General features: G+C 39.0%; 1 protein-coding gene across 12 annotated transcripts; it reads left to right on the top strand.

Annotated features, from left to right (window-relative positions):
- Positions 1-39,659: 39,659 nt before the first annotated feature.
- On the top strand, positions 39,660-140,630 carry PUM2 (pumilio RNA binding family member 2). Of its 12 annotated transcripts, none has more exons than XM_086700084.1 (22): positions 39,834-39,986; positions 62,630-62,698; positions 64,651-64,724; positions 70,633-70,754; positions 76,300-76,487; positions 77,047-77,216; positions 80,366-80,636; positions 80,876-80,969; positions 87,619-87,744; positions 90,521-90,663; positions 91,851-91,980; positions 102,810-102,953; positions 103,073-103,360; positions 107,529-107,765; positions 123,808-124,075; positions 125,141-125,270; positions 127,652-127,786; positions 133,361-133,498; positions 134,301-134,426; positions 134,666-134,787; positions 135,553-135,745; positions 137,366-140,630. In XM_086700084.1, exons 2-22 carry the CDS (start codon positions 62,648-62,650, stop codon positions 137,495-137,497), a joined length of 3,282 nt encoding a protein of 1,093 aa, XP_086556210.1. In that variant the 5' UTR covers positions 39,834-39,986; positions 62,630-62,647; the 3' UTR covers positions 137,498-140,630. The 12 variants fall into 12 exon arrangements, with proteins under 12 accessions (XP_086556212.1, XP_086556210.1, XP_086556211.1 ...); XM_086700085.1 differs by having other exon boundaries at positions 103,070-103,360; positions 127,652-127,780; XM_086700083.1 differs by having other exon boundaries at positions 103,070-103,360.
- Positions 140,631-144,179: the final 3,549 nt, after the last annotated feature.

Below are 144,179 nucleotides of genomic sequence, written 5' to 3'. Positions count from 1 at the left end.
CCGACGCGGGGCTCGAACTCACAGACCGCAAGGTCATGACCTGAGCCGGTCGGCCGCCCAACCGACTGAGCCACCCAGGCGCCCCGCAACATTGTTCTTAATAGCCAAAAGGTGAAAGCAACCCAAATGTCCATCAATTGATGAATGGATAAATCAAATGTGGTACATTCATACAATGGAATATTAGTCATCCATAAAAAGAATGGAGTACTAATACATGCTATTACATGGATGAACCTTGAAAGCATTATGCTAAGTGAAAGTAGCCAGACACAGAAGGCCACATATTATCATGTGACTGCATTTCTTTAATGTTTATTCATTTATTTTGAGAGACAGCGCACATGCACACCTGCCAGCTGAGAGAGAGAGAGAGAGAGAGAGGGAAAGAATCCCAGCAGGCCCCATGCTATCACCTGTCAGCACAGAGCCCAGTGCAGGGGCTCGATCTCATGAATCATGAGATCACGAGCTGATATCAAGAGTCAGATGCTTAACCTACTGAGCCACTCAGGCACTGCATTTCTATGAAATGTCCAGAATAGGTCAATCCAAGGGACAGAAAGTGAATTAGTGGTTGCCAGGGGTTGATGGGAAGAGTTAATGGGGAATCACTGATTAATGGGAATGAAGTTTCTTTCCGGGGCAATGAAAACATTCTAGAATAATATAATACTGATGATTGCCCAATATTATAGATATACTAAAAACCACTGAATTGTACCTTTAAAATGGTTAAAATGGCAAATTTTATATTATGTTAATTTTACCTTGATTTTTTTATTTAAAAAAACAATTCACTGCACAGCTTTGGAAAGACTTTCCAAGTGAGGGTCAATCCCAAAGCCTGAGTTCAGTTGCCTTTAAGGGAAATCTGTCTCCGTCCTCCCAACACCAAGAAGCTCAATCTTCCCCTGTGTTTCTTTTTCCCCCAAATCCCCAAGGCTCCCACGGGTGCTTACACCGCTCTGTGAGCCAGCCTTCCTGTCAATCCTCTGCTCTGCTGGGAGAGCCGAAGAGCAAATGTGCCACTTGAAACCAGACCCAATGATTCCTCGCTTCCAGAGAGCCCCATCTGCTGGCCTTGGCTTTCTTCGCTGCATAATGTGCACTGAGTGCCCAGAAAATACCATGCTGTGGATATGTAAAAGACTGTTCATAAATGCAAAGTTTTTATCCAAAACTAGCTAAATATTAACCTATCCCCCATGAGACACAACTGTACCCCACACTGAGCCACTGAAGTCACGGGCCCTAGAGATGAGCTGATCCAATACCACCCTGCTCCCTGGTGAGGACACTGAAGTGCAAAGTGGGGCAGCATGGGGCCCAGGCCCCAGAGTCAGCTGGTTTCTCCAGCCATGCTGAGTGATGACCCCAGTCTCCATGCACATCAGGGAACCTCGCTCCCAGTAGAGCAGGTCAAGACCGAAGCAGCCGTATCGGTGGCCCTTCCAGAGATTCCTCTCTTCTGAGCTTCAGTTACCTCTGTATCCTCTACGGCACTTACCACCTTCTCTCTCATTTTCCAATTGTTTACTTGGCTTTTCCATCTCCCCCTCTCATCGGGTGAGCCCCGAGAAGGTCAGAAAAAGTCTCATTTGTTTCTATACGTTTTACCGTTGAGCCTAGCAAGAATGGTCAGGAAATGTTTTCCGGAGGGATGAGAGAATGAGGGAGCGAGTAAGTGAGTGAATAAATGAATGAGCAAATAAATAAATAGATTAGAGATAAGCTAATAAATGAGTAAAAGTCTGAACAAGAGAGTGTGTGAATGAACAAACTCCTGCTCTAAGCTCTGAATCCAGAGGTCAGTCTAAGGGCCGAGGGATCGGTACCCATGATCAGTCTGGGATTTCACAAGAGGGTCCCCTGGGCTGGTGGCGTGTGACTTGGAAAGAGCTTGTAGCACTACACAGAACTGGAGAAGAGTCCAGGAGAAGCTGGGAGTCGAATGAGTCCCTGGGCAGAGCCCCCAAGGATGCTGCCGGAAACAGTTTAGAAGAGGCTCGGCTAGCCATTCTGATCACTGATTAAACCCTGGGATCTCACCAGAGGCTCACTGCGTTGTCCCTGGTCTAGGCAGGATGGTTGCCCTTCCCACTCTGCCCCTCCGTGAGCTCAGAAGGGCCCATGCCCAATGGGAAGTGTAAACAAGGCTCTCACTAGGTCCTTGCACACAGCACAGACCTTTCTTGCCTCCTATCAGCGGTCCTGATCACTGCTTCTCACAGCCTCCAGATGGCCCCACCCCTCTTCTCTTTCATACCTGACCCCAGCTACACAGAACCCCTAACCTGACCTGATTGAGAGAACAAGTCCTCAACCTTCTGACTGCCCAGCCCCCTGTCTATCCATTCCAGCCCCAGCCTAACCCTTCTGCACAGCTCTGGCTTGTGCTTTCGACCTTCCCAGAAGGAGCATAAGAAAGAACAGGTAAGAGGGGCGCCTGGGTGGCGCAGTCGGTTAAGCGTCCGACTTCAGCCAGGTCACGATCTCGCAGTCCGTGAGTTCGAGCCCCGCGTCGGACTCTGGGCTGATGGCTCAGAGCCTGGAGCCTGTTTCCGATTCTGTGTCTCCCTCTCTCTCTGCCCCTCCCCCGTTCATGCTCTGTCTCTCTCTGTCCCAAAAAAAAATAAAATAAAACGTTGAAAAAAAAGAAAGAACAGGTAAGAAAGATGCTAAAGCTATCCTATCTCTTCCACTCGATCAGAGCGTGGTTGCAGCTATGAAGCTGGCCTATGTGCTGTATGTGAGGGGCAACAGGAGGAGGCAGGGGTTTCAGATGGGGTCTGACTCTGGGCAAGCTCTCTAGTCCTCAACCTACTATTGTAGGGGCCGCTTCCCAGGTCATTCCATTTTTGTTCTCCTCACTTGGAAAAACCAGTTTTTCTTGACCTAAACGTGTCTTTAGAAATGCAGGTCCGGGCACACTGCTCAGATACAGTCTCTCTGAGCTGTGGTCACAAGAAACCTTTCAGGAATCCATGGGCCTCACAGACTCGGGCAACCAGGCCCCAGGCGAGGCTTCCAGGTGAGGCGGAATACAGCAGCCCAGGGACCAGCACTGCGCTTTGGACACCCTGCACAGTATTAGAGCCTGTTATTTCCAGGAAAAATCCTTTCAAAAACACCCTAGGACACAACCAGTAGGAACAAGATCCAGCCCCAATTTCTTAAGGCTCTGTGGACCTATAGCTCCATGATAGGGGAAGGGGATGTGATTGGCAATTCCGAGATCTAGAGGAGGTCCTGGCCTTTCTCTGGGCCTGGATGTCCCCATCTGTCCAAAGCAGGTACAGATGGCACCAGGACTTTATGCTTCAGCAAAGCAGGGCAAAGAAGCAGTTCCTGCCCTACCTACTATTGAACATGGTGTTTCCCACATGACCTGTGAGTGCAAGCCTGACCCAGGAGAGGGACCCCAGGGCCTGAGAGTAATTGAGGTGCTTACTCTGCCCACCACCACCAGAAGGCAGAATTCAGGCAAAGGCTTGGAGGGTGGACATCAGGGTCTGGATTGCCAGCTGCCGCCCTCTAGTGGTCCAGGGGGAGAGAAGGAGAGACCAGGACAGAGGGAGGAGGAGAGAAGGGGAGAGGAAAGCCTCAAAAGATGGGTAGAGGGAGATAGAGAAGGGAAGGCATGGGAGATGGGGTGAGCTGAAGGGGAGAATGACCCCAGGGGAGCATCCTGCCTTCTGGGCTCCCCAAGCAGTCCATATTGCCCCCCTGATTTGTACATCAGCATGGAGAGCTCTATCCCAGTGAGTGTGACCAGGGCTTTCACTCAACCCCAAACAGGATGAGTTTGGGGTTCAGGATTCCTGAACTCACTGGTTTTTGCTGATCTTATCCAGATGACTCCTCCTGTGAGGCCCCCCTAAGCACCAGCTGCCAGATGGTGATCTCAGGTTTCATCTCTCCCTGACTTGGAGTGCCCCACTGATTCCTCTGTTTTCCACTCCACGTTTCTGGTTTTGCTTAGTCTGTATTTCTCCCTTGACCTTCCTCCAGAGCTGTGGACCCTATACACCTATACACCCCTCCTGCCTATCCCTTAAACACTGAACACCCAACATGTCCAAAATGGGACTCATCACCTCCCCCAGACCTGTTGTTCTTCAGAGCCCTACCACATTTCCTTGACGTGGTAGACCTGGTTGATGGCCCGCCCAGATCCCCCTCGGGAGTGATGGGATTAGTTCCCCAACTGCCAGGAGTGCTGGTGCCAGAAAGCCCTCAGCTATCAGTCTCCAGAGATTTCTTCTGCAGGCTGCAGGGAGCCACCCCACATAAGGCCACTCTTTTCCCAGGGAGGTCCTCATCCAAAGACGGAACAGCGTGAGGACATAAAGCCCAGCCCCGTTGCCTAAATCGGCACAGCTCTGCAGGATCATCCATGTAGGGTCAGATGGACTCTCTGCTGAGGCTGCATCCAGGCTCAGCCTTCCCCTTTTCCAGATCCTTCTCATCTTCCCTCCCTCAGGCGTTGATCCCATAAGAACCTCCTAGTCAGCCTCTGGAATGAATCTGTGCCTCAGAGACTTCCGCCTGGGGAACCCAGGCTGCAACACCTGCTCACGAGGACTCCAGCTCTGAGCTGTGGCTGACATCCATCTCCTTCCCCTGACCCACAACCCAGAATACCCGGCCAGTCCTCCCCTGCTGTGCCTCTCAGACCCATCCATGTCCCTCACACCTACTGCTGCCACCCCAGGTCCTCTGCAGAGCCACTCTTCTTCTCAAATCCTTTCAGCACTAGGAGCCAGATGCATCTCTGAAACACCAGTCTCCTCTCCAAAGCTGCATTTGAACTCAAGCCCGAACACCTCACTCAGGCCCCCTCACCTGAGCCAGAGGCCCCGCTGCCTTTCCCTCTCCGGGCTCCACACTTGCTCCCTGGGTGGCCCAGTCAGGCCCCTCCAGATTCCCGGAGCAACGTGGGCCAAGTTTCCATGTTATTGTCTCCCCTCTGAGGCTGGATTGTCTCCCCTCTGAGGCTGCACTCATGAGGCCACTCCCTGGGCTGTGACAATTAACAGTCATGAGTAGCGCCAGGATGAATGAATCCCAGGCAGAGATGGGGCTCCTGCAGCAGAGTCGCCAAACAAAAGCAGTAACTCAGGGTCGCCCAGCCTCTTCTGTCCCTCTCACAGCCCGCAGGGCCCCAGGGAGTGCCCATGATGTGCCTGAGAGGCCCGGTGACAAGTGAGGATAAGACTGGCCCTCTCTGCCAAGTGGCTATCTTTCTACCCGGTCCCTGCCTCACCATCTAGACTTTTCTCTGTCTTTTATCAATGATTCAGTGACATTGACTAGGTGACATATTAATCCAATTAGCCCTTATGTGAAAGCAGGCCCATGGGTGCCATTTACTCTCAGATTCAGAGGTTTTTCTTTCTTTTCATGTATTTTAGGTTTTCTTAGTTTCTAGCTTTTGGAAGTTTTAAAAACTTTGCTTTGGGGCGCCTGGGTGGCTCAGTCGGTTAGGCGGCCGACCAGCTCAGGTCATGATCTCGCGGTCCGTGAGTTCAAGCCCCGCGTCGGGCTCTGTGCTGACAGCTCAGAACCTGGAGCCTGTTTCAGATTCTGTGTCTCCCTCTCTCTGACCCTCCCCCATTCATGCTCTGTCTCTCTCTCTCTCAAAAATAAATAAACGTTAAAAAAAAATTTTTTTTTTTAAATAAAAAATAAAAACTTTGCTTTTAGTTTTGCTCCTTACGCTGCATTTTTAAAAGAACATGTATTTGCTCTTTGCTCTGTACATTTTAAAATAGCATTTAGGCAAAAGTGTAAAACTCTGCCCTCTAAAAAAAATATGAATGGGGCACCTGGGGGGCTCAGTCATTAAGCGTCCAATTCTTGGTTTTGGCTCAGATCACAATCTCGCAGGTTCAGGAGTTCGAGCCTTGTGTCAGTCAGGCTCTGAGCTGACAGTGTGAAACCTGCTTGGAATTCTCTCTCCCTGCCTCTTACTCTGCTCCTACTCTGCTCATGCGCTCACTCTCTTGCTGTCTCTCTCTCAAAATAAAGAAATAAACTTTAAAAAAATAAAATGAAATAAAATAAGAAATTAATGACTATATGTTTTCACCTTCATAAATTATAGAAAATCTTGTTTTTAAATGAAAAAGATGTCTATATACAGATCCAAACTTTACTTTCAAAAGAATGCTTCATTTTGAAGTGGTTTTCAAAGAGTTGTATGCTTCCCCCATTATTCATTTAATTCTTAGTGTTGCTCCTAAATATTTTACATTTATTCCCAAGGATCCTGGTGCCATGTTAAAATTAGGGATTAGAGTGATTTGCTTAAGAAACCTGGCTGCATTCTTTCATCCTTCACTTAGGAAAGGCATCCAAATAGAGGTCCTTTATATCAGTGAGCAACCAGACCAACATTTGGTGTGATCCTATTTGTTTTACACACATGTACCTAACGCACACACAAGCATATATACTTGTTTATGCTTGGAAATTTTCTGGAAGGATACAGAAGAAAATGGTAACTACTATTGCATCTGAAGCATGCGACTGGGAAGTGCATAGATGCTTCTGTGGCTACTGACCATCTACTAGCAAGCATAGTCAAGGAGATATTTGGTTTCTATGTGGATACAGAATCAAATCTCAGTGACTGGTGCCAGCTTTGTGGTTGCAAAGATGCAGAGCATGGGGCATCCAGGTTTTTGTTTTTTTTTACGTGAATCACAGTTGAGTGGTCTATCCTCAAGCCAGCAGCTAGAATATTGATTTCCTTGGCAGGCCAGCTGTGTAGTGTTGTTATAGGGGAAACATTCCTGGGAGTTCAGCCTCCAGGCTGCCCCTCCTGCCCTTCCAACAATTTTGTAAATCACTCAACTCCCTGTATTAAGTCTGTTTCCACACCAGTTGTCTGGAGTCATTTCCGCTATCTGCAACCATACATTGAAGTGACACAGAGAGAAAAATTACAAATTGCAGAGGAGCTCTTCATATAATATTTCCAGCGCCACCACCCCCTTGTTTATTTCACCACCTGGGGAGGAACACAATGTCCCGACACAGATCTTGTCTCTGCACAGCAATACGGACCCCTTCCTTGTCCTGGTTTCTCTGCCTCTTCAACAAACTATTTTTATTCCTGTCTTAGGACTATTTGATTGCAAGTGACAAAAACTGTTCATTCAACCTCTTCAGGAAAAAAAATATATATATATTTATATATGTAAATTATATATAATATGTAAGTTTACATATATAATGTATAAATTAAATATATAAATTATGTAAATTATATATATTATTATATTATTATTATATAATATAATTATATAATATAATTATATATAATATATAATATAATTATATGTTATTAATATATATTAATATATTATATTATTGTTATTATATATTATTATATATATATATAATATTAGACACAACCAAAAAATAAGAAGGGCTGGGATGAATTTGTCTTTTCTCTTCTCTCTCTCCCTGTGTCTCTTTCATGCAAATCTCTGTATGTTAGCTTTTCCCTGTTAGACTGGGTGCCCCCACAATTGTGTGATTATGGCTGCCGGCAGCTCTTGGCTCATCCCATCACAATTTGTAAGAGAAAAGAGAGGGACTTTCCTCTCCTCACTTCAGTTTGAAAAAACCCTGGGGAATAATTCTGACTAAATTGGTTTGGTTCCTGAGTTTGTCCTTTAGATAAATCACTATGTCAAGAGAACGGCCTAGCTGGATTCGAGCAGGGACTATTACTAGAAAAGACTAAAGGATGCTTTTTTTAAAGAAGTTTTTTTTTTTTTTTTTTTTTTTTAAATTTTTTTTTCAACGTTTATTTATTTTTGGGAGACAGAGAGACAGAGCATGAACGGGCGAGGGGCAGAGAGAGAGGGAGACACAGAATCGGAAACAGGCTTCAGGCTCTGAGCCATCGGCCCAGAGCCCAACGCGGGGCTCGAACTCACGGACCGCGAGATCGTGACCTGGCTGAAGTCGGACGCTTAACCGACTGCGCCACCCAGGCGCCCCTAAAGAAGTTTTTAAGAACCACTGCAAAGTGAACCACTGACTTCTAAACACATATACAACCCTGTGTGTGTGTGTGCGCGCGTGTGTGTATAAATAATGGTTATGCTTAAAAACCATGACTCTCAAATTAAAAAAAAGTTCACTCTGATGGATTCTTTCAAAAACAGCTGCAGTAATTTCTCCCTGTGTAGCCATGTCCTCAAATGGTCCTAGTGACACACTGGTAAACCGCCTTTCTGAAAAGCGGGGGGTGGGGGGAGCGCTGGCTTGTAGCACTTGTCAATTTCTATGGTATAAATACTCCCGTGATGGGGCCAATTTCAAGCTAGGAGCAGTTTTTAACAGCTGGCTTGCAAAATTCCTGGAAATTTAACAGCTGACTCTCAAGCTCTTATACCGCTGTGCCCTCCCATAGTAGTCCAGAGTGTGGCCTCATGTCCCTTCATGAGACAATAGCAAACTTGGAGTAAGCAGAGCCTTTAAAAGTGCTTGCATATCAGAGCTTACCCTCTCTCACTCCACCTGGGACTGACATCAACCAGGTGAATGCGCTGCATGGGGAGAGACACATAACCAAATGCCTTGTTTGCCCTGCCAGCAGCTAGAAATGAGAGAGGGACCACTGACTAAAGGGTTCCCAAACTGGAGGAAGGCCACAGAAATTTGAGTGAGCCCAGCCAAGAGCAGAGGAGCTGTCCTGGGGATCCAGCACAAATTGCTGACCTGCGGAATCATTGACTAATAAATGATTACTAGGATCAGCCACTGCATGGTAAGGTGATTTGTTACCAGGCCAAAGCCACCTGATACACTTATCCTATTCCCCAAAGGGAAGCAACCAGGGACTATATACAGTCACTACATTCCACTGAGTTCAGGATCTCTTAGTGATCTCTGTTCTTTTCTGAAAGTTTAACCTGTGGTTCATCATCACACAGCAACCTGTACAGTGAGAAATTTGATCACCTCCAAAACAATGCTGGAGAAAAAACAAGATGTAAAGTCCCTTTCAGATAGGAGAAAAAGAAAAAGAAGATATCTGTATAACAACATTGCCATTCATTTTGGCTGCCCAGCATTTGAATTCCTTTTTATGTACAAGGAGTCCCTCCCTTTATGAAGCAGAGTTTGTATCCCACCATAGAAGCTACAGAATGTTCCTCATGGAACATTCCAGCATGGGTATGGGCACACAGACATGGTTCCGCCAATCAGAAGCATTTACATTTTGAGTCAGAAACTTTGAAGCAGAAAACCCATATGGTTAGTAAGTGGTGACAGTGGTGGCAGTTCTAGGGACAGTGACCAAAGACAGCATCAGTGGTGTAAGCAGCACAAGCCTCAGGATTTCTCCCTGAGGAGAATATCTGGAATATTGTTCCTGATTTAATATCCTTCAGGCTTTGTTTTTTAGTCCTTCCCCGTCCCCGACACACATAGCACTTTTACCCCCAGTTCCACAGAGTGAGCAAGCCACAGAGAAGCTCTGGGATCCAAATGCTGGGGTTTAAACCCGGGCTTTATCATCCGTGAGTTATGGGACTTGGGTAAGTCCCTTACCTTCTCTGTGCCATTTCCCTATCCAAAATGTGTAGATAATCATAGTACCAATCTCAGAGGTACTATTATGTTGTTATAAAGGTTGTGAAAACAATTACGTGAATGTCATACTCAAAGAATTGCAAAGAATGCTTGGCAAAGTGTAAAGGTTTAATAAATGTTAGCTATTGTTATTGTTATTTAATATCATATTAATAAATTCTTTTTTCTGCGTAAATCAGTTCCTGTTGCTTGCAACTAAGATCCCTGCCAGATACATTTAGTCACCAATCCAGAGTTTATGCCATATCTCGCTGAATAGGGACTATAACATACATGGAATTATTACATTTCAAATGAGCCACTGGTTACTTAAGAGTCCGTTGACCATGGGGATCCACTTTGTACAGGTCATCCATGGCCATTGTTGGGGTCTATACCACCTTAACAACAAGTTTGCTTTTGGTATAGGTGAGGGAACATGGGGAATGCTCTGATAGTCTGGGCAACATTCTGGAGCCACAAGAAGCCAGAGAGGATGTCTTGAGACACTTTGTCTAAAGATGCTATACCAACATGTCCACATTTCTTTAAAGGTTTTATTTATTTATTTATTTATTTATTTATTTTTAATTTTTTGTATTTTTTAAGTAATCTCTACACCCAACATAGGGCTTGAACCTACAAGCTTGAGATCGAGTTGCACACTCTACTGACTGAGCCAGCCAGGCACCCCTCCACACTTCCATGCTGGATCATGCTACCTTGCATGATAGCAAGGTTCTGCCTTGCACAATGGGGGAATTCTAGTACCTGACATGTTTCCCTGGGTCTTTCCCTTGGAAGATCCCCAAACCTATCTGGAGGCTCTCTTGACTCTACATGACTCTTGTTCTCACACATGTACACCTCTCACCACATGAACGTTACTATGGGCTTTCCAAGGAGCAGACACCAAGACAATATTAACTGTGCAAAGAATGTATTAGGAGAAACCCTAGGGAAGGAAAATGGGGAAGGAGTCAAGAAAACCTGGAAGATACATCAGCCCATGCTGCAGGTCTGGCCTTGAGTGGAGGAGAAAGGCAAGGATAGAAGGAAAGTTGTGTGGAAGCAGCTTTGCGGTGCAGCTAGAAGGCAAGTGGACCAAGGATGTTGAGGAGTCCCTGAGCCAAGGTCACCTTCAAAGGAGTTGCACATCTCCTAGGAATGGACCTGCCTTGGTATCCCTGCCACACTCAGTAACTGGCTGGGAACAGCTGGGAGCGTCACGGGCTTGGCAGAAATGCAGAGATGGGTTTCTGTGAGGAAAAAACAAATGTCCTTACCTTATGTCATTAGAAACCTAAATGATTTTTTTACATGAGAGATCATGTGAAAAACAAAATGATCGAAAATGTGAAGAAAATAGGAACGAACCAAGAGACAAAAAAGTACTCATGTAGAAATAAAAAGTCTAAATGCCAGAAGGAAAAAGAGAAAGGGGTACCTTCTGGGAGAGAAGAAAGAGTGGGAAAGAGTGGAACTGGAATCCATAATATTTTGGCTTTTTAAACAATTAAATACAAATAAAGAAAAAATATGCCAATGAAGATAATTCAAAAAAAAAAAAGAGTAAGAGAACACTATATACTACTTTTTGTACAAATCTGAAACTTAGGAAAAAATGGAGGACTTCTTTGCTACTATAACATTAAATCAGAAGCTAAAAATCTTACAAGAAAAGGAGGGAAAAAAAAAAAACCAACAGATCCAAGTGGCTTTATAGGAACATTCTGCCAAATGTCAAAGAAGAGATCATTTTTTTATTTTTATTTTTTTTTTAATGTTTATTTGTTTTTGAGACCGAGAGAGTCAGAGACAGACTGGGAGCGGGGGAAGGGCAGAGAGCAAGGGAGACACAGAATCCCTTTGAAGCAGGCTCCAGGCTCTGAGAGGTCAGCACAGAGCCCGACGCGTGACTCAAACCCACGAACCATGAGATCATGACCTGAGCTAAAGTCGGATGCTTAACAGACAGAGGTACCCAGGCTCCCCAAGAGATAATTCCAATATAGTGCAAATTTCTCAAAAAAAAAGGGGGGGGGGACATTGCCCCAATTGTTTTATGAGCTTAGGATAGTCTTACTACCAGCAGACAATAGAACAACAAAGAAAAAGTTTACAAACATGGATGCAGAATTTCTGAACATAGTACTAGAAAATTGAGTCCAACATTGTATTTCTTTATTCTATCATGGCAAAATTAGCTTATCTCACCCATGCTTATTTCTAAATTTCAGAAAATCTCTTAATATAAATTATTTTCCATATTAACAAATTAAGGGAGAAAAACATATTCTCTCAACAGCTACAGAAAAAAAATATTTGCTACACTGTAATACTAACGCGAGAAAAATTGAAAGTAACTGAAGAGATCTGCTTTAGTCTCGTAATGTAAGCCTACAAAAACACCGCAGTAGACAATGTACTTAATAACTAAATTAATGTACTTAATAACTAAATTCTTTCGAAGTCAGGAAGGAGACAAGAATGACTATGATCCCTGCGTCTATCAAGCATTGCACTGGAAATCTAACCATTGGAGCAAGGCAAAAATAAAAATAAAATTATAATAACTGAAAATGGAAAAACAAAATTGCCATTATTCACAGGCAAGATGATTGTCTATATAGTGATGTGGGAAACAAAGGCAGAAGGAAATGGCAGATCAAATTAAATTTCCTTATAACCTGCAGCCCATTGACAAATACTTGAGGCAGGCAGCATACCACATTCCTCCAGGAACCCCCTCCCATCTTAATGTTAATGCTTTGCTAGAGGGAAAAACACCCTTAGCTTGACAATAGCTAGGCCTCCAAGATCCTCCAAGATCTTTAGCATATGAAAGTCCTTTCCGAAACTTCCTCTTGCCTCTACCTCCCCCAACTCCCAAGTATATAATCAGTCACGCCTCATGATGCCGGGCAGCTCTTCCTGACGACGGGTTCATCCCCATGATTTCATAAAACCACCTTTTTGTACCGAAGATGTCTCAAGAATTCTTTCTTTGGCCGTTGGCTCCGGACCCACACCGCTCCAAAACTTCATCATGTAGAATCAACAATTATTAGAACGAAGAGGGTTCAACTTAGAAAAAAAATCACTTTCTAACACACTAACACCAAGAAGTTAGAAAGTGTCATTTTGTTGCAGGATTTTTAACCTCAGTACCCAGGATTCGTTGTCCCACCGCTCTGAAAAATGAGGAGGTGGACACAAAATGAGCAGCAGGCAAAAGTTTATTAGAGTGTAAGAAAGTAAGGGTAGCATGAAAGCTCTCTTTACAGAGAGGGGACATTCGACCTGTAGGCAAGGGGCCTTGTTTTATAAGGTTCTGGTCATCTCCCCTTCCCTTCCCCCTCATTCCTTCTCAGATTCTGCCCTTACTGGCTGGATAATTCTAGATGCTGGGTGTCCTTTCCTGATTGGCTCTTTTCCATTGTGTGAGGAGTCCGACTATGGTCACATTGTCCCTCATATAACATAAGTTTTATGGTTTACTTTTTTTAGTTAGGTATTTTGATTGATGGTCAAATTCTTAAGGAGAACCTGAGGGGGAGTGGGTGGTGTCTGTTACATTCTTAAGAGGGACCTTCCACCTGAAGGGGTTTGCTGTAGTCAGCCGCTCCCAGCATTGTTCCAAAATATGTGTTCTTCCCCACCCAGGGGCCTCAGGTCCTAACCCTTCCCTCTCTGCCCATTTTGCCCTATCTTTTCCCAATCATTATTTGATAAAACACACCAGTTGTGTCAGTAACTATTGCTGCAGTAATGCTATGTGACGAATCGTCTCAAACTCAGGCACTTGAAACAATGACCGTGCATTCTTGCTTGCACACCTAAGGCAGGTGGAGTTCAGCAGATGCCCCCAGCCTGGCTGTGGGCTGGGGTTTGGCTGGGGCAGCTCTGCTCCTCTCTCTCTCACTCTTCAGAGACCAGTGGGCCACACCTGCGTTATAAGAGCATCCCTAAGACACAAGCACAAGAAGGCAAGCAGGAACTCACAATTCACCCCAAGACCCGGTCTCTATATTCACAATATTTCCTGTATTGTCGATGCTCTGACATTTGAGGGCCTTCCAGACTTGAGACACTGCTTCTGCTGGAGCTAGCTAATTCCTAAAGACAGTAAACACATTGCCTGGGGGCACGCGTCTCAAATGCAGGGTGACAACTTCCCTTATCTAAATCACCCTGGGGCCAGATACCAGGCAACTAGACGCACAGCCATAGCCCGAAGGCTGCCAGAATTATTCCAACTAGCTAATCCTAAACTGTTTATTTACCCTGCCCTGCCTCGCCTTCATGGGGAAACCCCAATAAAGGCGTGGTCTGTGCCTTCCCCTCACTCTTTTCTGCCTCCTGACCAACACTGGTGCTTTTCCCTGCGGCCCTAAGTGGCATGACAGGCCCCCCTCTCCTGGCAAATATAACTAATGCATTCTTCTTTCAATGGCATTGGTCTCTCCATGTCACTCAGTCACCTCCATAATTTAAAGTCCCATGGGTACAAATGAGAGTGTCAACACTGCACATTGTGACCTCTACCCAAGTCCAACATCAGTACCAAGGGTAGATTTTACTCCTCTTTTGAGAAAAACTCCAAAAACACAAGGCAAAAGTTTTGCTGAAGGGGAAGGATAAAGAGCGGGTCCGACTTTCGCTCAGGTCATGATCTCGCGGTTCATGGGTTTGGACTCCCCATTGGGCTCAGTACTGACAGTGTGGAGACAGCTTGGGATCCTCTCTTTCCCTCTTTCTCTCTGTCCTCCCCTGCTCACTCTCTCAAAAATTAAAACTTTTTCATGATGTTTACAGAGAAATGCATGCAAATTTATTCAAGGTATTTTAGAACTAGATAAATGGAGAAATATACCATGTTATTATAAACATTCAAAGGTATAAAAATGTCCATTTTCCCCAAATTAATCTATAATCCAATGCAATTTCAATCCACTCCAATTTGGGGAGAAAAAGAACAGGGTAAGGAGTCTGAAAAGCAAGACTTACAGTAATTAAAACAGTGTGGAATTGGCATAGGGAAAGAAAGAACACAAAGAGCCACCCTGAGAGCCCAGAGAGGTACATATGCACCTGTACAGACTTTGGACATCTGGGTGGCTCAGTCCATTAAGCATCTGACTTTGGCTCTGGTCACGATCTCACGGCTCATAGGTCCCAGCTACGCATCGGGCTCTGTGCTGTCAGCGCAGAGCCCGCTTCAGATCCTCTGTCCCCTCTCTCTCTGCCCCTCCCCTGCTCACAATCTGTCTCTCTCTCTCAAAAATAAATAAATAAACATAAAAATAATCTTTAAAACAACAACAAACTTAATCTATGTCAGAAGTACATTTTAAGTTATTGGTGCTGGCAAATGGCTTAGCCATATTCAAAAATAAAATTTAAACATACCTCATACCATGCATAAACATCACTTCTACATGGAAAGCACTAACTGTGAAAAACTAACTTTTAAAATAAGGAAAAAAAGCATAGAAAAAAATCTTTCTGACCCTAAGTTAGGAAAATATTTTTCTTCCTTTCTTTTTTTTTAAAGAGTCCCAAGCAGTCACCCACACTGTCAGCGCAGAACCCTGATGAGGGAGCGTAAGGCAAGGAGGCACGCCACAACCCTCGCCCGGCCCGGTGGGATGCCTGTGATATCCCTCAGGCACTCCTGGCTGCCCAAGGGTTACAGCAAGTACTCGGCACCCAGTAAGAGACGAGCAAGGTGCACTCGGGGAATCAGAAAAGACAGTATTGCGCACCAGGGCCAGCCAGCGCCGGGCCAGTGGAGTCACGTCCAAAGGCTGAGCCCTGAGCCCTGGTGCGGGCCTTCATCTATGCCTGGCTAGCTTCCGGGTACTTGGAAACATTCTATTGGCTGCACCGGGAGGCACTATCCGTTGTGCTTTGCAGGCAGCTGGCTGATGTGAGAGGCAAGCAGGATTACAGAAGCCAAAAACATGCAAAGGAAGTATCCTGCCTCCGATATCTGGCTGGCACTTTTTTTTATCTGCTTTTGCTGGCTTTCCTTCTCACAAGGACAAAGGAAAGGGAAAGAAAACCAAAGGTTAACAGATACACTTCACAGTCATGCAGGACATGAGTCTCCATAGGTTTACAAATATCTTAGTAAATTAAAAGAAAAAGGCAATCTTATCAATAGCCTAACCTCCAGAAACCTATAGCCCTATCACCCTCCCCTCCATAGTGATGTGGGGAACAAAGACCAGAAGGAAATGCAGGTAAGATTAAATTTCCTTAAAACCTGCAGTCTATTGACAAATGCTTGAGGCAAATAAAGAGTATAACATTTCTCCAGGAACTCCCCACTGTCGCAATGTGAATGCTTTACTAGAGGGAAAAACAACCTTAGCTTGACAAAAGCTAGGCCTCCAGTGATCTGTGAGTCTTCTTTACCATATGAAAATCCTTTTAAGAAACCTCCCCTAGGGGCGCCTGGGTGGCTCTGTTGGTTAGGCGACAGACTTCACCTCAGGTCATGATCTCGCAGTTTGTGAGTTTGAGCCCCGTGTCAGGCTCTGTGCTGACAGCTTGGAGTCTGGAGCCTGCTCCGGATTCTGTGTCTCCTTCTCTTTGTCCCTCCCCAACTTGTGCTCTCTATGTCTCTCAAAAAATAAATAAATGTAAAAAAAAAAAATTTTTAAGAAACTCTCTTGACTTTATCTCCGCCAACTCCATAGTATATAACCAGTCACTCTTTACAACTCCAGTGCGGCTCTTTCTGCCCATAGGTCCTGTCCCTGTGCTTTAATAAAATCACCTTTTTACACCAAAGATGTCTGAAGAATTCTTTCTTGGTCCTTGGGTCCGGACCCCACCATCACCCCAAAACTCCATAAAGCCCGACACGGGGCTCAACCCCACAAACTGTGAAATCATGACTTGAGCCGAAATGAAGAGTCGGATGCTTAACCAACTGAGCCACCCAGGTACCCTGGAAAATATTTCTTTATAAAATAAGATCCCAAATGTATTAGCCATAAAAGAAAAGATTGATAAATGTTATTATATTTAAAAACTAAATTTTAAAAAATCAAATGGCACTACTGAAGAACAAGCCACAGACTGGGAGAAAATATTTCCAGTTCATCTGCCTGGCAACAAATTAGTTTCCAGATTACGTAACATCTCTAAGTCAACATTTATAAATGAACAAAAGGAAAATAACCCCTGTAAACTTTGGCAGTAAATTCTAATTAAACAGAACAGGCAATTTGCAAAATAAGGGGGAGAAAATAAATGGCCAATTAAAATGCTCTCCTTTAACAATGATAATGGGAATGCAAATTAAACTTTAATAAGAAAGATTCATTTAGGGGCGCCTGGGTGGCGCAGTCGGTTAAGCGCCCGACTTCAGCCAGGTCACGATCTCGTGGTCCGTGAGTTCGAGCCCCGCGTCAGGCTCTGGGCTGATGACTCGGAGCCTGGAGCCTGTTTCCGATTCTGTGTCTCCCTCTCTCTCTGCTCCTCCCCCGTTCATGCTCTGTCTCTCTCTGTCCCAAAAATAAATAAACGTTGAAAAAAAAAAAAAAGAAAGATTCATTTAAAAAGTTTTTAAACTCCCTTGATGGAGACAGTAGAAAAAACAACCGTAGAACCAATGGAAAGTCAAACCGAGATCTAGGTTTGGAGATTAATTTTTCATTAATCAGTTAAACATGCTGATTCTAAAGTTCTTATAGAAAACAGTGAAAGAAAAGAAGAATGGCCAGGTAAATTCAGAAATAAAAGAGTATGAGAGAAGATTAGCCCTACAGGATATGAAAATATAAAGTTAAAGTAACTAAAAGTATAGGAGCGTCTGGGTGGCTCAGTCGGTTGAGCTTCTGACTCCGGCTTAGGTCATGATCTCACAGTCTGTGAGTTCGAGCCCCACGTGGGGCTCTGTGCTGACAGTTCAGAGCCTGGAGCCTGCTTCGGATTCTGTGTCTCCCTCTCTCTCTGCTCCTCCCCTGTTCACACGCTGTCTCTCTCTCTCAAAAATAAATAAAGATTAAAAAAAATTTTTTTTTAAATAACTAAAAGTATATTACTGGTAGAGGGACAGACACGTAGAACAATGGAACAAAATTAAAAATCCAGAAATAGACCCACATGTGGATAGAAATTTGATGATAAAGGTCTTCAGATCAAAGAAGGGAAAAATGGACTATTTAATAAATGCAGTTGAAACATCTAGGTAGTCATCTGAAAAAAAACATTAACAAATATCTGTATTCTGTCCCTTATACCAAGATAAATAACAAATTAATCAAGTATTTAAATGTAGATAGAAAAATCCTAAAAGGAACACAAGAAGAATGGAAAAACTTGTTTTCATACCAGAAAACCCAAAAGCCATATACATACATCTGTCTGAATCTAATCAGGTGACAAAAACCACACAGCAATTTTATTAATAGGAGGAAGTTAATAAAAAGAATTGTCAGCTACACAAAAGCATTGAAATGGCAAAAGAATAATGATTTGTGTGGAATAATAAGAAATATCTATATTGGTGTCTGCCCTCAGTTCCTGATAATATTTAGTCTTTGACCCTGGTTCCTGAAAATCACAAAATTCTTGTGATTTCCTAAGTGACAGGGTGATAGGAGTCTTACCAAGAGCTCCTAAATCCTTATCTTTTGTTTCACTGGGATGACCCTGGGGCCTCTGGCTGGGGACAGGTCACCAGAAAGACTAAGAGGATTAGAAGCTTGGAACTTCCAACCCCACCCTCATCTTCCCAGGAGAGGGTAGGGGCTAGAGATTGAGTTGATAATTAAACACACCTCTGTGATGAAGTCTCCATAGAAATCCCTGAAGTATGAGATTCAGAGAGCTTCTGGAATGGTGGACACATCAACAAGCCAGGAGATTGGAACACTCCAACTCCAAGCATATAGAAGTTCCTGCACTCAGAACCCTTCTGGATCTTGCCTTATGTACCTCTCCATCTAGCTGTTCACTTGTACACTTTATTCAACCTTTTATTATAAGCCAGTAAACATAAAGTGTTTTCCTCTCTCCTGTGAGCTGTTCTAGCAAATTATTAAATACCAGGAGAGGATCATGGAAACCTCCAATTTATAGCCAGTCTGAAGTATAGGTGACTTCCAACTGGCATTTGAAATGAGGACAGCTTTGCAGGACTGAGCCTGTGACCTGTGTGGCTTGTGTTAACTCCAGGCAGTTAGTGTTGGAAGTAAGTTAAATTGTAGGAACCTACTTGGTATCCTCCAAAAATCGGAGAATTATTTGGTGTAGACGTATGGTCTGTCACCCATACGTATGGTGTCAGAAGTTGTGTGTGTGTTAGTAGAGGAAACAGGAGTTTTATAAATAACGGGAAATATACAAACTTCTAGGAGACATAAGATCCATAGACTCCAAATATGCATAAAGGCTACCAAAAGCTGATGAGTTCCCTTCATAATCTTTGCAAAGGGAATAAATTGTGGAAGTCCCTCCAGGTGGAGGGTAGAATAAGGAAGTAAAATGCAAAACAGCCCAGGGGCAACAGATTTAAGAAAACGCCAGCATGAAGATTTCCTTTAGGTAAGAGGCCCAGCCTGAGATGATAAATCAATATCCCTTGCATACAGTAAGGGCTGTGGCAGGAAGGAGGACAGCAAAGACATCTCACTGGGGAAATAAAACAACCAGTAACAATCAATGGAAGAAAAACAACGAGCAAAACTCTGGCCTGTGGAGCAACCTCTAACAATAAGGTAAACCAGGGAAATTCAAAGGCAGCCAGCATTAATACAAAGGGAAAAGGAAGGAAGGGAGGGAGGGAGGGAGGAAGGGAGGGAGGGAGGAAGGAAGGGAGGGCAGGAGAAAGGAAGGGAGGGAGGGAGGAAGGAAGGGAAGAAAGAAAGAAAGAAAGAAAGAAAGAAAGAAAGAAAGAAGAAAGAAAATTGCAGCAAAATTTACCAGGTACGAGGAATCACCCGACAAAGCTGCCATGAAATAGATGAAAATTCTGACCAAATATTTGGTCATGTGACTTAAAGAAGCTTCATGAAAAAAGACTTAATGAAGAAAAAAAAATACAAAAGAGAAATATATAGTCCCAGAGAAGACATCGTGAGAAAACAAGACAAGATAAAACTTGATCTTACACATTTGTAGAACTCAGAGCAACACAGGTACAAGGAAAAAAAGAAACATCACAGAATTCAAAGCAAAAGTGGAGGAGCACTGGGGGGGGTATTAACATGGCTGAAAACGCAGTAAAAAACAAAACAAAACAAAAAACTAGAGCACTGAAATGGAACTGTGTTGATAGTGAAATGAAAATACCGTTTTAAAATAAATCATAAAGGCACGGGCACCTGGGTGGCTCCGTTGGTTAAGTGTCTGACTTCGGCTCAGGTCATGATCTTTTGTGGTTTGTGGGTTCGAGCCCTGCATCGGGCTCTGTGCTGACAGTTCAGTCTGGAGCCTGCTTCGGATTCTGTGTCTCCCTCTCTCTCTGCCCCTCACACACTTGTGCTCTGTCCCTTTCTCCTCTCAAAAACAGATGAACATTAAACAAAATTTTTTTAATCAGATAAAATAAATCATAAAGACATTGATAGATGAGAAGACAGGCAATGGCGATGCAAGAAGTACGTAAGTGGAATCCCCTCAAAAAGGAAAACAAACCCAAGGAACTAGACAAGTACAAGAAGAAGCAACGTGACATACTGTGTACCAAGGGGAATGGACACAACGTGGTCCCTGCAAAGACATACCGGATGTTAAAAATAAAGGAACAGTCCCTCTTCCTCTTTCACTTCCTCTTTGTCCTCTCCCTTCTAATCAATTCAGACAAAGCCATTTGGTGGCACCAGGCAAAATTGGCCTGCATCAGGGACGGAGAGAAAAGGCGGTGGCAACCCCAGAAGTAACAGTGCTGGAGCCTGCACAGAGAAAGGAGGACATGTGGGCACAAGAATACAATGGACTGGGGCACTTGGGTGGCTCAGTCGGCTGGGCGTCCGACTTCGGCTCAGGTCATGATCTCACGGGTCCGTGAGTTCGAGCCCCGCGTTGGGCTCTGCTGACAGCTCAGAGCCTGCAGCCTGGAGCCTGTTTCAGATTCTGTGCCTCCCTCTCTCTCTCTGCTCCTCCCCCGCTCATGCTCTGTCTCTGTCTCTCTCAAAAGTAAATAAACATTAAAAATTAAAAAAAAAAATACAATGGACTGAAGGTTTGTGTCCCCCCCCCCCCCCACCAGATTCTTATGTTGAAATCCTAACCTCCAGTGTGATGGTATTAGGAAGGTGGGGCTTTTAGAGATGATTGGGTCACCAGGGGGAAGCTTTCATGAATGGGATGAGTGCCCTGGTAAACAGGGAACTTCAGAGCTCCCTCACTCTCTTTCCACCATGTGAGAACACAAGGAGAGAGAACCCTGGGAGAGGGTCTCACCACACTGGACCATGTTTGCACCGTGATCTCAGACGTCTGGTCTCCAGAACAGTGGGAAATAAATTTTTATCGTTTATACACCACCTCAATCTGTGGTACTTGGTTATAGCAGCCTGAAGTGACTAAGACAAAGGGTGACCTGTCCTGGGATGCCACAGCTTCAGTGGGGTAAGGAGGGTACTGCATGGGGAAGAGCTGGCTGGCACAGGGCGTCACAACCCAAGTGGGGTAAGGAGAGTGTCCATGCTGGAGGGCAGCTGGGCCTGGGGTGCTGGAGCCTAAGTGGGTGGGGAGCGCTTCTATATGGAGGGGCAGCTCGGCACAGGGCATTAGAGCCCAGGCAGTGTGCAGATGACATCAGTGCAAGAAGGGAGGCTGTCCAGCATGAAGTGTAGCATCCTGACCGACCATGACCTGCAGCCACAAGGAGCAGCCAGAGCAAAGGGGTCAGTGCATACTCGCACGGCTCAGGAGAGTGCAGGCTATCAGGACAAACATGTAGGTGACAAGAAAGGCAGGCACCGCCCTTGGACTCAGGAACCAGTGCTAGGTCCGCATAGCACACTGTGCCCAGAGTGACCAGCCTGCCCACACCATGAGGCTGGCCTCAGAGCTGGCCATGGGGAGCACCGTGACAGCAAACACATGAAGGTATCAGAGCAGATCGGGGACACGCCGCTCTGCAGGCCATCTCCATCCCTCCCCACTGCCCCACCACCAGATTCTTGGCCTGACCTTCTCTCACTTCCATTTCTTTCTTTACTTCTCCCATCTCGGGACTTCAATAGAAGCGGTTGATCAGAGGCAGATCAGAGGCAGATCAGAGGGAGCCTCCGGCAAGAGTTAATGATTACAGCAGCCCAAGAGCATTCGAACCAAAGGACAAGCAGAGTGCTCTAAAGACCTTGGTTCTGTCCTTGGCCCTGTGTCTGGTATCTTACTGACTCAGGAGTGCTTAAATGCAGAGACACCCACTCCCAGGACAACTCAGCCCCACACCAATAACGAGAGGTTTCAATGCAATCTCCTGGCACTCACTCTTTAGGCTGGTGTAGAACTAGCAGAGGAAGATTCTGTACTTAAAATGTAAACTCCAAGCAATCGCAGATGAGAAGGCAGAATTCTTTTAATAGGCAGATCAGCAAAGATATCAAAGATATCCTTCCAGGTCAGACAGGATGCAGTGAGGGACACTGATAAGAAAACTTCAGAATCAAGGATGAGGGAGATACAGACAGGAACAGAGAGGGATGTGTCCATCAGGCCAGGCACACCTGCATAAGGGTCTCACCCATTCCACAGTGTGAAGAGGTTGGATTTAATGCCAGAAGGACACTCTAGAAGACAGCTGCGGTAAAACTTTTGACCATGGTGGAAACATTCTTTACCCGTGCTGATGAATACAGCGGCACTAGCTACCTGTGGCCAGAAGGCACTGGAGATGTGGCTAGTGCAACAGAAGAACTGCGTTTTTAATTTTACCTGATTGTCATTAATTAAAATATTTTGAAAGGCACTAGTGGCTAGTGGCTCCCATGCTGAGCAGTGCATTTGTATGGAACTTGTGATCAGTGTATAACTGACTGCTGGTGTACTATGTGCTATTTTGAGAGAGAGCATGAGCAGGGGAGGGGCAGAGACAGGGGAAGAAAATCCTAATCAGGCTCTGTGCTGTCAGTGAGGAGCCCGATGCAGGGCTCGAACTCATGAACCCTAAGATCAGGACCTGAGCCAAAATCAAGGGTCGGAAGCTTAACCGACTGAGACACTCGGGCGCCCCAAGTCTGGCAGTTTTCAATTGTCTCAAATGATCAAAAAGAATTATTTTTTGTATCCATAAAATGCCGAGTTAAAGAACCCTTCTTAATTCATGTAAGTCAAATTTGCAGGGCTCTGGACTCATGTTTAGGCAAGTTAAGTGAACTCAGCTGCTAATTGTGGTCCAGATAGTGTGTCCAGAGTGGGCCAGGCACTCCCAGATAGGCATTACCAGAGCATGATAATGACCAGTTGCTATCTCGGTGTTTGCTCCTGGTGTGATGAAGGGGCTTGCAAATGGGTAAAGTGCCATGTAGACTTCGCAGTGGGGGGAGGATTCCTCAGTGGTCCCCTTCCTACCTAAATCTTCTCCACGAAACCCTATGAGACACATGCCAGAAAAAGCAGCGTGGTTTCCTACGCATGGGAGGTAACACAGGGAGGGTAACAAAGATGGGGAAAGAAGGAAATAGATGGGAAATAAGAGGGTAGAATGGGGTCACCAAGAAGGGTAAACTATCTTCTGTCTGAGGTAAGAAGCCAGCTATTTTTAAGACCCCTTGGTGTTGGGGCACCTGGGTGGCTCTGTCGGTTAAGCATCAGACTTCGGCTCAGGTCACGGTCTCACAGTTTGTGGGTTCGAGCCCCACGTCGGGCTCTGTGCTGACAGCTCAGAATCTGGAGCCTGCTTCAGATTCTCTCTCTCTGCCTCCCTCTCTGCCTCTGCCTTGCTCACACTCTGTCTCTCTGTGTCTCAAAAATAAATAAACATTTTTTAAAAAGACCCCTTGGTGAGGATTTATTAATGTGTAAACAACATGGTCCCCTTTGAACCCCAAAGGCTCAGAAGTCTTCTGGGACCTGTAAGCCCACAGAAAGATGGGGCTTTGAGGTGGGCTGAGCCCATAGGCCAGTAGAGCTGTTCCCCGAAGAGGCAGAGAGAAAGTAAGGTTAGAATGGCCAAGAAAATAATGGGGAAGGGGAAGGAGCCAGCTCAGGGTTTTCTTGGTGGAAAGGGACTGGGAAGGCTGAGGCTTAATCCCCCACTGTCTCCCACTTGTCATACCTAAGTTATCCTGCAGCTGCCATGGGGGTCCTGTGAGGCATTGCAGGGTCCCCATCACTTGTGTGTCTTTGTGGGGGGGGGGGGGAGGGGCGGGGGCAGACCCTGCCTGTGGCCCTGTCTGCTCTCAGCAGTGGGAAGAGCAGCACTCACTCTGATGTGGGAGCACCTGAGGGTGCCTTATGGCTGTTTCCCCTCTGTAACAGAAACCCTGAGTGCCTCCCAGGAATCTTGTAAGTGCAACCCCAACATCCACATATCTGTCAGCCTATGGATGCAAACACAGTTACATTTGCATCAGTGAGTCGCATTTCCTGCTCTTGTTCCCACTTGCCCACTCTAGGCTCCAGGGCCCAACAAATTTCCCTCAAGTACTCTGGGCAGGTCTCAGGAGGTGTGTCCTGTGTGCTCAGAAACCCATCTGTCAGCTACAGTCAGCATCAGGTGCTTTCGCGCTGTCCTCCCTCCTGCCCTGCGCCTCTCTGCCAGTGTCCCCGCTCACAGTCCTGCTGTGAGGGCACCTCATCTCTGCCTCGTCATGAGTGCCATTTGTGCAAATGCAGTGTCTGTCCCGGGAATGCCCTCTCCTGTTTCCAGAGCTGTGATGAAAGGTGCTCAGCTCTAGGCAGCAATTTCTCGGATTTTGTGAAATACTTTACTGCCTCCGTCCTGAAACAGCCCTGTTTGTTTCACCCAAATGACCAGACCTCAGCAAACTGTGGCTGCCAGATAAGGTCATTAAAGGAAGAAGGAGGAGGAGGAGGAGGAGGAGGAGGAGGACAGGGGGGAGGATGAGGATGGGGGGGAGGAGGGGAGGGGGAGGGGAAGAAGAGGAGGAAGAGGAGGAGGAGGAGGAAGAGGAGGAGGGGGAGAAGAAGAAGGAGAAGAAGGAGAAAAAACACTTTAATGTTTATTTTTTTAATTAAAAACAATTTTTTTTGAGGGAGAGAGAGACAGACAGAGTGTGAGCCAGAGAAGGGCAGAGAGAGAGAGGGAGACACAGAATTTGAAGCAGGCTCCAAACTCCCAGCTGTCAGCACAGAGCTCAATGCAGGGCTCAAACTCACAAACCATGAGACATGACCTGAGCCCAAGTCGGACGTTTAACCGACTGAGCCACCCAGACACCCACAACCTTAATTTTTAATACTAATAATAAATGAGGTCCCCTTCGGTCTGCCACCTCCCTCTTTCTGAGGTGGAAGGCCAGTTCAGCAGCACCTCACCCCAGGTGTTTTGAGGCCTTCGGGAATGCTCATGCTGTATGCGATTTACTCTTCCTGTCACTCGCTGGCTTCCCCTGCCTGGGGAACTGATGTTCAGTCACATCCCTAGTGTCCAGACTGCAAATGCTCTGGCCAGCCCTGCGGCAGGTCTGGGTTCTCTTGGAAGTGTCTTGTAATGAATACGCCCTGAAAAATACAAAGTGCTGTACAGACTCAGAGTTCGGAGTATTCTTACATAAAACCCGAAAAATCTATGAGCCCATAAGCTACATCTCTTCTCTGAATCAGACAACAGCAGTGCTGGAAGCATCCCTAGAGATAACCCAGAGTCGTTATACTTGTGAGGACAGCCCCAGTGCCACTGCCTGGTCATGACCAGAACTCCCTGCATGGGCCAGACAGGGAGTGCCAAATTCTGGAAACTGGGTCACGTCAGCCTTTGCGTGTTCTTAGCCTCACCCAGCTGTTTCAGATGTACACCCGAGTGTTTACAGGTGACTTCACCCCCCTCCAGCTGGCAGGGAGAAGACATCAGCAGGCTGGACACTCCCAGAGTCCCGGAGGAAGTCTGAACTGGCCCTGCAGCCGGTGCCTAGAGGTGAATGGGTTAGGCCAGCCGGTAAGACTTTGGGGTTAGCGTGTCCCACAGAGTATTGGGTGGATCTCCCGATGCCCCCAGGTCTTGGCAGGGTCAGAACTGGCCCTGGGTATTAGAGCCTAGGGGCCAGCATCCAGGACTGGGGTCCATTCTAAACTTGCAACACGACCGACTGGCTTAGAGTTTGGCCCTCTCTCGGCCGTCTCTTATCTCCACCTGATACCTCCTCACCCACAGCCCTGACCAACATCCCTGAAGAAACACCCCTGAAGATATGCCCTGAAGAAACGTATCTTGCTCCATTTCCTGCTTCTTCACCAGGCACAGCTGGCTTCCTCGCCCCCAGCAAGTCACAAAGCCAGTGCCAGGGGCAGGCTCCAGGGCAGCTGGGGGAGGGAGTCCATTAGCAGATGGAGCTCCAGGTCTCCAGCACCAAACAGCAGGTGGTGGACAGGACCTTCTGACCCTTGGGGAGTTGGCAGCAGTTAGGAGAAGGGGCCGGTAACCCTCATGGTGAGGAGCCTCCAGAGGTGGTGGGAACCTCCAGAGGCTGCCCAGTGCTTCCCCGGGTCACCAGCAGCCTCGGTGACACAGGTGGCACTGATCCTTAATGGAGTTGAAGAGGCGGCCCAGCGTCAGCATCCAGGAGGGAAAAAGGAAAGCTCTGCACTGAAGGGGAGACCGTGGTACTCTCCTGGGCCAACGTGGGCCCCTCCCTGTGGCCTGTGGCCCAGCTCCCAGGCACCTTTAGCTCCTAGAACTGTCCTCTAAGACGTAAAATTGTGCATGGCACACAGCGCATGCTCAGCACACATGTGCCAAATGAATGGATGAATCAGGAAGTGAGGCCTGCTTCCCTGCAGTAGCTGGTTTCATGACAACACAAGTTGCCTGTGTGCGGTGGGACGATGCCCTGTCCCCCTCACTGTCTCAGCCCCTGTTCCTCTGCGAGAGCTCCACAGGACTGCCACAGTGCCCTCTTTGCCAGTCTCACTCAGCATGGGCAGAATCAGGGCTTGGGAGGCCCCCACGAGTCTCTCTTTTACTAGTCTGGGCAGAATCCTGCCCTCACTCCTGTCGGACTGGTTTGGAAGGCTCCATTTCACAGAGCCTGCCCTCCTAAAAAACAGCATCACAAACACCTCACAAAGTCAACTCTTTCACAGTCCAACCTCACTGTCCTGGGGCACAACCAGAGCACATGGGAGGGGCAGTGCCCTCCTTGACCACGTCTCCTCAGGAGTTCTGGAGGAAACCCTCATAAAAGCTTTTGGGGGTTGGTGCCCGGGTGGCTCAGTTGGTTAAGCGTCTGACTTCAGCTCAGGTCACGGTCTCACGGTTTGTGAGTTCGAGCCCCGCATCAGGCTCTGAGCTGACAGTGCAGAGCCTGGAGCCTGCTTTGGATTCTGTGCCTCCCTTTCTCTCTGCCCCTCCCCTGCTCACGTTCTGTCTTTCTCTCTTTCAGAAATAAATAAACATTTAAAAAATGTAAAAATACATACATACATACATACATACATAATGCTTCCCCCCCCCTCCAAAAAATAACTTAGGCAAGTATAAGTAGATCCCTCCTGTGAAGAGTAGATCCCACTCTACCCGTATTTCTCACCTTGCCTTCCCCCTGTCAGGCACTGCCTAGGAGCTGGGGTAGAGCAGAGAGCACAATAAAGTCCCTACCCTCCTGGAGCTTACATTCTAATGAGGTAAGAGGGACAATAGACAAATGAATAATACCTCAGTGTGGTGCTAAGTGGCAAGAAGAAAACTCCATCAGAGTAAGGGGATAGATACAGAATGGCTGGGAAGACATGAGTGTTTATCTGAGGAAGAGTCTCCAGAGAAGCTCTTCCCAATAAAGTGAATTTGAGCAGAGACCTGGAGGAAGTGAGGACGTGAGTGTGCGGGTGTATCTGGGAGGAAATGGTCTAGGCAGAGGAATTAAAAACACAAAGACCCTGAAGCAAGAGTGTCTGTTTTGTGTGAGGAACAGCATCCAGTGTGGCTTAAGAGAGGGCAAGAGGGGTAGATTTGAGAGGTAGCAGAGAGCCAAGACATAAATGTCATGGTAAAGGTTTTAGATTTATTCCATGTGACAAGGGAAGGCCTTACAGGGTTCTGAGCAGAGCAGAGACATGATCCAACTTGAATTGTAAAAGGAACACACTCACTGGCTGCTGGCTACAGAGTAAATCAGAGCTGGGTGAGGATGGGGGGCAGGGAGACAAGGCTATGCAGTGGTCCAGTTAAGGGATGATCATAGCCCAGACTACAGTGGGCATGGTGGAAAGGGTAGAAAATGGGCAGAATCTGGATATTTTCAAACGAACAGCCAACAGGATTTTCTGATGGATTGTATGTGCAGTATTAGAGAAAGATGAAAGTCAAAGATGACTTCAGGGGTGACTCAGAATGTTGATTTGAACAAACAGGAAGAATGAAGCTACCACTAGGAAGTGCTTTTAACTCTGGGATTTTGTATTTCTCTGAAAAGAAAATGAAAATCAGGAATCGAGAAAGGGACATGCCGAGGACCCGGATGCAATACTCATAGTCCACTAAAGAGGGTGACCCTGCAAATGTGCATGCTGATGGATATATAAAGATATGACACTGATGGTGGGCATGTGGGTGCAAATGCAGGTGAGCCCAGGGCACATGTGGAGGGCATTAGTTGTGCATTGAGATATTTGTGTATCATAAGGTAAACCCAGACCGAATCTTGCTAAAGTAGCAGCTGGAAGCACAGTTATTCACCTTGTTTTGACTTCGTACTAGACCTTGGACTTGAATAATCCAAGAAGATTTATCCAGCTCTAATATCATCTATAGAAAAGCCTTGAGGCTTTATTTGGGACTTTGTGTCGACGTCAAATGACTAGTTGAGAATAAGGAGCACATACTCTAATGAGAACTATCATCAGTTTACTCTAAATTCTTGTAGACAACACAATATAAATGCTGTGCAGAAAGTTCTGATCTAGGTTTCTCCTCATTTAAAAGCTGGTGAAGATCCATAACTACTATAGCCAGGAGAATAGTCTCTTCCCCTCAGGTTTCCCCTGTCCAAGGATTCTTCCATATCTTCCTTTGTGGTAACCACACTGAGATTGTCCCACTTGGTGTAGTTTGCTCTGGGATGTTTACTTCTTGTTTCATACATTTGTTACCATTCATGGTCTAGGATTCATAGTTTTTGCTTATGTCTGTATTTCAAGGGAGGATTTGCTTCTCTCTAATATGCTCTATAAAATGCTAAATGTTGGCTTTACTTGTCAACCCAAGAAGGCTACGTGATGGGGCAGCTCTCTTTTCTCTGTCATGCTGTATTTTCTGTCTAGAATCAACTTTCTCTGTGAACTTCTGCAATGGGAGGGGTATTTTAAAGCCCTTTGACACACGCAGCATACCAGAGACCATGAACACCAGGATGAGTGAGTAGGAAATATTCATTTCCTCTTCTACATCAGCTAGAGGAAAAAACTCTGTTTCTTCATCTACTGCTCTCAATATTTCATTCTGGTCACCAAATGTGAGGGGAGAGGGGTTCCCACACCAAGCAATTCTCCAATTCTCTGTAGACAACAACTGGGTGTCTTACAATTCAATTTTGACACGATCTACCTGGGATTAGAGCAGACCCCACTGGTTAAGGACTAGTCCTACAAGACTTCACCCCCTCTCCCACTTCAGACACCAATTACAAGTCCAAGCTGTCACATGTGCTTGTGATCTACTGGATATAACTCAGAGGTTCCCAGGTTCCCACGACACCCACCTTGCATGAGATAATTTGCTAGAGCAGCTCACAGAATTCATGACAATAGTTTACATACTAGATTACTGGTTTATTATAAAAGGACACAACTTAGGGGCATGTGGCTGGCTCAGTCGGTAGAGTATCTGACTCTTGATCCCAGAGTCATGAGTTCAAGCCCCACGTTGAACATGGAACCTACTTAACAACAACAACAAAACAAAAGTTTACAATTCAGAATAGCCAGATGGAAGCGATGCACAAGACAAGGTATGGGAGATGAGATGTGGAGTTTCTCTCCTCCCTCAAACACCTCCATGTGTTCACCAGCTGAGAAGCTCTCTGAATCCCATTGTCCAGGGTGCTTATGAAGGCTTCATTATGTAGGCATGATTGATTAAATCATTGGCCACTGGTGATTAGATCGGCCTCCAACCCCTCTCCCTGTCCCCTCCCCCAGAAGTCGGGGGATGGGCTGAAAGTTCCAACCCTCTAATTACCTGGATGGTTCTCCTGGCAACCAGCTCCCAGGTTAGAGGCTTTCCCAAAGTCACCTCATTAACATAAACTTAGATAGGGTCGAATGGGACTTGTTATGAATAACAAAAGATACTTCTATCTCTCATCTCTTCTGAAATTCCAAGGATTTTAGGAGCTCTGTGCCAGGAATGCGGATGAAGACCAAAAATAAATGTCTTATCATAAATCACTGTATTGCACTAAGCCTGCTGTACCACCAGGTTTTCAATAATATTTTGCAGATATTTCTCCTGTGGGAATGCATCTGTAGTTTAAGAACGAATGAGAAACTATAATCTACTTTCAAAATCTCTATTCCTGGCAATCTATAAAGCAGAAGATACCAGTAGATTTTCCTTGACATCATGGACTGGTGGTAATTTATTTTTGAATTTATGAGCATCATTTGGCTCCCTGACTCACCGAGCAGCCTCAGAATCACCCCAATGGCATGCAAATCATTCTCTGGGAATTATGGAGGTGTGGCATGTTTGTGATAATACCAAGTCTCCTGGTCCAGTTCTGCTCTCGCCTAACAGACATAGGACAAAGTCCTAGATTTCCCTGTGTCCAGGACCTACCCTTCTTATTTTAAGTCAAGGAAAGTCCTACTTACTGCCTCCTATGCCCAAATGGAAGAACTACTCAGGTTTCCCCCCCTGAGAAACTGTAACAAGCTGGGAAAACCCCATTCCCGTTCGGGGAAATGCCTTTGGCTCTTCTGCTACTATTCAGTAGGCTTCTCCTTCAGGGGGAATAGGACATACAAGGCTGTGACAGCACTGGCCTCATGCACAAACATTCAGAGAATATAAGCAAACAAACCCACAGCTACCACAGCTTCCTAGAACAAAACCCAAAATATACCGTGATTCAGATCCCCACTGTTTTATTGCCTATCATGGGACAACAATAAGTAGTTAAGGTTTAACTAACAGCGGGGGCCTTATTTTGTATAGGCTTTAGGAAAAAGGTGGGGATTCAAGCCTGCACTAGCAGTGTTGTTTATGACAATACCACCAGAATGACAGAAAGTACATTTGGAAACTATTTTGAGATGAGCAATAGAAGCTTTGGAGAAATGCTCTACTTGAGACTGGATGCCTCATTTGGAGAACAAGAGATTCTTTCATGTTTTGCAAGGTATCAGCTAAGAATATCTAAGAAAACCTTCCTCATGATTTTGAAAATGCACAATTGATATAAACCAATCTTCTACAAATTTATAATTTAAGAAATTGGGCTATGTCTAGGGGTGCCTGGGTGGCTCAGTCAGTTAAGCGTCCGACTTCGGCTCAGGTCATGATCTCGTGGTTTGTGGGTTTGAGTCCCACAATGGGCTCTGTGCTGACAGTCAGAGCCTAGAACCTACTTGGATTCTGTGTCTCCCTCTCTCTGCCCCTACCCTGCTCACGCTGTGTGTGTGTGTGTGTGTGTATCTTTCTCAAAATAAACACTAAAAAAAAAAAAAAAAAAAAAGAAAGAAATTGGGCTCTGTCCTGGAAAGGGAAAAGGAAGGAAAGGAAGCTTACCGTAGCTATGCACAAGCTGGTCAGGGCTCCTGCCTGGCTTTAGTACTGAGATAGGGCTCTCACAGACCAGACTGCTAGGATGGAACAGGACAGGAAGCAAAGTGGATGTCACCATGGTTAGCCACCTTCCAGGACACTCTTAGTTGAAAGAACAAGCTGAACCCCATGAGAGTGGAATAAATCCTTGAGTGGGTAGCATGAGCCCTGGCAAAGAATGTTCAGGAGGATCTCTACTGAGCGAACAGAACCTAGGTCCTCCAGCAAGCATCTAATTTAGTGCCGGATATGCTTGTTGCCTCCTCCACCCGGGTTTTCTCGGGCTACAGAAAAGTGGCTTAAAACTATACCTCGTACTCACACAATAGCTCTGAAGGGAAGACACATTGGTCCCAGATAAGAGAGAAAGGTCACACTTGCTCAGAGCAAAAGAAAGTGTGCCAGCTCTGCCTGTGGTAACCTTGAGGAACAAGGAAAAAAAAAAAAAGGCCTTTCCACCAGGCAATTAGTCAAAAAGATATTCTACCCAAAAACTTGACCACCAATGTTCACAGCAGCATTATTCATAATAGGTAAAAGGTGGAAACATCCCAAATGCCCATTATTTGATGAATGGGTAAACAAAATGCAGTATATACATGCAATGGAATATATTTGGCCATAAAAAGCAATGAGGGACCAATGCATGCTATAGCATAGATGGAACTTGAAAGCATTATGCTAGGTGCAAGAAGCCATCACAAAAGACACATGTTATATGATTCCATTTATATGAAATGTCCAGAATAGGCAAACCATCTATACAGACAAAACGTCTATTAGTGGGGCTCCCGGGTGGCTCAGCGGGTTAAGGGTCCAACTCTTTTTTTTTTTCAATGTTTATTTATTTTTGGGACAGAGAGAGACAGAGCATGAACGGGGGAAGGTCAGAGAGAGAGGGAGACACAGAATCAGAAACAGGCTCCAGGCTCTGAGCCATCAGCCCAGAGCCTGACTCGGGGCTCGAACTCACAGACCGCGAGATCGTGACCTGGCTGAAGTCGGATGCTTAACCGGCTGCGCCACCCAGGCGCCCCAAGGGTCCAACTCTTGATTTCAGCTAAGGTCATAATCTCATGGCCATGAGACTGAGCTCCAAGTTGGGCTCTGCACTGTCAGTGCAGAGCCTGCTTGGGATTTTCTCTCCCTCTCTCTTTTTCTCTCTCTCCCTCTCTCTCTGCCCCTTCCCTCTCTCAAAACAAATAAATAAACAAACATTTTTTTAAGTGGACTAGTGGCTGTTTAGGGGTAGGATGACAGCAGAGTACTACCCTAAGGGAATGTGATCTTTTTTTGAAATGATGAAAATATTCTAAAATTGACTGTGCTGATGGTTGTACACATCTCTGGATATCCTAAAACCCACTGAACTGTACACGTTAAATGGGTAAGTTGTGGGGTACCGGGTGGCTCAGTTGGTTAAGCGTCCGACTTTGGCTCAGGTCATGATCTCACAGTTTGTGAGTTGGAGCCCCGTGTCAGGCTCTGTGCTGACAGCTCAGAGTCTGGAGCCTGCTTCGGATTCTGTGTCTCCTTCTGTCTCTGCCCCTCCCTGACTTGTGCTCTGTCTCTGTCTCTCAAAAATAAATAAATATAAAAACAAAAAAATTTAAATGGGTAAGTTGTATGGCATGTGAATTATAGCTTAATAAATCTGTTTAAAAAATAAAAGCCAGCAATGTTGTCTAAGAGACTCATTTAAACAAAACAAAACAATAGACATAGAAAAAATGACAATAAAGGTATGGGAAAATATTTTAAGTCACATTTTCTGCAAATACTTATGCTATAATATTTAATAACATAACTTCAATAAGTTCTAGAAGATGATGCATCGGTTCAGGACCAGTCAGGAAAATATTGGTTATTTAAATGGAGAGAATGTGGGGGAATTGGTTAAGCTGACTGAAGGAGAAACATGATGAGGCAGTATAGAGTTAGTAACTGCAGGTACCACCCCTGGGGAAATAAAGAAAAAAGGAGGACATCAGCCAAACTTAGAAGCAAAGGAAGAGCCCCACAGAATTGGAACTTGGCCGTCTGGGGGAGGGGCACCCTGGTTGCTCTTATGACCTCAGGGGTTTGGAGAAGAGTCTCCAGAGGAACAAGGTCTTACTTCTCTGAGGCGGGGTGCTGTCCAGCCACTGTTTATTCCTTCAAGCAGGCTGATTCTTGGAGTGTGCAAGAAGTTAGAAACTGGAACCACTGCTACCGTCGAGCTGAAGTGCTGCCTCGGGATCATTCTGACAGGAGTAACAAGTGGAAAGACCAAGGGGCTTCTCCTCTCTCCCACCTTCCCGTCTCTTTCCAGGTGCCCACTACTGACAATGTCTAGCAGGTAGTCCGCTGGTGAGGAAGTATCATTTGCAGGGTCCCAATCTCAGCACCACAAAGTTTGGAGTTGGGACACAATAGATTAATAGCACAGCTGGTGAGAAAACATCAAAATGAGATGAAAAGGATGATTGAAGAGCTAAGGAATCATCGAAACTAACGGTGACACTGCACCATTGGCAATTTGGCTGAAAATTTAATTAATAACATGTAGAAAAGGCTTGATTTCATCGTCATGAATTCAGAAGAAAAAGACAAAGATATTAAAGCAATTAACAAGGAGAGGGTACATGTGAAGGACAAAGATGTCTCTTTCTTTTTTTCAAAAATTTATTTATTTTTGAATGTTTACTTTTGAGACAGAGAGAGAGAGAGAGAACAGCAGACAAAGGATCTGAAGCCAGCTCTGTGCTGATGTCAGAGAGCACAGGATTCAAACTCATGAACCGTGAGATCATGACCTGAGCTGAAGTCAGATGCTTAATCAACTGAGCCACCCAGACGTTCCCCAAAAACTTCTTTTTAATAGTGATCTTCTCATTAGCTTTAAGTTGTGCAAGATGTTTCAAATAAGAATAATTCTTGCCCCTGAAGTAGAAAATCTATTCAAGGTCACAGAAAAAGGGGCACCTGGGTGGCCCTCTCTCTCTCTCTCAAAAATAAATAAACATTTTTAAAAAATGGTCACAGAAAAAATATTCAGGGCTGTTATACAGAAAAATTTCCCAAAATGATTAAAGAACTTAATTTCAAATATTATATTGTAATACCAGGAAAATCTGTTAGAAACTGATGGACAGTGAGATATATTGTGGTTAAGATCTCAAACTTCGAAAGGCGAGAAAAAATTCTTAAGTAGGTTAAAATCAAATCAGTCTCAGACTTTTCCAGACTCTTTCCTATGAGCAGTATCCATAAAGTCCTGGGACATGGCAGGGGTGCAGGATGGCAAGACTCAAGAACACTTGTTTAAGTTTAAATAAAATAGGAAGACATTTTCAAAACTTAAGGAATATGAGGCTGTTGAAAGACTGAGAATACACACAGATTCTTCGTACCTTCTGCCATCAAAAGATAAAGTCTGTTTCTTCATCTTTTAAATAAGCGCTGGCCTTCTGACTCGCTTTGGCCAATGACTTGCAGCAGAAAGGACATTACTTGAATTCCAAGCCTGCAGCTTCCATTCTCACGCTGCCACCTGTGAACAAGACAAAGCAAACCTGCTGGAGGGGCTACGAGTGCCTAGGCTGACCACCAGAACTGACAGATGCAGCCCTAGGCTCAATACAGATTGGCCAATTTGCACAGGTGAGTCCAGGAGAGATCAGCTGAACCTCCCAGTTAAACCCAGCCCAACTGACCAACCCACAGAACTGGGAGCTAGGAAATGATCCCGGCGGGTGGTTTGTAATCCACATAAACAAAGGCTAACTGAGACATGATGAAATCTACACAACCAAACCAAAATGAAGCTGGAAATGAAGCAGTGCACGATAAATACATTTAAATACTGGTTAAAAAAAATCGATAGGAAATGATGGATAAAAATGGAATATAAATATTATAAACCCTGACAAAGTGAAAAATACTGTGCACCAAAATTTAGGAAGTATGGGGAAGAGATGGGAGGAAGTGAAAGAGTGTTAATCTATCTCTCATAGCAGGGAACTCAGTATGGCCAATAATGAAGCACATCGTTTTAAAAAGTTGCTCTGTCCTATTATGATTTTTTATCATTTTGTTTACCCTTTGAGAAACCTTGTATGAATCAATCTTTCTTACAATGAGGAAACATGCATCTGAGCAGTTCCTTCAGTTCTTTTGTTAAATTCAAGTAAGACCAGGTTCAACACTGTATTTTAAGAAAAATGGCATGTCCAGATTGAGTCTATTCCTGTCCATTACTCTATGTAGCTCTCTATCCATCCTTCTATATGTATTCATGCTTGTAATAACAATATTCACATATGGATGTTAGTATTCTGTGATATTAAAATTGGGATGGTTTGAACTTTTCTTTATTTCTTGGACTTTTTATAAAGGGTTTATATTTTTATAAAAACAACAAAGTTGTAAACAGACTTTATAAGAAGTTTCATTAGCAGTCCCAGTGGAAAGGGGCATTTTCATAGGGAATATTAAAATGGTATTATGCTCTAGATGTGGTGTATCTAAACTGGTGGTTCTCAATGGCTACACACTATAACCGCCGAGGAACATTTTAAAAAATTTCAATATCTAGGCTTCAGCCAGACCAGAGCCATTCAATTAAAATCTCTGGGATGGGGACTGAGAATGATATGGTTCAAATGTTCCCCCAGGTGATTCTGATGTGCAACTCTGGCTGAGAACCACTGGTTTCAACAGGCCAGACAGCACATTCCTAAGATGTAATGCATGTTGCTGAAAAGTCCGGCCACTCATTCCACCCTATGCCTCTTCCAGAACCATAGGTACATTCAGAGGATCTGCTACTGAAGAAGACAGGAAGAATGAATACTCTGGGTAGGCTACTAGTGGCATAGGAAGCCTGTTGGTAGGAACAGGGGGCAAGATGCTTTCTTGTTTACCTCCAGGAGAGAGAGCCTGGATTCCCGCCCCCCCCCCCCCCCCCCCCCCGCCCCAGATGCTGAGTTGGCACCTCTTGGTGTCTCACAGGTTTTAAATGAATGACACACCCCCTATAGAACCAGTTCCTAACAAGTGAGATGGAATTATTGTGATTGGTTTACCAATGCTTTTTAAACTTTATTATATAGAGGAATTGCCCCGGAACCATGTTAAAATGCAGATTCTGATTCAGTAGGTCTGGAGTGGGGCCAAGATTCTGCATCTCTAACAAGATTCCAGGTGATTAGAATGGCTGTCAGGCATCAATTACATCGTCCACCTTAACTATCAAACACACCTGATATTTACAGTAGCCGAGGAGTGCATTCTTTCCTTGTAGGTGAATATACAGGAGAAGCCAATTATAATCAGAAGGTGCTTAATGAGCAAAGCCAGATTGCAAAGCATATGTGAAGGCACAGAAGCAAGAAACTGCTCACGTGCATGGTGAATCAGAAGCTGGAGGTGGGCGGAGTCAGATCACTAAAGGGCTGGGCTTTGATCTGTGTTCTGCTGAGCACAAAGCCTCTACAAGATTTTCCATGGGGGAAAAAAAAAGTCTTCTAGAGTCAATCACTTTGGGGAAGCATTGCACTCTATGCCCCTCACTTTGTTATTTACAACGCATAATTTGATTTTTTTTTTTTTAATTTTTTTTTTCAACGTTTATTTATTTTTGGGACAGAGAGAGACAGAGCATGAACGGGCGAGGGGCAGAGAGAGAGGGAGACACAGAATCGGAAACAGGCTCCAGGCTCTGAGCCATCAGCCCAGAGCCCGACGCGGGGCTCGAACTCACGGACCGCGAGATCGTGACCTGGCTGAAGTCGGACGCTTAACCGACTGCGCCACCCAGGCGCCCCATAATTTGATTTTAAAGATGCTAAGAAGACTTTGTCAAATAGAGATAATACCTCATAGGCAGTACTGGTTATATAATTTGTGGAGCCCAGTGCGAAATGAAAATTTGTCTTTTCCAAGAACTGTTAAGATTTTCTAGATGGCAGTGACAGAACATTAAACCAATTGTGGAAATCTTCAGACCTTTTGGGACTATGCAGTTCACATGCCCATGAAGTTGCCCTACTCATAGAGATATTGGGAGCATTAAATGAAACAAGGAATGAAAAGTGGTTTAATGCTTGCATCCTGTATGCACTAAATAAATAATAACTATGGTGAACACACAGCTTTTAGCTAAAACCCTTGGTTGTAACAGAAACTCACTTTATCTAACTTAAGCAAAAAAAAAAAAAAAAAAAAAAAAGCAGAATTTATTGTGAGGATCCAGGCAGGTGTTTCAGAATCCAAGGGGAGAAGCAGCCAGCAAGGTACAGGAACAAAGGGGAAGAGAAGCATTATCAGGACTCTCTTTTTCTCTCTCAACTCGTCTTCTCTGTGGGTTCCCTGTCCACACCGTGGGACAAATCAGCCCAGATTTACAGGTTCAAGAGACTTCCCAGAGGGAGATTGGGGTCTCTTAGCCGGAATTCCGCATTCCGAGGAAGGGCTTCTGATGAGTCCATCTAGTTTTGCCTGGATTAAGCAACTATATATAACAACTCTTCAACTAGTATTGGCTCAATGGAGGGGGGGAAGAAGGCAACATATGTCCATCCCAGTGTCTCCCATACTTAATTGATCATGAGACATTTCTTGAAGGAACGCCTGTTAGTAGTGACAACATACTTGAGGATTGCAGTTGTGGGTAACATGAAGCAATGAAATGGCTAAAGGAGAGGCATGAGAGCCAGGAATCAGATTTTCATTGCAGATGGCAGGGAGCAGAACTGACTGCAGGGAACAAGACTGAACACAAGAAGGCTAATTAAGACCCTGCTACAGAAATTCAGACCTGGGAAGCAAGGCTAGTATTAATGGGGAAACGGGGAAAAACTGTCTCCAGAAATATTTGGGCAGTGAAAATCTGAAAGGATTGGCAAGTTACCTATATAGGGGGAGGTGTATGAGAGACAAGAATGGTTCAAAGGATGAACTTAGGGATACTGAATAGGTCGTGGCACCGCCATCTATGGAGATAATATACGAATTGGAGGTGGCGGGTGGGTGTGAATTGTTTTTGATACGTTTGGTGCCAGGAAGAATATTCAGGTGGAAATATCTAGAAGCCTGAAATTTGGGCCACAGGCGAAGGCTTGAGACGGATTTAAATGTCACACCTTGTTGGTAATTAAAAAACTGAAAAGCTCATGCATTCAGTACATGACTGTTAAACAGTCTCCCATGGCCCAGGCACTGGGGGACACAACACACATGCATGGACAAGATACCCATGGTCCTTGCAGCCTCTCGGGTAGCTTACAGTCGTCCAGGAAGATAAAGTTCTTACAAGGCGCTCCGTTTCCGAAGTACAGAACGTCAGAGGGTTGTGCAAACAATGGAGAACAAATTGGACACAGTGCCCGTGCCTCTACCACATTACAGCTGTGTGCCAGGGGCAGACTCCGGGTGGGTTTCAAGCCTGGGATCACCACTACCAAAGCCAGGAGCCAGGACGATGGCACGGGTTTGGTCTCTAACTGTGAGAGGGAGGGAGGTGCGCTTGGAGAGCGCGGTTGATGAAAACTGGCGATAAGTGAGAATCACTGCCCCAGCAGAACGACCTGAGTCTCTTTTGTGTTTTCTCCGGCCAAGCGTTGCAGGCCGGCAATGTGCTGAGCTGGTTCCACTTGCCCAAGAGGAAACGACTAGAATGACAGTCCACGTAAGGGGTTCACTTTTCCATCCAAACTGCGTCTCCGTCGTCTTGCTGCGGGGAGAGGGTGAGGATGGAACCCAAGGGCCTGGGTTACTGTCCAGCTCCTGTGGGTGTCAGCACCCCAGAAGCTAAGTGCGGGGAGTACCGCGCGGTCGGAAGCTCTAACACCCGCACAGGCGGTTGGCGGAGAACAATGAGCTACCGGGGAGGAAGCGGAGGGTAAGCGAATTCGAAAGTCGAGGCCCCACGCGGGAAGACAGACGCGAACGCGGCGCTGGGCAACACGCCTGCGCCGCCGGGGGTTGGGAGCGCGTCCCCGCCTGGTGCCACCTCTGAGTCCAGAACCAGCTGCGAGCTCGCAAGGTGAGGGCGGGGGAGTGCACGCCTGAGGGACGACCGAAACGCGCGAGCGCTGAGAGCGTGCGCACGCGCAGAGCTCCCGCCGGCCGGCGCCCAGAGCGCGGGAGAAGCGACGGAAGCCACAGAAAGGAGGCGCACCTCGGTGAGTGCTCCCCCTCCCCTTTCTCCCGGAGTGCCTTGCGCTCGCCCGGTGGGCGGGGGGGGAGGGGAGGGGAGGCGGCGGTGGCAGCCATGTTGTTGTGAGTCTCTGTGTCTCACCCTCGGTACTTCGGTGGTTCGGAGGAGGAGGGGGAGGAGAAGGAGGAGGTGGGGTGGGGGGGAGGGAGGTAGGTGGAGAAAGAAGATATTGCCGCCACCGAAGGCGGAGGAGGGAAGGACGGCCAAGAGCGACACCGCCGTGTGCCCAACGGTCGGTGTCCCCGGCTGAGGCAGCGCGGCCGCAGCAGCCCCGTAAGTCAGCCCGCGCTTGCTCCTTCTCCCCGTGCTCTGGCACCGCAGGGGCTGGCTCCCCGGGCTTTGTGTGGCGGCCTCGGCTGGGGCAGCCCGCAGGCGGGAGGGCGGACGGGGCCTGCGGGCAGCCCGGGATGGCAGCGGCCTGAGGCCCGCTCGCACAATGCGGGGGGAGGGGTGCCGGAAGGGGGTGTGCGCCCGGCGGCGGCGGCGGCAGCGGGGGGGTGGGGGGGGGCTCGGCTCTCCCGCTTCCTTTCCTTCCCCACGCCGCAGCCTCGCGGCGCTGGGGTCCTGGTGTCCTCGGTTTCTCGGCGTTTGGGGTTAAGGACCGAGCTGTCCTCTCAGCCCTTGGATTCGGAAAGAGGGCAGAGGCCGGTGGATCCAGAGAAGTGTGCGAGTTGGAAGTGGGCGAAGAGGAAGGAGTGGGTTTATAAAAACAAGTGTGGGAATTCTCGTGGGCCCGAGTGTATCCAGGAAAACCTTGCAGCAGACAGGTGTGGGTATGAAAGAGCGACTTGGGTTAGGCTGGTTAGGTGCCATTATTAAGGAATGTTATGTTTTTGTTACTGAAACAGATTTCGACACTCAAAAAGATACATACATTAAAACGAAAGGAAAGATTAGATGCTTCAGACATTTTAGCAATAGTTTTGTGTCTGAATTGGGCCAGATTTTGGGAAAATGAATTGTTCCCAAACGCGTGTAAAAGTTATGCTACTTCCGAAAACATACCTAGGGAAAACCCAATTTCCTTAACTTAGTCTTTTATTAAGACACATATTTAAACATTTTGTGGGTTAGTATTACGGACACATTACGTGTAATAGGACAAGCATGTTAAAGTCAGGTCTTAGGACTTTGTGAGATTTTTAACTTAAAACTGGTGACAGGGTTTTTTTGGTACAGTTTTTTAGGGAAAGCTTTATTAGATGAATGTTTTAAACGCTTAAGAGAAATGTATTATCTGTAAAGGTATATCGAAACAATTATAATAAAGGAAGTTACCTAAGGATTTTAAAGGCTTGTTTACTGCTTAGATTTCATGTTTAATAGGTGACTCTTCACCATGTGACTGGGAGTATCAGAGGATGATTTAAGGAATTCTGGCTAGGAATCCTGTTTAAAACACAAGGACAGATATTTTTAATTGGCTTAAGTTTCTGTCCTTAGTCTTTTAATATCCTGCTTTTTAAAGATAATTTGCTTCATCTGCATAGGCATCATAGTGATTTCCTTTTTGCATGAATGTCGTTTCAAGTCACATTTTTGGTGAAATAAGTTATTTAGGATTGTCTTTTGGTGTCCCAAGGACAGTTTTTGTACCCACTAAAGGCTTACACGGATTTTAAAAAGTATTTCAGAATCTTGGGTCTTCAGCTTTTAAGTTCTTTTTTCCTGTTTGTACAAGTCTGGCTATTTATTTTTTTTATTTTTTTTAAAAAAAAATTTTTTTTTTAACGTTTATTTATTTTTTTGGGACAGAGAGAGACAGAGCATGAACGGGGGAGGGGCAGAGAGAGAGGGAGACACAGAATCGGAAACAGGCTCCAGGCTCTGAGCCATCAGCCCAGAGCCCGACGCGGGGCTCGAACTCAGGGACCGCGAGATCGTGACCTGGCTGAAGTCGGACGCTTAACCGACTACGCCACCCAGGCGCCCCCAAGTCTGGCTATTTAATCTTCAGGTTAGATTTGCTATTAAACATCTTCAAGAGAATTTAAACCTTAATTTTTATACGTTTGAAAAAATTTGAGTGCAAGGTTCTTTTAGATGTTTCCATATTTAGTAAAATTTCAACTTAAAAGTCTAAATTACTACCATATTTAATTTGGTCATGCAAGGCTGTCTGCTTTAATAGGCCAATAATCTTAAGTGTTACAAGTATACAAACCAAACTATGCAGTCTTAAAGGTAATATTATGATTTTGTTTCTCCTAAACCTTCCATACTTTATAAATCTTTCTGGTATTGAAATATAACTTGTCTTCCTGTGTAGGTACTTATCCTAGTTAACAAAAGTAACTATGATCAGAGCTTTGGGCCAGGTGTGACCTCCAAAGCCAGTCCTGGTCAGTGACCAGACTGTGTCTGCTTTTTATAGACATTGACAAGATCTTCATAATTTTTTTAAGTTTATTTTTGAGAGAGCAAGCTCGCATGCACAAGTGAGGGAGGGGCAGAGAGAGAGAAAATCCCCAAGCAGGCTCCTCGCTCTCAGCAGAACCCAGTTGAGGCCTCCAGCTCAGGAACCTTTTGAGATCATGATTGGAGTCGAAATCAAGAGTCAGACACTTAACCAATTGAGCCACCCATGCGCCCCCAAGATCTTCATAATTTTAAGTGGAAGTTGGTTCCTGTCTCCTGAATTATTTCATAATTCAATGACCTTTAAACTTGTCGGTTTCTAACATAGGGAAATACTCTATTTTTTTCATGTTCTTAAGTTTATGACTATTTTAAATATTTGAATGTATCTCATACGCCTTTGACTTGCATTCAGGTTGTGGCTGTTTTACTGATAGGTGTGTGATTAGTATAAAAATTGTACTTGTAACTGGGTAAATTGGTTGGTGATGTATTAGATTTCTTCCTGTTTTTACGAAGGCATAAAAACAGTCTGACTTGCTTCTGTTGTCCTAATTCTTCACTGTTGCTTTTGATGAACTTATAAGAAGGAACTGATCAAGTATGGCTTGTAGTCTCCTTCCTCTCTTTCTCTTTGGAAGTCTGCCCCCTGCAGAAAGCTCTTTATTCTGCTGCTTCTTGAGGTGACCATGATAGACTCTGCATCTTTTTGGAGGACCATCAGTTGTCCAGTGCTGCCTGTAACTGGGTCAGGATAATTAAGGGGTGTGGTGGTAGAAGCCCCACTGGCTTAGGTCTAAATTATGCTTTCCATTGTAGCTTGATCAGATATTGGATTGCTATCAGTCTAGTTCCTGTGTCTCACTTCTGAATTCTGATGTGGTGGAAAAAGGTTTCCTTCAAAAACCTTTCCTTCAAAAACCTAAACCTTCATTTAGAAGTTAATATTTTAATAATAATTTTTATATTTAGCAATATAGATAGAAGACATTTATCACTTAAAATGTATTACTTTTGTAGTGGGAAAAGTGAATTTTCAGAGCTGTTATTTTCGAGCCTTTCCAATGAAACTATTATATAGGTAGGTTCTTCTTTCTTTTTAGTTTCAGGTAGCAGTATGTTTATATACGTAAGGTTAATGTATTTTTGTCTTGGTGACTTTTTCGTCCAACAACTCAAAAGATCCAACTTTATAAATGAAAAAATTAAGACTTGCCTAATTAAACACAGTATCACCTTCCAGAGAGTCATTTTAATTCTTAATAAAATTGTGGAAATTTTTGTCTTTTGTTAACCTTTTTCTTAAAAGAAAAATTTTATTTGATCTTTGCCTGGCTTCTTTCTGTACTTTAGAATTCTAAAGTGCTTTAAAGAATTGAAAAAGTATTGGTTATTCAAGCATGTTGGCAAAATCATAGTTTAATGTATTTCACCTCTGCAAATTTAGCTGCTGTAATCCCATCCATTTTTAGTTCACAGATTTTCACTTATTCACTTACTCACTTTGTAGAGAAAAGACGTTGGAGTAGAGTACTGGAAAACATACAAGTGTGTACACCTTATGTACATATCCCAGCATTTCACTAAAGGGAAAGTGTAAAGGGAGGATGGGTAGTTGGAATGTAAGAATACTTTTGACTATAAATGGGACAGAAAAAAAAAAAAAAGCAGCCATTATCAGCTACCTGAGGCAAGTATTTGAACCACAAAGCCTCCAAAAATCTGCTTCCTGGAAGGGATTTGGTGAAATTGACTATAAAATGACACTGCAAAACCACCTATTCAATACCTGCTTAGGAGAATAAAACCTGCAACTGACTGCCAGAGTACATAAAAAATGGTGTGTGGCAGGGGAAAGGGGGAGAGAAGGCATTTTTTTTTCACACTTTTTTGTAGTCATTAAAATAGCTATAAATATAGAGAACGTAATTTGAGGATAGATCTTTATAATTTCTATTAGAGTGGACATCTCATACCAAGAGTGCCAGTTTTAGATCTAAAAGTGGTGATCTGTGGTTTTAAGCACTATTGCTGAAAGACTTATGGATCAGTGGAATATTGTTTTGATTGTGTAAGATGCAACTGGTTGTATGCATTCAGACATTAGGGTAAATGAGTGGTAGAGTCAAGCTGACCCTAAGTATAGGTCTTTGCTAGGTAGTCAAATAAGGCAAATTGTAGGTAGAGAAAAATATGGATAGTATTGTCTGGTTTTGTCAAATACCAAGAATTATATACACATAGGAGCTATTTATGTCTTCCATTTTGGTGTCCAGGTCATTTATTAACATCTATGCAGTATTTTATCAACACTTTTAGCTTGACTAAATGTAATAAGTTTTCTGTAGTAATATCTAAGTCTTTAAGACTGATTTAACATAAGCAACATTAAGATTTGAAGTTTTGAGAAGATGATAGCTGTCAGTTTTGTCTGTAGATGTTGACTCTTGATTTTGGCTCACATCATCTCAAGGTTCATGGGTTTTGAACACTGCCTCAGGCTCCCTGCTGACAGAATGAGGCCTGCTTGGGATTCTCTCTCCCTCACTCTACTCCTACCCGCATGTGTGCTTTTGCTTGCGCCCCTCCTCCTCCCCTCCTCTCTCTCTCTCTCTCTCTCTCTCTCTCACTCTAAGTAAATAAATTTTAAAAATAAAGTGAAGAGGAAGTTGATTAAACTTGTGATTACAGTGCAGTATACTAAGTGTACTGAGTAACACACGCGAGTGATGTCACAAAAGTGTAATGGGCTTACATAGGTCAGGAATAGCTGACACGGGGGTCAGGAATAGCTTTCTATGCAAGGTTAAGTTGAGTTTAAAAAAAAATTGGAGAGGGGCACCTGGCTGAGTCAGTCAGTCAGTAGGGCATGCAATTCTGGATCTCAGGGTCATGAGTTCAAGCCCCATGTTGGGCTTGGAGCCTACTTAAAATTTAAAAATGAAAAAAAGACCTGGAGAAATTAGTCAAGAGATGGGTAAATGGCATTCAGCCAGAGGGATTAGTATGGGTAGTGACCCTGATAGGGGAGAGTAGCAGAACTTAAAGTGGAGGTAGGGAACATTGAAAAGATAGGACCTGGAGAGATAAATAGGGGCTCATCAGATTTAAAGGCTTTTTTAAATTTGGTCATTCCTGAAAGACTTTGGAAATCCAAGATTGTAAACTGGGAAGATTTAGACCATATTGTTTGGAACCTTTAAAGTATTGCTGTGGAATTGCATTCCCTGGATTGTGTTACAAGTTAGGTACATGGTTTTCCTGGAGGAAAGCTGACTATAAAAAATGAGATTATGAAACCTGCATCTGTTAAGAGAATGTTGTTGAGATTTTCTGTTACAGTTCTGTGTCCTTGATATAATGTTGCATATAAGAAATTTCTTTGAAAACTTAGTGCTAGAAATAAGGTTGTCAATGAGGAATTGGTATGATTTTTTTTTCATGGATAATGAGAATTGTATGTAATTTATTGTGTTTTCTCCCCTTTAATCTTTGTATCTTCAGAAGTTAACATTTTACTTACTAATTCGCTACTAATATTTGCTTTGTTATTTTCCTAAGATTAATTTTTGCTTTATTGTCTATATTTCTTCCTATGAGATACTTCATGCAGCTTTCAACACATTTTTATTTACCTAGCTACAGAGCAAATTTCATTTAAATTATGCTCAAGAATATTTCTATACAGACCCTTTTCTGGTATGTAACTTAATAGTCCTGGAAACTAACAGATTTGGTTTCTCTTCAGCCACTGCAGTGTAGGCATTTGTGGTGGTGGTGGGGTGGGTGGGTGGGTGGGTGTGTGTGTGTGTGTGTGTGTGTGTGTGTGTGTGTGTGTGTGTGTGTGTGTTTGTGTTTTAAGTTTTTAATTATTTTTTTTTAGTAATCTCTACACCTAATGTGGGGCTCGAACTCCCAACCCAGAGATGAAGAGTCCCATGCTGTTCGGAGCCGCCCAGGGGCACCATAGGCAGTTGTTTTTTTGTTGTTTTTTTTTCTAAGCAACTTACAGAAGGTTTTTTACAACATCTTTAAGAAATTGGTTGGGTCATTTCACTTAAAGTTATTGAGATACAAGTGATCATCCATTCAAAGCTTGTTCTTGAATATTTGAGGAATTTAAAAAATCACAATTCATACTTAATCACCTAAGAGATTCCTATTTATTTGAAAGGTTTGTACAGCTCATATATTTTTTCTTATACTATTCAGAGTAGTCATAGTAAACCAAACGTGTTTTAAAACTTAACTGTCATAAGTTGTGGCTTTTCTTAGACAAAAGTTTAAAAAGTTGAAATATGTTGTATAATTGGCTAAGCTTTCTTTTCTTGGAAATTACTAAAAATACTGCTTAAAATAACTTATTTTGTGTTAACATATTTCCAGAAAAAAGTTATAATACTGGCATAAAGCTAAGCAGTTTTAACTGTAGGACTTACTATGTCACAATGAATTCTGGATTGACTGTATGCTCAGCTTGCAAAAGCATAAATGAGTACCAGGGAGCAGCATATCCTAAATGTAATGGAGAGGGAACCTCTTATTTGAAATAACACTGTGAGTTGGTGGTTAAGGAAAACACTTTGGAAAATTCTAAAGAAAAAAAATCCTTTTAAAATTGCATTAGAGTTTGCTGCTTAAAATGGTTTTTATTTTTCCTCAGTTGTCTCAGACCATGCATTGAAATGACTTCCTTTAGTTCTGTTACAACCTAACATTTAAGATATTTCTCCTTGGTGCTATATTGATTCCAATTGATTATGTGTAACAATTGAAAATTACTAGATAATCATTTGAGACAAGTCTTCAGTTGTTGGGCATTCAACCTAGTACTAAAATGAACTGAAAATAGCACAGGATCACTTGTACTATATTCTGTGATAAAGTCTCTAAACTAATGCATTTAAACTATGTTAACATAGGACCTTTTAGGGTGCCTGGGTGGCTCATTTGATTAAGCATCCAACTCTTGATGTCATCTCAGGTCTTGATCTTAGAGTCATAAGTTCAAGCCCCGTATAGGGCTCTGCACAGTGTGTGAAGCATATATATGTATATAGTGCATGTATAAATATGTGTGTGTATACATGCACGTATACATATATATATCTATACGTGCATGTATATGAGCACGCACACACACCTTTAAAGAAAAAACAATTTTGGTAGCTTCAGTGAGCCTTAGAACACAAACCAAAAAAGCAAAGATAAAGCCAGTAGTAGTACCTCCTCTCCTACCAGAGTTAAGTGTTTATTTGGTCATACTGCACACAAATATATGGTCATGTATATATTACTCCTCTTTTAAACAAAAATGGGATTGTGTGATACACCTTAGCCACCTTGGTATTTTTACTTAATATGGACATTTGACTATATTATCAACTTGTAACATTCAGTGCATAGATTTTAATTTGCTATACCATTTTTCTGTTGTTGAGTTTATGTTGTTTAATTCTTATTTTTGAACCACTAGAAGTGGTGCTGCAGTAAATGTTATGCAGTTTATTTTTTTCTTGTTGGTTCTGTTTATGTAAGGTAAATTCCCAGAAAAATTCTTGTATTAGAGGATTTTATATTGATTTTTTTAAGTAAGAAAATCATCCACTCATTATACTAGGTCATTAATACTCTAGAAAACATTTATATTTTAATTTTATATATTATCATTTATTCTTCACAATAATCCTGTGAGGGGGGCATATTCTCATTTGCAAATGGGAAAACAGGACCAGAGTATTCAAGTGTTCTGAGTTCATTCACCTAGTTCGGGACAAACGTGGAGCTATATTCTAGATCTTTTAATTCATATTTATCTGTTACATCATGATGAATGATCCAAATTTTTTATTTTTTTATTTTTTTATTTTTTATTTGGAAAACCATTAGGGTGTTTGTAGGTGTATTCCTTAGCTATAGGTGATATGGTGACATGTAAGGGTCTCAGTTGTATCTGCACAGGGAAACATCATCTGGAGAACTTGCAAAAATACTAATAACAATCTATCCCTGTTTCTCTGCCCAGACTAATTTAAGTTTTAGATAAGTGGGAACTGAGAAAGAGAGAAACAGACAGATGGAGCATGAGCAGGGGAGGGGCAGAGAGAGAGACAGACAGACAGAAAGACAGACAGAATCTGAAGCAGGCTCCAGGCTCCAAGCTGTCAGTACAGAGCCTGATGTGGGGCTCCAACCCACGAACCGTGAGATCATGACCTGAGCCAAAGTCAGATGCTTAACTGACAGAGCCACCCAAGTAAGTACCCCTTGGATTTTTTTCTATATATGCATAAATGCATTTATCTCATGCTTTTGAATGGATTCATACTTGATAATGTTACGAGTTTACCTCTCTCCTTATTACATTATCCTGATCCTCTCCCTCATAACTGTTAACATTTCATGGAACACTGGTGTAACCAGAATAGCTTGCATGATTGTGTTATGTGTTTTTTCTGTCCTAGTTATGATTTAGAGAAGTTTTCAAGTCTAACAGTTAATGTGATATTAATACACTGAAAATACCAATTAAATGCGATGGAAATTAAGAAAAAGATTGATTGGGGATAGGTTTTGATGAAGAAAGTGGCATTTGAGCCAAATTTTGAGTTTATAGAATTTGCATGTGAAGAGTTAGATGGCAAAGAGCTGTCCAGGGGACTGGAATAGTATAAGCAAAAGGATGATTGGGGAAAGCTTTTAGTTGTATAATTTACATACAAGCTGACTGACGGTTTATGCTTGGTTGGTATGGAAAAGAGCAGCATGGAGCCTTTGGAGTCTTGACAGTATCAAATCCTCTGCCATTTTAGTAGTTTTTTGTCTATTAGGATATGGAAATTGGTACAGTTTCCTTATTTGTAAAGAATCCTGCTTTTCTGGATTGTAGTAAGAATTAGATACAGTGTGCCTAGTATGATCTGTGGCATGACATTGAGTGTTAAGTAAATTTTGTTCTCTTTAGGGGGTGGTGTCTGATAAAAATAAGGCCAAAGACATTTATGCTTATTTGGAAATCCATTTTTTTGGGAAAAAATTTTTATGTGTCCTTTGTCAAAAATATGGTTGAGGAAGTAATAAGTTATACTAAGTTTATACAGTAGCTTGGACCCTGAGTCAGTTAGCCTTGTGTAGGGTAACTCCCTTTACAAGCTGCAGTTTATAAATTTTTTTTTTTTTTTTTAAAGGGGGATGGATTCAAATTGTAACAATCCTTCAGGCCCAGCTTGAATACTACCTGCTTCCCATGGCCTTCTGTCATGTTGTTATGTATATTAAACTTTATTATGGAGATTTTCAAACACAGAAGTAGAATAATGCATTGTATCCTCAGGTATCTGTCATCCATATTCAACCTTGGGTGAAATTTAACTTTTATTAATTTTTAAAAATATTTTTATTTAGTTTTGAGACAGAGACAGATCATGAGCAGGGGAGGGGCAGAGAGAGAGGGGGAGACACAGAATCTGAAGCAGGCTCCAGGCTCTGAGCTGTCAGCACAGAGCCCGACGCGGGGCTCGAACCCACGGACCATGAGATCATGACCTGAGCTGAAGTGGATGCTTAACCAACTGAGTCCCCCAGGTGCCCCTGAAATTTAACTTTTAAACAAATATTTCAAGGCAAATCCCAGACAGCAGACCAGTTCAAGCATAAATTCTCTTACTGATGAGGACTTATTAAAATATACAATCCTCTCGGGGTGCCTGGGTGGCTCAGTCAGTGAAGCATCTGACTTTGGCTCAGGTCATGATCTCACAGTGTGTGGTTCAAGCCCCATGTCGGGCTCTGTGCTGACAGCTCAGAGCCTGGAGCCTGCTTCAGATTCTGTGTCTCCCTCTCTCTGCCTTTCCCCTGCTCACCCTTTGTCTGTCTGTCTCTCTCTCTTGCGCTCTCTCTCTCTCCCTCTCTCTCTCTGTCTCCAAAAATAAGTTAACATTTAAAAATATAAAAAAAGTAAACATTTAAGTACACACACGCACACACAGTCCTCTTGTATTATCACTAACAAAATTCCTGTGTATCATATAATACTCATTACATATTTAGATTTCCCTGATTTTCTCAAAAAAGCCTTTTTTATAGTTGGTTTGTTAAAATCATGATTCAGGGGCGCCTGGGTGGCGCAGTCGGTTAAGCGTCCGACTTCAGCCAGGTCACGATCTCGCGGTCCGTGAGTTCGAGCCCCGCGTCAGGCTCTGGGCTGATGGCTCGGAGCCTGGAGCCTGTTTCCGATTCTGTGTCTCCCTCTCTCTCTGCCCCTCCCCCGTTCATGCTCTGTCTCTCTCTGTCCCAAAAATAAATGTTGAAAACAAATTAAAAAAAAAAAATAAATAAAATAAAATCATGATTCAGACAGGGTTTACACAATATATTTGACCTTTAAGCTTCTTCTGAATAATATTCTTCCTTTTGTCCTCCCCTTTAAAATTTCACATCATAGATAATGTTAGTGAAACCAGGTGGTTTTCCTTTTTTCCATATTCTGGATTAGACAATTACTTTCTTGTGTTATCTATTGACTGTTCTTTTATGTTGTGCATATTTCTGATAAACTAGTATTTGGATCTATCACCTTTATTAAATTGAAGTTTAATGGTTTTTGTTTTTGAGGCAATAAAATTTCATAGGGTTGTGCTTTTTCATATTTCATTTTATTATGGGGCATATAATGTTTGCTTGTTCTACTTTTAAGGTGATAGCATATTAAATCACAAATTAATGTTAATTTATAAATACTCCTTTTGGAGGGGGCTCATTCCATAATGTATCTTTGATATTTCACATGTCTCAGATTCATTAGTCACTTTGCATTGTCTGTTTTTATTCAAGTATGTCATTTTCATTTCCATCTAAGTTATTTGATCTCTCAAGTGTTATGTAAAAGTAACAGAAACTAGGATTGATTGAGGTTGATTGTGAAGATCTTCTGTAGGCAATATTTTGTTTTTCAAAATAAAAGAATTTCCTTAAGCAGTATTTTATTTCCCAAATGAATTGAGAAGACTTCATAAGGACTCAAATATATGGTGATTCTCCTGTGAGAGAATTTTAAGGAAAAAATACCTTGCCTCATATTTGCATATTTGTAAGTTAAATATTTATCCTATTTTGCCCCTTTGTGAGATTTATCCTCAAAGAGTGAAAGCAGTCTTGCACAGAAATATTTGGTAAATTTGTATTTAATGTCTAACTGCTGTAATTTAATTTCTAAACTTATTAGAAGATTCGAGGTAGGGTCTTTGAAGATTTCTGGTTTCTGGGAATCTATATTGATTTTTTTTTTTTTTTTTTTTTTTTTGCCAAGTTTCATGCAAAACTAAAACTTGACTTTTCCTTAGTATAGTTGAGTGAGAAATACTGTTCTTGATGCTGGTAAAACAAGCACATATAGTTATCCCATGAAGTATGTGGACAAATAAGTATTAAATATCCAAAAAGGTTCTTGTGGTTCTTGGCTCAACTGCTAGCTAAGTGACTTGTCCAACATCACTAGAAAAGTATATGATTAAATTTATGCCCCCAGGAAAAATAAATTACTCGGTGTTGACAGTGAATAGTAGAAATTTGTAATGTTCAGTCTTTGAAGGCTAATGGTCTACTACAAATACTTAAGCCTGGATTTAGGTTTACCTTTGTCATGGATAAGAAAAGGCATTACTGGAGTGCTTGGGTGGCTCAGTTGGTTAAACATCCAACTCTTGATTTTGGCTCAGGTCATGATCTAGCATTGGACTCTGCCTGCCTAAGCATGGGAAGGGTATAGAGAGGGGGAAGAGAGGATTGGAAAGTGGGCTCTGAGCTGACAGCAGCAAGCCCAATGTGGAGCTGGAACTTAGGAACTGCAAGATCATGCATGACCTGAACTGAAGTCAGACACTCAACCACACAGGTGCCCCAAAATGAAGATATTCTTAAGGACTTTAGCTCCTGTGTGTTTGCAGTAGATACCACTAATGTTCAGTGATTATGTTCATTAAAAACTATCCAAGGAGGAAAAGGAAAAAAAAAAACGAACTATCCAAGGAGGATGACTACCAAGAATATTTCATCAACAGCCTAAGTTACTTTTTATATTGGCTTATATTTAATTTGGTTTTCAGGTTTTTTTTTTGTTTTTTTTTTTTTTTTTGTAATTGGTGCACAAGATCACAATAGCCATCAGGTGTTATAGGACTAATATGGAAAAGTAGTGCCAGTGGGAAGTTGCTATCAGTTATTTTATGTTGAATGTCTTCAGTGGTATAGAAAATCAGAGGAAGTTCTTGTTCTTTGTCTCTCCATTAAAATTAGCATTATATATTAATATGTATGAAGGCATTTATATACAGTTACTATCCAGATATTAGTTGATTTCGTGATTTGAATTTATATTTCATACAATACAAAATCTTTTTCATTCAATATATATTGAGCATTCAGACAGCTAAGACACAGTTCCTGGTCCCTTAGACCCAGAGCTTAATTTCTACTATGGCCTTTAAATAGAACTAATTATGATACTATGAATTAGTGTCATATCATAGTAGAAAGTGCTTTAGTACCATTTATTGTGGCTCTAAATGGTTTTCCCTCCAACTTATTTTTTATAGTAGGCATATGGTGAGGAATTGGATCAGATGTCTGAGAAAAATTAGTATATATTTTTTTAATGTTTATTTTTGAGAGAGAGCACAAGTGGGGAAGGGGCAGAGAGAGACACACACACAGAATCCAAAGCAGGCTCCAGGCTCTGAGCTGTCAGCACAGAGCCCAATGTAGGGCTCGATCCTATGAACCGTGAGATCATGACCTGAGCTGAAGTCAGACACTTAACTGACTGAGCCACCCAGGCACCCTGAAAAATTAATATTCTTAATGACATAAATGTACTTATCAATGCATATTCTTGGTTCTTTACACAAACTTGTTAAACTTTTGAGTTATGTGTTAGTAAATATAAAAACTTAGAACTTAACCAGTATATTGAGGTTCTTTATCTGTTTTTCTCATGTAATTAGCAGTAATGTTGCCTACGAAAAGTTGGTTAATGCTGTTAATTTTTTTTTTGTTTAAGTTTATTTTGAGAGCTCGCATGCGTGTGCACGCATTGGGGGAGGGACAGAGAGAGAGGGAGAATGTGAGAATCCCAGGTTCCTCACTGACAGTGCCAGCCCAGTGCTGGGCTCATGAGCCATGAGATCATGACCTGAGCCAAAATCAAGAGTCACACCCTTAACCGACTGAGCTACTCAGGTCCTCCTAATGCTGTTAAATTTTAGAATTTGATGACACTGTTGTTTCCTTTTGTTAGGAAACAAAAGAACCTCAAAAACTTTAGTTCACACTTACCTCGGTATTTCGCAAGGTCTTGGCCATAGAGAAGTTTCTATTATGTATCTTCTATATGAGCCGATTCCAGTTGTTTATTAAAGGAAACAGTTTTGGGAGAGTTTCATGGCTTAATAATGCAAACAAAATTTGAAGAACCCCAAGCAGTACTGTGTACCATAACTCTTGGATGCACTTTCTTCAAGTTAACATAGTCAATTCAATATTCTGTAAATGCATGCTAGATACTCTGTTGCTTGTTAGAAGAAAATACTGTTTTTTTCTCCTATGATCTAACCGTTCTGGATAAAATTGTTAAATTTATGTCCATATTCTTTTCCCTTGCCACCAGATGGTATCAGTATTTGTAACTATGTAGGACATAGTAGATTGGCATTTTGCAAAAATTTTGGAGTCCCACTTACTGGTATACATGTGACCCCTGCCCCCTCAACTTTATTATTATTAAAATGGAGATTATTGGTTTGAGAATTTAACAGTGTTTCTGTTCTGTTGTTTTGCCCACTTTGTCCTCTCTTCGTGATTGAGATAAATGGTAACACCCTAAACTGAAAAGCTGAGTTTGATTTTTTTTTGTTTTTTTTTAAAGGCTTTTCCTCTTCCCCTATCTAATCCCTTTCATTTAAATGTAACCTGAAATACCATTCATTTTAAGAACAAAATATGCCTGGGGAATAGTATGAATGAAAAGGTTGAAGGCAAAGCTCTGATGCTTAACTTTTGGCTTGCTCATATTTTAGAGTGAATTATCTGCATTTGATTTTTTTGTGGAGCAGTCAAGAAAGTAAATCCACTAGAGCAGAGGTCGGCAGACTGGCCTACACTCCAGATCTAGTCCACTGCCTATGTTTGTTTGGCTCACTCTCCAGGATTGGTATTTAGATTTGTAAATGGTTGGAGAAAAATTAAAAGAATAATATAACACAAATACTTGAAATTCAGGTTTCACTGTTCATAAATAAAGTTTTATTAGGACACATTCATGCTTATTTACTTTGATATCATCTATGGCTGCTTCTTGTGCTACAAAGGCATATTTGAGAACAGAGACCATATGACCTGCAAAGCGTAAAATGTTTACCATCTGGCTTTTTACTAAAAAAATTTATTGACCTCTGCACTGGGGCATAATTCACCACAAAAGTAAGAATGGATCCAAGAGACTTCTCACATTTATCTGGAGGTTCTTTAACTTATGACCTCATCTGTTTGGACGACAAATAAAGCCTGGAAGTAAGCAAAGAAGGGCTTCAGTAAAGCTTCAGTGCTTTAGTCTTGAGAACATTGCTTCTATGTTCCTTTTATTTTTCTTAATAAAAATCTCCCTTTTTATTCATAGATTATACAGATATATTGTAGAAAGGTAATTAAATAAATAGATGGGGAAAATGGTGTATTCTGATCACTTAAGGATGGTATGAATTTTAGGTGATTTCCTTTCAGTCTTTTTTCATTAAAAAAGTTTTTTTTAATGTTTATTTTTGAGAGAGAGGGGGAAACACAGAATCCGAAGCAGGCTCCAGGCTCAGAGCTGTCAGCATACAGCCTGACGTGGGCCTAGAGCTCACTGACTGCAAGATCATGACCTGAGCCAAAGTCGGACGCTTAACCAACTGAGCCACCCAGGTACCCCCCCCCCCCCCCGCCAAATTTTTAATGTTTATTTTTGAGAGAGAGAGGGACAGACAGATGAACAGAGGAGGGGCAGAGAGAGAGAAGGAGACACAGAATCTGAAGTACTCTCCAGGCTCTGAGCTGTCAGCACAGAGCCCGTCGTGGGGCCCGAACTCACAGACCGTGAGATCATGACTTGAGCCAAAGTCAGACAGACGCTCGACTGAGCCACCCAGGCGCCCCTCTCTAAGCATTTTCTTAATTGCAAACTCAAATATTTTTAATAGTTATGTGTTATTTCATTTTATAGATGTGTTACTTAACTATTGTAGGGCAATTATGCAGTTTATAATTTTGGAAGTCAGTAATCTGCAAGCAACAATACTGCAAGAATGTTTATACATAGCTTTTATATATTTATATTTATTCTTAGGATTGATTCCCAAAGTTGGGGAAACTGGTTCAAGAGATATGAATCTTGGACACCTGGGTGGCTCGGTTGAGCGGATCAACTTCAGCTCAGGTCATGATCTCATGACTCGTGGGTTGGAGCCCAACATGGGTCTCTTTGCTGACAGCTCAGAACCTGGAGCCTGCTTTGGATTCTGTGTCTTCCTCTCTCTCTGCCCCTCCCCTGCTTGTGCTCTGTCTCTCAACAATAAGTTTTAAAAAAATTTTTAAAAAGCTATGAATCTGTGTGTATGATGTTAAATTGCTTTCCTAAAAAAGGATTGTAACTATTTTTTTAATTAAAACTTTTTTTATGTTTGTTCATTTTTGACACAGAGACAGTGCGAGTAGGGAAGGGCAAAGGGAGAGGGTGACACAGAATCTGAAGCAGGCTCCAGGTTCCGAGCTGTCAGTACAGAGCCCCATATGTGACTTCAACTCACAAACTGTGACATCATGACCTGAATCGAAGTCGGATGCTTAACAGACTGAGCCACCCAGGAGCTCATTGAAACTTTTTAGAATACGTTTTTTTGTGCGTGTGTGTTAACAGGTAGTTTCCTTCTTAAAGCATGTTTTTACTGTTGTTAGTCTAACATACCTGGATATCTGAGGCTACGGATCACTGCAAATTAAAAGCAACCTAATTAAAAAGGTCGGAAATAGCACCACTATGTTCAAGTCAAGTGATATTTATTTAGTTATTTTAATTTTTTTAAAGGTTATTTATTTTTGAAAGACAGAGCGACAGGGCATGAGCAGGGGAGAGTCAGAGAGAGAGGGAGATACAGAATCTGAAGCAGGCTCCAGGCTCCACGTTGTTGAGCTGTCGTCACAGAGCCTGATGCGGATCATGACCTGAACCTAACTCAGATGCTTAACCAACTGAGGCCACCCAGGTGCCCCTCAAGTCAAGTAATACTTAAACTGACAGCAAGGCAGGAAATGCTAACAAAAGCAGCCACAAGAGACCTAAACATTGAGTTCCACAAGAGCCTCAGAAAGTATTGTTTCTTTCTAGAGTAGTCTGTTGTGGTGCTGGTAATGGATATTTGTTGAGTACTTTTTATTAATAGTTTACAAAACATTTTTGGATACATTATCTCATTTGATCTTCACAATAGATTAAGTAAGCTAAGGCTTAGAGGTTAGACAACTTGCAAAAGTCAAAATGTGAACTCACATTCTGTACCTAATCACATACTATTTCTATTGTACCATATTGTCTGATATAAAATGTGTCCATTGTGCTTTCTTTTTTTTTTTTTTTTAATTTTTTTTTTTTCAACGTTTATTTACTTTTGGGACAGAGAGAGACAGAGCATGAACGGGGGAGGGGCAGAGAGAGAGGAAGACACAGAATCGGAAACAGGCTCCAGGCTCCGAGCCATCAGCCCAGAGCCTGACGCGGGGCTCGAACCCACGGACCGCGAGATCGTGACCTGGCTGAAGTCGGACGCTTAACCGACTGCGCCACCCAGGCGCCCCCATTGTGCTTTCTTTAGGAAAGCAGAATAAGAAAGAATCAACTTTAAGGCCATTTCCATATCCTAAATAATAAGAATTTTAAGGTTTTGGCCCTATGGAATAATTACTTTAATAAGGACAGTGTGTTCTCAGAGGATACAGATAAATAAGATGTTCCATGGAAGAGTGTTTAAAAAAATTTTTTTTTTTACATTTTATTTTTTTTTGGGGAGAGAGCGTGCGCGCGCAGTGGGGGAGGGGCAGAGAGAGAGGGAGACACGGAATCCAAAGCAGGCTCCAGGTTCTGAGCTGCCAGCACAGAGCCCAACGCAGGGCTCGAACTCAAACTGTGAGATCATGACCTGAGCCGGAGTCGGATGCTTAACCAACTGAGCCATCCGGGCACCCCTGGAAGTGTTTTAATGACTGCAGTTGGTATGATCTTTGTACGTTGAGCCCTTCAGCGCTTAATATCGTTTAATGCATTTAATGTATAAGTTGATTTAAAAGGCACATATTGTTAAGCTTGTAAAGCATATATTGATTTAAATTTGAAGCATACTTAAAAACTTAGCTGCATAATATTAGGAAGCCACTTTAGATGATTGAAAATATGATTCCTAATAACATGTTGGCAATATTCTGTAGCTTCCAGATGATTGGCCATTAGACTTGGGAAACAGTTAATGCTTGGAAGAAGTTGAAGCTGTAATGGAATGAGAGATCTAGAAGATACAATATAAAATACAAGGTTTAAGAGAAGGATCACATGTGAATCTAAGAAAAAGAATATAAAGGACATATTTAGAGCAATATGTGAAATCCTATGAAATATTTATAGAATAATGAAATTGACTATATCTAAATTTAGGGAATTTTAAAGAAACATTTAGAAATCAAAGATGATTTAAGCAGATTATACTAGACATTAGAACAAATTGTTTTGTGTTAAGATGGAGAACTTTGTGTGAATGAGAAGTGTGGAACACATTTGGACCAAGATTCCTTTATTTGTCTTGATAATTATATACATGTGCAAAATGTATACAAGTATATGTAACATCCGTATTATATATATGGCTACAGAATTTTATATGTCTATGTATATATGTTATGTGTAAAACAATATTTTGATCTCAGTGAGTTTGCTTTAAAACCAAGAGCCATGGGGGCAACTGGGTGGCTCAGTCGGTTTTGGCTCAGGTCATCATCTTGCAGTTTGTGGGTTCGAGCCCTGCATCACTGCACCAGTGCACAGCCTGCTTGGGATTCTCTCTCCTCCTCTCTATGTCCTTCCCCCACTCATTCACTCTCTCAAAATAAATAAACTTAAAAAAAAAAAAAAACAATGTCTTGATGATAGGGCTAGAGTTCTTATAGATACAGGTAAATTGGTTCATCTACATATGTAATAAAACCTATAATGACATTTTTACTTTAAATGGGCATATGAATTTGAGAGAAATTAAGAGGAGAAAACAGTCCTTTATACTTAAGCACATACTTACCATTTCTGGTGCCCTTCATTCCTTGAAGATCTGAGTTTCCATCTGTTATTTCCTTTTAGCTTGAAAAAAATTTTTTTAAGTATTTCTTGAGGTGGAAGTCTGTTCTAACAAATGTTTTTATCTAAAAATATCTTTTTTTTTTTTTTTTTAAGCCAAAGCATATTTCTACCAGGTAAAAACTTCTAAGTTGGCATTTTTATTTCTTGTTTCAGCACTTTACAGTCTCTTCCTTTGTATTCTGGTCCCCATTGTTTGAAGTGCAAAATCAGTGGGCACTCATATTATCTTTTCCCCTTTAGGTAACCTTTTTCTTCTAGCTGTTTTCAGGATTTTCTCTTTGATTTTTATTATGGGTATGGGTTTTATTTTCTTTTTTCTCGTTTTGCCTTGGGTTCACTGAATATCTTAAATCTATGAATTTTGCTTTCATCAAACTTGAAAGAATTTCTTCCTGGCCGTTGTTTCTGCAAGTAATTTTCCCACGTCATTTTCTCCTTTATTATTTTTTTCCCCCTCTCTCTAGATTGGAAATCTCGGTTGATCTATCTTTAAATTCACTGACCTTTTATCTCCAATCTGTTACTAGATGCATCCAGTGAAAAAATTTTAAATATATATATTTTTAAATGTTCATTTTTTGAGAGAGAGAAACAGAGACAGAGCATGAGTGGGGGAGGGGCAGAGAGTGAGACACAGAATCTGAAGCAGGGTCCAGGCTCTGATCTGTCACCACAGAGCCTGACGGCGGGGCTCAAACTCCTGAACCATGAGGTCACGACCTGAGCTGAAGTCAGATGCTTAGCCAACTGAGCCACCCAGGCATCCCTAAAGATATTTTTTAGTTCTAGAATTTCCATTTGGTTATTTTTATAGTTTGCTTTCTTTGTTGTAATTTTGTATTTTTTAATTTGTTAGCATATTTTTTCTTTCCTGTTTGTGTACAGTTACAATAGTTGCTTTTAAGATCCTTGCTAATTCTAACCCTTGGGTTAGCTTGGGCTTGGTCTTTATTAATTGATTTTTCCCTTTAGTCTAGGTCTCATTTTCCTGTTTGTACATGTCTAGTACTTTTAGATTGTGTTCCAGACTTTATGATTGATACATTGAAAGTACTCTCGGTTCTGTTATGTTCCTGTTGAGAAAGTTTTTTGTTTTTGTTTAATGGGGCTCAAACTCCAAATTCCTGTGACTTCTGTGGTAGTCTGTAGCAGACATTACAGACATAAGTCTGTAGCCTTAATCAGGCTGCTCAAAGTCTGCTCCACAGATGTATAGTTCAGGGATTGTCTAAAAATCTGAGTAGAATTTATATACGGAATTTGGGTCTCTCTTTTCTGAGACTTCCATCTTCAGTTTCCAGCATCTCTGGTTGCTCCAAACTGTCCTTTGGTTCTTCAAGCTTTTAAGACTAGATTCTCTGTAGGAATTTTGGTGCCCACCTCCAACCCCAGGCCTGTTCTCAGGAGAAAAAGCCATTTAAAAAACTCACTCTTTGCCAGTCTTTTCTTTTAAGTGTAGATGATGTTCCAGTTTGGGTTTTTGGTTTCCATTGCCTTCAAATTGTTTTGTATTTGCCCAGAGTTTGTAGTTATCTGCCAGAGTGTTTAGGTTAATAAGAACTATACCTCTAATTACCAGGAAGTGCCTGTGACTCATTTAAACTCTTTGAGAACAGTGACTGTATTTTAACTCGTTTTTTCCTCGACAAAATCCAACACATTGAAGATATCTAGTAAAAGGTTCCTAAGTTAATGAAAGGATGAAACGACCTGTTCGCTTTGTGAGAACTGTTAATGAATCCAGCTTTTCTAACAGGTTAAGAGAAATAGCTTATTTGCTATCCGTATAGTTTTTTGATAATAGTATCTGTTCAGATTTGTTGCTCATTTTTAGATTGGGTTGTTTGTTCTTTTGTTATTTTGTTAGAGTTTTTTAATATATTTGGATACAAGTCCTGTATTGGATCTGTGATTTCCAAATATTTTTCTCCTAGTCTGTGGTCTTTTCATTATTATCAGTGTCTTTTGTTCAGCCTGTTTTATTGACGAAGTCAGATTTTTTACACATTGGTTTTTCTTTTATGGACTCTGCTTTTGATGTTGATCTTACCTCATAAACACTAGGTCACATAGCTGTTCTGTTTTCCTAGAAGTCTTATAATAATAGATACTGCATTTAGCTGTATGATCCATTAGTTTTTTTATTAAAGTGTAAGGTATGTGTTGAGGTTCACTTTTTTGCATATGGATATCTTATTTTTCAAGTATCATTTGATGAAAAGATTGAAGAGCTTTTTTAATAGCTGACTTTTTTAAAGATTTTATTTTTAAGTAAGGTCTACACTCAGTGTGGGGCTCAAACTTACAACCCTGAGATCAAGAGTTGCATGCTTAGGGCACCTGGGTAACTCAGTCGGTTGAGCATCTGACTTCACCTCAGATCATGATCTTGTGATTCATGAGTTCAAGCCCCACATTGGGTTAGCTGCTGTCAGAGTAGAGGCCACTTCAGATTATCCCCCTCTCTCTATCCCTCCCCCACTTGTGCTCTCTCAAAATAAAGAAAAATATTTAACAAAAAATTGCATACTTTACCAACTGAACCAGCCAGGTGCCCTTTTATTAGCTAAGTTTTGAATACTTATGTACCCTGTTCTCTAATTCACAGTAAGCCATGTATGTGGCAGATGCTCCAGTTACCATCCCATGAAGAAATTGAGAGAAAACAGTTTAGGGTACTTGTTCAGAGTTATAGAGCTACTTACTAAGCTGCCAGACTATAATTTGAATCTAATTCTATTTCCTTGTAAACCACCTTAAGGAGTTTGAGCTTTATCTTTAAGTCAAGGATTAAGATGTAGGAATCACATGGACAAAGTGCAGTTCAGAAAGATGACTGATTACATTTGGAGATTAGAGTGTGTGATGGGAAGACAGAATTACAGTCATTTTAGGTAAGAGATGGTGGTAGTGTAAACAACCAAACAGCTGGAAAATGGTTAGATTTAAGTGAGGTAGGAGGTTGACATTAGTGATTGGATATTGGTGTAAGAAAGGAAAGAATAAGCTGTAAATGGGGAAGAAGAATAAAGTTGGAATTTTGCCCAGGGAATGGGAAGGAGATATTTGGACATTTTTAAGAGAGAAATTTGGCTTATAAATACAAATGTTTGAGTGAGAGTCCTAAGCATATATATAGTTTTCAGAGCGATGAGAGTGGATGAGATTGCTCAGGATAAGGGGTAGAGAGGACACTACCTTGGATAGAGGACTAAAGGAACACTAGAGTTGAAGAGACAAGGGGATCTGTGAAGGCTGAGAAAAAGCAACTGGACACGTTGGAAAGTAGAAGGAAAAATGGTGAGAAAGAAAGCGGCAACGGAGAACATTATTACAGCAAGGGAGGGGTGCTTTGTAATGTCCAATACTATGGAGTCTTAAAGAGAGAGAACCTATTGGGGAAATTCATCATAGGATTGTATTGCAAGGCCTAAGAGCTGAAGGCTGTGAATTTGTAGTGGCTTCAGTGTTGAATGGTGTTCTCCAGCAGTACTTAACATTCGAAGGCAAAGGACCTTCTGACTCAACACATGAATGGTAATTTAAAATGTTAGAAATGAAAAGATAAGAAACATACACTTTAGTTTTAGTAGAAGGCGAAGTGAAAGGAGTTACTCTTAAGGAAATTTCAATATTTAATCGCTCTCACAGCTGATTAATTTATGTGTTTCTTTGAGATTGAACTGGATCATCACTTACATATTTTGAGGGAAAGTTTTAAATCAGTGGTAGAAGATCTACAAATAAGGAAGTGTTGAGAAATTTTGAAAAATATTAACTAAAGAAATGTAAAATAGTAATGTTATAATTGGAACAACATAAAAAACAGGCTAACTATACTTTAGTATTTGAGCTTGCTTCCTTTGTTTGTTACCTTCTATTTTGCTCAGCCATTAGTGGTTTTTCTTGGCACACAGAATAACCCACGAACCTTTGACCCCAGGGTTTTAATTTTAATGTAGATTGCTGTTATGTGCTCTATTTAGGGGAAATCTATCTTCATAGAGAAATCGGTTTTTGTCTATCTCTGCTCATGCTAATTGCAGTAATAGCAGAAATATAATATAAAAATACTTGATACAGTCTATTTAAATTTTTCTTTCTACTGATTTTTGTTTTTGTTCAACAGGTTTGATCTGTGGATGAAATGAATCATGATTTTCAAGCTCTTGCATTAGAATCTCGGGGAATGGGAGAGGTAAATACTTACGAATACTAAGAATGTATATACCTCACTTTATTTGAGCCCTTAAGACTTTTTTTTTAAACCATAAATATTCTTGAAAATAGTGTTTATGTCTTCCACATGATGTGGATTTTTTAAATCTCAGATGATACAATTCTGTAGTTGTGGTGATTTTCACCCTTTTTTTTTTTTAAACCTCTAGTAGTAATTTTTAGTGAGATTGTATCTAATTGATTTGATTGACTTGGTTTAGATAATGTTTTATATTTTGATAATGAACCATAATTACTTTGCTTAGAAAAGAACCTTTCTTGATCTTGTCCTGCTGTTTTATATATGTATGACGTTTGCTTTAGCCACACTTGATTGTTCACTATTCTCTCTTCCAAAAATCTCTCCTTGTTCACTGCTTAATAAACTTCTAATCCTCTACAAGACTGTACTGAGAAAGATTCTTATCTGTTGTCCCATTGCTATCTGCAGTAAAATTAATTACTTCCTCTTCTGACTTCTCCTAGATCTTTATACATACTTTATTACTTGTTACAATTTGTTTTATATTAATCTTTTCTGTAGATTGTTAGCTTTGAATAAGTGGCACACAGTTAGCACTCTGAATTTAATAGAATTTATCAGTCCTGTTAATATATGATTTTTGTTGGGGCATCCCATTTAACTACACCATCACATAAATTAAGGAATAAAAAATGCTTGAGTTTTCCATATACCTAAAGACTATTTAGAAAACTAATTGATTATGAAAACCCTTGTGGTCACATCTTTATTTTGTCATGTTCTGTAGTACTAACATAGTGTGGACTTTGGTAATAGAACATAACAGTGAACAGACATGAGATGTGTAATTAACTGCTTGCTCCCGGAGATTATTTTACTTTGGTAGATTAGCGACCTTCATGAGACTCACTCCATCCAATGCTGTGCTCTTCAGATGCAGAAAAAGAGTCCAGTCACTCCTCTGGGCCACAAGAGGGCACCCTGCAGCTAGCTAACCCTTCCCTTCTCCAGAACAGCGTTTTCCAAAGAGTTTGTCATTTTCAGAGGACTGATTTAAGGGTGAGTTAAGGTGCTTAAGCATAAGTATTGCCAAAGTACACTTGTTAGTCTAGTGTATAAGGTAAAATTCTGGTCCCTAAGAAAGGTTTGAAAGAAGGAATAATTTTTTAGTTAAACAACAACAACAAAAAAACCCCTATACCTTCACTGCAGTGGCTACTTAGGCATTATTTACACTGTGGGTGAATAAAAAGAAATAGTTGAAAAAGGCTTCTGTTTTGTTCCCTGCTACTTGTTTTCTTTGGTCTTTAGAAAGCAAAATAATCCAGGTTTGAACATTGTTTCAGCCTGATCTGTGACAAACTTGAACTCAGTGATTTCTTTAAGGGCAAGTAAAGCCACACCATTAACTTAATTCTCTTTAGACCCCCAGCACTTTACTTCCTAGATCTACATTGTATATATGTTTACAGATTGGCTCATTTCCCCACTCCCCTTCTAAATAACACTTGATAAATGCAAAGACATCTTTGCAGTTAAACAAAAATGTCATGATCAGAAACAGTAGTTGGAAGAGTTTGGTTAGTTATTTGGGGGTGGAGGAGGTATATTCGAGGTTTTTGGAAAAGAGACAAGCTGGGTTGAACAGTATGTTAATCTAAACTTAAATCTAGGCCTTCTTAATGGAAATTTTAGATAACGCAGAATGAAAGTGGCTAGGGTTTAGACTGCCTGCTCTTTTGGGCAGATAACAGTAGGTCAGTGCTTCTATGACCTTCATTCAGTAGAAATGTATTTTTAAATAAGCTGTTATTCACTAATTAAGTTTTTTTTCTTAACAGTTTACCAACTAATTCTGTTACCTCTAAGAGATAGCTAAGAAACCTACTCAGGTTTCTGCCTCTGGGTTCTCTCTCCCACAAGCCTTTCTATCTTTCCTCATCTCACAGGCAGCAGGGAACCTTCTGGGATTTCCTTCTTTGCCTGTCTCTCTCTCACCAGTCTTCTCCTCCTTTCCTGACAGGTGAGGTTTTTTGTTTTTGTTTTATCCCAGAATTCATTCATTTTAATAAATTAAAAGTAGCCCTGAGTTTTTGGCTCTTGAGTTTTCTAAAATTGCTTGTTTATTTTTTAATGTGACATCCTTTTTTAATGGATTGCCCTATTCTTGACTTTTTCTTCAAAAATCAAATTTTCTTTATTATGTCTTAAGTTGTTGTAAATTTCTCATGTACAAATATTGCATTACATATAGGACTATTTTCAAATGTACTGCGTTTTGTAGGTCATGATGTCTTTACTGACCCACCATCAGAAGGGCAGTCTTTTCTACTTGGTCATCCAGAAATGGGAACAGATCTGTATTCATCCATTCATAAACTCATTCTTTCCATATTTTTCCATAGCATGTTTTTGTCAAAAGACTTACTGATTTGTATTGTGTCATATGGCTTAAAAAGAACAAAGCTAATTCATAGGCGGTTGGACTCAGCTTCATTAATATAGTGTTTTAAAACTACAGTGCAAAGGCACAAATCTATTATATACACACACAGTATGTTCCTGTTTATTTTTTAAATAGGGGGAAAGATACCCCTGCCTGAAATTCTTTAGGGAACCCTAGAATTTAATTTTAAATCCCTGCGTTAATGTATATTATTTAGGGAATAGTCAAAGCTTAGTATGATAAATAATGCCCCCTCCTTTCTTTTCTGACACAGTAATATTTAAAGAATGTTATGCACTAAGATCCCAGGTGGTATGGTGAAGTGGAATGCTGGATACGGGAGGAGACTTCTGTTTTCTCTCCAATCTATCACTATCACTATGACTCTGAGTAAGATTGACTTCTTTTAATTTTTTTTTTTTCAACGTTTATTTATTTTTTGGGACAGAGAGAGACAGAGCATGAACAGGGGAGGGGCAGAGAGAGAGGGAGACACAGAATCGGAAACAGGCTCCAGGCTCTGAGCCATCAGCCCAGAGCCCGACGCGGGGCTCGAACTCCCGGACCGCGAGATCGTGACCTGGCTAAAGTCGGACGCTTAACCGACTGCGCCACCCAGGCGCCCCAAGATTGACTTCTTTGAAGACAGTATTAGGAATAACCTTTGTATGAGTTACATATATCTCTCAAATGTTCTAGCTCTGATCTGAGCTATTAGGGATAACTGGAATAGAAGCCAGCTATTTGAAATAGTGTTTAACGATCATAGTTTTATCTACAGAAATCTTTACCTTAATTCTTAAACTTTATCCACCATAATGAATGCCCACGTTATATGGGGTGAATATCATGATAATATAAACTTTTTAAAATGTTTACTTATTTTTGAGAGAGAGCATGCCATGCATGTGCCTGTGGGGGAGGGGCAGAGAGAGGGGGAGAGAGAATCCCAAGTAGGCTCTGCAGTGTTAGTGCAGAGCCCAATGCGGGCTCGATCCCATGAACTGTGAGATCATGACCTGAGCTGATATCAGGATTCGGGCAGTTAACCAATGAGCCACCCAGGCACCCCTAAGCTTTTTTATTATATCTAGTGGTGGTCTAATGCTGGTAATTTTCAGAAATATTGATGAATTAGACTATGATTGAAAAGAACCATCTTCCATGGTAGGTGTAAAGAGAATGGGCTTTAGAATTATACAGACGATGTGTTCAAATCCTATTGCTGCCATTTATTAGCCACGTGTGTAACTTTGGTTCTGATTCCTTGTGCAGAATGGGACGGTATTAGGCATCTATTCTTTGTTTCATGTCCCTCCTATGATTCTCAAATGAATTGGAAAAAGAAGGCAAATAACTATAGATAAGACTTTTGTATTGAATAGTAATATCATAGTCCTTTAAAATAATCAGCCAGTTAAATGTTGCTGGCCAGTTTGTTATGTTTTATAATAAATATTAAAAGGTTCCTATTTTTGTAGCAAAGAGATCTAATTTATGTCTGCTATATGCTTGGTACTATTCTAAGCAGTTTACTTACGCTATTTCATTTTAGCCTCATAGAAACTATAAGAGTATCGTTATTATTATGCTTACAGATGAGAAGATTGAAGCTCAGAATGGTTAACTGGCCCAAGATGGTATATAGTAGTGATTGAATAGCATGAACTGATGAGCGCCTTGACTATTTACAGTACTGCTTCCTATTGGAAGTGATGACATCTAATGGTTCTGGTGATTAAAGTGTTAGAAATGGAGAAGATCTGGGGGAACTGGTATGAGTTGAAAAAATGAAGAAGTATTGATATCTTTTATTAATAGAAAAAAATTAAAGTCTGGAAAAGCGCCATTGTGGGGTTCAAGGGAATTACCCTGTCTTTTGTTTTCTACATACACATTTAGTTATTAGCATCTATGCCTGTCTTTTGTGAACTTCCATTATGAAGAGAGTCACCTTAACATCGTAATTTGACCAGATAGTCCAGATACATATCTGGTGTCATGGCATAATTATTAATAGCACCCCCTTCCTCAGAAGTGTCCCAGTTTGGATATTACATGAACATCTTTTTTTTTTTTCTTTTAATTTTTGTTTTTTAACGTTTATTTATTTTTGAGACAGAGAGAGACAGAGCATGAATGGGGGAGGGTCAGAGAGAGAGGGAGACACAGAATCTGAAACAGGCTCCAGGCTCTGAGCTGTCAGCACAGAGCCCGACGCGGGGCTCAAACTCACGGACAGCGAGATCATGACCTGAGCTGAAGTCGGCCGCTTAACCGACTGAGCCACCCAGGCGCCCCTTACATGAATATCTTAATTTAAAACACCATATTGTAGACATAAAGCCTTTACATCCTGTTAATTCTTGGGATTATGTTAATTTGGTTGGTTTTGTGATTTTTATGAAGAAGGCTCCAGGCTCCAGGCTCCAAGCACAGAGCCTGACGCGGGGCTCGAACTGACAAACCGCAAGATTGTGATCTGGGCCGAAGTCGGACGCTCAACCACTGAGCCACCCAGGCTCCCCGTACTGCTATTTTTGAAGATGGAGAGGGCAAGCCATAGATGCTTCTTGAAGGAAAGAACTAGTAAAATGGTGGACAGTTGGGGGGATGAATTTGTATGTTCACCCAATCATTTCTGAGTTGGAAAGACAGAGGTGTAGGTTAACAAGATATACTGAGTTGCTTGACCTTGGTTTAAAGTTTTTGTGAAATTGGGAACGAATATGAAGTAGTACTGGATAATATATTTTGCAGATCTTTAATATCTCTTAACCCTTGTTCTCTGTAATATGCTTCCCCCTTTCTACTAGCGTAAAAGAGTCTCCAGGGGCAAATCTCTAATTTTATTGCTATTCCAGCCAGTGTACTGCCTACATTTTTTTTTTTTCCCCTAAATGGTCTATCTTGAATTGTTGCCTTTCCCTGTATTCAGTTCATTTTAACTTTTCTTGGTCACAAGCTAGTAGTTTCTCTGAAAGTATTTCAAATCAGTGTCTAAACTGTCACAGAACATTGTTTGTAGAATGTTGGTATAGGCCTTTGTTAGGAGAGGTATTAATTTTACTAACTCCTGTGCATGATAACTTAATAAATGTTTGCAAAATGAAGATATTCATAGCACAGTGTTTGGCAAAAAGTAGGCACATTGGATAAGTGCTTAATACAGTTTTTGTTTTTAATTTTTTAAAAATGTTTATATTTGAGAGAGACAAAGCATGAGCAGGGGAGGGGCAGAGAGAGAGGGGGAAGACATAAAATCTGAAGCAGGCTCCAGCCTCCCAAGTGTTGGCACAGAATCTGACGTGGGGCTCGAACTCAGGAGCTGTGATATCATGACCTGAGCTGAAGTTGGATGCCCAACCGACTGAGCCACCCGGGCACCCCCTCTAGTTGTGTTTTAAAGCAGTAATTTATGAGCTTCTCTACTAAAGCACTACACGGAACTTTATCACAAAGACTTCCTCAAAGGGATTGTTATTTCTGTTACTTTAGGTTAGTTTCAGCCATTTCTGTGACTGTTTCTATTAAGTTTCTAAAACTTTACCCTCAGTTTCTTTGTTACTATTATTTTGATATTGAAACTTTTTTTCATGATGTATGGATAAAACATTCTCTCAGAAACCAATTTTTAATGATATTTTAAAGTATTAACTTGGGTTTTACTATGCATACATGTTCAATTACTTAAATATATCAAGTGCAGTGTTTTAGTATTATCAGCTTTACATTTTGTTTGAATATTTACATGAACCTTTTATAGTGATTTTTAAAAAAAGCTTATGAAGGAACAGAGGTTGCATTTTGCTGGGATCTTCGTTAGAGCAGATTATTGTTTAAAATGTGCTTCAAATAAAAATCATTTGCAGCCCAGGGTGATCCTAACATGGAAAAACTTTTCTTTCTAAAATTAGTAGAAGCTGGTTTCCTTTAAAATTAAATATGTTTAATTTAGCAAAAAAATCTGTAGATTGGGAACATGCCCAAATTGGGCTTTTCCCCCTGCCTTCAAAGCTGCTTCTGGCTTTTTGTTTTAGTTAATAGTGCTACCATTTAGCTTATTATCCAAATTTAAAAATTGTATCCTTTTTATTAATCCCTTCCCCACTTGTAATCATACTCATTTTGACTGTCCTAAATGTCTCTCAAACCATTTTGTTTTTTCAGTTCTTTGGGTTAGTACCACCTGTTTTAGTTCTACCATCTTGGCCCTGTTGGAATTTGTTAAACCGATTTCCTTGCCTGTAGTCTAGACTATCCATTATTCTTAAAGCTTATAACTTGAGTTGTTTTCTAAAACATAATGTCTTAACCTCTCTGAATTCCCTTTACGTTGGTGAAATGTGCAATTTCTTAGCTTATCTTTAAGGCTTCTGAGAATCTGACCTAGAAAGTTTTACCAGCATTAGCTTTGACATTCCCACATCTGTTCATCCATCTCATACCTTGTTGTACACACAGTGCAGTTTATCAGGTTGTGCCTTTGTTCATGATTTACTGTATCTTCCTCCCCTTCTACTCACACTTTCAACCTTCTCCTCCCCCACTCACACTTTCAACTCTCTCCCCCCCCCCCCCACCGTTTTATTTCTCAGACTCAATTCAGGTTTTACTACGTTCATTTTATTACATTTAGTGTGTATGTTTGTGAACTCTCTAAAAATAAGGTTGCTATGCCTTAAGGAGACAAACACAGGTAAAAGCTTAGTGATAGAAGTATATACAGGTTTAATTATGAGCCCTGGAAGACTGGGTACCTAATTTTGGGCTGAGAGGGAGGAGATCTTAGGAGTACTTAACTTAAAATGCCACGTACATGTCTCAGAAAAACAAAACAGTCTGTACTTTTCAAACATCTCCCCAGTCCATCTTCTCTGAGTGTCAGGGAAAGTAGAGAGGAGAGGCTTGGATGAGTAATAAAGTATCATTAGGAATTAGCCAAAATGTACATATTGAATAATTTGTGAATCATGGTGTCAACACAATTTTTATGTGCTATATATGTCACATACTTCCATTGCATAAGTGAAGTAAAAGTGAAAATATATTTTCTGCCATGGAAGCTGTGGGATAAGAGGTGATCCAAGGGCAGTATTTGGAAGTAAAGGAAAAGTTTTCCTTTTTTGTATAGATGTTTTTATTGTATTATCTATATTGAATAAGAAATTTAGTAAGTTTTTTGAAAAAATTTATAAAGAAAATCACATGATGGTAAAACCTTTTAAAAAAGTATAGAGAAGTCCAAAGTGGATTTTGATTAGTGTTCAGGTCTACAATTATTAGAGCCAGTACCCAAACATAAGTGAGGAGTTATTTTATCATTAACAATACAAATTAGAAAATAGTTCACCCTGAATTGTCCTTAGCGTTGAAAACTAACTTGTACATACCAGTGGTAAGTTTGCTTTCACCCATGTAGAATTAGAATAAGTTTGTAATCAGAATGATACTTAAATTAATCATTTTTTCCCCTCCCAAATAGCTTTTGCCTACCAAAAAGTTTTGGGAACCTGATGATTCAACAAAAGATGGACAAAAAGGCATATTTCTTGGGGATGATGAATGGAGAGAGACTGCATGGGGAACTTCTCGTAAGTTATTGGTGTATGTGTAAGAATTATGAGTTTACTTGAAATTTTCAAAACCCTGTTAACCCCCAGACAATATTTGGAGCAAATTTGTGAAGTCTTTGTTGAAGATTTTGTAAGTCATTGTAATGCACATTTTTTGTTAATGCGCATTTTTTTATTAGCCTTTATCTAATGATCTACTTAACAATTAGAAGTGTTTGTCACGGTGAAGTAGGTTACAAAGTTTTATTTGAAGTTAACTCTGGGGTGCCTGTTTGGCTTAGTCTGTGGAATGTGCAACTCATGATCTCAGGGCTGTGAGTTTGTTGGGTATAGAGATTGCTTAAAGATGAAATCTTTAAAAAAAATGAAGTTAACTCTGATTATAAAATTCTGAGTTTCCATTAAAAGAGGGCACATTAACAATAGGGATTTTCAATCTTAAATTGTATTAGAGGACAGCGACTGATTTATCTAATTGCAGCTCAGTCTAGCTTTACTAGACATTTGCCATACCCAGAAAGGAAGTAAACTCCCTGAGTGAGGTAAATCCACAGAAAGGAAGCAGACTTTGAATGTTTTTGATATCCACAAGTAATGGAGAGAGACTTAGAAACCAAGAAACTGTTAAGGGAGAAGGAACTGGTATGAAGGAGTACAGTTCACGGAAGTAACTGTATTGATAGGTAAATTAAAGAGCATGGCCTTATTCTTAAAGTAGTACTGATTATATTTTGAAATGTTTCTCATTAGTAAAATTTGAGATATATACACATGCAACTGTCAACATGTATTTTACAAATAAGTTTTCTCTTTTTATAACAATTCATTGCAGCTTGTGAAAGCTACACAAAATTACCAAATTAAGATCAAAACAAATTTCTGAACAAATTTCTGGATAATTATCAAATTAACCTTAAATTTTGAGTGTAAATTACCAGGTGTTTCTTTATTCTACAAATCATTAAAATACATTAAATACATTAAAATACATTAAAAGGTTTAAAGTCTTTTATATTGGGAATGCAAGCTGGTGCAGCCGCTCTGGGAAACAGTATGGAGGTTCCTCAAAAAATTAAAAATAGAACTACCCTAGCAATTGCACTACTAGGTATTTATCCAAGGGATACAGGCTACCTGTTTCGAAGGGACACATGCACCCCAGTGTTTATAGCAGCACTATCAACAATAGCCAAAGTATGGAAGGGCCCAAATGTCCATTGATGGATGAATGGATAAAGACAATGTGGTGTGTGTGTGTGTATGTATGTATGTATGTATGTGTGTGTGTGTGTGTGTGTGTGTATATAAAATATACACACATATATAGTATGTATATTATATATAATATACATACTATATATGTATGTATATATAATACTATATATAGTATGTATATTATATATACACACTATATATATAGTATATATATATATACTATATATAGTATATATAATACTATATATAGTATATATAATACTATATATAGTATGTATATTATATATACACACACAGTGGAGTATTACTCGGCAATCAAAAAGAATGAAATCTTGCCATTTGCAGCTACATGGATGGAACTGGAGGGTATTATGCTAAGTGAAATTAGTCAGAGAAAGACAAAAATCATATGACTTCACTCATATGAGGACTTTAAGAGCAAAACAGATGAACCCAAGGGAAAGGAAACAAAAATAATATAGAAACAGGGAGGGAGACAAAACAGAAGAGACTCATAAATATGGAGAACAAACAGGGTTACTGGAGGGGGTGTAGGATGGAGGATGGGTAAATGGGTAAGGGGCATTAAGGAATCTACCCTTGAAATCATTGTTGCACTGTATGCTAACTAATTTGGATGTAAATTAAAAAAAAAATTAAGTATTATGTTGAAAAAAAAGTCTTTTATATTTAAATTTGTTTATTCAACTAAAATAATTGCTGAAAAGTTAGGTAGTACTAGATAATTTTAGTGATTAATAAATACTCTTATAGTAAAAATTGAGAAAGTTTGAAAACTTTAGCTATTAATTTATAGTGAAATTTTCTTAAAATACTGGGAATTTTCTTTGAAGTCCGTCGGTATGTAATATAATATGCCAGGTTTGGAGAATATGAAGGTAAATAAGATACTGCCCTCAAAGGATTTTTTTTTTTTTCTGGATTTGAATTAACCCATATTACATGGGTCTCATAATTTAAAGTATTCCATTATTTACACTGGGGCACATTTTTCCCACAAAAGACACTTTCCTTGCTAAAATTACATGTGCTTGAAAAGTTGAATGGTAGACATGTTTTGATTTTTGTTTTAAAGGTTGAGTGGTTAATTACTTTAGTTACCAGAACCAAATATTTTTTTAAAGCATTCCAAAGGAAAACATCTTGAGCACAACGTGGTAATGAAAGATTATTTTCAAGATGGATGGTTGGGAAATATTTTTGGTATGTTATATTTGGAGGATAGCTTGTACCAGAAGTAAAACATTTAAGCCACAAATTTATATATTTCTTTTAGTGTCAGATTTATATTTTGAATTTCTTATATCATTTCCTCTTGAAATTTTTTTTTACGCTGTATGGATAAAATTCTGAAGATGAATATTAGTCTTTACCTGTAGACATGTGAAAATTAGAAATGAATGAAAAATGTAGAAATTATTTTGTTTATAGAACATTTATTGGGGGGCGCTCAGGTGTCTCAGCCGGTTAAGCATCCAACTTCAGCTCAGGTCATGATCTCATGGTTCCTGAGTTTGAGTCTGCTTCTGGCTCTGTGCTGGCAGCTCAGAGCCTGGAGCCTGCTTCAGATTCTGTGTCTCCCTCTCTCTCTGCCCCTCCCCTCGCTCACGTTCTGTTTCTTTCTCTCAAAAATAAACAAACATTGAAAAAAAAATAAAAAAAACATTTATTGAATGCCAAGTATGTACAAATATGAATAAAGGAATTGTAGGAATAATGTGCTAAAGGAATTGTCAATCTAAAGATTCTTTCCATGACTGTAGGAGACTTTACCATATGCTTAGTTTCTCTAACTGAAACTGTCTTTTCCACCTTCATGTTTCCCTATTTTTTTGCTCACTTTAACTCTTTACTCTTCATATCACTTCTTCTGGGATTCACTCTAAGATTGAGAAGGATTGATGCCCTTTCTTTATTTTTGCATAGTATCCTTGATTATTTTTACTGCTGCTCTTTTACTCTATTATGATTACCTTCTATTAAACCTATAATCTCTTTGAGGGCAGGTACTGCCATGTTTGTTCTAAGCACAATGCCTAATATGCAAGAGGCCGTAAATCAACATTAGAACTAGTGAATGAATGGGTGAATGATTGAATGAAAAAAAATATAATGACTAATCTCTTGTGGATAAAGATACTGTAATGGAAGTGTTTTTATATGCTTTAACAAAAGTAGCAATCAAACCTACAGTTAATGAAGTGATGACTGAGTTCCTCCATTACAGTTCAGCCCTTTAAGGACTAGACCTAATACTGAATATTGTATATGATCACAAATGAACCAGAGGCAGCTCACTGGTTCCTTCTACAATTTTTTTTGGCAGATCTAAAAAGTTGCCTCAAATGTTTAATTATAGTTGTATCCTATTTGTTCTCTAATCTTAAATACTGCTTTTCCTTTTTGTCCTAAAAACAATGTAGAAAGGGCACTCCTATCAGGTGAATATTTTTTTGTTAAAAATAAATGGGAAAGTTTTAAACTAGAAGGGATTTTTAAAAATAATCTTCAGGTGACAGGTTTTACACCAAGAGAAAATTCTGTGATATTAACTGATTTTTTTCTTTTTTTTAAGTTTTATTTATTTGAGAGAGACAGAGACAGCGTGAGCAGGAGAGGGTTAGAGAGGAAGAGAGAGAATCCCAAGGAGACTCTGTACTGTCAGGGCAGAGTTGGATACAGGGCTCAAACCCACGAAACCATGAGATCATGACGTGAGCTGAAACCGAGAGACCGACTGAGCCACCCAGGGGCCCCAGAACTGATTTTTTCAAACTTATTTGTTTGTGTTTATAGTGGTACAGCCTTGTGTTCTGAAATCTGTCCAGTATATAACTGAGCTTGAGGAGTGCCTCTGCCAATTTAGGAGTTATTTTTATTCTTCTAGGTTTTACTTTTAAAGGTTTTTGTTTTGAATTAGTGTGAATCACAAAGAGAGCTTTAACATTTTAGTGAGATGCTTACAGGTAGCTGAGCCTTCAGGTCAATGTTTGTCTCCCTTGACCTTTCTGGTTTGACTGGCTTCACATCAGCTTTTACTTATTTTATTTTTATTTTTATTTTTTACCAAATGGCTCTTTCTATCTGTATTCCCAAGAAATGTGCCTAGGCCAGTGAATATGAAGAGCCTTAAAAAAAAATTTTTTTTTTAATGTTTGTTTAATTTTAGGGGAGCGAGACAGAGTGTGAGTGGGAGTGAGGAGGGGCAGAGAGAGACCATGAGAGGGAGACACAGAATCTGAAGCAGGCCCCAGGCTCTGAGCTGTCAGCACAGAGCCCAACAAGGGGCTCGAACTCAAAAACTAGAGATCATGACCTGAGGCACCTAGGCACCCCTGAAGAGCTTTTTGTAAAGATTATAAAAATAATATGCTGAGGGGTTTTGTTTTGTTTTTTAATTTTTTTTTTTAACGTTTATTTTTGAGACAGAGAGAGGCAGAGCATGTACAGGGGAGGGGCAGAGAGAGAGGGAGACACAGGATCTGAAACAGGCTCCAGGCTCCGACCTGTCAGCACAGAGCCCGACGCGGGGCTCGAACTCACGGACTGTGAGATCGTGACCTGAGCCGAAGTCGGACGCTTAACCGACCGAGCCACCCAGGCACCCCTTGTTTTGTTTTTTAAGGTAGAGCCAATAACCTTTTATTTATTTATTTTTCCTGGGTTATTTTTTAATTTAATTTTATTTTTTAAATTTACATCCAGGGGCGCCTGGGTGGCGCAGTCGGTTAAGCGTCCGACTTCAGCCAGGTCACGATCTCGCGGTCCGGGAGTTCGAGCCCCGCGTCAGGCTCTGGGCTGATGGCTCAGAGCCTGGAGCCTGTTTCTGATTCTGTGTCTCCCTCTCTCTCTGCCCCTCCCCCGTTCATGCTCTGTCTCTCTCTGTCCCAAAAAAATAAATAAACATTAAAAAAAAAAAAATTAAAAAAAAATTTACATCCAAATTAGTTAACATACAGTGCAACAATGATTTCAGGAATAGATTCCTTAATGCCCCTTACACATTTAGCCCATCCCGCCTCCCGCACCCCTTCCAGTAACCCTCTGTTTGTTCTCCATATTTATGAGTCCCTCATGCTTTGTCCCCCTCCCTGTTTTTAAATTATTTTTGTTTCCCTTCCCTTATGTTCATCTGTTTTGTCTGTTAAAGTCCTCATATGAGTGAAGTCCTATGATTTTTGTCTTTGACTAACTTCACTTAGCATGGAACTTAACCCTCCAGTTCCATCCACATAGTTGCAAATGGTATGCTGAGTTTTTGTACTTCAATATATTAATGTAAATACATTTTGGTTAGCTTAAAAGTACAAACGTGTAATTGTGTTCTTTCTTCCAAACAGACCATTCAATGTCCCAGCCTATTATGGTACAGAGAAGATCTGGACAGGGTTTTCATGGAAACAGTGAAGTAAATGCAATACTGTCTCCGCGATCAGAAAGTGGAGGCCTTGGTGTGAGCATGGTAGAATATGTATTAAGTTCTTCTCCTGCTGATAAATTGGATTCTCGATTTAGGAAGGGAACTTTTGTAAGTATTTTGAATAAAGAAATATTTAATAATTACTCAGTGGTTTTTTGGTTATCTTTAAGTCAGTTTATTTTTCTGTTTTTTCCCAAGAGCTAAAGGAAATTTTATAACTTATTGGAGCTCTTGTTTTCTTTTTTTGGCCACTTCTTGAAATACATGAAATAGTAGAACCACTGGGAATATAATCTTAGCCATGTTACAAAAATCAAATTATATGAATTAAAAAACATAATTTGCAAGATTAAAATTGCTTACTTATGGTAGTGCTTGATGTGAATGTAACCGAACAAAATTATGCATTAAGTAAAATATTATCTCTTCTGTGGTGTTACTGCTCTTCCAGCCCCGCTATAGTTAAGGTTGCCTTAGCTCTTCTGTTATAAATCACTGCTTTGTGCTCAGTTTTTTGGCCTTTGATAAATTAGTTGATTATGAAAGTAAAATAAGGTTCAATGCTTTTATTGTTTATGTGCACTATAGTGTAGTTTTAGGTCACCTTATGGTGCCTTTTTTTGTGTTTTATTACATATTCAGAATCAAACAGATTCTTTTTCTTCAGGGCACTAGAGATGCTGAAACAGATGGACCTGAGAAAGGAGATCAAAAAGGCAAGGCTTCTCCATTTGAGGAGGACCAAAACAGAGATCTTAAACAAGGAGATGATGATGATTCTAAAATAAATGGCAGAGGTTTGCCAAATGGAATGGATGCCGATTGCAAAGATTTTAAGTAAGACTTTAACTTTCTCAAGAAGAAAAGCATATCTCTTTAGGGATGATTACTGTTAGCTGATGTGGTTGATTTAGACACTTTTCCAGTTTTGGTTTACTTTATTTCCCTTTGTACCTTGCGTTAATCCAGAAAAAGATTTAATTTTTTTATAAGGAATATTGATTATGAACCATTTTTTAAAAAAAAATAATTCAATAGAATAGTCTCTAAAACCATGCCTTCCATTAAAGGAGTAATGTTAGACATTGCTGTTACCTTTCTGCTAATATGGTAGTCTAAATTTTAACTTTTTCCTGCCTGCTAAAATTTTGTGAATTTTAGGTTTAATCTGTGATTTTTCTTGGCAAACTCCTCTTGGGGTTGCTCTTGAGCACCTTTTTTGTGGAGTTTTCTCTTCTGTCCCTGTATTGTATCCCCCACCCCCCACTTAACTCTTAATCTTGGAAATGAGAAAACATAATTAGCTTAGGAGCTGTGACCTTTCTTGTTCATAAATACGAATTTGTGCTAATACTTAATATTTCTGAAATTAGGAAGTAGGGAACATATTAGAGATCTCAAAAAGTTTTAAGCTTAGAAGTCTTTAAGTTGTAACTTAGTTGTTTCTTGATGGCAATTAAATATTTTCTTCTAGCCTGTTTCAAATTAGCTAGTGTACCTTTACCTAGATATTAGAGAGTTGTTTCTTCATACTGAATTCCTATAACTTTATATTTCACTAATGAGATGCTGAAAATGAGCTGTTTTCTTTGAGGTCTTGTGAGCCACAGAATCTCCCTTAACTGAGTGTAATCATATATGTGGGTGGTATGCATTTACATTTATTATTGCTTTTAATTGTCAAATGCAGAGTAACAGTGTTTCCTAAAAACAGTGCCATTTGTATCTGTTCTAAGTGCAAAAAAGCATCCAAAACCAGTAAACCTCTTTGATGAGAAATACATTTCATGCTTTTCAGTTTGTTTTAGAGCCTTATCCTGATTGTGCTTTTCTGCAATTACCTAATCTGCGATTTAGCAAGGGTGTATATTTAAAACTGAGTTGATTATGAGCCCTTCAGAGTATGCATTTATAATTGAAGTGTTAATACACCATTAACTATAGCAAGAAAATAGCACCACTTGGTAGCGTAATTCCCTTTTCTATTATATCCTCTATCTGTCACTATATTAGAGTTGTGTGTATGAAAGGCTATGCTTCTCCATATTAATACGGACTTGTACATTCATTAAAATTATAATTTTATTCCATTAAGGTTGGGGTATGTATTTAAAATTGCTTACAAAATATTTTAGATACAGTATTGTATTTGATAGTATAAAAATGTGTCAGACATATGGCTGTGGCCATACAGTCACTATGCTCACACATCATTAATATGTACATTAATTGATACATCATCAGTATATAACCACTAGAGTGTAGAACTGAAAGGAGGGAGAGAACTATACCAGGCTTTATTATTTTTTTTCCAGCTGATTTTTAAAAAAATATTCTTTAAAGAAAAAAAATTTTTTTTTAAAGTTTATTCATTTTTGAGAGAGACAGAGCGAGAGGGGCGGGGCAGAGAGAGAGGGAGGTGCAGAATCCGAAGCAGGCTCCAGGCTCTGAGCTATCAGCAGAGAGACCGATGCAGGGCTTGAACCCACAAACCATGGGATTGTGACCCAGCTGAAGTCGGACGCTCAACTGACTGAGCCACCCAAAGCACCCCTTTCTAGCTGATTTTAAAGAAGACCCTTTCAGTTTTATTTTTTTCTTCCCATATATTCTGAAAGAAAAGCAAACCTTTGTGGAATATTCACATGAAAAATTATGTATGGTTGAAGAGTTAGAAATTTCTTCTAAATGTTGCAAGGATAGTGATTGAATTTTAAATAAAATGCAAGTTCACCTAAGTATCTGGAAACAAATTCTTATAAGTAATTACTTGTAAAATGCTCTGTATATGTTAGCAAATTTATCTCAATGTGAAGCTCCTGAAGTTGGGGGCAGAGTTACATAGATGTTAACAACTGGCAATGAAAGCCAGGTAAAATAGTTACTACCATTTATTTAATGTACTTATGGTTGAGTATACTATGAACTCAAGCTTCCTAAGAACAAACTTACTTCTTGTGTGGGAAAGGATCTTGAATAAAATAATTCTGTAGAAGAAAAGACATTGGTAAATGAGAATAGATTATATATAGAAATAAAGTTTAGACCATGAAAGATGTTGATAAAAGAGTCGATCCTTAATATTTAATCTTAATACATTTTTTGGGAAAATTAAAGACGCTAGTTAGTAGAGGAAGTTGCTTTTTTGTATGTGGAAGTTTACTTTTCATTGAAGGGCACATTTAGTTTTTGGTAAATACGTTACACGTTTCCATTTCTTTCTGATGACTTAAACTGAAGCAATTTAGTGTGATAAAGATGGGTTTTTGAGAGCGGTCATAGAGGCTTTTCATAATTCCTTTTTTGTCCTCATTTGGAAAAATAAGTACAAGAAGATTATGTCTTTGGTCTCCTCACTTAAGGAATTGAGGCCTGGAAGATGAAGTGATTTGCTCAAAATCATATTTAAAGTCGGAGTCCGGAGTCAGCCTTTGTCTTGGTTCATGTCCTTTTTTGTTATATCCCACATTTTACACTCTGAAGTCATGAAGGCCATCCTTTCTGTCTAGTCCCCTCTCCCCGCCCTCCCCCAAATAGCAAGCAAGATTTTACGGGAAAATTCTGTACTCTTGGGCAAGACGGGAATATGGTAGGTGGATTTTGGTTTTGAGACTTCCCATGTTTGTCACTTGATAGGCTGCTATTCGTACTTACTCATTTTGTCTGTGATTTGAGACAAAAGTTTCAGGTAGTCTGAGCCTAAATTGTGATATTGGGCAATTTCTTATCTGTAAAATTGAGTTATATCTTTATGCTATTCACCGTGGAGAAAATGATCATTAGTAATATGAAAAAATGAAACTGTGTGAGTTCTTAAGACATTAAACTGGGGGGGGGGTTGTAATAAAGTGGAATAATTAGTGACCTGGGGTGCCTGATTTGCCTTCTGTATTTTGCCACCATTTGTTTTTCATGATTTTCCTACTTTCCATTCAGATTTGACTTACTACTTTTACTCATAATGCCTTTCTGTTTTCTTTATGTAGTCGTACTCCTGGAAGTCGTCAAGCCTCTCCAACTGAAGTAGTTGAGCGCCTGGGCCCCAATACTAATCCCTCAGAAGGATTGGGGCCTCTTCCTAATCCTACAGCTAATAAACCACTTGTTGAAGAGTTTTCAAATCCTGAAACCCAGAATCTGGATGCCATGGAACAAGTTGGTCTGGATTCCTTGCAGTTTGACTATCCTGGTAATCAGGTACCCATGGACTCTTCAGGAGCTACTGTAGGCCTTTTTGACTACAATCCCCAGCAGCAGGTAAAGCATGCCCCTTCAGTGAAGCTTCTCTGAACTATGTACCGGTGTAGCCTCTGGTGCTGTGAGGCATGGACATGAATAATAGGAGTGTTCTTAAATACTTAATGTTTTATAAATAAAATGTTTTTGTAGTTGAGAAAGTGATTGAAATATGTGTTTAAAATAATCTATTCTCAGCTTTCTAAATAGAAGTTAAATGCTTTGAGACTAATCTTTGTTTTAAATATTTTCCCTAATAGCTCTTTCAGAGGACTAATGCACTAACAGTTCAGCAGTTAACTGCAGCTCAACAGCAGCAATATGCATTAGCTGCAGCTCAGCAGCCACATATAGGTGAGTCTTTATAAGTTACCATTTTGATTAGACTGTTAGCAACTCTTGTGTTAGTGTTTATTAGAATGTTTTATTTTTCTATAATTATATGGGGTTCTTGTTTTAAAACGTCTTCTTAAAAGAGTAATAGATTTGGGGCGCCTGGGTGGCTCAGTCGGTTAAGCGGCCGACTTCGGCTCAGGTCAAGATCTCACGGTCCGTGAGTTCGAGCCCCGCATTGGGCTCTGTGCTGACAGCTCAGAGCCTGGAGCCTGTTTCCGATTCTGTGTCTCCCTCTCTCTCTGACCCTCCCCCGTTCATGCTCTGTCTCTCTCTGTCTCAAAAATAAATAAACGTTAAAAAAAATTAACAAAAAAATAAAAGAGTAATAGATTACATGGCAGGAGTAAAGATTAACTAGGGAAGAACTGTTTCTGATTTTTGTATCGTTAAATAAAAATGTATAATATGATGAAAGCTGCCAGCACATAAGGTCAGTGTAAAGTTAAGAGAGTCAAACACTTGGAAATTCAAATGTAGTTATTTGTGTCTTTTGTCAAGTAAAAATGCTTATTTAAAAAAATGGTTTGGCAATCAATTCCAAGAAAATTCCTTAAAATATTTTCTTCTTCACTTCATTAAGTTATTTGGACTTTGACCTTTAGCCTTTAACATGAATTATTATACCTTTGTTATTGCTAGAGTCAAAGCATTTGTACATGTTGTCCATGTTGGGGTTTTTTATTTTTAACTTTTCAATTTGAAGTAATTCTAAATTTACATGGAGTTGCAGAGAGTACAGAGAGGTTCCCCACACAGCTTTCCCTAAATGGTTACATCTTACATAATCATAGTACACTACCACAATCTGGAATATGATATTGGTAAATGTATATGTATAGTATTACATCATTGTATCACATGTGTAGATTTATATAACCACGTTTATGCCTGGTTTTAGCTAACCTTGATTTATTTCTTGGTTGGAAAAGTTGTGAATATTCTCAACATCATAATCAGTGGAAGGGGGAGATATTTATTAAGTTGTTTCTGTTCCCTTACATTTGTATTGTTCTTTGTCAATCCAAGAAGGACACCTAGGTCCCAAATTTTATTTTTGGTTTTTATCCAAGATGACCACACATTTCTAGGTGACTTCTAATAGCAGCATGCATTCTTTGCCTCCAACTTTCTTTATTCCTATACTTTGTCCTTCCTTCTCATTGTTAGAAACATAGTGATTCCTGTCTACTAACGGACTGGTGTAACGCTTTTATTTATTTCTTTATGGTATGGTTTAATATATGACAGGCTAATAGTATACCCATTATTGCTCTTCCTTTTTGAAGTTTTCTCTTCTTATAAGCTTTTTTATATAAACTTTAGACTTCATTTATTTACTACCAGAATATTGGGTTAAAATTTTAAATTAACTTTGGGAAAATTGACATCTTTATGATATTAAGTATTCTAATCAGGACATGGTGTGTTTTTATTTTTGTTGACATCTGCTTATGTGTTTATGAGTGCTTTAAAGTTTTTATCATATAAGTTTGCATATTTCTTAATAAGTATATTCTTAGATATTTTATCTTTTACTATCATTGTAAATGGCTTTTATATATCTTTTAATTGGTATCTGTGAAAGCTCTTGATTTGTAAATGCTAACTTCTATGAATATTTTCTAATAATTGAATCATTCTTGTGTTCATGGAATAAAAATGTATCTATAATTCTCTTAATGAGCTCTTTCAATTGGCTAGTGTTTTATTTAGGGTGTTTGCATCAATAATGTGTATATGAAATTAGTGTTTACGTTTGTATGTATGTTTGTTTTTTCATTTTTTTGGTCAGATTTGTCATAAAAAGAATGTAGAAATATCTCTCTTTTTTAGTACCCTGGAGTATTTCAAATAACATTGCACTTATGTGGTCTTTTAAGAGACCATAAGGCAGAATTTCTTTGTGAAGCCATCTGGAAGACTATGCAATTAAATTTGAAAACCTGAATAAAATGGAAATATTTCTAAGCATAATTTACCAAAATTGATCCCATCTTTTAAAAATATTTATTTTGAGAAAGAGAAGCACATGAGCAAGGGAGGGGCAGAGAGAGAGTGGGGGTGGGGGAGAGAATCCCAAGCAGGCTCAACACAGCACAGAGCCTGACACAGGGCTCAAACTCGCAAACCAGATCATGACGTGAGCTGACAACAAGAGCCAGATGCTTAATGCACTGAGCCACCCAGATATAAGAATCCTACCTTTTAACCTTTGTTCCACAGTTAAATGTATTTATTGTTGACCATCACTCTTTTTATCCAAGTTTGACTAGTAATTTCTTGGGTGTCTGATAGCCTACTTTAGAACAGCACTTTACAACAGAAATATAATATGTGCCACATAGAGTTTTAAATTCTTTTGTAGCCACATTAAAAAAAAAAATTTTTTTTTAATGTTTATTATTTGAGAGACAGAGAGCAAACAGGGGAGGGGAAGAGAGAGACAGGGAGACACAGAATTGGAAGCAGGCTCCAGGCTCCGAGCTGCCAGCACAGAGCCCATCGAGGGGCTCAAACCCACAGACTGTGAGATCATGACCTGAGCCGAAGTCAGCCACCCAACTGACTGAGCCACCCAGGTGGTGCAGCAGTGGAGTGGGTTCTAACCTTAATTGGGATTTCAAATTAACGATAAAAGCATGTATTTGGAAAATAGCTCCGAGATAATTGGGTCCTATTCCTAATGTATCAAAATTTTAAATGAGAAAAAGTTTTGCAAGACATTTTGCCTCTTTGATAGACAAAGAACCATAGATTAAAACAAAATATTTTTAATGCTTTATTTTACCTGTCAGATTGACAACTCTTTAACAGTTCAGCAGGGGCACCTGGGCAGTTCAGTCTGTTAAGTATCCAACTCCTGATTTCACCTGAGGTTATGATCTCATGGTTCATGAGTTTAAGCCCCATGTTGGGCTCCGGGGTGACAGTGGGAAGTCTGCTTGGGATTCTCTCATGCCCCTGCCCCTCTCCCACTTGTGCTTGCCCACCACCCCCTCAAAATAAACTTAAAAAAAAAAATTTAAATGGTTGGGTAATGTCCAAATTTGACAGGAGTGTGAATGGCATATTCATATATTCCTGATGGGAATGTAAATTGGCACAACTTTCCTGGGGAGTAATATGGACATAGTGGCCAAGAATTGATGTATATTTTCCCATTTAAGTGAATTAAAAAAATTTTTTTTAATCTTTATTTATTTTTGAGAGAGAGAGAGAGGGAGAGAGAACGTGCTTGAGCAGGGAAGGGGTAGAGAGAGAGGGAGACCCAGAATCTGAAGCAGGCTCCAGCCCATGAGCTGTCAGCACAGAGGCTGATGCAGGGCTCGAACTCACGAACTGTGAGATCAAGACCTGAAGGAAGTCAGACAGTCAACCGACTGAGCCACCCAGGCGCCCCTCATTTAAGTGAATTTTTAAATGTTTATTTACTTTTGAGAGAGAGAGAGAGAGAGACACACACACACACACACACACACACACACACACACACACAGTGGGGGTGGGGCAGTGAGAGAGGGAGACAGAATTCAAAGCAGGCTCCAGGCTCTAATCTGCCAGCCTAGAGCCTGACATGGTGCTTGAACCTTAACTGAATTTTTATAAAGATAGGATGATAATGCAGAGACCTTGCGTACTAATAGAATAATAAGATTATTATAACAAAAGATTGTGGACCATCTGACTATATATCCTTAATAGACTGGTTAAATCATGTATGTTCCTTCTGTATATTAGAAAGAATGACTTGATAGGTTACCTGTTGACATAGAAAAGGACCTATGGTTAATTGGAAAGTGAAAAATACATATTAAAGTGCCATTGTGGCCTACAGTATATAAAATGTGTGACTGTGTGTGTGTTCATTTCAAAATTGAAAATGATGTATATACCTACGTGTATGTATAAACATAAATATATACACACATTTGTATACACGTGCAAACATAAATATACATATATATGTAAACACAGTGTATTGTTTGCTGTCTAGTAAGTTGTAAATATTTCTAAATTATGAACTTAATAAAAACACATGAAAAACATTTTTTCAATAAGTTTCAGTATGTATCCATTAGGCTAAACTAATTCCTTTTTCCCCCACATACCTGAAACTTTACTTCATATCTGCTTTATATTTCATATTTGTTTTATAACAAATATGGAGAAAACTATATTAAAATCCTCTCTAAAATTGAATAATTCAATAGAATATAAGCCAACAGTCAGTAAAGATTACATGAGGACTTTGACTTTCCGTTTTGTAAACTCCACTAGTATTGGAGATCTTAAAAGCAAGCTATTTAAATCATAAAATATGGAATATAAAAAAATTATATCCTGGCTTTGAGATTTTGTAGGGGTATGAGTAGGACATGAATACCACAACATCCATCATTTTCTTTGTGACAAAGACAATTTATGATAGAGGAAACAGGGAAATCTTGAAACCTTTCCCCTAGGGCTTAGTTAAGAATGCAACTCTGAGCAAATGATTTTTTAAATAGTGCAAGGATATTATTCAACTCTCTTTTTTTTTTTTTTTTTCAGTGTATTTATTTTGAGAGAGAGCCTAAGCAGGGGAGGGGCACAGAGGTAGGGAGGAGAGAGAGAATCCCAAGCCGACTCCCCGCTTTCAGCACAGAGCCCAAGACAGAGCTCCATCCTACGAACCGTGAGATCATAGCCTGAACTGAAATCAAGAGTCAGATGCTTAATCTAATGGGCCACTCAGGTGCCCCTGAACCCTCTTTTAGTCTTCCTTTATTAAAAGCAGAGTTTTGGGAGCTCCTGGGGAGCTTAGTTTGTAGAGTGTCTGACTATTGATTTTGGATCGGTTCATGATCCTAGTATCAAGCCTCATGTTGGGGTCCATGCTGAGTGTGGAGCCTGCTTAAGATCCTCTCTCTGCCCCTCTCCCACTTGTGCGTGTGCATGTGTGTATTCTCTTTTCTTTCTCAAATAAAAGTTTTAAAAACTCATTTTTCAAATGGTTGTGCCTGTACATGAAATCAGTGTTATGGGGTATGGCCACTAGTTTTAGAAATTAAATAGATTATAGAAATTAATAAATTTAGTAGAAAATACTAAGTTACATGGAACTTTATAAAGATAAAATTTTTTTGATATTTTTGTGGCATGTATATGTATATATGGTCACTAGGTTGATATGAAATATATTTCATATTATGGGTCACATTCAAAACATTTAAAAACTGCTATAATATAGTTAGAATGGAGATTCTGAACCTTGATTTTAAGGTTTAGAGTAAGTGTTCCTTTTGAATCCTTTCTTTTAAGTCATTTATACCCACATGCTTTTATTCTCCTATTCTCCCCCTTAATCATGTTTTCATTTATTTTTAAATATTTTTAAGTAACCTCTACACCCATGTGGGGCTTGAACTTTCAACCCCGAAATCAAGAAATCATGTGCTCTACTGACATAACCAGCCAGGCGCCCTATTAATCATCTTGTAAATTGAATTTTTCTGAGCTCTTGTAACTTTTAAAACACCTCCTTTCCCATTATTTCCTCACCTTCCACTTGTTTTCCAGAAGAGACAACTCAAGCAAGTCCATACCTTACAGTGACTTGTATACACAGTACTTTCTTGATACCAGCAGTTTTCTTTAATAAGTACTGCAAACGAATATTTAAAAAATCTTCTTCCCTGCCTTTTACCGAATTCACGTTAGCAGTCATTAGATGCAGAAGTGGCCTTAAAGTCACAGTTCTGCCTAAAGCTCTTCATTGTTATTCTGTTGCTTTCTGGGTAAAATCCAAACTTCTTAACATGACCCAGGAAGGTCTTCACAGGTCTTCACTCTGATTGTAACTCCAATTTTGTCTTGTCTTGCCCTGCCCTACAACCCCACATCATCCTACCCACACTTTCTGAAGCTCACTAGGTACCCCTTCTCTCTGTGCCTATAGCTCCTACTATACTGTATTCTAATTGTCAATTTGTTTTTCTCATTAGATGGATTGATTTGTGAGGGCATATCATGCCTTCCTCACTATTGAATTCTTAGCTCACAGTATAGCTTAATAAAGATTAAATTAAAAAATACTGGGGCTCCTGGGTGGGTCAGTTGGGCATCCGACTTTGTCTCAGGCCATGATCTCGCAGTTGATCAGTTTGAGCCTGGCTTCAGGCTCTGTGCTGACAGCTTGAGCCTGGAGCCTACTTCTGATTCTGTGTCTCCTCCTCTCTCTTCCCCTCCCCTGCCTGTGCTCTGTTTCTCAAAAATAAGTAATAAGCATTAGAAAAACAAAAGAAACTACCGTTGAACAATAGTAGTTCTAACTAAACATTTATTGTGTGCCTGTTTTGCTAGTTCTACACAGTCCTTTCATATTTGGTATCATGTTTTAACTCTCACACAAATCCTCTAAGATAAGTGGTGATACACCTATTTCCTAAATGAAGAATCTTAGAGTCAGGTGATGTCACATGCCCAAAGTCACTCAGTTAATCAGAGTTTGAACCACTATACGCACTCTGCTTCCCCACTCCAAATTCAGTGTAGAAATTATTTTACCTAATGAAGAAAATTATACTTTACATCTTCATTCATTATTTCTCCCCTTTTTAAAATACAGCTGGTGTATTCTCAGCAGGCCTTGCTCCAGCTGCATTTGTGCCAAATCCGTATATTATTAGTGCTGCTCCTCCAGGGACTGATCCATATACTGCAGCAGGGTTGGCTGCAGCAGCAACATTAGCAGGTAACTTATTGTTCATCCTCGTTGCTTATTATGGATTTAGTTTTAATTTTCTTACAAGTTGTATTTTTGTCTATTTGGTGGGCAATTTGAAGTTCCTAAGAAAATCTGAAACACTTATCTAGAATCAAGTGATGTTTCCAGAGAGTTAGTTTGCTATTTGTCCAGTTTTAATGCTGTAGGAAAAAGCCGAAGCTTGAGAACTTTTTCCTTTTGTACATAGTTGGTTTCCAATTCAATTTTGTAGTTTCAGAAATCTTACATTGCCAACCACAGATCTTTTTTCTGACCAATTCCATCACCCACAGAGACAGTGCAAAAGTAAAGTTACTTCTAATGCAGTAAACTGGGGTAGGTACCATAGATACCCAGGTCAGGGAGAGTATGAGGTAAGGAGCTTCAGCAGTCTTGAGAGAATGAGTATCTAAAAAGTAAAGTTTATTTAGCAGTGTTAAAATATGCAAGCCGACTGAGGGGCAAAAAGGTGGCATGGAGTTGGAAAGCACTTAACTGTCAAAACCAGAAACTGCCACTCAAAGTCTAAAATGAAAACCAAAACTATACAAATGTTATGTATCAGTAATACTGCAATAATACTGGGGAAAAATGTTTTTAAACCCAAAGCTGTATTTCTTGCTTATTTAAGTAGTAAGGAGAGTTGTGTGCTGGTCAGGCACCATCCTATTGAGCCAAGCAAACAAGAAAGAAGAGGTTGTTTTAGGTAGAGTTGGTTATAGAGACAAATGAATTAGTCTTAGGCATGGGTTAATGTTGGTTACAGAGGCAGGAACAGGGTCATGTCAGCCATAAATGTGTGTTCACTGGAGTGAGTCTGCCAACTGACTGACTTTCATAACTCTAGACTATCATGATTTTTAAACTTTGTTCAATGATATGAATTGTCACTGATGAATTTGACAATTTTAAACTCCACTTCTGGCAGTTATTATCCTGACTGTAGAACAGTCAGTCTTTTCCTGGGAGTTAGGGGACTTGTTTTTTATACTCAAGACTGTTTTAAGAAGTGAAAAAATAAATGTTAATTTCAAATTCTAGTTTGATAGCTTATTTAGGAGACTGAAACCAACCTATCACATTCAGTAGATTTTAGTATTAGTATAGATCTGCACGTAATTCCATAAGGAGGGGATGAGCTTTCTTGGTGCCATTTAACTGGATGTTAGTATGTAAAATTCTGGTATATCATACAATCTGTGGACTTTAAGGAAACCTTAAGAAATGGTTAGTTTTCAGATTAAGCATTCTAGGCATTTTGGATTCAGGCTTTCTAAGACCAGTGGTGTCCAATAGAAATATAATGTGAGCCAGATAATGCAATTAAAATTTTCTAGTATCTACATTATAAAAGCAAAAAACAGATGATATTAATTTAAATGTTTGATTTATCCCAACACAACCAAATATTATTTTAATATAATTAATATTTTTTTAATTACTAATAGATATTTTACTTTTTTTTTCATGCAAAGTCTTCAAAATCCTGTGTATATCATACTTAAGACCACATCTCAGTTCGGGCTGTCTAACTTTTTAATTCTTCAGTAGTCACAGGTGGCTTCTGGCTATTGTTTTGGGCAAAGAGGTTCTAGGTAGATATTTGACTCTTGTTTTGATAATGTATTCTTCATAAATCCTGTGAACAGTTTTCATTGTAGATGGTGCTTAAACTATTTTCAGAAATAATACTTTACCTTTAAGTTTTTTAATGCTTTTCACTTTAGTGATTCAGTCAATTGTACTGGGCTTTATTTTCCTCCAAAACAAAGTGAATCCAAGAGTTTAACTTTTTAAAATACTAGATATATTAAAATTGTATCTGTGGAATTTTAGGCCATCTTTATTTTATCAATTAATAATCATGACATCTTGCTCATCAACTTAACGTGGAAATTATTGTGCATAATGCTATTTACTCCCATAGAAGCTGATGTTACCTTGAATAACATAGACTAGAGCAAGAACAGTTCATCCTGTTTTTCCTAGTTTGCTTTCACATGTCTATGTCCCTCTGTGCCTTTATATTACCTGGTTCTTTCTTGTCTTTACTCACTAGTTCCATTTTCCTAACCACATAAGCAGTGATGTTTCATTTGTTTTCATGCAATTTTCAGTTGCTTTGTGAGAATTGTGACTAATTGTTTCAAATATGAAGAATATTTTTAATAAAAACTTTAACTAAAAAATATTTTTAAATTCAAGGTTTACAATTCAAATACAGTTGTCGCAAGCTTGGTACAAGAATGTTCCAAAGTTTTATGTTGTAGATTGCAAATAAAAAGATAAAAGTGTTTTGTAATATTTTGGTAATTTTTTTCAATATTCAGAAAATAGCCTTTTAAGAGAATTTGAATTGAACATAGTAAATCTTACAGTTTTATGAAGTCTAATGTTCCCTGAGTATATTATCTGTGTTTGCCAGTATCAAACCCATAATCTGGCATTCAGTAACTGTTGCAAAGATGGTTAAAGTATCCTGTTAGTTCATTGGTCCTTTTGACTTTAGCTTTACCATCTCCATTGAGGCCACTGCTGTCACTCCTGTTTCTCTTGAAGTAATCATAACCTGAACGAGACTTTTTCCTACTAGAATCAGGAAAAAAAAGAAAGGATATAGCAGGTGTAAGTGGGTTGGGGATTATAAGGACATTTGCTTTAACTCATATACAGTGTTCCTTTTTATGATCTAATGGTAACTGATTTATCTATAAAATGTAAGTAACTTTTTTTTTGGGGGGGCGGGGTGGGGTGTGGGGTTTAGGTCCAGCAGTGGTTCCACCTCAGTATTATGGTGTTCCATGGGGGGTGTATCCAGCCAATTTATTTCAGCAACAAGCTGCAGCTGCGGCAAACAACACAGCAAATCAGCAAGCAGCATCACAAGCTCAGCCTGGACAGCAACAGGTATAGGCCTGACTTCATTAAATCATACCTGAAGAGTCCTTGCAATTCAATGAGTTCCTTGTTTTCAAGATGTGTGTCTTTTCATCTCCTCAGCATGTAATGTAGTACCTATATACAAGTATTGATACATGGTGGTTTTTTTTTTCTAATTGGTATTACATGAATTTAGATTTAGGTGTATTCCATTTCTACATTTTTGTTATAGAAACTGTTGAAATCTCTAGCAGATTTTAATTTTCTTTTCATCACCTTTTCAGGTGTGCTCATGTTCCTATCAAAGTAATTGTCACTTCATTTTCTTCTGGGTATTTAAGTTACTATTTTAAATATTAACTTAATACATTTCTGACTAGAAAATGATTACAGAGTACTTTATATTTTTAAGCAAGCTGGAGAAAATTGAAAAGAGGAAATATTTTCACTACTGGTTAAATTTAACTTCTTCAAAAAGAAAATGTTTATTACAATGGTTTTGGTTGGTTTTGGGTTTTTGAAATTTCTGCTGCTTTCATGTTTTGATAAAGTGTTTTGATAAATGTAGAAACACTATTGGTGATTTCTGACTTCTGATTGTCAAATTCTTCATATTTATACCAAAGAAGCAACTTAATGACAAGTGTAGTGTTACTTGGCAGTTAAATTTTATTCTAAATTTCCTTTATGTGGTTTATTACTGTATTGGTGTTCTGTTGAAGCTGTCCTGTGGCTCAGTCCTTGTAGATTAGACCATGGCACCATTTAATAAATTATTTTTCAATCTATATCTTCTTTGGGCAAACATGAAAATATACTACTTGACCAATACACCTATATGTGAGGCTTATTTACAGTGAATACTGCTTGTCCTGAATTGTTCATCTATCTTTGTGAAATTAATATGATCTAAAATTTTGCCATCCCCCCCCCAAATAAATTTCTTTGGTAAGAAAAAGAGCACAAATACTAAAAATAACTTTTCGTTAAGGCCTTCAAGAATCTCTAGATGTTACTTAATAGATTGTTCTAGTTGTCATGAGCCAGTGATTGTGTTTTTGATTTTAAGTATTTTGTATTTTTTCATGCCAAATCATCGTTTTGTTGCATATAAATATGTTCGAAGAATATCCAAAGGCAATTTACTCTGGGATAAATTTATTTATCTGTTATTTTATAATTTCATTTTTAAGGAAATCATTTGTCCTTTGTAGGTTCTCCGAGCTGGAGCAGGTCAGCGCCCTCTTACTCCCAATCAGGGCCAGCAAGGGCAGCAGGCAGAATCACTTGCAGCAGCAAATCCAACTTTGGCTTTTGGTCAGGGTCTTGCTACCGGCATGCCAGGTATACAGTTAGTTAATTGTAGAAATTTGCATAGGTTTGAAATGTTAAATGTAATCGCTCACATTGAAGAGTGAAAAAATCAGAACTATCTTTAAAGTCTTGCCTACCTTGCAATAAGTTATTTAGAACTCAGGGGCCAATAGTTGAAATCTGTATTTTTTGTGAGACCGCGATCGCGAACATGTACTGGAATTCTCCGTACATCCTTTTTTCTTACTCTGTATATGGAATAAACTATAGCATTTTCTCAACATAGTCCAGAATTCTTGAAGCATGCTTCAAGAAGTAAAATCAGTTGGTTAGAGTTGTCATGTTAAGACAAAACCTCTATGTGCTGTTGCTGCTGAATAAGGTCATTTAGTTAATATGAGAAGTTTGCAGCTAAAATTTTCCACTGTTTCATTGTGTTTAGCCAATTTATAGTATTATGAACTATTGGTATCTATAACCTGATAGCAAGTGTATACTAAAATACACCTATGAAAGCCTAATGCAAAGAAAATGATAAAACTTTATTCCCATTACCACAGTACAACTTTTAGAAGGAGCCAAAAAAATAGATTTTTGTTGTAAAGTAGATTTTCATGAAACTAGATACAAAATTACAACTTTAAGAATAATGCAAGGACAATAATTTTCTTAAACCAAGAAAAGCACTTATGTTTTTAAAGTGAAATTTAAAGCTGCATTTGAATATCAGTAGATAGTGCGCCATTTCCTATTCTGTTCTCTCCTGAAGACTCACTTTCTCTCTTAAGTATGTGTTTTTTTCACTCTTAGTATATGAGTAATTATTCCTGTAACTATATAGATTACTTATTAATGAAATGTGAGTTTCAGTTTCCACTTAATTGTAATTTAGTTAAATTTTCAGATCATTTAGGAATCGTATTTAATGTATCAGAAAATATATGTGATTGAGGGTTTCTTGTATGTGTTACATGTGGCTGAATGCTTCTGTATGTTACTTTGAGAATTTCTGTATTGATTGCATTCATTCTGTTATCTCTGAGATTCTAAGGTCTGATTTCATCATCTTGTCTAGCCCAGTGGCTAAAGAGAACATGTTAATATTATAGTCTCTGAAGTACAAATGATAATAGAATGGGAGTGTTCTCATTATTTTCTTTTTTTACCCCAGCTATGTACTTGCTTCGGGGAAGCTGCTTACCTGGAGCCGTGAAGCTGAAGTTGTAGACGCATGGAAGGACATGGAGGCAGGGCTAAAAGGGAACTGAACTGAAAGTTTATGAAAGATAGTACTAAGACGGCTCTGGGTTCTTCTATTTGTCTCACACTTCTTTTAAGCCTGCCTCCGTGATTCCTTTCAGTAACTCTAATATTAACTCAGTAACAATTGCAAAGTAAGACCTCCTCTTCTCCATCCTTATTTTTCTCAATTCTTTGGTGTATTTCACCATATTGACTAAGTCCAACTCTCTACAACGTTTCTCTGTCGTGACACTAGCCTCTGTGATAATTTGTTTTCCTGGATTTCCTATCTTTTTCATTGCTTTGATCAGTTTCCCTTTCCTCTGTCTAAATCCTTAAACGTGGAAGACAGTTACTTTGGACTAGATACTTTGGAATCAGATGTGCCATATTTCCGTACAACCTAGTTGAGTCATGTTGGCCAACTTTTCTCTTTGAACTTCAGTTTCAGTATTGGAACAATAAATGCTCTTTTGTGTGTGGGTGGGTGGGTGGAGACCGTCTGCTTGCATCATTTCAGCTATCATTCCTATTCCAGTAAACTAATGAGTTTACATCTACATCTTGGACTCTTTTTTGAACATCTAACATATTTCTGCCTTTGTATTGGACATTACCATGTGTATGTTCCAGCAGTCCTCAAAACTCATAGTGTCAAAAAAAAGAAATGAACTCTCTCCCAGATTTGCTTATCTTACTGTTTATTTTAGTATTAATTTCACTGTACTCTTGAACTAGAAACTTTTGGCTTCAGTCTCAGAATCCTCTTCAACTCTTGATTTTCTTCTGTGCTTCGCATTCAATAATTTGTCAGTTCTTGTTGATTCTATCTCATGTTCCCTTTCTTTTTCATCTGTGCTATTCTTGTTCAGCCTCTTTCTTAACCTCCCACTAACTCTGCCTCCAATCTCTTCTGTTCATTTATCTTTTTTTATTTATTTTGAGATTATCTTGAGAGAGGGAATCCTAAACAGGCCCTGCACTGTCAGTACAAAGCCTGACATGGGGGGAGGGGGGCTGAATCTTACAAACCATGAGATCATGACCTGAGCGGAAATCCAGAGTCAAACACTTAACCGACTGAGCCACCCAGGTGCCCCCATTTCATCTTGTTATTCTTCTTTCAGTTAACCTTTCAAAAATATAAGTTAGTTTTATACCATTCTGGTTCTTAATATTTTGCTTAAAAATTTTTTTTAATGTTTCTTTTTGAGAGAGTGCGAGTGGGGGAGGGGCAGAGAGAGGGAGACACAGGATCCAAAACAGTCTCAAGGAAAGGCTCCAATGTGGGGCTCAAACTTAGAAACAGCGAGATCATGACTTGAGCCAAGTCGGTCACCCAACCGACTGAGCCACTGAGGTGCCCCTTAGTATTTTCAGTGATCTAGTCCCAAACTACTTGATAGTATCCTTCCATAGTCGTGTGCTTTAACACACTAGACCATATACTACCAGTCAGAGATACTTGTACTTTTTATGCCTCTAGCCCTAGCTAATGGTTTTTAGCTTAAAATACCCTTTTACACATTTTAAGGGAAATTGGGATAGATAGAGTTTAACATTATTATTTTTTTTTTAACTCTGGTTTATAAACATTTTGTAATTAGCTTTCCTTCTCATCCTTCGGTATTCTTTGCATAAAGCCTTCCTGATCTTTCTTTCCCAGTGTGTCTTCATCAGTAATTACTCTTCTTGCACCTTTCTTTAGTTCTTCTGTCTGCCTTGCATTTCATTTAGTTATTTGTGATTTCTCAATTCTGCCCTTGCTTTACCATGTTAAAGTTAGAAAATGTCTTCAAGTAGAACATTTTCTATTTCTCTTTGAACGGAAGTTAGTAGATCAGTGTCTTGTCTCAAAACAAAGTGGCATCTTAGAATTAAGGAGGGGTGCCTGGGTGGCTCTGTCAGTTAGGTGTTTGACTTTGGCTCAGGTGGTGATCTCATGGTTTAGAAGTTCAAACCCTGTATCAGGCTCTCTGCTCTCAGCAGAGCCCGCTTTGGATACTATGTCCCATCCCCCCACTTTGTCCCTCTCCTGCTTGCATGCTTGCTCTCTCTCACAAAAATAAACATTTAAATTTAAGGACGTAGTACATTACCTCCTCTACTAGATTGTATAGTCCTTGCGTGTAGGGACCATGTCTTTTTTTGTTTTTTTTTTTTAAAGCCCCTGTGTCTTACCAGACTCTCAGTAAAGAAAGATAACACAGTAGAAATTAGAAGCTTTTGAACTAAATGATTATGAAAATGCTACAAATTTAAGCTTGTCACCTACACCTAAAACAACATAGGAGGATAATATAATAGGCTCAAATGCATACATTGGAAAGTAAGTTTCTATCTAGGAACTATAAAAGGAAGAGAATAAACCCAAAGAATTTGTAAAAGGAAACCAAATAATAAAGATGGGAGCTGATGTGAATGAAATAGGTGGCAAACATACAATTCAAAGATTTAAATTATCCCAAAAGTTATTTCTTTGAAAATACTAATAAAATTGATAAACCTCTGAGAGACTCATCCAAAAGAGATTTAAAACAAGAAGGCAGGGGCGCCTGGGTGGCGCAGTCGGTTAAGCGTCCGACTTCAGCCAGGTCACGATCTCGCAGTCCGTGAGTTCGAGCCCCGCGTCAGGCTCTGGGCTGATGGCTCGGAGCCTGGAGCCTGTTTCCGATTCTGTGTCTCCCTCTCTCTCTGCCCCTCCCCCGTTCATGCTCTGTCTCTCTCTGTCCCAAAAAAAAAAAAAAAAAAAAAACGTTGAATAAAACAAGAAGGCAGAAATACCAATACAGAAAAATTAAATAATCATTGGTGGCTATTAGGAACAATCTCACATTAGCAAATTAGTGTAGATAAAATGGACAAATAACTAGAAAAATGTAACCAAACAGACTTGAGGATATATAAAACATCTGAGGTCTGCTAACGTTAAAGAAGTGAATTAAGTAATCAAAATTTCTCCCTTAAGATTTTAGGCCAACATAAAACTTCAGTGGTGAATACCAGGTATTCAAGGAGGAAATAATTCCAATTTTTAAGATCCTAGAAAATAGGAAAAGAAGGTATGCTTCCCAGGTCATTTTATGATACTAGTATAATCTAAATACTAACACCTGTCACATTTAATACTATCCCTATCAAAATACCACTAATATTTTTCACAGAGCTAGGACAAAGAATCCTAAAATATATATGGAATCAGAAAAGACCCCAAGTAGCCAAAGCAGTCTTGAAAAAGAAAAGGAAAATTGGAGGCATCAGAATTCCAGACTTTAAGCTATCTTACAAAGCTGCAGTCATGAAAACAGTATAGTACTGGCAAAAACAGACACATAGATCAGTGGAACACAATAGAAAACCCCGAAATTATATGGCCAGTTAATCCTCAACAAAGCAGGAAAGACTATTTAGTGGAAAAAAGACAGTCTCTTCAACAAATGGTGTTGGGAAACCTGCCGAAGAATGAAAATGGACCACTTTGTTATACCATCACAAAAAGAAATTCAAAATCAATGAGAGACTAAATGTGAGATAGGACCCCATCAAAATCCTAGAGAACACAGGTAGCAACCTCTTTGACATCAGCTGTAGCAACTTGTTACTAGACATGTCTCTAAAGGCACGGGAAACATAAGTAAAAATGAACTACTGGGACCTCATCAGGATAAAAGCTTCTGCACAGCATAGGAAGCTGTCAACAAAACTAAAAACCTTTGGAATGGAAGAAGACATTTGCAAGTGATATATCTGATAAAGGGTTAGTATCCAAAATCTATGAAGAACTTATCAAACCTTACACCCAAAAAGCAAATAAGCCACTGAAGAAATGGGCAGAAGACATGAATAGACATTTTCCCAAAGAAGACATCCAGATGTCTATCAGATAACACGAAAAGATGCTTAACATCACTCATCATCAAGAAAATAGCGGAACCACAATGAGGTATCACCTCACACCTGTCAGAATGGCTAAAGCTAACAACACAGGAAACAACAGATGTCAGGATGCAGAGAAAGGGGAACCCTCTTGAACTGTTGGTGGGTATGCAAACTGGTGCAGCTACTCGAGAACAGTATGGAGGTTCCTCAGAAAATTAAAAATAGAACTACCCCGGGGTGCCAGTCAGTCCAGCATCCAACTCTTGATTTTGGCTCAGATCATGGTCCCAGGGTCATGGGATTGATCTTTGCATGGCACTTGTGCTGAGTATGGAGCCTGCTTAAGATTTTACCTCTCCTCCTTTCCCCCTCTCCCCAGCTCATGCGTGTTCCCTCCTTCCCTCCTCCCTCCCCTCCCTCAAATAATAATAATAATATAGTAATAATAATAATAAAATAGAACTACCCTACAATCCAGCAGTTGCACTACTAGGTTATTTACCCAAAGGATACAAAAAATACAGATTCAAAGTGGCACATGCACCCCAATGTTTATAGCAGCATTATTAACAATAGCCAAATGTTGAAAAGAGCCCAAATGTCCACCGACTGACAAATGGGTAAAGAAGATGTGTGTGTGTATATGTGTATGTATGTATGTATATATGTTTGTATATATATGTATACACACACACACACACACACACACTGGAATGTTACTCAACCATCAAAAAGGATGGAGTCTTCCCATTTACAATGACGTAGATGGAGCTAGAGTGTGTTAATGCTAAGCGAAATAAGTCAGAGAAAGACAAATACCATATGATTTTACGCATATGTAGATGTAAGAAACAAAACAGATGAACATAGACGAAAGAAAAATAAAAGAAGGGAGCAAACCATAAAAGAGATTTTTAACTACAGAAAACAAATTTGCTGGAGGGGGGTGGTGGGTGGGAGGATGGGTTAAATGGGTGATGGGGATTAAGGAGGACACGTGTGATGAGCACTGGGTGTTGTATGTAAGTGATGAATCACTAAATTTTACTCCTAAAACCAGTATTACACTATACGTTAACTAGAATTAAAAAAAAAAAACTTGAAACATTAAAAAAAGAAACTTAAATATTAAAAATCACATCTGGGGTGCCTGAGTGGGTCAGTTGGTTAAGTGTCCAACTTTGGCTCAGGTCATGATCTCACGGTTTATGAGTTCGAGCCCCATGTCTGGGCTGTCTGCTGTCAGCACAGAGGCTGCTTCGGATCCTCTGGCTCAGCCTCTCTCTGACCCTCCCTCGAGGGTTCTCTCTCTCTCAAGAATAAGCATTTAAGAAAAAATAATGAAACCTGTCAGACTATACAGAAAAGGAAAATTACAGGTTAATTACTAAATTCCAAAATATTAACAGCCAGATATAGCAGTATATAATAAGCAGGATAATAATATATGATGAACAAGTTGGTTTTATCCCAGGAATTCAAGAAGTTTACGAAGTCATATGAGGTCATTGGCACGTTCAAAGATTAAAAGAAAGCAATCACAAGAACTTCTCAAGAGAGGCAAGAAAAGCATAACAAATTTATATACTGACTCTAATAACAAGCCACTTCAACAAATTAGGATTCAAAGATAGTTTCCTTAATATGCTAAGGTGGAAATTGACACCCCCCCGTGCCCCCAAATGGATAACACACTTCTGCTTTATGGGAAATAATTGGATTTTTTTTAAGACGGGGAAGAAGACAATGATTCCTATTAACACTTTAGCATGTTAGAGATCCTAGCTAGTACTATAATATGAGAGAGAAATGAGAAAATTCTGTAAAGGAAGAACTAAAACTGTCAATGAATCTTTAGATCAAGTATTAGAATTAACGTTCTTGTTAAGGTTTTTGGATATGAAAATCAATTTAAAAATCTTTTCAGGGGGGCGCCTGAGTGGCTCAGTCGGTTAAGCGTCCGACTTCAGCTCAGGTCATGATCTCGCAGTTTGTGAGTTTGAGCCCCCTGTCAGGCTCTGGGCTGTGGGTTGTGTCTATGTCTCCCTGCCCCTTCCCTGCTCACTTGCTCGTTCTCTCTCTCCTTCAAAAGTAAACATTAAAAAAAATATGAAATATTTTTTGTTAACAGCATACTGTTTGAAAATGAAAAATTTTAAAGATACTTGTAGTAGTAGCAAGTACTTAGGACTAAATCTAACTTTTTAAAAGTATAAAGGAGACCTGAAGAGATATAACTACCTTTGGTCCACTCAGCATTTGAAATTTTTTAAAAATGTTTTTATGTTTAATGTTTTTTAATGTTTTCATTTTTGAGAGAGAGAGAGAGAGGGAGACACAGAATCTGAAGCAGGCTCCAGCCTCTTGAGTTTTCAGCACAGAGCCCAGTGTGGCTGGAACTCATAAACTGCAACGTCATGACCTGAGCTGAAGTCGGATGCTCAACTAGCTAAACCACCCAGGCTCCCCTTGACAGGTCAGCATTTTAAATGTGTCAGTTCTCCCTATAGTTTCAGTACATATCCAACTAAAATTTCTAATAGGTTCTTTCTATGATATTTTGATAGGTGAGAAAAAAATTTAGTGAAAATGCAAAGGGTCCATCAAGGTTAAGCCACAATACTCTTAAAGGACAAAAATAAGTAAAAAGACTTGCTCTGTTCTGACTTACTCCGGAGGAAGACTAATTCTAAAGCTACAGTTAAATTCTTGCCTGGAGAGACAAACCAGTGGGACCCAATAGAGACCCCAAAGATGAAATCCCCAAAGAAACGAACACCTAATTACAAAGAAACAGAACAAAGCAGTAGGGAGGAATGACTTGTTTTACAAATAAGATGAAATAAAATTGGTTGTTTTGGAAACAAAATGAAATTGAACCCCTGCCCTATCTTGTGTTCAATAACCAACTTCGTTTGGATTTTAGGCAGAAATGTGAAAAGTGGAATTTTAAGGCATTAGAAAATACAGGGAAATTTTGTTATAAAAATGAAATAATATTTGACATTATTACCCCAAAATTCACCATAAAGAGAATAGATTGTCAGGCTAGGGATGGAGAAAGATAATTGCAATATATTAAAACAGTGAAAACCTTTGGATACACATACATATTTATAAGCCAGTTAAGAAAAGGCAGCCTGGTAGGAAAATGAGTAAAAGACTTGAAAAAGCCTCTTCCAAGAGTAGCGTATGAAGAGATGCTCAGCCTATTTAGTGTGGGAAAATGAAACTCAAAACCACAACAAAATATTTCTGCATATTTCCAGATCAGCCAGATTTAAAAGTCTGAGAATATAAAGTGTTATTAAAGTTACATGCAAGTGAGAACTCTAATAGCAAGGTAGAAGGAGTGTGAATTTACATAATCAGTGCATCAGCTACTTAGATACATACCTTGCAGTAGAGAGATAAATCCACACGTTATACACCAGGATACGTGTACCAAAATGTTTATAAGCAGTACTGATGGCAGTGTCCCTAAATGGGGGAAGCAGTGTAAATGTAGAACACATAAATGCATTTTCGTATCCATCCAACGAGCTGTTATACAAAAATGGAATAATGGGCATGTATATCTGCATACAACCGCTAGTGAATCCTACATGAAAATTTTTAAATCATTCCAACCACATGAGTCTTAGGGAGGCATTTATGGGTAGTAGAGTAGTGTATAACTAAGAGAAAGAGAAGATTGTGGAGAAGCAGGGATGTATGAGAGGTAGGGTGCTGGGCAGTTTTCTATTTCTTAACTTGGATTGTGGTTAAATTTTTGTTATTGTAGTCATTATACTGTACCTTTGGGTTTACGTTCTCTGTGTGTTTATGTGTTTTATTTTACAGCAACAAATTTTAAGCACAAAGTGTTGTGCTTTGCTAATAAAGTACGTTTTCTGATTAAGAAAAAATTAGTCTCAGCATCCCCTTTTCTTTAGCTCCCCTCTGGCCCTCCTTATATCTAAACTCCTCAGAAGCATTGTCTGTACTTGCTTGTGGTTCTTCCATTCTTGACTGAACTCACTACAGTTTGGCTTGCATCCCTCATCATAATGACTTCATGTGTCTAAGCCATTTGTCAGTTCTCAGCTTCTAATAGCTTTTAGCATCATTTAACATTGTTGATCACTCAGTCTTCATTGGAATTATTTTTTCTTTGGCCTGCAGGAGACTACAGTGTTACAGCTGTTCCTTATTTATTTATTTATTTTTTTGTTTAATTTTTACTTTTGAGAGAGAGAGAGCAGGGGAGGGGCAGAGAGAAAGAGGGAGCCGCAGAATTTGAAGTAGGCTCCAGGCTCTACGCTGTCAGCATTTAGACCAACATGGACCTTGAACTCCCGGACCGCGAGATTCTGGTCTGAACCAAAGTCAGATGTTCAACCACCTGATGTTCAACCACCTGAGCCACCCCAGGCGCCCGCCCTGACTGTTCCTTCTTCATCTCTTCCCTGGTTCCTTCTGTCTCCAGCCTCTTAATGTGAAGTACTCTGTCCATAGATCCCTTTTTAATTTTTCTTGGTGATTTCATTGTTTGTAACTCCAGCCTGGACCCTCTCCCCTAAACTTGAGACTTGTATATCCTATTTGACATCTCCAGTTGGATATTCATAATCTCTTCTCAAGATTTATCCCATTCATTCCGTGAGGAGTCAGCTTGGAAGCTCTGTATTCCCCCCCTCTAGATTTTGCCTTATATGTCTGTTCAGCTGGTTCTTCTAATTTATATCCATTTATAATGAAACTAATTGCAAAAACAGTCAGAATTACCATATTTAATTAAAAACAACCTTTGCATGTGAAAGTGTTAGTCTTGGCGGTGAAGGTAGTATTTAAACTTAAAATTATCAGTACCTTTTTGCAAATGGTTGTCTGAATGTTGAACCTGAGTCCTTGTCCTGTGTAAGATAGACTTTCTTAACGTGACTTCTGGGAGAGGAGTAAGCTTTTCTGTCTTAAAAGTATCTCCTGTGTGTAGTTAAATTCTCTCCTGTGCATCTAGAGTGGTACTTGTTATATATTATCCCTGGAAGAATTGGCAAAATAGTCACTTTTCTCTTCAAAATAGTTATTTTTTGTTCTGTAGTTAAGATAAGGAATCTCCCCTGAGAAAAGCTTCTGTAGTTGTGAATAGTGCAGATTATCACCTGACTTGTGCTTAAGGCTATAAAACTAACTCCGGTATGATTTTTATTCAGATTTTCACTTGAGAACCTTTACAAAAAGTGTAACCTTATGATTTTAAGGTATCTTTATATCATGATTTTTAAATGGATGCTTACAAATGAAAAGCTGAGGGAATGCTGTTAATGAGTCCCTTGGTTTAGAACTTTATTAAAATTGCATAATAAACCATTCTTCGAGTGTTCTAACTACCTCACATCCCTTAGTCTTTCCATCCTCTTTTCAGAACTAATAGGTAATATTTTTCAAATATCAGTGCTTGATGACCTATAGTTACATATCAAAGAATGTACCTTGTTATTTTGTGGTTTGTAAATGGAAGGCATCTCTTAAAATTTAGAGAAAACAGTTTTACTTACACACTATTACAGTTTCATACATTTAGTAAGTAATACCTTCTCAAATGTGTTAACTTCTCATATCATGATTATTTAAGGATTTCATATTGTATATAATTATATTTTGTGGTTGATAAAGACAAATGTGGGGGAAATAAATATGCATGTTTTCTATAGCAAATGTTTTCATTAGTAAACATTTATTTTAATATTATCTAGGCTATCAAGTACTAGCTCCAACTGCCTATTATGATCAGACTGGTGCCTTAGTGGTTGGCCCCGGAGCAAGAACTGGCCTTGGAGCTCCAGTTCGTTTAATGGCTCCGACACCCGTTTTAATTAGTTCAGCAGCAGCACAAGCTGGTAAGTGTAACTGATGTTTTCAGGGATAATATTTTTCTGCTGTTGTTTGAGATATTTTAAAAATAATGAGTAGTCTTTTTGGTGGTTTCAAGAAGTATCTGAAATTTATTTTCCAGCAGCAGCAGCAGCAGCTGGAGGAACTGCAAATAGTCTTACCGGCAGCACAAACGGTCTCTTTCGGCCAATTGGCACTCAGCCACCACAGCAGCAGCAGCAGCAGCAGCCGCCGAGCACGAATCTGCAGTCCAATTCATTTTACGGGAGCACTTCTTTGACTAGTAGCTCCCAGAGCAGTTCTTTATTTTCTCACGGACCTGGCCAACCTGGAAGTACATCGCTTGGCTTTGGAAGCAGTAGCTCTTTGGGTGCTGCTATAGGCTCAGCCCTCAGTGGATTTGGTTCGTCAGGTAAGTTGCCTTTTTAAGATGAGTGTACTCTGCTAAGTGGACATGAGGTATATGTTTGTTTTTAATATGAAGATAAGTAATAGCTTATAGTGTAGAAAGGACAGGAATAAAATACCGGTTTATTTAATTTTGTAGGAAGAAAACTACCGGCTGCAAATCTTTAAGCATTTATGAATGTTTAGCTCACTTCAAGCAGCCCATCTTTTACTCAGATATAATACATTTTCCCCTGGCTTTAAGAATTATAATTTTTGTTTTATTAAGATTTGTTTGCTGATTACTAGTTCTTCCTTTTTATGTACAAAATAATGTTTGAGGAAGTAAATATTTTGCCACCTTAAATTTCTAGTGTTTTAAAATAATAGTCTTTTCGTTTTTATCAGATGTTTTATTCTTATTAAATGCTAGTCATTCATTATGGTTTTATTAGGTATAATATATAAAGTTAAAATACAGTGAAATATTCTGGTCAGAGGCCCCTAAGAAACTACCAATACGCTTATCTTCTACACTAAATAATTTAGCCTTTATCATTAAAAATTCTTCTAAAAGAATATTTCTTCCATAGCCTAGTTATATACATAATACTTAAAATTTTTAAATTTAAAATAGCTTCACAAAATAAATAATTTACCCACACAAACTGATTTTGTAACTGAGAAATGACCAGGTGAAATCAGAAGAGGCCCACATTGACTTCCTGTTGACATACCTGTGTTATCAGTCTCTGAAGGTTCCAGAGTATTCAGGAAACCCTAGTTCTGTTGGTACAATTAATTGGCAGCCTTTTCTTCATGAGGGGTAGGGCAGTTTATTCAGATCTCAAAAGGTTTTCTATTTTTAGTAAAGTCATAGAATCTTTTAATACCTGCTTCTCGTCTGTTTTCCCACCACATTAAATTATTTTCTTTTCTGGTGTGGAAAATGGCAAAACTAACATGGGCCAGTTGTTATTAAGTATGTTTGCTGGTTTTCTAAGGAAGTGACTTCTGAACTTTCAACATTCATATTTGTAAGAGGAATGATCTAAAATTGCTATAAACTTGTAGAAGCAGAATCCTTTTGTGCTACAATGAAATGCAATAGGGAAATACCATACTTGCCTAACACCAAACTACCTAAAGAATGGGCACAAGAACTTCTGAGGGAAAAATCTAATGAACTTGGAGAGTCTTCAATCTTTTAATTTTCCTACTTGAATTTTTCATTCCTTTTGGAGTTCGGTATTTTTACCTCTACCTAGGCACTCCCATCGGACTCATTTTTTGTTCCTAATACAGTTGACAAGCATTTTCTCCAAATATCCAACATGCTGAAGAAAATTGTAAGAACATATAACTTAAAAGATAAACTTTGTAGGAATGACTAGTTTCTAAACTAGAGATTATAGACTCTAAATAATCCAGGAAAAATAGAGAAGAGCTTTGATAAACCTCATTTCCCCTTTTGTAATAATATATATGGTCACTGATGGTCTGGGATGGATTTGTAGACCCCCTTATCCACTTCTTTCAAATTCTCATTTGTCTCTCAGTTGTTAGGATCATTCCCCCCAGCATTCAGGAACTGGTTGGCATGAGCATTTTGTTCCCTACAAATGTTTCCTGCAGATGCCTCCTTCCCCAAAACTGGTCTTCTTCATGCCTCCCTTATTTATAAACATTGCTTACTTAATTTTGACTACCAATCTGTATATACCTCTGTTTTACCTTGCTTCAGAGGACATTAGCAGTTGCCACCCCTGGATGCCAGTAAAAGTCTTACCATCTTCCCCTTCCTCTTGGACATTTTGTGAGAGTTCATTCAAGTGCTACACAAGGGTACTCTTAAAAGAAGCCTACGCATTGCCGTTTCACATGATGGCAATTCCATACCTGTATGAAATCTAAAATGATAGTACGGTTATGTGCACATATACACATACAGAATCCTATATACTGTCATTCTCTTACCTATATGATGCAATTATTAACACTTACCAGTGTTATACCCCGCCTTATATAACACAGTTAGGAAGCTTAGCCATTGTAATATGGTAATTAAATCAACCCTTCTACGACCCATTACTTAGAAAGTGTTGTTACAATTGAAAGTTTGAAATTTAACATGTTATATATAGTTGATAAATGATTAGTGACTCCGCTGTTGGTCTAGCCTTTTAGATCTTTTAGGTATCCTTTGTTTTCATATTTCACAGTTGCACTGTTGCAGATAATTTAGGCATATAGTAAAAGTTAAGGAGCCAGCTTGTTTAGGATTAAAATAAAGCTATTTCTGAATTACTTTTAAACGTTTGGCTTGGCCTTTCCTTTTTTGGAGGAAGATACTATTTCATGTGTCAAAACTATGGTTTCTTTGGTTATTTGCCAGGGAAATGACAGTGCTACTGCTCTTATTAGAGAGCTGTTGTTTTTTTCCTTGTCAGTCAAATTGTTTTCTGAAATAAATAGGAATTTTAAGTGTAGCCCTGTATTTAGAACAATCACTTTGACAGTGTCCTTTTAAATTAGCATAGTTAACGTAGCATGTATTTACAATTTTGCCAAAAGCAACTCTAGAAGAGGTGCTTATCACGTGTTTGTTTGGTTTTGCTACTAAAATGCATATAGTTACATAGTGTTCTCTTATTAGATGATACCTTAAAATGTGCAGTTTTCTATAAAACATCAGTCTTTCAGAAACCACACTGGCTGGTATTAAAGGTTTACTAGTGTTTTAATATTTTGCCTCATACAGTAGTGTGAGCCTTGTATTTTTCCTTTATAAGAGTCTTGAATTTGGGAAAACCAATGTAAGTGTTTGCTATCTGTATTATAAGCTTAACTTGGTCTACCCATTATGTTCTCTGCTTAATTTTTCTCTTAATTTTTCATTGTGCTCTAATGACCTATTTATAATTGACTTGAGATTAGAAAACCAAGACCTAATAGAAACTTTAAAATTCTCTTTAAAAATGTTACCATATTGGTCCGAATATAGAGCTTGTTCTTTAAAAACCTGACAGGTTAAGAAATCTAATATAAAATTCCCTTCGCTATAAAAGATATTCAGTTAAAAAACAAACCAAAAAAAGGCTAGTGTTTAGAAATAGGAAAGAAGCACTTGAAAATGTGGGCTATAAGTGAGACTTAAGATGTGGGAGTTTTGGACAGCCCTTTTAAACACTTGGTAAAGACTGATTATCCGGATATGTTGATTACTTTTTTGAGCATGCAGGGCTACATGGTAATGTGGTTCTGCCATTTTTTAAAAATGATTTTGTAGAGTGCTTAAGGAAAAAAAGGACTAGAGGGTTGAATTTGGGATTAAGTAAAAGGAATTCAGTATGTAGTTTAGGAAGGTATGTGATATGAGATAATTGTGTATTTGAGGGGGAAAAAAGGCTGATTTGTCTTCACTTGAGTAAAGGGCTCATAAGACCAGTAGTAGAATCTCTGGAATGGGAGATGGAGATCCTGAGGGGTAAGTGAAAGCATGTCTTTGGTTGTGACAACAGTAATGAAAGCCATCAATTGTCTAAAAGGAAGTTTACTTTTTCATATATATTTTGTAACTTAGTTGCTGATGGATAGGGAGAATGTGTAATTTGAAAAGTGCTGAGAAGTTAGTTACCATCTGTATTTCACAACTGACTGATATTCGGGCCAATATGGACTTAAAGGACTATGGTTTGAACACAAGGTAGAAGCCAAATTAAATATGAATGGTGAGGGAAATGTATTAATAATCTATTTATCAGTGTAATACTTTCTTGGCATTGAGTTGAAGTCTAAGAAACTGATTCCAGAGATTAGGGCACTACCAAAATTTAACGTTATTGGAATTTAATCTTTAGCGTCTCCTAAAGCAGACACCTTACAATTGTAGGGTTTATAAATCATACCAGGGTATTAAAGCACAGTAATCATATGTGTCAATGGTAAATATGTGTGAAATAATAAACATATGAGTGCTCTGTTAAGTATTTGGTTACTTTATTGGGGTGCATTTATACCCTTTTATGATTAATGAAAGTTAGTTTATATAGTTATCACAGTAATTATCTTCCCCATAATGTTTCTAAAAGTAATTATTGTGATCACTTCTGTTATTTCCCAGCAAGAGTTGGGGATAGGTTTTATTCAGTTAACACTGTATGTAATTAGGGTTTTTTTTATTTCTTCTTCAGTTGGCAGTTCTGCAAGTAGTAGTGCCACAAGGAGAGAGTCTCTATCTACTAGCTCTGACTTGTACAAAAGATCTAGTAGCAGCCTAGCACCCATAGGGCAACCATTTTACAATAGTCTGGGATTTTCCTCCTCTCCAAGTCCAATAGGCATGCCTCTGCCAAGCCAAACTCCAGGACATTCACTTACGCCACCGCCATCACTTTCATCACATGGATCCTCATCCAGTTTGCATTTAGGTAAAAAAAAAAAAACAAAACCCTTTTTATTTGTATGTATACATGTAAGTGTGTTTGTGTGTGTGTTTATAATATGTGTAAAATATTTAATGTTGGATAAAACATGCCAAATTGCTTTTGCTTTTAGATACTAGCCTTTTGAAAAAGTTCTACTTTCGTGAAAATTCAAAGTGAGGGTCTAATGTACAGTAAGGTAAAGACCCCTATTGTATCTTATGTTCCTTTTATGAAATACAGTGGTGTGTTTTTTCTTGTCTGTGCTTTTGATTTGTGTGTGTTTTAGATCATCTGAAAAGTCAACTGTTGAAACATGTTAGTAAAAGAAATTTCACTATTGAAAGTTTTTGCACATCTAAAGGAAAACATTAGTCACATAGTTCTCAAACTTGAGATAGTTTACTACAATGGTTTTTGCTTTGGCCTTTGAATGCCTGGCCATTTTACCAAAGGGTGTATCAGGGTATATGAATTTAGTATGGTTGTGAGTTAGAGAATCTTATCGGTTTGGTCCATATACTTTTGAATACGTCGTTAGTTTAAGAAAAAAATGTTTTAGGTTTGTTATATCCTTGAATTTGGAGTATTTAGGACTTTTGTTTATATCTTTATATTAAAATTGCCCCCACCCCAAGATTATTGAGTTGGTGGTTACCCCTTTTCCTCTCCAGGAAGTAGTTATTCATGTAGTTAGCAGCATATATTTGAAGAGATTTTGAATATCAGGCTGTGTATGAATCCTTATCTCTTCAAGGAAAGTATTTCATTGAAAGTAGATTTTGGATTTTTATACTTTTAGTTGCCTTAATTAAAACAGAGATTCCTTTTTTTGATTTTTATGTGCTTGGAAAGATTTAAATCAGCTTGCAATTTAAAAAGGAATGTTGCTGTTGTTAGCAAATATAAGTTAGTGATTATATTTGACTCCCCCATCATTAAGGTATAGCTATTTTTTCCTACAGCTCATTAATACATAAATGTCCACGTAACAAAGGGATCTTTTGTAGTGATCATCGTGTAAATATATGTCAGTGTGACGTGGCCTAGATTTTGAAAGACTGGTCCTGTGCCCCAAATTCTGGGTCTTTGCTCTTTTGTGGATATTAAATATGTACAATTGATTAATTTATTTGGGAGGTGTCCTAAGATCTGCTGTACACTATTTGTGTAAATTTACCAGTTTTTAGCCTGACACCTTCATTTATCATCTCTTCTTGGTCATAAGGCTGCTCAGTTCCTGATTTCTGTTATTTCTACTCAGACCCACTCACTTCCACCACCCCCATGTAAGATATGCCTTTGAAACTTTGAAATGGACACAAATATTTGGAACATAACAAACCTAAGAATAGGACTTTCATAATAGTTTTGTGTTTTATTTGTTAAGATTATATTTGTCATGTCCTGTCATTTTTTTATAGGTAAGTTTCAGATCAGATTCCTGTCAACTGTTACTGCTTATGTTGTGCTTTAGAGCTTGTAAAAATGGCATTAGTTATTCTACATAACTTGCTTAAAAATTAGAACATAATTTTTCGGGGCACTTGGGTGGCTCAGTTGGTTGAGTGTCCGACTTTGGCTCAGGTCGTGATCTTGCGGTTCGTGAGTTGGAGCCCCACATCGGGCTTGCTGCTGTCAGCCTGTCACCGAAGAGCCTGCTTCAGATCTTCTGTCCCCCTCTCTCCGCCCCTCCCCTGCTTGTGCTCTTCCAAAAAATAAAAAAATATATTAAAAAAAATAAAATTTTTAGATCTGTCTCTATAATTAAACAGCAATCAAGATATTTTTCTTTAGACTATAAAGAACCCAGCTGTGTAGATGCTTAGGGAAGAAATTCTCATCAATTATGAGAAATAATCATCACTTGGGCCAGCATTTCTGTATTATAGCCTGATACTTTTGTACCCAGAGTTAAAACTCCATAGGTTTAGCTTCAGCTGGAAATCTGGTATTTTAACGCACTTCTGATTGGAATTATCTGTAGGTGATTTTCTTCTGTGATCTCCCAGTTTCCTTTAGTTTTAGTTGTAGTGTGACTGGCAATGTTGTTAACAAGGACTGTATAGACCATGCCAGGGTGAAATAATTTAATAGATTTCATAAATTGGCTCTTTACATAGTGTTCACAGAAGTAATCTATCCTTTGCTTTCATCTGATTGAATCACAATGCAAGACTTACATGCTTTCTGGTCTAAGAAAATACTTAAATTGTATATCCTTCAGATGGATTTCTTCATGAATCAAGTTATCAAGGCAGCTGATTTAGGAAATGCCTGTGGAAATGAATTTGCATGTCTGTTTCTAGAAAACAATTAAATCTAGAGGCATGGTCTGGTTGTTGTTTGCTAGTTTGGGCAAGATAGCGTTCTGTATTCTTAGTGTTGCAGGTTATCAGGAGATATGTATCTGGTTGTCTCCATTGTGAGCTTGTCAGCCTGATCCACTTGATGGGCTTAGCAGCCTTCGATAGTTGCCTATTTTATGAGTTTGCAAAAATGGTGATTCTCTAATTCTGTCATACCTTCTGCATTTATGAGCTGGAACTTTTATCTAAAAAAATTTTCCCTCATGAGTTGTGAGGTTACACTGAAAATACATAGTTCATATAGGAGTCAGGATAATGCTTGGAATCTTTATTTTCTAACTTTGAGAATGAGTTGATACACTAACAGCTTACTTGTGTTCTTTTAATCATCATTGTTACCTGTAAATTAATAGCTTTTGGGATTTCAGTCCATTGTGGTCTGGGAGACATCAATTTTATACCTTTTTTTTAATCCAAAAATTTTACCATATTTGGCCATTTGGCACCCTTCAGATTGGCTCCATTTGACTACAACTTTTTGTTACTATTATTATTATTTCTTAAGGACAGCTTTTTAAAAGCAGCACTTAAAATATAGGGAGTCAGAAACAAGTGGGAAAGAGCAAAGAAAAAGAAGAAATTTTAAATTAATGGTTTTTATCTTGAAATGGAAAGAGTAGTGTCATTCTGGGCTTCAAGTTAAGTGTTCAAGATTAAGTGAATTATTTTCTCCTATTACATTGATCCAAAACATGTTACTGATTTCTGATACTCTCATCTTTATGCTCATCATTATTAGATTGGTATGGAACTTCCTGCATATAAAGCAACATTCTGTATTTTTATTTAATTTACGACTTGACAAAATAATGGCTTATTCCTTGCACCTCTTCATTTTTGAGCTGATGTTTTTCTTAAGGGTATGAATAAGTGTAATTCAAGCTTTGAACTATATGAAATTCAGTTTATTGAAAGGGGACTGTCAGTTCTGAAAATTTATTAATGTCATGTATTCAGCAATCAAATTCAGTGCTTTAGCTTGTTATGGATTAGAAAATTTTATAACCTGTTTTCTAATCACAGAAGATTTTTATATTAAAAACAGAATAAAATTGTTAGGATCGTTTTTCCTATTAAGTAGATGTCAGCCTCTCTTAAAATTGCCAAACTTTGGTAGACTTTGTCAGCTCCTTCTCTTAGAATGAAATGTTTAAATAAAAATTAAAACAAGTGTCACCCAATCGGTTTTAAGGCTGTGTGCAATTTTTCTGAGTTTTGTATGTGGTCCTTAAAGCAGAAAACAATGTAAGTTATTTTGAAGCTTTTACTGAAAGTACTATTATCTTTTAAGTAATAAGTTGCCTGTAACTCAGTAGCATTTGAATAGTTTTCTAAAGCACTTTCATATTCATTATTTCATTTCATCTTAATTGTTAAGGTAGACTGGCTGAGCGATACGCTCATTAGAGATAAGAAAAGTATAGGTCTTATGAGCCCAAGAGACTTGCCCAAACAGCGAATGATGGAATTGAGGCGAGAACACCATTCTGACTCCTGATACTATCCTTGCTTTTTCTGTTATGCTATTCTAAAATAAACTGAACAGTTTTACACAAAGTATATAAACAACAGTATTCTAATCAGTCTTTGAAACTGTGTACCTCACAGTGGCGTCGGTTATGTACTTTTAAAGTTGTATATAAGATTACTAAACTTCTAGATCCTTTCTTTCTTATTAGTTATTCTTGAGAATGTCCAAATATATTATCTACTTCATGAAATAAGAATGTGTGTTAATCATAAGGCAGGCATCTCAGGAACTGGCTTTAGAGCAGCATATACAGCTTGCAGCAGAACATTTACAGGTGCTCATGGCGATGTAAATTAAAGCATTGCTTCAAACCCTCTGGTGTGTCTAAAAGTCATTTTTATTCATTGATGGGTATAAACTATTCTATGAAGAAATTCCAAAATCATTACTTGTATGGAAGAATTTATTTTGTTTCATTTCTGTATACAAATTTATTGATCTTAGGTCTAATTTGGGATCACAGTGATTAATTGTTGCCCTTATATTTTATTCATTATCCTTTAATAACACTATCTTTGACTTTGTGGTTCTAATGAGTGAGAATATTATCACCAGTTAGTTCAGTTAAGATAATCTCCGGATTAGAGCTAGCAAATACTTGATCTGAGTCCATGGTTCAGCATCAGAGTAATTTGGGAGTGCTTCTTTAAAGTACCAGGTTTGAGGAGGTGAACAATTTGGAAATATGTGGCAACAGTTTTTACTTATCACAATGATTGTAGGAATTCTGTTGACATTAAATATGCAGAAGCCAATCTTACCATAACAAAAAAGGTGGGGGGAGTTTTATCCCACTGATTTTCCAATAGTACCCACAGGGAGAGAGGCACCTTGAAAAGAAATAATTCATAATTTACACAAGACCTTATTCTAGTTCACACTTCCTTTTTAACTCTTAGTTCCTGGATCCCTGGGGGCTTCCCATGAACCTTTGACTTTGTCCTCTGTCATCTCCCTAATGCCTTTTTTCCTTCCTACCTTCTTGCCTTCCATTTATCTCAACTCTGCTTGCTATTGCGTAAAGTTTGGGGGAGGGGGATAAAAGCTTATAGATGAGAGACAAAGTAGAAAAGTCAGATTTCTTTTTGTATATGTTTTTATATACTCTTTTCCTCTTGATATTTTCCAAATTGAGCCTTTTCTTTAATTTTGCTGATTGTGTATCATTGTTTACTGTCCTTTTAAAGCTTTCCTTTTTGTCGGCCTTCACATTTGCATTTCAGCTCCCCACTCAATTAGTTTTTACCTTGTTTTCTTATTACTGAGGTAGCAAATAAGTCTTCATGCACCTTAAACATTTTAATCTACCAAGGTGTCACCTAGAATTTACATCATTGCATTGTTTATACACCAAACAATGTCCATTAAGTAAACATAGGATCAAAAATATAACCTTTGAGATATATGCAGATGTGCTTCACTAGAGATTTATAGCTTTAGCCAAATAATCTTTGAAAATGAAAGCACACGTCTCATGGGGTGACATTGAAAATTGACTGTTATTGAAAATATTTTCATGTGTGATTGTTTTCTTACAATGTGCCTAGGAACAAATCTAATGTGAAAAGGTCAAGATCTTTACAAACTGTAAAATACTGGAGAAGTTAAAGCAGACAAATAAATGGATGGATATACCTTGTATGGGGGTGGAAAGACTCAATATTATAAAGAAACCACTTTTCTTCTAGTTGATGACTAGATTTAGCACAGCCTCAATAATTTTTCAGGCTTTTTAAATTGACAATTTCTTTACGTTAAATAACGTAAACGGGAAGATAGAGCTGAGAGTAGTCCAGACAGTCTTACAGATCCAAGTTAATGTCAGAATATATTATAAACTTACGGCAACTAAAGTTGTGGTATTGCCACAAGGATAAATAAACCAGTGGAATAGAACAGAGGATCCAGAAATAGACCTACTTCTTTAGGTTTACCTGATTTGTGACCAGTGGGCTGCTCTGATATATTTGGGGAAGGGTGGTCTTTTCAGTAAATGGGACTGGAGCAATTAAATATCCAAATAGAGTAAAGTGAACTTTGACTTCTTTCTCTTTCACACAATACACACATACAAATTTTATCATCAAAGAAATTAAGTAATTGGCTTATAGTCATGAAGTTAGTAAAGAACAAAAATCTTGAGCCCAAGATTTTTCTGGCTTATTACAGGATGTTGCACTGCTTCTCAAAGAATGCTTCTATTTCTGTCTAATAGCTCTCTGAATAAATAACGGGTCTTTTCCTACTCCCTAACTTTAGAATTTTTGTGAACTTTATTTATAAAATTTTGGTAAAATATAACTTAGCCTGTTGTGAGTTGATGGGAAAACTGAGTTTGAATGTCACTATATTGGTTGCTTTATACATTTTTACTTGATAACAATTGGCCTTTAATCCAAATTAAATTTTTACTTTGGTAGTCTCTTCAAGTATTTTATTACTGGTTTTTAAATTAAAACAGATAAAAGTCTTTATGTGATTTTTTTTTTTTCAACGTTTATTTATTTTTGGGACAGAGAGAGACAGAGCATGAACGGGGGAGGGGCAGAGAGAGAGGGAGGCACAGAATCGGAAACAGGCTCCAGGCTCTGAGCCATCAGCCCAGAGCCCGACGCGGGGCTCGAACTCACAGACCGCGAGATCGTGACCTGGCTGAAGTCGGACGCTTAACCGACTGCGCCACCCAGGCGCCCCTTTATGTGATATTTTAAATAGGATAGTAATAAACTTAATTTATGCTGAGATAATCCTTTTTTTTTTAATGTTTATGTTTTGTGAGTAGTTTCATTGACCTACTTTTTTTTTTTTTTTTTTAACTTTTATTTACTGAGAAAGAGAGAGACAGAGCATGAGCATGGGAGGGGCAGAGAGAGGGGGAAACACAGAATACGAAGCAGGCTCCAGGCTCTGAGCTGTCAGCACAGAGCCTGATGCAGGGCTTGAACTCACAAACCGCGAGATCATGACCCGAGCCAAAGTTGGACACTTTACCAACTGAGCCACCCAGGTACCCCAAAATTGTGTGTGTGTGTATTTTAGACACACACACACACACACACACACACACACACACACACACACACACAGTAGTGAGAGTGGGGGAGGAGCAGAGAGAGATGGAGACAGAATCTGAAGCAAGCTCCAGACTCTGAGCTGTCAGCACAGAGCCCGATGTGGGGCTTGAACTCATAGACTGCAGGATCATGACCTGAGCCGAAGTCTGACACCCAATCAACTGAGCCACCCAGGCGCCCCCTCATTGACCTACATTTTATAATTTTTGTGTCTGATCAGAATTTTTACCTATTAATTTATTCAGACAATAATGACTACCTACATGCCAGACCCTTCTTGACCGGAGATAATTGTATTAAGTCAAAAAACCACTTGTTAAGTCAAACTACCCATCATCAAGTCAAACTACCCACCATCATGGAGGTAGTAGTTTTGTGTTGAATGTAGACCTGGCTACCAGAGGTTACAATGTAATGATTGTAATTCTGTTGCCTTATTGAATTTTAATTCTGTTTTATAGAAATATGATGATTCTCTCCATTAGAATTACCATCTTTCCTTCAGGGTTTTTTTGTACCAAATTTACCACACTTTATATTAGGGTTACTTCTGGGCTATTTTGGATTAGAAGCAAGAAAGGCCAGACCTTTCTCCACAACTATAAGAATGTTGAAATCTCAACAGATGTTTGGGTAATTGAATTTGAGTTTTGTTTCTTTGTGTTTTATTGGTGAATGTATTCTGGGACACTTGCTACTTGTTTAAAAAATTATTTTACATTCTACTTGGATTTCTATTATTAAAGCATTATTTAGCTGTTCCAGTCAGTGTGTTCTCTGTTCAGTGTGTTAATAGGATCATACTGTTTAGAATACTGCACTTTGAAAGGGCTTATGACAGTTGTAGAGTTTTTATTTTTGTGTGTGTACATTTGGTTTGGTTTTTGGACATTAGGTTAGGTTTATTTTTGTCTGGGTTAAATCTTTCACAGTCCGTTTGCAGTTCAGCCCTCTTCCCACCACAGTAACAACCCCATCAAGACAGAAAATCAGTGTGCCTATAATGTTTGTCTAGGATCAAAGTTATTCTTCCTGATACTCAAGTTTATTAAGCAAACCTTAACATTGCATAAACTCACTGAGTGATCCTGATTTTAAGAGAAAAATCCCAGGTCCTACAGTTTCCATTTACCCCATTCAGGGCAGCTGGTCATGAAATTGCAACAGGAATATTTTACAAGAAATGCAGATGTAATCCATTGGTTTCTTAACTGTCACCAAAAGTATTAACCAGAGAGGAAATGAGGTCATATCTGTGAGGGTGGTTTGAGATGTGCAGGGAAGATACTTAGCACCCACATGTCCATATGAGGCAGTGAGTGAAATTCACCCCGCTACTTATGATTTTGGGGGCATAGTTTTTAAAGAGTCCTCATGTTCAGTTACAGAAGTAGTTTTCACTAAAGATTAAAGTTCAGGCAATTTTTAGAACCAAACAGAAACTAGCCTTTTTGTTAGAATAATGGGAATCAACAAGATGAGTTAGTAATAGAAATGATGTAATACTAGTCTGAAGACTATAGTTCATATGTTAAGAGCTCAGTCTGGTTATTTATTTTTTGAAGGCTTATTTTTGAGAGAGTACAAGTGGGGGTGGGGAGCACAGAGAGAGGGGGGCAGGATTTGGAGCAGGCTCTGCACTGACTGCAGCAAGCCTGATACAGGGCTTGAACCCCAGAACCATGAGATCATGACCTGAGCCAAAGTCAAGATGCTCAACGACTGAGCCACCCAGGTGCCCCTCAGTCTGTTTAAATGCTCTTTGATGAATGAGGGAAGATTATTAAATATCTTCTGTTGTAATGGTCTCCCTCTTTATATTTTTAGGAAGGTTAAGCTTAAGTAGAGGCTAAAAGGTCAGGTTACTTAATTGCATTTAGAGAAAAAATTGCAAGCAATAGAAATGGAAACAACAGATTTTTATTTTGGTTTATAGTTTACATCTAATGTTTGCTTTATGTGTGGTCGTAAGATGTACAACTTTAAGGTAACACCTGACATTTTCATGCTGTTTGCTTTTTATATTAGCCTATTAAAATGGTGTGGAAGACTACACTTTTTTTTAAATGTTTATTTTTGAGAGAAGGAGAGCTTGAATGAGGGAGGGGAAGAGAGAGAGAGAGACACGGAATCCGAAGCAGGCTCCAGGCTCTGAGCTGTCAGCACAGAACCCAACACTGGGCTCGAACTCACCAACCATGAGACCATGATCTGAGCCAAAGTTGCACGCTTAACTGACTGAGCCACCCAGGCACCCTGGGAGAATACACTCTTAATTAGAATCTCATTAGTTTTTAAACTCATTGAAGCCTCAATCTTTTTCCAGTAAAATTTTGTGTCTTTATATTGCAAATATATAGCTAATAATCACTAGAAAAATTTTATGTGATTTATTCCCCGTGTCACTTACGTCAAGTGTATCCCAGATTTCAGAATGTCATATGACGGGCACCTGGGTGGCTCAGTTGGTTAAGCATCTGACTTCAGCTCAGTTCATGATCTCACTGTTGTGAGTTCAAGCCCCACTTCAGGCTCTGTGCTGACAGCTAAGAGCCTAGAGCCTTCTTCAGATTCTGTCTCTGTCTCTCTCCCCTTCTCTTGCGCGGGCGCGTGCACGCTCTCTCTCTCTTTCTCTCTCTCTCTCTTTCTCTCTCTCTTTCTCTCTCTCTTTCTCTCTTTCTCTCTCTCTTTCTCACTCTCTCAATATAAAATAAAACATTGTTTAAAAGTTTAAAAAAAAGAATGTAATGTCATACTGTTCTTCATGAGGTATAGTGGGGTATAATTAAAAGCTTTAAGTGAATTATCCAGGTATAATTGTTTTCCAAAAAACTCAGTCTAATTATTATTTATTCATCTTTCAATAAGGTAGCTTCGCTAAGCCTATTGTGTCACATGTGAAATGGAGATAATAGCCTTGTCCCTTGTCCTGTTGTTAAGAGTATAGCATATGTATTAGTTTTCTAGGGCTCCTGTAACAAACTACAACTAGGTGGTTTAAAACACAAATTTATTGTCTCATACTTTGAGGCTAGAAATAAAATCAAGGTGTTTTTAGGGCCATGTCATTTTGAAGACCGAAGAGGCAGTCCTTCCTTCCTCGCTTCTGGTGGTTGCTGGCAGTCCTTGGCATTCCTTGCCTATAGATGCATCACTCCCATGGCCGCCTACATAATTACATGGCATTCTCTCTGTGTGTCTGTGTCCTAATTTTCCTTCTCTTACAAGGACACCACTCATTGGGTAGGAGCCCAACCTAATCCAGTATGACCTCATTTGAACTTGGTTACATTTGCAAAGACCCTGTTTCCAAATAAAATCAAATTACAGGTACCAGGAGTTAAGAATTGAAAACTTTTTTGGGAGACTCAGTTCAACCCAGTATAGGCTGCCTTTTGGTTACCCCAAATTCCTCTTTGGCCCACGTGCAGAATACATTAATTCCAAGCCAGCATCCCCAAGAATTGTAACCCATCCTGTCGTCAGTTGAATGTCTAAAATCTCATCCAAATGACTCAAGTCTAAATCTCATCTTCTCTGTCAGGTGAGATGCCTAATGTGGTCCATCCTGGGACAAAATTCTTCTGCATCTATAGACCTATGAAACTTAGGAAATAAATCATCTGCTTCTAGGATATAGTAGTAGCACGGGCATAGGATAGACATACCCACTGCAAAAGGGAGAAATTGGAAGGAATGAAGGACTTACAGTGCCAAGCAGGTCTGAAAGCCAGCAGGGCAAATTCCATTTGTTTCAAGGCCTGAGAATAATCACCTGTGGCATGATGCTCTGTACTTCGCATCTACTGCTGCCCAACCCCTGTAGCCTTTGCATCTGTGGCTCTGCTTTCAGAGTAGTTCTTAATTCATCCCATCTCTAACGCTTTCAGGCCAGGCTGCCAGTGTTTCTGTAGATAGGAAATTCTTGAAAACATTGTTGGTCTCCCACTAATGTCAAGGGGCTGTCCATCTACACCCATTGACTCTGAATTCTCAGCATTCTGTCTAGATAAGCTAAGACTTTTCCAGATCATCAAGTGCTGGTTTTCTTTTGCTTAGCAGTTCCATTTTCAGGGGTGCCTGGGTTGCTCAGTTGGTTGAGCGTCCAGCTCTTGATTACAGCTCAAGTCAGCATCTCTGGGTTCGTGGCATCAAGCCCTGTGTCAGGCTCTGTGCTGACAGCGTGGACCCTGCTTGGGATTCTCTCTCTTTGTCCCTCCCCTACTTGTGCACACATGCTGTCTCTCAAAATAAATCAATAAACTTAAAAAAAAAAAATAAACAGTTCCTTCTTCAAATTATCTTAATCTTATTTCACCATAAGCAGCCCAGACACCAAGACCACACCTTTAGCACGTTGTTTGGAAATCTCAGCTAAATCTCCACACCAGTTTTGCTTTCTACCCAGTTTTCCTTTAACACATTTCAGTTGGGTTTCCCCGTTTCCAATAACATGTTTCTCATTTTATTCTGAGACATCACTTGGAACATCTTTATAGCATTCATATTTCTACAAACATTGTTCATGACAACATACGTATTCTCTAAGACGGTAGCCGCTTTTGATACGTGCCTTATATCTGTCTGAGCCCTCATCAGAATTGCCTTTAATATCCACGTTTCTACCAACCCTCTCTTCAAGGCAATTTAGGCTTTTTGTGAACACCTCCAAATTCTTTCAAACTGTACCCATTACCCAACTGCAAAGTCATTTCTTCATTTTTAGTCATTTTTTATAGTAGCACATCACTATGAGTACCAAAATCTGTGTTAGTTTCCCAGGGTTGCTGTGGCAGATTACCCCAGCTGAGTCACTTAAAATGACAAATTTGGGGGGAGGCACAATTCAACACAGTATATAGCATTTTGTGCAGAGTTCACTTCTTAATAAAGAATGCCCAATAAATGTTTCCTGCCTTTTTTAAAGGACCCTCAGTGTCTAGCATACAGTATTATTTATGAATATTAAGTAATTAAATGCACTTTCTCAGGTAGGTGAAAAAAACTGATTATTTTGAACACATAAACCCTATTTAAAATGAGGTGCCAGAACTCAGGACAAAAAGGTCTGACCAATATTATCCTTTGAGGAATTAGATCATCATTTTAGACTTTTTTCCTACCACTCTGTATCATTGATTCTTTGCCTACTGCAACTAACTGGCCATCTTCGGTTATCATCTTACCATTTCCTGAGTTTTCTAGAGCCTTGTCTTCTGAAACCAACACTGTCTAGTAGCCTATATGTAGTCGTACCCTTTTCAGGACCCCAAATCTACTAGGATTACCATTTCTATTTGAAATTGGTAGTTAACAACCTGCTGTAAAATGAATCCTTGAATAATCTTGAATTGTAATTCATTAGCCTCTAAACTCTTCTTCAGAATAACCTTCAGAATATTTTTTTTTAATAAAAATTATCCACTGAGGGTAATTCAGTAGGTTTTGAGTAAGTCTCCGGGAATCTGTATTTTCAAAAGAATACACAGGTCTGATAGGTTAAGCAGCTGCCATTCCAAATTTTCTGGACTTAGAAAAGAATGAAAAGATTAATCAGGTTTATTTATTTTGTGATTGTTACAGTTGTTACCATTGTTTTTCTTGCCCTGTGTTTTTCCCAGTAATTTTATAATCTTTTTTGTTTTTGATTAATAATCGGAAGGATTCTAACGCAATAGACTTCTCGAGGAAATTAATGAAAACTTATTAAATCACATTATTTCTACTAGGATTATTGTAAGATGCTTGCCTTCACTCGCTTGTCATGAGTGAACTTGAAAAATCCTTACACAAATAGTATGTAAAGGGCAGCACACTATTGTGTGAAGAGCTCTGTCCAAGAGTCCTGGCTGACTAGCTGCATACTGCATTTGGACCAGTGGTCTGTGACATTATAGCACAGATCTCCCTGTCCAAAATACATTCCTAGCCAAGTAGTGATTAAGAAGTGTAAATGCTAAGGGTGGATGTCAGTGATGAAATGAAGACGGTTATCCCTTTAACACATTTGGTGCAGAAACACCTCTGCTTATGGACTACCATTAGCAATGGTATGACCTAGATAGCCTATATGTGTGTTGTTTTTCATTAATTTTGGAATAATTTGAGACTTAATGGGGAAGTTGTAACACTGATACAGGAAAAAAAAATTACAGCACACCCTTTATCCACATTTTCAAAATGTTATTTTACCATGTTTGCTTTATCGTTCATTTCCTCTCTTCCTCTCCCCCTCTCTGCATATTCATTCCCCTTCACATCCAGTTTTTTTTTCCTTGATACTTTTGAAAGGAAGTTGCAGACATACTGTCTGTCCGTTACCCATTAAATATATCCATGTATGTTTTCTGAAAATAAGGAAATACTCTTTTATATAACTACAATGATCAAAGTCAGGAAACAATGATATCATACCACAATAAAAAATAAATTAGCCAACTTATTCAAACTTTGCCAGAGAGAGACTAGAGAGAGTAAGGATTAGGAAAGAGATTGATATGGGGACTCACATGACGCTCATTTGTCATGACTCTTTAATTTTCTTTAATCTTGCACTGTTTCTGTCTTTTATGACTTAAACATTTGTGAAGAGCATAAGCCAGTTTTGTAAAATGTCCCTCAATTCCAAAATAGGTTTGGATGGCATGCTTTCAATATTTAGATAACCAGATTTAAAATGTTCAGTGTATATTACAATTGGGTTTTAAATGCTTATTTAATTTGTAAAGAAAGAAAGGTACCCTGCCCTGAGTGAATTTTTTTGTTTTGTAAATGAAAATACTAAGTAGACTTCCAGAACTGAAATTTTGAGGTTTCCTTAAAACTAAAGGCAGTTACACATCATGAGGCATTTTAAGTCGGCAATGAGTGCATCAGGAGTTTGGTGTTAGGGAGCTGATAGAATATAATCAAAGAATATCTAGACATGGGAGAGATTCCTTTTAGGTATTAGAAGGTATGAAATAAAATTGGCATAGTCATTTCTGGGGGTAAGTATATATTTTGAATTTGGTGTTGAAAATCTTTAGCGCATTAAGGGTAAAGAGGTGTAGGATTGGGCCTTATGTTTGAGGTAAGGTAAGCAGTGGTGCAGAGACAATAATGAACAAGAGGAGGAGAAGTGAACAATTAAATTAGGGTTCTTCTAGGAAATTTGTGTGAGTAATAGATTCAGAATAAGGACTCAATATTAGGCTGAAGAATTGAGAGGATGTACTCTAGCAGGATGCTTTAGTGTAAAGTGACCTCCAAGTGGCCTTTGAATGAGACTTTATAATTGTTTGTAAAAACAGACTGGAATGATATGCAGAGTATCCCTACCCTACATAAAGGTTAAAGAATTGTTAGAGATTTGAATGGGCTAGTGAACAGTTGATAGAATTGTATAATTAGAAATAATAGTAGGGGCTAGAGGGTTAAGAGTATCAAGGAAATCAAGACAGTATTAAAACACTGAATTCTTTCACGTTTTGGATTCTTTGTACAGGAACACTGGTATAGTTATATAGACCTGGCATGAATATGCGAATTTGATGTTAGTGGTTTTAGTGTATAAAATGTTCTGTTAAATTACACATTTTTAAGAAAGATAGTCTAGAATTGAACCTTTAGGCAGTTAATGTTATATAAAATATTCATGAATATTAATGTGTACCCACTATCTGTCAGACATTCTTTTAGGTACCAGGGATCTAGCTTGTAGGTGAACATAATGTTGTGGCACTTACACTGGAAAGGGGACTGGAGAGTCCTATGAATTATATGTATAATACTCTGGGTGGTGGGAATCACAACAAAAGCTAGGGCATTGGGGACTGAAAGTAAAAGAGGAACGTTTTAAAGCAGTTCACTCTCCAGGATTACAGTTGTCTTTTTTCCTTGTGCCTGTAACTCTTTTTGCCATTCAGTGCCTCTGTATAACTTCACAACTTTGCACTGACAGTGTGTCCTTGGCATCATCTCTGCCCTGTGGTCTGGATTGTATATATAGCACTCCTCTACTTAGAGATTGTATATAATAGCTTAAAGCTAATGGTAGATTCTGTTTATCTGAGCAACTATATTTGCACGTTACGGTTTTCTATACATTTTTCTTTTTTAAAAGGACACTGTCAAGTACTTTTAAATGACTTTTGTAATAACAATTTCCTGCTTGTATTTTTTGTTTGTTTCTATTGACTGCCCTTTAATTTTCTTGTTTGGAATGGGATATAATAAGTTAAAGAGGCTTTTTATGTGTCTCAAATGATCAACATTAAAGCTCTAGGAAAAATACATTTTGTTTATTTCTAGTTCTTGTCAGTAAAATAATAGTATTTTATGGAGAGTATTGCTTTAAAATTTTTAAAATACTTTAAGATGTAATGGATTTATTTTCTTTAAGAAATGGTTTTTTGTGGCTTCTGGCTGGCTCAGTCAGTAGAGCATGCAACTCTTGATCTCAGGGTCATGAGTTTGAGCCCCATGTTGTGTGTAGAGTTTACTTTTTTAAAAATCCGTTTTTCTTTACATAGAGGTATATGTATTACCTAATGCATTTTTAAAAATACAGTCCAAAAAAGTACAAATTTAGCCCTCAGTGTTCCATGAACACTGCAAGTAAATTTCAGCCCAACTGTATTTCAGTGGCTTCAAATCTGAGTTTGCTTAGCTATTTGTAACCTTGTTAATAAACTGGAAATTTTGTTGGTAGTTTTAGTATTCTGGTATTGATATTAGTATGTATGACATTACTTGCTATAATTATGTTTTAAACTAAGCTTCCAAGAACAAATACAACTTTTATATATGATATTAGGTGTTATGATTATGATTGAAACTAAACTGCCAAGAAAAAATACAGGTTTATTTTTCTCATCTTTTCTAGTCTTTTTTATCCCCCAGATCCTGTAGTCACACACAATAAGTAAATGTGTGAGATTTTCCCTCCAGTTTCAATTTCCTGTTAAAACATATAGGAATTAGTGGTCAGTGGAGTGGTTATTTCTTTACTGATTGAATTTTAGTGTAAGTAACTCTTATTTGAGGAATGGCCTTGTCAAAAATATTTGCTGACCACAGCTGCTTTGTTGTAGGAGGCCTGACAAATGGTAGTGGTCGATATATCTCTGCAGCGCCTGGAGCAGAAGCAAAATACCGGAGTGCTTCAAGCACTTCCAGTCTGTTCAGCTCCAGCAGCCAGCTCTTTCCTCCTTCCCGGCTTCGGTATAATAGGTCTGATATTATGCCTTCCGGCCGAAGTAGATTATTGGAAGATTTCAGAAACAACCGCTTCCCAAACCTTCAACTTAGAGACTTGATTGGGCACATAGTTGAGTTTTCTCAAGACCAGCACGGTTCTAGGTAAGTGATTATGGTTTAGGATACTGAACACTGTATTTTTACTTTGAAAATTACTGCCTTATAGGAGTCTAAAATTTTCTCGACTGGGATCATTTAAGGAAATTTTTACAGAATAAAAGCCCAGTAATGGATTTCTTCTTCGCTGTTAGGACATATGATAAAAATAAAGGTTTTTTAATTATTTATGGTTTCCCAGTTTTCTATAATGAGAATACTTTTATAATGAAAATATAGGAGTGTCCTTTTTTTGGGTTATTTTTATTACATTGATTCTGAAAACACTCAACTTTAATTTTCTTTTGAAAAGAATGCTCTGAATTACATTTGTGGATGTAAATGTCCCTGATGTAGACTTGTCCAAAAAAAATTTTTTTAAAGAAGGTTAAATGCTTTTGTGTTTGTATTTGTATAGATTTGTATTTGATGTGATATGTCTTAAGTTGAAACATTTCACTTTTCTTTTAGAAGAATTTGGTGGCTTTGTACATTAAACATAATGTTCTCTTATAGTACTTAAGGTACATGTAAATTAGTGTTCTGAAGATAGAACACAAAAAGGAAAATAGAATTGTAACACATTTATTAAATTTAATTATTATTTCCTTTTATAGTTTTATTTTATCTCCCTAAAGTTGAAAATTCCTTAAGAGTAGCACATGAACCTTGTGTCATTCACAATGGCTAGGAATTCATTTGTGTTTGATGAATTTATTTCTAAGGGTTTCTTTCATTAGGCTCTAAACTTAAATATTTAATACTATTATGAAAAATGTATGAATAACCAGTAAAATCTAGTTTTCTTCATTGATTATAATGCAGATTATAATATATCCAAATGTCTGCCTAATAGTTAGTTTAAATTAAGGCATTATAAAGAAATGCTTCATAGCGTTTGCCTTTTTTGCTTTAAATTTGCTGTTCACAGTATTAAATGTGTTAGTACTATTCCTGAAAGTAATTTTATGTGTATATACGTGGGGGTGTGTGATACTCAAGTCAGATACAGATTTTGCAGGAGCTTATTTTCAATGTGCTGTGATGACATATAAAATGTTTCCTATATAGATTCATACAACAAAAACTAGAGAGAGCTACTCCAGCTGAACGACAGATGGTATTTAATGAAATTCTACAAGCAGCCTATCAATTAATGACAGATGTTTTTGGAAACTATGTTATACAGAAATTTTTTGAGGTAAGCACATATACATATTTGTACATCCAACTATATTGCTGAATGCGTAGAAAAGTTCAGAAAGTTGGGTAAGAGTCATTTTCATATAAAAATATATGCACTTGGGAAAAAATATTTTGCAAAGTATGTATCTGACAAAGATTTCATATCCAGAATATATAAAGAACTCCTAAAACTCAACAAGAGGAAGACAACTCTATTAAAAAATGGACAGGAGAGGGGTACCTGGGTTGCCCAGTTGGTTGAGCATCTGACTTGGGCTCAGGTCATAATCTCGCGGTTTGTGAGTTTGAGCCCCACATTGGGCTCCATGCTGTTAACTTCATTCCCGCTTTGGATCCTCTGTCCCCCTTCCTCTGCCCGTACAGAGAGAGCTTGTACTCTCTCAAAGATAAACATTAAAATAATGTAACAGACAGGAGGAGCACCTGGCTGGCTCAGTTGGTGGAGCACGTGACTCTTGATCTCAGGGTTGTGGGTTTGAGCCCCATGTATAGAGATTACTTTCAAAAAAAAAACAAAAAAGAAAAGAAAAAACAAAAAAGAAAAAGGACAGAGGACCTGAATAGACATTTCTCCTCAGAAGATATACATGTAGCCAAGAAGCACATGAAAAGAAGCTCAACATCCTTAGTCATTAGGGAAACGCAGATCAAAACCACAGTGAGATTCTACGCTACATCTACTAGGATGGCTTTAGAGGGCCGAGGGGAATAACAAATGTTGGTGGAGATTTGGAGAAATTGGAACCTCATACGTTGTTGGTAGTAATGTAAAATGGTGCAGCTGTTGTGAAAAAGCTTGGCAGTTCCTTCAAACTTTTCTTTTTCTGAGAGAGAGCACGTGTGAGCAGGGAAAGGGACAGAGGGAGAGAGAGAATCCCATGCAGGCTCCATGCCCAGTGGAGGTGGCATGAGGCTCAGTCTCATGACCTTGAGATCATGACTTGAGCCCAAATGAAGAGCTGGACACTTACCCACCTGAGCCACCCAGGCACCTCGGCAGTTCCTTAAAAAAAAAAACTAAACATAAAAATTACCTTACAACCCAGCAATTCCACTCCTGTATACCCAAAAGAATTGAAAACAAGGACTCAAACACCATTTGTTTCCGCATTATTCACAGTAGCCAAAAGGTGGAAACAACCTATATGTCCAACAGATGAATGGATAAATGTGGTATATGCATACAATAAGAATGTTATTCAGCCATGAGGAATAAAGTTCTGTTACATGCTACATCATGGATGAAGCTAAGTAAAATAAGCCAGATGTAAAAGGACAAACATCATAGTGTTTTTCTTATATGAGATAGCTAGAACAGCCAAATTGATAGGGGCATAAAGTAGATTAGGGTTTTCCAGGTGCTGAGGGGGGGTGGGGGAGTGGGGGGGGGTTACTGCTTAATGTATGCAGTGTTTCTGTTTGAGGCAACGGGAATGATTTGGAAACAGTTTGTAGTGATAATTGCACAACATTGTGAATTAATGCCATTGAATTATGCACTTAAAAATGGTTAAAATGGGGCGCCTGGGTGGCGCAGTCGGTTAAGCGTCCAACTTCAGCCAGGTCACGATCTCACGGTCCGTGAGTTCGAGCCCCACGTCAGGCTCTGGGCTGATGGCTCAGAGCCTGGAGCCTGTTTCTGATTCTGTGTCTCCCTCTCTCTCTCTGCCCCTCCCCCATTCATGCTCTGTCTCTCTCTGTCCCAAAAAATAAACGTTGAAAAAAAAAATGGTTAAAATGACATTTTATGCTATATATTTTATCACAAAAATATTTTTAAAATATATGGGCCTACTTTAAATGAGAAGTTTAGTAGTAATCTGATTAATATTTGAAAATATAAAGCATTGAGAGTAAATCTTAGATGAAGAAATTAGTGATAATAGTATAGTCTTTGTTTACATTTGTTAGATGTGTCATGTGTTTTGTATTTTATCTAATTTTCAGTTTACAACTAAGTATCTCTATTTTAGTTTTACTTAAGTTTGCTCCACAGTTACATCAGAATATAGTTTGTCTGAATGTAATTTGGTCTGAATGCATGGTCAGAAGTTCATTACGTTAAAGATGAGGGGATTTTATTTGTTTAAAATGAAATGTAATGCTGTTTACTTTAAAAGAATTACAGGTGATTAATATATTAGTAAAAAGGAAATTTTAGATAATGAGATTTAACCCCCCCATAAAAGTAATGCAGTTATTTCAGGCAGTTCTGGATTTATCTTAATTAGCTTTTACCTAAGTCCTCTTCCCTACATGATTACAAATTGTGATATTTTAAAAATAGAATGAATAGGCCGCAAACAGTGGGTTATTCAGGTTTAGCAAAATTAATATAATGGTTATTTTTATTAATACTGATTTCTTTTTTATCAGTTTGGGAGTTTGGATCAAAAATTAGCTCTCGCCACTCGTATTCGTGGGCATGTTCTGCCTTTAGCCTTGCAGATGTATGGCTGTCGTGTTATCCAGAAAGCTCTGGAGTCTATTTCATCTGACCAGCAGGTAATTGTAAGTTAAGACAAACTTTTTGTATTTTATTCAGTTTTTAAATTATTACTTTATATTTCCCCAATTAGAATAAAATACTTTAAATAATCTGTCTCAAACAGTACGTTTTAATTACATATTATACTATAGATCTTTGATCTGTCTGTCCTCTTCATTCTCTTCAACATCTCTTCATCTTTAAATGAAGGTAATTTGAGGGCCTGCTGTGTGGGAAGCAAAATGCTACACTTGCTTATTTGATTCCCTGTAGTATCAGGAATACCTTTATTGTTTCCAAAATGTATTTGGATTGTACCACTTCTTTTTTTTTTTTAAACTTTTTTTAAATGTTTGTTTATTTTTGAGAGAGAGACAGAGACAGACACAGAATCCAAAGCAGGCTCCAGTCTCTGAGCTGTCCGAGCCCGTCGCAGGGCTCAAACCTATGAACTGGGAGATCATGACCTGAGCTGAAGTCGGACACTTAACCAACTGTGCCACCCAGGCGCCCCAGATTGTACTACATTTATAACCACAAGAATAAAATTTTCCTTTTTCAATACAGTGCTTTTTTTTTTTTTTTAAATTCCAGTTCACATAAAAACATAACGCTTCACAATTTGTGTGTCATCCTTGCACAGAGGCTATACTAGTCGTTGTACCATTCCACTTTTTTTTTTTTTTTTTTTTAATGTTTGTGTTTGAGAGAGAGCATGAGTTGGGCAGGAGCAGAGAGAAAGGGAGACACAGAATCTGAAGCCAGCTCCAAACTCTGAGCTGTCAGCATAGAGCCTGATGTGGGGTTCGAACTCATGAATCATGAGATCATGACCTGAGCTGAAGTTGGATGCTTAACCAACTGAGCCACTCAGGTGCCCCTGTACCATTCCACTTTTTTTTTTTTTTTTTAATTTTAATGTTTATTCATATTTGAGAGAGAGAGAGTGTGAAAGTGAGCACAGGGGAGAGGCAGACACAGAATCTGAACTGGGCTCCAGGCTCTGAGCTGTCAGCATAGAGCCCGACATGGGGCTCAAATTCAGAAGCTGTGAGATCATGACCTGAGCTGGAGTTGAATGCTTAACTGATTGAGCCACCCAGGTGCCCCACCATTCCACTTTTAGTGTATATGCTGCTGAAGCAAGCACAGGTAAAAAAACTTTGTTTTGTTTTTTCCATAAATCATGAATAAGACATTTTAATGAGAAAAAAAAATCTTAATCTTATGTTTCTATTCTAAGACACTCAAAACTAGTTTTCCCTGCCTATCCTTTTTTTTTTTTTTTTTACTTTTTTTTTTTTTTTTTTAACGTTTATTTATTTTTTGAGAGACAGAGAGGGACAGAGCATGAGCGGGGAAGGGGCAGGGAGAGAGGGAGTCACAGAATCCAAAGCAGGCTTCAGTCTCTGAGCTGTCAGCACAGAGCCCAACCCGGGGCTTGAACTCATGAGCCGTGAGATCATGACCTGAGCCGAAGTTGGACATTTAACCGACTGAGCCACCCAGGCACCCCTCTGCCTGTCCCTTTTAGCTGCAACTTTATTTATAACATGCAAGAAAGACCAGTTTAAAGATTTTTTTTTTAAAGCTTAAACCTTTTTTTTTTTTTTTTAAAAAAGGTTAAACAACCAGGCTAGCAAAAAAGTGCTCAATACATACTTTCCTTATATCAAACAAGCTAATATTTTAGTACAGTGTAACTATACAAAATGTATAAAATAGAGATATGTTCACAAAGGAAACACTATAGGCTCAGAACAGATTTGAAAAAACATGCTATTCTCATTGGTTATAGTAACTCTAAAATGATTGTAATGTTGAATCGGACTTAGTTTACAAAAAAGTCACACACAAAATATATATGTATATGTACATATGTATATATATAAAGTCCCCAAGAACTATGGTTCCTGTAAAATACTAATAGCCAGGTACTAGTGTATAAATTTGAAGTTCTGGGGTTCCTGGGTGGCTCAGTCGGTTAAGCATCCAACTTCGGCTCAGGTCATGATCTCATGGTCCGTGAGTTCAAGCCCCGCGTCGGGCTGTGTGCTGACAGCTTGGAGCCTGAAGCCCGCTTCAGATTCTGTGTCTCCGTCTCTCTCTGCCCCTCCCCCATCCATGCTCTGTCTCTCTCTGTCTCAAAAATAAATAAACATTAAAAAAAATTTAAAAATAAGGGGCGCCTGGGTGGCGCAGTCGGTTAAGCATCTGACTTCAGCCAGGTCACGATCTCGCGGTCCGTGAGTTCGAGCCCCGCGTCAGGCTCTGGGCTGATGGCTCGGAGCCTGGAGCCTGTTTCCGATTCTGTGTCTCCCTCTCTCTCTGCCCCTCCCCCGTTCATGCTCTGTCTCTGTCCCAAAAATAAATAAAAAACGTTGAAAAAAAAAATTAAAAAAAAAATTAAAAAATAAAATAAAATGTGAAGTTCTGACATTGTATTCATTTTTAGGAAATAAAAGAAAATCCAGAACCATTTTCATTACTGTTGAAAGTCAGATATGCTAATAAGTAACTTAGCTATGGCCACTGTCAACTATGTACAGCTATATTTAAATTGAGCGGACAAGTGGATACAAAGCTTGTCAACTGGGGACTGGCACAGTTAAGAGAACTGTATTGGGTCTAGGAGAGGTCTGAGGACGTGAAACCACCCATCTACATAATTCACATTTCTGCCCCAGCATTACTCTCCCCCATAAGGTTTCACAAAATGCCAGTGCCCAGGAGGAATCATAATGCTGCAAGGTAAGAGTTTCCCCAGACTTCTTTGATGTTGGCCTGTAGGAGAATATTAAGCATGCGTCAGCTAAACAAAGCAGTCAACCCACCCATCTGGAAAACTGTGGTGCACGGTTTCCTTCCATTCTGGTTGTACTAGAAAGTACTCCAGTTTTTAAATGGAGCCAGATTTATATGTTAGCTCTGTAAAATATTGAGCTACTGTAGCAGCAAATATGAAAGTACAGAAACAAAACCAGTTTTATTTAAAAATTTATTTCTGTGACCTTAAAACAATCTTTTCCTTCTTATCTGTTTCCTGTAACCAGACATCAATTTCTTCAAAGGATAAAAAAGTTAAAGCCAGTTGCATTCTATATGCCAATTAGAAATTATACACATAAAGTTCTTAAAACTTTCATTCAATAGGAAATTAACCTAAGAATTCTGTTAACAAGATTCACGATTCTTTAAAGAGAAAAGAGAACACCTGTAAATGGGAATATATCAAATTTTTGGATGGAAGAAGTCTTATTTTAAATCAAAAAAGGACTGATGTAATTCCAATCATACTCTGGGAATCTTTTGGTAATTCATCAAAATAATTTTTAAAATTATTTGAAATAGACAAGAATATTAAGAGTTTGAGAGTAAATGCTGATCTGCTAGATTTTTGAAAATAAATTGTGAAGCATCACTAATTAGTGTGGGTTTCACGTGAAATTAAGCAGACCTTAGGAATTAAATTTATAACCCTAAATAGATCACTATTTTCTATATAACTAGCTTATGTATTACAATGACACATAGAGTAAAGGAAATAATTATTTCTTTAAAGGTATCAGTAATTAGTAAATTTGGAAAGAGATCAGCTTTGATTCTCCACCCACATATATTATTGTATAATCAATCCCAGAATTAAAAACAGTCATAACATGTATGGATGAATATGTTTGTATGTGTGCATTAATCACACCATTGAAAATTTGTGAGAAAATAGCATTACTCTGGAGGAAATCCTGAGTTTTAGAATAATTGAAGATATGTCACAATGGAACAAGATGAACAGATTTTGATTATTGTAGATGCTTACACAAATGCTTGATCCTAAGTCTCAAACTGGTATAGATAAAGATATTTTGGGGGCGCCTGGGTGGCGCAGTCGGTTAAGCGTCCGACTTCAGCCAGGTCACGATCTTGCAGTCCGTGAGTTCGAGCCCCGCGTCAGGCTCTGGGCTGATGGCTCAGAGCCTGGATCCTGTTTCTGATTCTGTGTCTCCCTCTCTCTCTGACCCTCCCCCGTTCATGCTCTGTCTCTCCCTGTCCCAAAAATAAATAAACGTTGAAAAAAAAAATTTTTTTTTTAAAGATATTTTGGGCATGCCAGGGTGGCTCAGTTGGTTGAGCTTTCAACTTCTGCTCAGGTCATGATCTCGCTGTGCCCTGTGATGGGCTCTATTATGACAGCTCAGAGCCTGGAGCCTGCTTCGGATTCTGTGTCTCCCTCTCCCTTTCTCTCCCCCTCCCTTGCTATCCTCTGTCTTTCTCTCTCTCAGAAATGAATAAATGTTAAAAAAATTTTTTTTAAAATAAAGATATTTTAAAGAATGAGATCTTGTCAATTGCAGTAACATGGATCAACCTAGAGGGTATTATACTAAGTGAAATCAGTCAGAGAAAGGACAAATACTGAACCTATGATTCCAGTTATATGTGGAATCTGATAAACAGAACAACAGACTCTCAACTACAGAGAACAAGTTCTTGTGTGGATAGCAGGATGGGGAGGCAATAGGTGAAAGGGATTAAGAAGTATAAACTTCCGGTTATAAAATTTAAGTCACAGAGATGAAAAGTGCACCATAGGGATTATAGTCAATAATGTAATAGCGTTGTATGGTGACTATACCTTATTGTGGTGCACATTGTGTAATGTGTATGATTGTTTAATCACTGTTGCACACCTGAAACTAATATAACGTTGGTTACACTTAATAAGTAAATAATAAAGACTTTAAATGTCTTTAATACTTGAAAATATAAAGCACTGGGAATAAGCCTTAGAGAAACCTGTTAATGGTATTGTTTGGATTGTAAACTAAGTAACATTTTGTTATTTAGTTTATAGTTAAACATCTGTGTTGTATTTTGGCTTAACAGAATTTCTCTACAGTTATTCAGTAGGTAGTAGGTAGCTGGGAGTTCTTTGGGTGAGAAAGATTGTAAATGTGAAAACCTTACAAGTAAGCAAAGAAATACACATGAAAGTGTCATTTTTCCTGGTTAAATGAACAAAAATCTAAAACTTCCCAAAGATTTGTCCCTGAAGAAAGTATCACATAATAAAGAAAAGTTATATAAATGAGTTCTTTAATATAAGCTCATTAAAAAAAGAATTAAAATGTCTGATTTCTTCCTATCATTGAGATAATATGTGAAAGTCACATAGCCCTTAAGTGCTCAATTCCTTACCCTTTCCCATGCACTTAATAGACTCGTGTAGGTATTAAAAATTATTTGAAGGAAAGGGAGTGCTAAGCAGAGAAAAAGTATAGAATTTGGAATTATTTGTATATGTATATTATAGTCAGCTGAGAAAGTTGTGTGGAAGGTATACAAAGTGAAGAAAGTCATTTAAATATGGCAGGTTCAGGATCCCTAGGTTATTTTTTAACAAGTGTCATTTACATTGCAGTCCTACGAAATGTTTTGGTAACCATCTCAATTTCTGTTTGGAGGGGCAGGGAGTATGGATTTTAAACTTTGATATCTAAAATATTGCCGACACATTTTTGAGTATACTTTGTACTCTTTCTAATCCTGTTAACGTTTCTTGATGAGGTAATTTTTTAAATGTCATCTTCTCTTTGCAGAGTGAAATGGTAAAGGAGCTAGATGGTCATGTACTCAAATGTGTGAAAGATCAGAATGGAAACCATGTTGTACAAAAATGTATTGAATGTGTTCAGCCACAGTCACTACAGTTCATCATTGATGCTTTCAAAGGACAAGTAAGGTTTATTTTTGTCTTCTAATTAGCAGGGCATTCTTTTAGCATTGGAGTGTTAACACATTTTTCCTAAGTCACAAGATTATAATACCCAGTAATGACAGACAAAAATAGGAGACAAAACTGAATGTACAGTGATTTCTGCCTCTTTAATAGAGTGCGTCAATAGATAGCTTCATTTTTTTGAAGCTGAAATATGTGGAAATAAGAGTTCAGTTGTATTACTTTGTTTTGTTTTTAATTTTTTTTTTTAATCTTTATTTCTGAGCAAGAGAGAGAGTGTTAGCAAGGGAGGGGCAGAGAGAGGGAGACACAGAATTCAAAGCAGGCTTCAGGCTTGGAGCTGTCATCACAGAGGCCAATTCAGGGCTTGCACTCATTATCCGTGAAATCATGACCTGAAGTCAGACACTTAACCGACTGAGCCACCCAGGCACCCCATCAATTGTATTACTTTGGGATCACAGCTATTAGAATTAGAAACCCAACAGTGTTCTCCAGATTTTCGGGGAGAAGTAAAGGAGGGAAGAAGACTTAAGACTGTACAGTAAAACACAGAAAATAAATATCAATTAGTAACTAATACATATCTGGTTAGGTTCCTTTTGATGAAAATATCTGTTAGCTCCTGAATTGAGCACCTCACTTTCCAGTCTTTACCAATAGGATGGTAGTCATATTAGAGGTGACTCCCCACCCTTCTATTTTAGATTAATTCAGCATGTCATCAAAAACCTGTCTGCCTCATAGAACTTTCCAGAAATGCCAGATAAAGTAAATGTATTTCTTGCACTTGTCTTAAGGTGTTTGTACTTTCAACTCATCCTTACGGCTGCAGAGTGATCCAGCGCATCCTCGAGCATTGCACTGCAGAGCAGACTTTACCTATCTTAGAGGAACTCCACCAACATACAGAGCAGTTGGTACAGGTATGAACTCCGTAATAGTTGTCAATGTTTATGTGTTTCTGACAGTGGTTCAGAATATAGGGAAATGTAATTTTTCCTAAATTGACACACTGTAAAAACACACAGTAAGACAAAAAAGCTTGGTGTATTCTCCTGACTATATACTACTGGATCTTTAGAAAAATAGTATCTTTTTAAAGAATAGTCATTATTTTTAAGGGGTGACTTAAGGAAAGTAATTTTTAAACATCTGTACTTAGGATCAGTATGGCAATTACGTTATTCAGCATGTCTTGGAACACGGTCGACCTGAAGACAAAAGCAAAATTGTTTCTGAAATCCGAGGAAAAGTCTTAGCCCTGAGTCAACACAAATTTGCCAGGTATTGCAATATTTTCTAATTCCAAGGGTCAGTTCTTTCAGCTCTTTTATTAGTAAACAAATGCATGTAGAATATGACATTCAAATATAATGTTTCTTTTAGTAGAGGGAAAAAGCACATACAGACTATTCCTTTTATTCTTGAAGACTCCTCATGACAAATCCATCTGCCTATGTATATTCCATTTTTGAAGTCTGTATTCAGAAAATGATTGGTCTCCCCAAACCTGTAAATGCAAATTAGTTTAGTGCTTGTTAATGAAAGTCTCAGACCTTACTGACTTAGTCTCTAGTTTCCTCTTTGTAATTTTAATTTTAAGAGGCATGTAATTACACTTGTGAATATCCAGTATGGGTTCCTCTATAATACTAGTTCTTTTTTTGTTTGTTTGTTTTTGAAAGTAAAGGGTAAGAGAATACCATCTTCACTCTTTTGTCTTCCAATGTGTTAAGCAAGTTCTTTTAAAACCAAGGGAGGGGCGCCTGGGTGGCGCAGTCGGTTAAGCGTCCGACTTCAGCCAGGTCACGATCTCGCGGTCCGTGAGTTCGAGCCCCGCGTCAGGCTCTGGGCTGATGGCTCAGAGCCTGGAGCCTGTTTCCGATTCTGTGTCTCCCTCTCTCTCTGCCCCTCCCCCGTTCATGCTCTGTCTCTCTCTGTCCCAAAAATAAATAAACGTTGAAAAAAAAAAAAAAATTTAAAACCAAGGGAAATTTACTATAAAGGAAAAAGTAACAAAATTTTTTGTGTATATACTTGAATTTTTAGCAATGTAGTAGAAAAGTGTGTTACCCATGCCTCCCGTGCCGAGAGAGCTTTACTGATTGATGAAGTTTGCTGCCAGAATGATGGTGCTCACAGTGCCTTATACACCATGATGAAGGACCAGTATGCCAATTACGTGGTTCAGAAGATGATTGATATGGCTGAACCTGCCCAGAGAAAGATAATCATGCATAAGGTAATACAGCTTATAGCACTTAAAATAGAGGATTCAATTTGTGTGACTTTCAGGATACAATTTTAACTTCCTAGGTTTTTATTTCCTCATGTGATGTAACTGGAGAAAAAAATCTAAAATCAATGGATAACCTTTGACAAATGTAGGTTTGGTGTACCCTTTTATTAAAATTCTTAAAGTAATCTCAATAAAATCAAATTTATTTCTCATCTATTTAACCTGCCTTTAGCATTGCCCATCCCCATCTTATTGAGATATATTTGATTTGCCATGATACATGGGTTGAACATTGATTTTAAAATCTAATTAGGTTTTCTCACTAATGTAATGCAGTTTTCTAAAAAGAATTTGGGTTTTGTTTTTTTTTATCTCTGTCTTCTCTCTAGAATCTAGCTCATAAATTTCCATAGGAAAACTTACTGTTAAAATGAACACTAGATGTGGGGGTTCTGTGTGGCTCATTTGGAAACTTGATTCTGGCTGTGGTCATGATATCACAGTTCATGGGATCCAGCCCTGCATTGGGCTCTGTGCTAACAGCACAGAGCCTGCTTGGGATTATCCCTCTCCCTCTGCCCCTTCCCTGGTCGTACATGTGCTCGCTCGCTCACTCACTCCAAAGAGAAACTTAAAAAAAAAAAAAAAAAACCCCACTGGAAGAAATACTATATATACACTTCACGTTTTTGTAAATTTATTCATTAAGAAACCGGGGACAGATACATAAGTTCTTTGGACCTCTTGTCGTATAGAGAGAAGTAGATCATAATTTTTTTTACCTTTTTAAAATTTAATATTTCTGCTTAAAAGTATATACATAGAAAAATTGTCAGTCTTCTTTTTAACAATTACATTAACCACTATCATCTTTATGACATTTGGATTGTTTCCAGGTTTTTAACTGTCATAAGCAGTGCTGTATGTGAATGTCTTTGCGCGATTAACTGTTTTGTAGGATAAATTCCTAGATGTGGAATTTTGGGGCAAAGTATGTAAACATTTTACATGTTGATAGACACAGCCAGGTTTTGCTTTAAAAAAATCTGTACATGTTTGCACATCTATCCAAGATATAATAAGAATGCCTGTTTTGCCATCATCTCATCAATACCAGTTGTTTATATTTATAAAGTTTTTGCCAGTCTGTGTGGAAGATAATGATATGATTCTAATGAGTAGTTTCATTTACATTTTAAAAACTATTAGTGAGATTTTGAACAATTTAAAATCACACATCACACATCTGATTGCTCATTTATGTCTTTTGCTCTATTTTCCCTATTGAATTTTTGTCTCCAACTTAAGCTAGAAAATTCATCAACTTTTAAAGAACTCAATAATTCACTAGTGATGCTTCCCTTGCTATGTTTGGAGCCCCGTCTACTATTTGCATATGTAACAGTTTAGAAGTAGTGGTTTGTTTATTCATTGGACAGTTTTGAGAGTATAATTGGAGAGATTGAGTAGGATGAACTACTTTTGAAAACAACTTTTCTTTAAAGGATTTGTATATTAAAATTCCAGTTATTCTTTCTAAGTCACCCAGATTTAGGAGTGCTTTTTTAAGAAGCCAGAAACCAAAGTCACTTAGATTTACTAAGCAGATTATTTATTTTTCAGATTCGACCTCACATTACTACTTTGCGCAAATACACATATGGGAAGCATATACTGGCCAAGTTGGAAAAATATTATTTGAAAAATAGCCCAGATCTAGGGCCTATTGGAGGACCACCAAATGGAATGCTGTAAAGGAAAGAGAAAGAAGATGATGTAACCATGTGAAAAGAATGTTTCTTTTGTGAATTATCAAAACACAACTCAACTATGAATCTTCAAATTTTTTTTTAAAGCAAAACTATTTATTGACTTTATTCATCCATTTGTAAATTTTTTAAGGTTCTTGTGTATATTTGGGGGGTGGGGGTGGTGAATTATAAATTATATTCAGCCCTGAGTGGAGACCTATCAGATTGGATTGCTGGCAAAGCACAGAATGCCTGTATATGATGTAACTATCAAAAAAAAAGCTGTCACATATTTTGTAAATTTTTACCTTGTAAAGTCACAAAAAATAGTTTTTAAAGGAAAAAGTACAGTATTCTTTTAATAAACTGGCTTGCAGTCTGGTAGGTCTACGGACCCCATAGCACAACAGGTTTATAGAGATGTATATAGAAATATAGTCCTTATTTTTTTTTTTTTGCCCTTTGTGTGAAGCCTTTTATAACCAATTAACAATCAACTGCATAAATATTATTAATATTTTAAAAAGAAAGTTAAGTTGTATTTTGGTAATTCACAAACTATCATGCAAATAAAATCTCCGCAAGTAAGTTAAGAATTAAATGATTTGAGATGAAAGAACTTACATTATTTACAATGGATATGGTTTTAATACAAATACTGCCCTAAAATGTCTCTGGCAATGTACAGAAGTATTGTATATACTTACATATGTAATTGTTGTAAGAGGTAAGAAAAAAAATCATGGTGACACTTCCATTCAGTTAAGTGCACTAAATGAAAAGTTAAGTCCCATTTTAACTTTTCAGTTTGGTTTGCAATCTGAGAAAGAGTAGAAATTTGTATATTGTTTTGCTTATAGGATTACAAGGACATGTTGAGGAAGTGTTGAGCTTTATTTTGCTTTTTCATAGTAGACTTTGCAAAAGTAGGAACCAGATAGAGGTGAAAAGGGGCCACTGAAAAGTGAATTTGATAGCTCAACATTTAAGCATGACTACATATTCAGATAGCTTTTTTTGCTTCCTATAAATATATGCATTGTGTGTGTAGTAATAGATGTAAGTTTACACTTTAAAAGCAAATCTTGTTTCAATGTTTATTATAAAAGCCTTGCTAATTTAGTAGTGATGCTTTCCTTGGTTGTACAGGTGTACATTTGTAAACCTTCATGCTGTAAATGGAATTTGTTTTATCTCTTTGGGAAACATTTGCATTTTAGTGTACATTTATGTCCCTGCCCTATTTGACCTGGCATATAGTGTTGTATAATGTAAATTTATTTCTCCAAATCGAGAGTGATTTTTTAAAAATTTTTTATCTTTATATGGTTTCAGAAGTATGAACCAGCTTTCTTTTTATTATTGTGGGAAACATTTTCTTTTATAACATAGTTGTTGACTCTGTTAATATGGACATACTAGGATTTGGATCACTTTCAAGAAGTCAGGGTATTGTGCATAATAGAAAGTATTGGACTGAGATTTTTGGTTACCATGGAGGCCAATGCTTTTTCCATCTTATTAAATGTGATGTGACTTTTTTCTTTGTACAGAAGAGTACTGTATTTTTGAATAGCCTATTCCCAAGTAAGAGCAAATCTGTATGATAACATTTTTTTCTCTGGACATAGGACATAACAGTAACATGATGTACATTTACAAGCGGCCTTATGTACATTTCCCAACAATCTTTTTAAGGCAAAATTGTGACCATATGTGTATAATTAAAATCGTTTTTAATCCTTTGCCTATGAAAATATTTTGGAAAAAAAAACTTGCTTTGTATATTCAGTTTCTGAAAGATAAAGAAAGTGCTTTGTATTTTGTTGAAGTCAGTATTTTGTATAAAACCATTTATGTTGACCCACTTCTGTTTAGTGCTGACAACTAATGAACCATGCTATCTCTTTTGATTGAACATGTAAAGGATTTTTTTATTAGAAGTCTGCAGAAGAAAAGCATTCTTCTGAGCACAATATTGAATATAAAGGTTTTATCACTTAGCTGTTCTTATCATGAACCTAAAAATAATGGCATAAAGTTTGGGGTGCCAGGCATACTTTTTCATGTTTGACTTTGAGTTATTCTAGTTTTCTAACCCAACATTCCATGTTGAGTCCATTAAATCCAACCACTTGTCACTGTCCCCTCTCATAGTCCTACTGGTTCATCAGCATGTCCCAGTCAACAGTGGCAGTGCTTCCCCCCCCCCCCCGCCCCCCCATACAAAGCTTCTCTTTTCCTGTCCTACTTTGTTTTGCCAGCCTCAGAGTGTCTTGGCCCTGTGTCGAACTTTTGCTCCCAGTATCCACTCACAGTCGTGAGCTGATCATGATCCAAATCGTCCTTGTTGGAGATTGATAGTGACTTTCCTGGATTTGCACAGTTGAATTCCTGGCTTTCCTTTGTCCTGCAAACTTAGAAAGTCTTGGGGATAGCTGGGAAACTGAACCTTCTTCTTGGGGTTTTGATGTTCCCATGTATCCCAGTGTTGACAACCCAATCTTCCCAATACTTTTGGGGCCTATTCTAGAAAAATATCTGTTATTCTAGAAATTTTACAGTCTGCCATTTTGGTGCCCACCTCTCTGATTCCACCATTTAATAAGTTGGCATGGAGTTTTGCTAAACTCTGACATTTCAGAATAAAGAAACTTTAATTGGGCAGAACCACTTAGACTTCACTCTTGAGTGTCTCCTTTTGATAATGGATTGTTTCTGGACCAGTTTGTCTAAGTCCTGGCTCTTCTTGGTTCATATGAAATAATGTTATCTTCACTTTGTATATTATGTATAAATTAGAAAATGAAAAATGTGTGAATAACATTGTATGAAATAAACCTGGTCTTGTGTTTTTCTCTAGATAAAATACCCTTCTGTACCTCAATTATAATTCAGATTGCCCATTCAAGTTTACTCTGATTTAAGGAAAAGAAAATATTTTTATCCCATGGATGCTAATCTGGGGCTACTGATTACTCTGATGATATTCGTGTCTTTGATTAGTATTCAGGATCTCTAATTACATAGAGTGATTACACACTTCATAGGATGAAACTTTTAGCCTGTTTACTTGATAAAATGATACTTCTCCAAGGTTGTTTTCAGGATTAAATTAAATCACTTATCTTTACCTATAGGTGTTTGTTTCCTTTCCACATGAACTTTTAGAAACAGTGTTGTTTAAAGGAGAAGTGCAGTTTGCGTTCAGGCATGGATTTGGAATTTACCTGGTGATTCATAAACTTTGTGAACTTGTGTGTGTGTTAACTGATCTAAGGCTCAATGCCACATCTGTACCATGGGTAGTACTACTTAGGTCACTGATTTTAAGAATTGAGAATATCTTAAATAGATACATAGAACCCAATTCTCAACTAATGCTAATACTATTTCCATTCCCCTCTCCCTTCTGTAGCTGTTTATTTTAAGCCATACAGATAATTTGATAGAATCCAGAGCGGAGGTCTACATAAAAATACATGGGAAAAGGAATTTTCATCATACACATTGTGCCAGTTTTAATTGTATCTTCGTCTGGTTCTGTTCTGAGCTGAAAGCAATCCTTCTGGAATTGTTGGCCTATCCCACATCGTAGTGTTGAAATTAAAAGACCCTTGAAGAAATAAATATTACATCCTCCCACACTAGCTTACTGACCAAAGAAAAGTTTCCTAAATTGACCTTGGCAGTAGTCGTTCTATTTGCCCTCCTGACAGTGATTTTTTCAGGAAGGTTGGGGTTCGGGGGGAGAAGGGCAGAGGAACGCCAGAGGAGCAGTGTTCACAGTCTGTCTTATCTAGCTAACTTTAAAGGGCCTAGCTGATGTGATTTGGATGCTCCAGACGGTAAATTCCTCTGTGAACACAAGTGAGAAGGCTGGGAGCATGGTGTCACCAAGGCTCACTTCTAGGAGGCTGCAGGGCACAAGGGGGTCTCCATTTTCCGGTCCCTAGGGTGAGTGTAGGTTGTGTAATCTTGGGCAAACTTAACCCTTTAGGCTTCTGTGTTACCATCTGTAAAGTAGGCATACTGTCCTGATTGCCCACAGAACCTTGAATCTGAGGAGTACTTGATGGTAAGAACCTACGAGAACTGTAGGACAGATCCTACAGGAAGCTCAGAACTGGGTGGAAGTTTTATTGAATGTCATTTCCTCCATATCCTGTAGACAATTTCTCATTTCTTCTAGGTTTCAATCACAGAACTTGTTTTTCTCTAAATATTTACCAGGAACTTAAACCCTGTATTCCATTTGGTAGTTGAAGGAAGAAATTGGCTAGGTTGAGATTAATTCAAGTTTTCTTGGGCATCCAAGTGTAATGGTTCAGGGTCTGGACTCTGGAATTAGGTTTCCCAGATTCCAAATCTTTAGCTTTACGTAGTTAGGCAAATGACTTCATCTTTTAAACCTCAGTTTCCTGATGTGTAGGTAACAGAAGTGAGACCTCCCTCCTAAAATTGTGAGAATTGGATAAGATAGGTTCTGCGCAGAGGCAGTGAGTGACTCCTAGTGAGTTAACAAAACTGTTGGGGGCTGGGGGAATATTTTAAAAAAATTTTTTAAGTTTATTTTCAGAGTGCAAGCAGGTACGAGGTAGAGGGATAGAATCCCAAACAGGGTCTGCACTGTCAGTGCTGAGCCCGTCACGGGGCTTGATCCCAGGAACTGTGAAATCACGACCTCAACAGAGATCAAGAGTTGATCGCTTAACCAACTGAGCCACCCATGTTCCCTAATTGATTTAAAAGTAGCTTTGCCCTGATATGTCCAGCTTCCAGGATGATAATAAGGAGTTGTCACATCCTTGAGCAGTGGAGTGACAGGTGCAGTGCTATAGAGGACTTGCCCACAAGTTGGGCAAAGCTGTGGAAGTAGTGGGAAACTGGAGAGAGGCCAAAGTCGGCAGTGGGAATTCCAGTTAGGAGTTCCATCACCCGGCCAGCTCCCACCACACCTAAGTCTCACCCGAGGCCTTTTATAGGAAGAAGCCCTGAAAAGATGGGTCTCAACACCTGGTGGGTCCCTTGTACAGCAGGGGCTAGGAGGAAAGTGTGTGGACCACCCTGGAGGAGAAGGGGGATGTTTGGGAGCCTTCCCTGCCCCGACTTTGAAAGTCCCATTGTGACCTCCAGGACACGTTCAGTTGAATAGAATGTACGAGGTTTCACTGAAGAGAATTCGAAAAGGCCAAAAATGTATCTTAGAAATACATCTATTTAGACATATATCTTAGACACATGTAAAATACACTTCTTTTTTTTAATTTTTTTTTTCAACGTTTTTATTTATTTTGGGGACAGAGAGAGAGCATGAACGGGGGAGGGGCAGAGAGAGAGGGAGACACAGAATCGGAAACAGGCTCCAGGCTCTGAGCCATCAGCCCAGAGCCTGACGCGGGGCTCGAACTCACGGACCGCAAGATCGTGACCTGGCTGAAGTCGGACGCTTAACCGACTGCGCCACCCAGGCGCCCCTAAAATACACTTCTTAACTCCTAGGTTAAAGAACTAAACTAATTTGGAATAAACCATTTGGGCCAACTTCAAAATGAGTAATAGTGCTATATATCAAAACTTGGGAGATTTGGGCCAAAGACCAGAGAAAAAATAGCCAAGAAAGTCTGAAGATAATTTAAGAAGCTAGTAAAATAACAAAATTACCAAAAATGGTAGAAGGGATTAATAATAAACTTCACAAAAAAAGGAATAGATTTGGTTAAAAATGAGACATGCTTGGGACGTCTGGGTGGCACAGTCGGTTAAGCGTCAGACTCTTGATCTAAGCTCAGGTTGTGATCTCAAGGTTTGAGTTCAAGCCCTGCCAAGGGGCTCTGCACTGATGACACGGAGCCTGCTTGGGATTCTCTCTCTCTGACCCTCCCCTGCTTGTGTGTTCACTCGCTCTCTCTCTCAAAATAAACATTAAAAAGAACTCTTAAAAAAAAAAAAACCACAAAGTTGAAGGAAGGTCTTACATGGCCTGATATCAAATCCTACAGTAATCAAAACAGTGTTTGGATGTTAACTACACATTGTGATTGATCATTTTGCAATATATACAAATACTGCATGTTATACACCTGAAACTAATATACTGTTATATGTCAATTATACCTCAATTTTTCACAGAAATTTGTGGTACTAAAGACAAACATACAGATCTATAGGAAAGAATAAAGAGCCCAGAAGTAAACCCTTGCATATATGGTCAAATGATCTTCAACATTGAATGCCAAGAACATGCAATAGGGAAAGGAAATAGTGTTGGGAAAATAAGGATAGCCTCTTGCAAAAGAATGAAGTTGGACCCTTATTTACACCAAACACAAAAATTGGATTAAAGCTCAAAATGGGCTAAAGCCCCAAATGAAAGGCCTAAAACTATAAAACTCCTAGAAGAAAACATGAGAAAAGCTTCATGGCTTTGGGGTTGGCAATCATTTTTTGCATATGACACTAAAAGTGCGAACAACTAAGCAAAAATAGATAAGTGAGGCTGCATCAAACTTAAAATCATCTGTGCAGCAAAGGGAATAATCCAAGTGGAAAGGCACTGAATGGGGGAAAACGTTTGCAAATCATGTATCTGATAAGGGGTTAATATCCAGAACATACAAAGAACTAAAAGCCAAGAAGAAAAAAAACCCAACCGGATTAAAAACTCAGCAAAGGAAGTGAATTTC

The sequence above is a fragment of the Puma concolor genome, chromosome A3 (assembly GCF_028749965.1).
Source record: "Puma concolor isolate L17-30 chromosome A3, mPumCon1.1.hap2, whole genome shotgun sequence".
In the NCBI taxonomy this organism is placed as follows: Eukaryota; Metazoa; Chordata; class Mammalia; order Carnivora; family Felidae; genus Puma; species Puma concolor.
Note: the sequence above shows the minus strand (reverse complement) of the source record. Positions and strands in the feature narration are given on the sequence as shown.

Coding starts and splice junctions, on each gene's coding strand:
- PUM2 (XM_086700083.1), top strand. CDS start 62,648: ATGAATCATGATTTTCAAGCTCTTGCATTAGAATCTCGGGGAATGGGA. Junction 80,970..87,618: donor AGCTCAGCAGCCACATATAG/GTGAGTCTTTAT, acceptor TTTAAAATACAG/CTGGTGTATTCTCAGCAGGC. Junction 127,787..133,360: donor CATCTGACCAGCAGGTAATT/GTAAGTTAAGAC, acceptor TTCTCTTTGCAG/AGTGAAATGGTAAAGGAGCT.